The sequence below is a fragment of the Phyllobates terribilis genome, unplaced genomic scaffold (genome assembly GCF_046119375.1).
Source record: "Phyllobates terribilis strain yellow unplaced genomic scaffold, ASM4611937v1 Scaffold_209__1_contigs__length_3470805, whole genome shotgun sequence".
Classification (NCBI taxonomy): Eukaryota; Metazoa; Chordata; class Amphibia; order Anura; family Dendrobatidae; genus Phyllobates; species Phyllobates terribilis.
The window spans coordinates 199,560-343,738 of record NW_027362969.1 but is presented as its reverse complement, the minus strand read 5'-3'; the positions used below and the strand labels follow the sequence as shown (position 1 = coordinate 343,738).

General features: G+C 45.8%; 1 long non-coding RNA gene across 1 annotated transcript; it reads right to left on the bottom strand.

The window, feature by feature from the left end:
* Positions 1-51,262: 51,262 nt before the first annotated feature.
* On the bottom strand, positions 51,263-121,306 carry LOC141213715 (uncharacterized). The gene is made up of 3 exons (XR_012283082.1): positions 121,008-121,306; positions 118,032-118,118; positions 51,263-51,669 (listed from the first exon to the last, which is right to left on the bottom strand). It is a non-coding gene; the product is annotated as an uncharacterized lncRNA (long non-coding RNA).
* Between the last annotated feature and the right edge of the window lie 22,873 nt (positions 121,307-144,179).

The window sequence follows — 144,179 nt, the reverse complement described above, 5'->3', positions numbered from 1 at the left end:
CTGTATGCTGTGTGTGGGGGGCTTGTCTATATACCGTATGCTGTGTGGGGGGGACTTGTCTATATACTGTATGCTGTGTATGGGGGACTTGTCTATATACTGTATGCTGTGTATGGGAGACTTGTCTATATACTGTATGCTGTGTATGGGGGACTTGTCTATATACCGTATGCTGTGTGGGGGAGTTGTCTATATACTGTATGCTGTGTGTGGGGGGGACTTGTCTATATACCGTATGCTGTGTGTGGGGGCGACTTGTCTATATACTGTATGCTGTGTGTGGGTGACTTGTCTATATACTGTATGCTCTGTGTGGGGAACTTGTCTATATACTGTATGCTGTGTGTGGGGGACTTGTCTATATACTGTATGCTGTGTGGAAGACTTGTCTATATACCGTATGCTGTGTGTGGGGGGAGGGGGTGGGGGACTTGTCTATATACTGTATGCTGTGTGTGGGGGGAGGGGGTGGGGTACTTGTCTATATACTGTATGCTCTGTGTGGGGGACTTGTCTATATACTGTATGCTGTGTGTGGGGAACTTGTCTATATACTGTATGCTGTGTGGGGGACTTGTCTATATACCGTATGCTGTGTGGTGGGGGACTTGTCTATATACTGTATGCTGTGTGGTGGGGGACTTGTCTATATACCGTATGCTGTGTGGGGGACTTGTCTATATACTGTATGCTGTGTATGGGGGACTTGTCTATATACCGTATGCTGTGTGTGGGGGACTTGTCTATATACTGTATGCTGTGTGGGGGACTTGTCTATATAACGTATGCTGTGTGTGGGGGACTTGTCTATATACTATATGCTGTGTGTGGGGGACTTCTCTATATACCGTATGCTGTGTGTGGGGGACTTGTCTATATACTGTATGCTGTATGTGGGGGACTTGTCTATATACCGTATGCTGTGTGTGGGGGACTTGTCTATATATCGTATGCTGTGTGGGGGACTTGTCTATATACCTTATGCTGTGTGTGGGGGACTTGTCTATATACCGTATGCTGTGTGTGGGGGACTTGTCTATATACTGTATGCTGTGTGGGGGTCTTGTCTATATACTGTATGCTGTGTGTGGGGGACTTGTCTATATACCGTATGCTGTGTGTGGGGGACTTGTCTATATACCGTATGCTGTGTATGGGGGACTTGTCTATATACCGTATGCTGTGTGTGGGGGACTTGTCTATATACTGTATGCTGTGTGTGGGGGACTTGTCTATATACTGTATGCTGTGTGTGGGGGGGACTTGTCTATATACCGTATGCTGTGTGGGGGGGACTTGGCTATATACCGTATGCTGTGTGTGGGGGGGACTTGTCTATATACCGTATGCTGTGTGTGGGGGACTTGTCTATATACTGTATGCTGTGTGTGGGGGACTTGTCTATATACTGTATGCTGTGTGTGGGGGGGACTTGTCTATATACCGTATGCTGTGTGTGGGTGACTTGTGTATATACTGTATGCTGTGTGTGGGTGACTTGTCTATATACTGTATGCTGTGTGTGGGGGGGACTTGTCTATATACCGTATGCTGTGTGGGGGGGACTTGTCTATATACCATATGCTGTGTGTGGGGGGGACTTGTCTATATACCGTATGCTGTGTGGGGGGGACTTGTCTATATACTGTATGCTGTGTGTGGTTGACTTGTCTATATACTGTATGCTGTGTGTGGGGGGGACTTGTCTATATACCGTATGCTGTGTGGGGGGGACTTGTCTATATACCGTATGCTGTGTGTGGGGGGGACTTGTCTATATACCGTATACTGTGTGTGGGGGACTTGTCTATATACTGTATGCTGTGTGTGGGAGACTTGTCTATATACTGTATGCTGTGTGGGGGGGACTTGTCTATATACCGTATGCTGTGTGGGAGGGACTTGTCTATATACCGTATGCTGTGTGGGGGGGACTTGTCTATATACCGTATGCTGTGTGGGGGGGACTTATCTATATACTGTATGCTGTGTGTGGGGGGGACTTGTCTATATACCGTATGCTGTGTGGGGGGGACTTGTCTATATACCGTATGCTGTGTGGGGGGACTTGTCTATATACCGTATGCTGTGTGTGGGGGACTTGTCTATATACCGTGTGCTGTGTGGGGGGGACTTGTCTATATACCGTATGCTGTGTGTGGGGAAGACTTGTCTATATACCGTATGCTGTGTGTGGGGGACTTGTCTATATACCGTATGCTGTGTGGGGGGGACTTGTCTATATACTGTATGCTGTGTGGGGGACATGTCTATATACCGTATGCTGTGTGGGGGGGACTTGTCTATATACTGTATGCTGTGTGTGGTTGACTTGTCTATATACTGTATGCTGTGTGTGGGGGGGACTTGTCTATATACCGTATGCTGTGTGGGGGGGACTTGTCTATATACCGTATGCTGTGTGTGGGGGGGACTTGTCTATATACCGTATACTGTGTGTGGGGGACTTGTCTATATACTGTATGCTGTGTGTGGGAGACTTGTCTATATACTGTATGCTGTGTGGGGGGGACTTGTCTATATACCGTATGCTGTGTGGGAGGGACTTGTCTATATACCGTATGCTGTGTGGGGGGGACTTGTCTATATACCGTATGCTGTGTGGGGGGGACTTATCTATATACTGTATGCTGTGTGTGGGGGGGACTTGTCTATATACCGTATGCTGTGTGGGGGGGACTTGTCTATATACCGTATGCTGTGTGGGGGGACTTGTCTATATACCGTATGCTGTGTGTGGGGGACTTGTCTATATACCGTGTGCTGTGTGGGGGGGACTTGTCTATATACCGTATGCTGTGTGTGGGGAAGACTTGTCTATATACCGTATGCTGTGTGTGGGGGACTTGTCTATATACCGTATGCTGTGTGGGGGGGACTTGTCTATATACTGTATGCTGTGTGGGGGACATGTCTATATACCGTATGCTGTGTGTGGGGTACTTGTCTATATACTGTATGCTGTGTGTGGGGGACTTGTCTATATACCGTATGCTGTGTATGGGGGACTTGTCTATATACTGTATGCTGTGTGGGGGACTTGTCTATATACTGTATGCTGTGTGTGGGGGACTTGTCTATATACCGTATGCTGTGTGTGGGGGACTTGTCTATATACCGTATGCTGTGTGTGGGGGACTTGTATATATACTGTATGCTGTGTGTGGGGGACTTGTCTATATACCGTATGCTGTGTGTGGGGGGGGAGGGGGTGGGGGACTTGTCTATATACCGTATGCTGTGTGCGGGGGACTTGTCTATATACCGTATGCTGTGTGTGTGTGGGGGGGACTTGTCTGTATACCGTGTGTGGGAGGTGGGGGACTTGTCTATATACTGTATGCTGTGTGGGGGACTTGTCTATATACCGTATGCTGTGTGTGGGGGACTTGTCTATATACTGTATGCTGTGTGTGGGGGACTTGTCTATATACCGTATGCTGTGTATGGGGGACTTGTCTATATACTGTATGCTGTGTGTGAGTGGGGGGACTTGTCTGTATACCGTGTGTGGGAGGTGGGGGACTTGTCTATATACCGTATGCTGTGTGTGGGGGACTTGTCTATATACTGTATGCTGTGTGGAGGACTTGTCTATATACCGTATGCTGTGTGTGGGGTACTTGTCTATATACTGTATGCTGTGTGTGGGGGACTTGTCTATATACTGTATGCTGTGTGTGGGGGACTTGTCTATATACCGTATGCTGTGTGTGGGGGACTTGTCTATATACTGTATGCTGTGTGTGGGGGACTTGTCTATATACTGTATGCTGTGTGGGGGACTTGTCTATATACCGTATGCTGTGTGTGGGGTACTTGTCTATATACTGTATGCTGTGTGTGGGGGACTTGTCTATATACCGTATGCTGTGTGTGGGGGACTTGTCTATATACTGTATGCTGTGTGGGGGACTTGTCTATATACTGTATGCTGTGTGTGGGGGACTTGTCTATATACTGTATGCTGTGTGTGGGGGACTTGTCTATATACTGTATGCTGTGTGTGGGGGGGACTTGTCTATATACCGTATGCTGTGTGGGGGGGACTTGGCTATATACCGTATGCTGTGTGTGGGGGGGACTTGTCTATATACCGTATGCTGTGTGTGGGGGACTTGTCTATATACTGTATGCTGTGTGTGGGTGACTTGTCTATATACTGTATGCTGTGTGTGGGGGGGACTTGTCTATATACCGTATGCTGTGTGGGGGGGACTTGTCTATATACCATATGCTGTGTGTGGGGGGGACTTGTCTATATACCGTATGCTGTGTGTGGGGGACTTGTCTATATACTGTATGCTGTGTGGGGGACTTGTCTATATACTGTATGCTGTGTGTGGGGGACTTGTCTATATACTGTATGCTGTGTGTGGGGGACTTGTCTATATACTGTATGCTGTGTGTGGGGGGGACTTGTCTATATACCGTATGCTGTGTGGGGGGGACTTGGCTATATACCGTATGCTGTGTGTGGGGGGGACTTGTCTATATACCGTATGCTGTGTGTGGGGGACTTGTCTATATACTGTATGCTGTGTGTGGGTGACTTGTCTATATACTGTATGCTGTGTGTGGGGGGGACTTGTCTATATACCGTATGCTGTGTGGGGGGGACTTGTCTATATACCATATGCTGTGTGTGGGGGGGACTTGTCTATATACCGTATGCTGTGTGGGGGGGACTTGTCTATATACCGTATGCTGTGTGGGGGGGACTTGTCTATATACTGTATGCTGTGTGTGGGTGACTTGTCTATATACTGTATGCTGTGTGTGGGGGGGACTTGTCTATATACCGTATGCTGTGTGTGGGGGACTTGTCTATATACCGTATGCTGTGTGTGGGGGGGACTTGTCTATATACCGTATACTGTGTGTGGGGGACTTGTCTATATACTGTATGCTGTGTGTGGGTGACTTGTCTATATACTGTATGCTGTGTGGGGGGGACTTGTCTATATACCGTATGCTGTGTGGGGGGGACTTGTCTATATACCGTATGCTGTGTGGGGGGGACTTGTCTATATACCGTATGCTGTGTGGGGGGGGACTTATCTATATACTGTATGCTGTGTGTGGGGGGGACTTGTCTATATACCGTATGCTGTGTGGGGGGGACTTGTCTATATACCGTATGCTGTGTGGGGGGACTTGTCTATATACCGTATGCTGTGTGTGGGGGACTTGTCTATATACCGTATGCTGTGTGGGGGGGACTTGTCTATATACCGTATGCTGTGTGTGGGGAAGACTTGTCTATATACCGTATGCTGTGTGTGGGGGACTTGTCTATATACCGTATGCTGTGTGGGGGACTTGTCTATATACCGTATGCTGTGTGTGGGGTACTTGTCTATATACTGTATGCTGTGTGTGGGGGACTTGTCTATATACCGTATGCTGTGTATGGGGGACTTGTCTATATACTGTATGCTGTGTGTGGGGGACTTGTCTATATACCGTATGCTGTGTGTGGGGGACTTGTCTATATACCGTATGCTGTGTGTGGGGGACTTGTATATATACTGTATGCTGTGTGTGGGGGACTTGTCTATATACCGTATGCTGTGTGTGGGGGGGGAGGGGGTGGGGGACTTGTCTATATACCGTATGCTGTGTGCGGAGGACTTGTCTATATACCGTATGCTGTGTGTGTGTGGGGGGGACTTGTCTGTATACCGTGTGTGGGAGGTGGGGGACTTGTCTATATACTGTATGCTGTGTGGGGGACTTGTCTATATACTGTATGCTGTGTGTGGGGGACTTGTCTATATACTGTATGCTGTGTGTGGGGGACTTGTCTATATACCGTATGCTGTGTATGGGGGACTTGTCTATATACTGTATGCTGTGTATGGGGGACTTGTCTATATACTGTATGCTGTGTGTGTGTGGGGGGACTTGTCTGTATACCGTGTGTGGGAGGTGGGGGACTTGTCTATATACCGTATGCTGTGTGTGGGGGACTTGTCTATATACTGTATGCTGTGTGGGGGACTTGTCTATATACCGTATGCTGTGTGTGGGGTACTTGTCTATATACTGTATGCTGTGTGTGGGGGACTTGTCTATATACTGTATGCTGTGTGTGGGGGACTTGTCTATATACCGTATGCTGTGTGTGGGGGACTTGTCTATATACTGTATGCTGTGTGTGGGGGACTTGTCTATATACTGTATGCTGTGTGGGGGACTTGTCTATATACCGTATGCTGTGTGTGGGGTACTTGTCTATATACTGTATGCTGTGTGTGGGGGACTTGTCTATATACCGTATGCTGTGTATGGGGGACTTGTCTATATACTGTATGCTGTGTGGGGGACTTGTCTATATACTGTATGCTGTGTGTGGGGAACTTGTCTATATACTGTATGCTGTGTGTGGGGGACTCGTCTATATACCGTATGCTGTGTGTGGGGGACTTGTCTATATACCGTATGCTGTGTGTGGGGGACTTGTCTATATACTGTATGCTGTGTGTGGGGGACTTGTCTATATACCGTATGCTGTGTGTGGGGGGGGAGGGGGTGGGGGACTTGTCTATATACCGTATGCTGTGTGCGGGGGACTTGTCTATATACCGTATGCTGTGTGTGGGGGACTTGTCAATATACCGTATGCTGTGTGGTGGGGGACTTGTCTATATACTGTATGCTGTGTATGGGGGACTTGTCTATATACCGTATGCTGTGTGTGGGGGATTTGTCTATATACTGTATGCTATGTGGGGATCTTGTCTATATACCGTATGCTGTGTGTGGGGGACTTGTCTATATACTGTATGCTCTGTGTGGGGAACTTGTTTATATACTGTATGCTGTGTGTGGGGGACTTGTCTATATACCGTATGCTGTGTGTGGGGGACTTGTCTATATACCGTATGCTGTGTGTGGGGGGACTTGTCTATATACTGTATGCTGTGTGTGGGGGACTTGTCTATATACTGTATGCTGTGTGTGGGGGACTTGTCTATATACTGTATGCTCTGTGTGGGGAACTTGTCTATATACTGTATGCTGTGTGTGGGGAACTTGTCTATATACTGTATGCTGTGTGTGGGGGGGACTTGTCTATATACTGTATGCTGTGTGTGGGGGGGACTTGTCTATATACTGTATGCTGTGTGTGGGGGGGACTTGTCTATATACCGTATGCTGTGTGTGGGGGGGACTTGTCTATATACTGTATGCTGTGTGTGGGGGACTTGTCTATATACTGTATGCTGTGTGTGGGGGACTTGTCTATATACCGTATGCTGTGTGTGGGGGACTTGTCTATATACCGTATGCTGTGTGTGGGGGACATGTCTATATACTGTATGCTGTGTGTGGGGGACTTGTCTATATACCGTATGCTGTGTGTGTGGGGGACTTGTCTATATACTGTATGCTGTGTGTGGGGGACTTGTCTATATACTGTATGCTGTGTGTGGGGGACTTGTCTATATACTGTATGCTCTGTGTGGGGAACTTGTCTATATACTGTATGCTGTGTGTGGGGAACTTGTCTATATACTGTATGCTGTGTGTGGGGGACTTGTCTATATATCGTATGCTGTGTGAGGGGGGACTGGGACTTGTCTATATACCGTATGCTGTGTGTGGGGGACATGTCTATATACTGTATGCTGTGTGTGGGGGACTTGTCTATATACTGTATGCTGTGTGTGGGGGACTTGTCTATATACTGTATGCTGTGTGGGGGACTTGTCTATATACCGTATGCTGTGTGGGGGGGGGGGTGGGGGACTTGTCTATATACTGTATGCTGTGTGGGGGACTTGTCTATATACCGTATGCTGTGTATGGGGGACTTGTCTATATACCGTATGCTGTGTATGGGGGACTTGTCTATATACCGTATGCTGTGTGGGGGACTTGTCTATATACTGTATGCTGTGTGGTGGGGACTTGTCTATATACTGTATGCTGTGTGTGGGGGACTTGTCTATATACTGTATGCTGTGTGGGGGACTTGTCTATATACCGTATGCTGTGTGTGGGGGGGGGTGGGGGGGACTTGTCTATATACTGTATGCTGTGTGTGGGGAACTTGTCTATATACCGTATGCTGTGTGTGTGGGGGGGAGGGGGTGGGGGACTTGTCTATATACTATATGCTGTGTGGTGGGGGACTTGTCTATATACCGTATGCTGTGTGGGGGACTTGTCTATATACTGTATGCTCTGTGTGGGGAACTTGTCTATATACTGTATGCTGTGTGTGGGGGACTTGTCTATATACTGTATGCTGTGTGGGGGACTTGTCTATATACCGTATGCTGTGTGTGGGGGGGGGTGTGGGGGACTTGTCTATATACCGTATGCTGTGTGTGTGGGGGGTGTGGGGGACTTGTCTATATACCGTATGCTGTGTGTGGGGGACTTGTCTATATACTGTATGCTGTGCGTGCGGAACTTGTCTATATACTGTATGCTGTGTGTGGGGAACTTGTCTATATACCGTATGCTGTGTGTGGGGAACTTGTCTATATACTGTATGCTGTGTGTGTGGGGGGGAGGGGGTGGGGGACTTGTCTATATACTATATGCTGTGTGGGGGGGACTTGTCTATATACCGTATGCTGTGTGTGGGGGACTTGTCTATATACCGTATGCTGTGTGTGGGGAACTTGTCTATATACTGTATGCTGTGTGGGGGACTTGTCTATATACCGTATGCTGTGTGTGGGGGACTTGTCTATATACTGTATGCTGTGTGTGGGGTACTTGTCCATATACCGTATGCTGTGTGGGGGGGACTTGTCTATATACTGTATGCTGTGTATGGGGGACTTGTCTATATACTGTATGCTGTGTATGGGGGACTTGTCTATATACCGTATGCTGTGTTGGGGACTTGTCTATATACTGTATGCTGTGTGTGGGGGGGACTTGTCTATATACTGTATGCTGTGTGTGGGGGACTTGTCTATATACCGTATGCTGTGTGTAGGGGACTTGTCTATATACTGTATGCTGTGTGTGGGGTACTTGTCTATATACCGTATGCTGTGTGGGGGGGACTTGTCTATATACTGTATGCTGTGTATGGGGGGCTTGTCTATATACTGTATGCTGTGTATGGGGGACTTGTCTATATACTGTATGCTGTGTGGGGGACTTGTCTATATACTGTATGCTGTGTGTGGGGGGGACTTGTCTATATACTGTATGCTGTGTGTGGGGGGGACTTGTCTATATACCGTATGCTGTGTGTGGGGGGGACTTGTCTATATACTGTATGCTGTGTGTGGGGGACTTGTCTATATACTGTATGCTGTGTATGGGGGGCTTGTCTATATACTGTATGCTGTGTATGGGGGACTTGTCTATATACTGTATGCTGTGTGGGGGACTTGTCTATATACTGTATGCTGTGTGTGGGGGGGACTTGTCTATATACTGTATGCTGTGTGTGGGGGGGACTTGTCTATATACCGTATGCTGTGTGTGGGGGGGACTTGTCTATATACTGCATGCTGTGTGGGGGGACTTGTCTATATACCGTATGCTCTGTGTGGGGAACTTGTCTATATACTGGATGCTGTGTGTGGGGGACTTGTCTATATACTGTATGCTGTGTGGGGGACATGTCTATATACCGTATGCTGTGTGTGGGGGAGGGGGTGGGGGACTTGTCTATATACTGTATGCTGTGTGTGGGGGGGACTTGTCTATATTCCGTATGCTGTGTGGTGGGGGACTTGTCTATATACCGTATGCTGTGTGGGGGGGACTTGTCTATATACTGTATGCTGTGTATGGGGGACTTGTCTATATACTGTATGCTGTGTATGGGGGACTTGTCTATATACTGTATGCTGTGTATGGGGGACTTGTCTATATACCGTATGCTGTGTGGGGGAGTTGTCTATATACTGTATGCTGTGTGTGGGGGGGACTTGTCTATATACCGTATGCTGTGTGTGGGGGGGACTTGTCTATATACTGTATGCTGTGTGTGGGTGACTTGTCTATATACTGTATGCTCTGTGTGGGGAACTTGTCTATATACTGTATGCTGTGTGTGGGGGACTTGTCTATATACTGTATGCTGTGTGTGGGGGGAGGGGGTGGGGGACTTGTCTATATACTATATGCTGTGTGGTGGGGGACTTGTCTATATACCGTATGCTGTGTGGGGGGGACTTGTCTATGTACCGTATGCTGTGTGGGGGACTTGTCTATATACTGTATGCTCTGTGTGGGGAACTTGTCTATATACTGTATGCTGTGTGTGGGGGACTTGTCTATATACTGTATGCTGTGTGGGGGACTTGTCTATATACCGTATGCTGTGTGTGGGGGGGGGGTGTGGGGGACTTGTCTATATACCGTATGCTGTGTGTGGGGGGGTGTGGGGGACTTGTCTATATACCGTATGCTGTGTGTGGGGGACTTGTCTATATTCTGTATGCTGTGCGTGGGGAACTTGTCTATATACTGTATGCTGTGTGTGGGGAACTTGTCTATATACCGTATGCTGTGTGTGGGGGGGGGGGGGGACTTGTCTATATACCGTATGCTGTGTGTGGGGGGGGTGTGGGGGACTTGTCTATATACCGTATGCTGTGTGTGGGGGACTTGTCTATATACTGTATGCTGTGTGTGGGGAACTTGTCTATATACTGTATGCTGTGTGGGGGGGACTTGTCTATATACCGTATGCTGTGTGTGGGGGACTTGTCTATATACCGTATGCTGTGTGTGGGGAACTTGTCTATATACTGTATGCTGTGTGGGGGACTTGTCTATATACCGTATGCTGTGTGTGGGGGACTTGTCTATATACTGTATGCTGTGTGTGGGGTACTTGTCTATATACCGTATGCTGTGTGGGGGGGACTTGTCTATATACTGTATGCTGTGTATGGGGGACTTGTCTATATACTGTATGCTGTGTATGGGGGACTTGTCTATATACCGTATGCTGTGTTGGGGACTTGTCTATATACTGTATGCTGTGTGTGGGGGGGACTTGTCTATATACTGTATGCTGTGTGTGGGGGACTTGTCTATATACCGTATGCTGTGTGGGGGGGACTTGTCTATATACTGTATGCTGTGTATGGGGGGCTTGTCTATATACTGTATGCTGTGTATGGGGGACTTGTCTATATACTGTATGCTGTGTGGGGGACTTGTCTATATACTGTATGCTGTGTGTGGGGGGGACTTGTCTATATACTGTATGCTGTGTGTGGGGGGGACTTGTCTATATACCGTATGCTGTGTGTGGGGGGGACTTGTCTATATACTGCATGCTGTGTGGGGGGACTTGTCTATATACCGTATGCTCTGTGTGGGGAACTTGTCTATATACTGGATGCTGTGTGTGGGGGACTTGTCTATATACTGTATGCTGTGTGGGGGACATGTCTATATACCGTATGCTGTGTGTGGGGGAGGGGGTGGGGGACTTGTCTATATACTGTATGCTGTGTGTGGGGGGGACTTGTCTATATTCCGTATGCTGTGTGGTGGGGGACTTGTCTATATACCGTATGCTGTGTGGGGGGGACTTGTCTATATACTGTATGCTGTGTATGGGGGACTTGTCTATATACTGTATGCTGTGTATGGGGGACTTGTCTATATACTGTATGCTGTGTATGGGGGACTTGTCTATATACCGTATGCTGTGTGGGGGAGTTGTCTATATACTGTATGCTGTGTGTGGGGGGGACTTGTCTATATACCGTATGCTGTGTGTGGGGGGGACTTGTCTATATACTGTATGCTGTGTGTGGGTGACTTGTCTATATACTGTATGCTCTGTGTGGGGAACTTGTCTATATACTGTATGCTGTGTGTGGGGGACTTGTCTATATACTGTATGCTGTGTGTGGGGGGAGGGGGTGGGGGACTTGTCTATATACTATATGCTGTGTGGTGGGGGACTTGTCTATATACCGTATGCTGTGTGGGGGGGACTTGTCTATGTACCGTATGCTGTGTGGGGGACTTGTCTATATACTGTATGCTCTGTGTGGGGAACTTGTCTATATACTGTATGCTGTGTGTGGGGGACTTGTCTATATACTGTATGCTGTGTGGGGGACTTGTCTATATACCGTATGCTGTGTGTGGGGGGGGGGTGTGGGGGACTTGTCTATATACCGTATGCTGTGTGTGGGGGGGTGTGGGGGACTTGTCTATATACCGTATGCTGTGTGTGGGGGACTTGTCTATATTCTGTATGCTGTGCGTGGGGAACTTGTCTATATACTGTATGCTGTGTGTGGGGAACTTGTCTATATACCGTATGCTGTGTGTGGGGGGGGGGGGGGACTTGTCTATATACCGTATGCTGTGTGTGGGGGGGGTGTGGGGGACTTGTCTATATACCGTATGCTGTGTGTGGGGGACTTGTCTATATACTGTATGCTGTGTGTGGGGAACTTGTCTATATACTGTATGCTGTGTGGGGGGGACTTGTCTATATACCGTATGCTGTGTGTGGGGGACTTGTCTATATACCGTATGCTGTGTGTGGGGAACTTGTCTATATACTGTATGCTGTGTGGGGGACTTGTCTATATACCGTATGCTGTGTGTGGGGGACTTGTCTATATACTGTATGCTGTGTGTGGGGTACTTGTCTATATACCGTATGCTGTGTGGGGGGGACTTGTCTATATACTGTATGCTGTGTATGGGGGACTTGTCTATATACTGTATGCTGTGTATGGGGGACTTGTCTATATACCGTATGCTGTGTTGGGGACTTGTCTATATACTGTATGCTGTGTGTGGGGGGGACTTGTCTATATACTGTATGCTGTGTGTGGGGGACTTGTCTATATACCGTATGCTGTGTGGGGGGGACTTGTCTATATACTGTATGCTGTGTATGGGGGGCTTGTCTATATACTGTATGCTGTGTATGGGGGACTTGTCTATATACTGTATGCTGTGTGGGGGACTTGTCTATATACTGTATGCTGTGTGTGGGGGGGACTTGTCTATATACTGTATGCTGTGTGTGGGGGGGACTTGTCTATATACCGTATGCTGTGTGTGGGGGGGACTTGTCTATATACTGTATGCTGTGTGTGGGGGACTTGTCTATATACTGTATGCTCTGTGTGGGGAACTTGTCTATATACTGGATGCTGTGTGTGGGGGACTTGTCTATATACTGTATGCTGTGTGGGGGACTTGTCTATATACCGTATGCTGTGTGTGGGGGAGGGGGTGGGGGACTTGTCTATATACTGTATGCTGTGTGTGGGGGGGACTTGTCTATATACCGTATGCTGTGTGGTGGGGGACTTGTCTATATACTGTATGCTGTGTATGGGGGACTTGTCTATATACTGTATGCTGTGTATGGGGGACTTGTCTATATACTGTATGCTGTGTGTGTGGGACTTGTCTATATACCGTATGCTGTGTGGGGGAGTTGTCTATATACTGTATGCTGTGTGGGGGGGACTTGTCCTGTATGCTGTGTATGGGGGACTTGTCTATATACTGTATGCTGTGTGTGGGGGACTTGTCTATATACCGTATGCTGTGTGGGGGGGACTTGTCTATATACTGTATGCTGTGTATGGGGGACTTGTCTATATACTGTATGCTGTGTATGGGGGACTTGTCTATATACTGTATGCTGTGTATGGGGGACTTGTCTATATACCGTATGCTGTGTGGGGGAGTTGTCTATATACTGTATGCTGTGTGTGGGGGGGACTTGTCTATATACCGTATGCTGTGTGTAGGGGGGACTTGTCTATATACTGTATGCTGTGTGTGGGTGACTTGTCTATATACTGTATGCTCTGTGTGGGGAACTTGTCTATATACTGTATGCTGTGTGTGGGGGACTTGTCTATATACTGTATGCTGTGTGTGGGGGGAGGGGGTGGGGGACTTGTCTATATACTGTATGCTGTGTGTGGGGAACTTGTCTATATACTGTATGCTGTGTGGGGGACTTGTCTATATACCGTATGCTGTGTGGTGGGGGACTTGTCTATATACTGTATGCTGTGTGGTGGGGGACTTGTCTATATACCGTATGCTGTGTGGGGGACTTGTCTATATACTGTATGCTGTGTATGGGGGACCTGTCTATATACCGTATGCTGTGTGGGGGACTTGTCTATATACTGTATGCTGTGTGTGGGGGACTTCTCTATATACCGTATACTGTGTGTGGGGGACTTGTCTATATACCGTATGCTGTGTGTGGGGGACTTGTCTATATACTATATGCTGTGTGGGGGACTTGTCTATATACCGTATGCTGTGTGTGGGGGGGACTTGTCTATATACTGTATGCTGTGTGTGGGGGACTTGTCTATATACTGTATGCTGTGTGTGGGGGACTTGTCTATATACTGTATGCTCTGTGTGGGGAACTTGTCTATATACTGTATGCTGTGTGTGGCGGACTTGTCTATATACTGTATGCTGTGTGGGGGACTTGTCTATATACCGTATGCTGTGTGTGCGGGGAGGGGGTGGGGGACTTGTCTATATACTGTATGCTGTGTGGTGGGGGACTTGTCTATATACCGTATGCTGTGTGTGGGGGGGACTTGTCTATATACCGTATGCTGTGTGGTGGGGGACTTGTCTATATACCGTATGCTGTGTGGGGGGGACTTGTCTATATACTGTATGCTGTGTGGTGGGGACTTGTCTATATACTGTATGCTGTGTGGGGGGGACTTGTCTATATACTGTATGCTGTGTATGGGGGACTTGTCTATATACTGTATGCTGTGTATGGGGGACTTGTCTATATACCGTATGCTGTGTGGGGGACTTGTCTATATACTGTATGCTGTGTGTGGGGGGGACTTGTCTATATACCGTATGCTGTGTGTGGGGGGGACTTGTCTATATACTGTATGCTGTGTGTGGGGGACTTGTCTATATACTGTATGCTCTGTGTGGGGAACTTGTCTATATACTGTATGCTGTGTGTGGGGGACTTGTCTATATACTGTATGCTGTGTGGAGGACTTGTCTATATACTGTATGCTGTGTGTGGGGGGAGGGGGTGGGGGACTTGTCTATATACTGTATGCTGTGTGTGGGGGGAGGGGGTGGGGGACTTGTCTATATACTGTATGCTCTGTGTGGGGGACTTGTCTATATACTGTATGCTCTGTGTGGGGGACTTGTCTATATACTGTATGCTGTGTGTGGGGAACTTGTCTATATACTGTATGCTGTGTGGGGGACTTGTCTATATACCGTATGCTGTGTGGTGGGGGACTTGTCTATATACTGTATGCTGTGTGGTGGGGGACTTGTCTATATACCGTATGCTGTGTGGGGGACTTGTCTATATACTGTATGCTGTGTATGGGGGACTTGTCTATATACCGTATGCTGTGTGTGGGGGACTTGTCTATATACTGTATGCTGTGTGTAGGGGACTTGTCTATATACTGTATGCTGTGTGGGGGACTTGTCTATATAACGTATGCTGTGTGTGGGGGACTTGTCTATATACTGTATGCTGTGTGTGGGGGACTTGTCTATATACTGTATGCTGTGTGTGGGGGACTTGTCTATATACCGTATGCTGTGTGTGGGGGACTTGTCTATATACTGTATGCTGTGTGTGGGGGACTTGTCTATATACCGTATGCTGTGTGTGGGGGGACTTGTCTATATACTGTATGCTGTGTGTAGGGGACTTGTCTATATACTGTATGCTGTGTGGGGGACTTGTCTATATAACGTATGCTGTGTGTGGGGGACTTGTCTATATACTGTATGCTGTGTGTGGGGGACTTGTCTATATACTGTATGCTGTGTGTGGGGGACTTGTCTATATACTGTATGCTGTGTATGGGGGACTTGTCTATATACCGTATGCTGTGTGTGGGGGACTTGTCTATATACCGTATGCTGTGTGTGGGGGGACTTGTCTATATACTGTATGCTGTGTGTAGGGGACTTGTCTATATACTGTATGCTGTGTGGGGGACTTGTCTATATAACGTATGCTGTGTGTGGGGGACTTGTCTATATACTGTATGCTGTGTGTGGGGGACTTGTCTATATACTGTATGCTGTGTGTGGGGGACTTGTCTATATACTGTATGCTGTGTGTGGGGGACTTGTCTATATACCGTATGCTGTGTGTGGGGGACTTGTCTATATACCGTATGCTGTGTGTGGGGGACTTGTCTATATACTGTATGCTGTGTGGGGGTCTTGTCTATATACTGTATGCTGTGTGTGGGGGACTTGTCTATATACCGTATGCTGTGTGTGGGGGACTTGTCTATATACCGTATGCTGTGTATGGGGGACTTGTCTATATACCGTATGCTGTGTGTGGGGGACTTGTCTATATACTGTATGCTGTGTGTGGGGGACTTGTCTATATACTGTATGCTGTGTGTGGGGGGGACTTGTCTATATACCGTATGCTGTGTGTGGGTGACTTGTCTATATACTGTATGCTGTGTGTGGGTGACTTGTCTATATACTGTATGCTGTGTGTGGGGGGGACTTGTCTATATACCGTATGCTGTGTGGGGGGGACTTGTCTATATACCGTATGTTGTGTGTGGGGGGGACTTGTCTATATACCGTATGCTGTGTGGGGGGGACTTGTCTATATACTGTATGCTGTGTGTGGGTGACTTGTCTATATACTGTATGCTGTGTGTGGGGGGGACTTGTCTATATACCGTATGCTGTGTGGGGGGGACTTGTCTATATACCGTATGCTGTGTGTGGGGGGGACTTGTCTATATACCGTATACTGTGTGTGGGGGACTTTTCTATATACTGTATGCTGTGTGTGGGGGACTTGTCTATATACTGTATGCTGTGTGGGGGGGACTTGTCTATATACCGTATGCTGTGTGGGGGGGACTTGTCTATATACCGTATGCTGTGTGGGGGGGACTTGTCTATATACCGTATGCTGTGTGGGGGGGACTTATCTATATAGTGTATGCTGTGTGTGGGGGGGACTTGTCTATATACCGTATGCTGTGTGGGGGGGACTTGTCTATATACCGTATGCTGTGTGGGGGGCACTTGTCTATATACCGTATGCTGTGTGTGGGGGACTTGTCTATATACCGTATGCTGTGTGAGGGGGACTTGTCTATATACTGTATGCTGTGTGGGGGACTTGTCTATATACCGTATGCTGTGTGTGGGGAAGACTTGTCTATATACCGTATGCTGTGTGTGGGGGACTTGTCTATATACCGTATGCTGTGTGGGGGGGACTTATCTATATACCGTATGCTGTGTGGGGGGGACTTGTCTATATACCGTATGCTGTGTGGGGGGGACTTGTCTATATACCGTATGCTGTGTGGGGGGACTTGTCTATATACCGTATGCTGTGTGGGGGACTTGTCTATATACCGTATGCTGTGTGTGGGGGACTTGTCTATATACTGTATGCTGTGTGTGGGGGACTTGTCTATATACTGTATACTGTGTGTGGGGGACTTGTCTATATACTGTATGCTGTGTGGGGGACTTGTCTATATACCGTATGCTATGTGGGGGACTTGTCTATATACCGTATGCTGTGTGTGGGGGACTTGTCTATATACCGTATGCTGTGTGTGGGGGACTTGTCTATATACTGTATGCTGTGTGTGGGGGACTTGTCTATATACCGTATGCTGTGTGGGGGACTTGTCTATATACCGTATGCTGTGTGGAGGAGTTGTCTATAGACCGTATGCTGTGTGTAGGGGACTTGTCTATATACTGTATGCTGTGTGTGGGGTACTTGTCTATATACTGTATGCTGTGTGGGGGACTTGTCAATATACTGTATGCTGTGTGTGGGGGACTTGTCTATATACCGTATGCTGTGTGGGGGGGACTTGTCTATATACTGTATGCTGTGTGTGGGGTACTTGTCTATATACTGTATGCTGTGTGGGGGACTTGTCTATATACTGTATGCTGTGTGTGGGGGACTTGTCTATATACCGTATGCTGTGTGGGGGGGACTTGTCTATATACCGTATGCTGTGTGTGGGGGACTTGTCTATATACTGTATGCTGTGTGGGGGGGACTTGTCTATACATCGTATGCTGTGTGTGGGAGACTTGTCTATATACCGTATGATGTGTGGGGGGGGACTTGTCTATATACCGTATGCTGTGTGGGGGACTTGTCTATATACCGTATGCTGTGTGTGGGGGACTTGTCTATATACCGTATGCTGTGTGTGGGGGACTTGTCTATATACCGTATGCTGTGTGGGGGGGACTTGTCTATATACTGTATGCTGTGTGTGGGGACTTGTCTATATACTGTATGCTGTGTGGGGGGGACTTGTCTATATACTGTATGCTGTGTGGGGGGGACTTCTCTATATACCGTATGCTGTGTGTGGGGGACTTGTCTATATACTGTATGCTGTGTGGGGGACTTGTCTATATACTGTATGCTTTGTGTGGGGGACTTGTCTATATACTGTATACTATGTGGGGGACTTGTCTATATACCGTATGCTGTGTGTGGGGGACTTGTCTATATACCGTATGCTGTGTGTGGGGGACTTGTCTATATACCGTATGCTGTGTGTGGGGGACTTGTCTATATACCGTATGCTGTGTGTGGGGGGGACTTGTCTATATACTGTATGCTGTGTGTGGGGGACTTGCCTATATACTGTATGCTGTGTGTGGGGGACTTGTCTATATACCGTATGCTGTGTGTGGGGGACTTGTCTATATAACGTATGCTGTGTGTGGGGGACTTGTCTATATACCGTATGCTGTGTGTGGGGGACTTGTCTATATACCGTATGCTGTGTGGTGGGGGACTTGTCTATATACCGTATGCTGTGTGGGGGGGACTTGTCTATATACTGTATGCTGTGTGTGGGGACTTGTCTATATACTGTATGCTGTGTGTGGGGGGGACTTGTCTATATTCCGTATGCTGTGTGGGGGGGACTTGTCTATATACTGTATGCTGTGTGTGGGGACTTGTCTATATACTGTATGCTGTGTGTGGGGGGGACTTGTCTATATTCCGTATGCTGTGTGGGGGGGACTTGTCTATATACCGTATGCTGTGTGTGGGGGACTTGTCTATATACTGTATGCTGTGTGGGGGACTTGTCTATATACTGTATGCTTTGTGTGGGGGACTTGTCTATATACTGTATGCTATGTGGGGGACTTGTCTATATACCGTATGCTGTGTGGGGGGGTACTTGTCTATATACCGTATGCTGTGTGTGGGGGACTTGTCTATATACCGTATGCTGTGTGTGGGGGACTTGTCTATATACTGTATGCTGTGTGTGGGGGACTTGTCTATATACTGTATGCTGTGTGTGGGGGACTTGTCTATATACTGTATGCTGTGTGTGTGGGGGACTTGTCTATATACTGTATGCTGTGTGTGGGGGACTTGTCTATATACCGTATGCTGTGTGTGTGGGGGACTTGTCTATATACCGTATGCTGTGTGTGGGGGACTTGTCTATATACCGTATGCTGTGTGTGTGGGGGACTTGTCTATATACCGTATGCTGTGTGTGGGGGACTTGTCTATATACTGTATGCTGTGTGTGGGGGACTTGTCTATATACTGTATGCTGTGTGTGTGGGGGACTTGTCTATATACTGTATGCTGTGTGTGGGGGACTTGTCTATATACTGTATGCTGTGTGTGTGTGGGGGACTTGTCTATATACTGTATGCTGTGTGTGGGGGACTTGTCTATATACCGTATGCTGTGTGTGTGGGGGACTTGTCTATATACCGTATGCTGTGTGTGGGGGGGGGTGTGGGGGACTTGTCTATATACCGTATGCTGTGTGTGGGGGGGGTGTGGGGGACTTGTCTATATACCGTATGCTGTGTGTGGGGGAATTGTCTATATACTGTATGCTGTGTGTGGGGAACTTGTCTATATACTGTATGCTGTGTGGGGGGACTTGTCTATATACCGTATGCTGTGTGTGGGGGACTTGTCTATATACCGTATGCTGTGTGTGGGGAACTTGTCTATATACTGTATGCTGTGTGGGGGACTTGTCTATATACCGTATGCTGTGTGGGGGGGACTTGTCTATATACTGTATGCTGTGTATGGGGGACTTGTCTATATACTGTATGCTGTGTATGGGGGACTTGTCTATATACCGTATGCTGTGTTGGGGACTTGTCTATATACTGTATGCTGTGTGTGGGGGGGACTTGTCTATATACTGTATGCTGTGTGTGGGGGACTTGTCTATATACCGTATGCTGTGTGGGGGGGACTTGTCTATATACTGTATGCTGTGTATGGGGGGCTTGTCTATATACTGTATGCTGTGTATGGGGGACTTGTCTATATACTGTATGCTGTGTGGGGGACTTGTCTATATACGGTATGCTGTGTGTGGGGGGGACTTGTCTATATACCGTATGCTGTGTGTGGGGGAGGGGGTGGGGGACTTGTCTATATACTGTATGCTGTGTGTGGGGGGGACTTGTCTATATACCGTATGCTGTGTGGTGGGGGACTTGTCTATATACCGTATGCTGTGTGGGGGGGACTTGTCTATATACTGTATGCTGTGTGGTGGGGACTTGTCTATATACTGTATGCTGTGTATGGGGGACTTGTCTATATACTGTATGCTGTGTATGGGGGACTTGTCTATATACCGTATGCTGTGTGGGGGACTTGTCTATATACTGTATGCTGTGTGGGGGGGGGACTTGTCTATATACCGTATGCTGTGTGTGGGGGGGACTTGTCTATATACTGTATGCTGTGTGTGGGGGACTTGTCTATATACTGTATGCTCTGTGTGGGGAACTTGTCTATATACTGTATGCTGTGTGTGGGGGACTTGTCTATATACTGTATGCTGTGTGGAGGACTTGTCTATATACTGTATGCTGTGTGTGGGGGGAGGGGGTGGGTGACTTGTCTATATACTGTATGCTGTGTGTGGGGGGAGGGGGTGGGGGACTTGTCTATATACTGTATGCTCTGTGTGGGGGACTTGTCTATATACTGTATGCTCCGTGTGGGGGACTTGTCTATATACTGTATGCTGTGTGTGGGGAACTTGTCTATATACTGTATGCTGTGTGGGGGACTTGTCTATATACCGTATGCTGTGTGGTGGGGGACTTGTCTATATACTGTATGCTGTGTGGTGGGGGACTTGTATATATACCGTATGCTGTGTGGGGGACTTGTCTATATACTGTATGCTGTGTATGGGGGACTTGTCTATATACCGTATGCTGTGTGTGGGGGACTTGTCTATATACTGTATGCTGTGTGGGGGACTTGTCTATATAACGTATGCTGTGTGTGGGGGACTTGTCTATATACTGTATGCTGTGTGTGGGGGACTTGTCTATATACTGTATGCTGTGTGTGGGGGACTTGTCTATATACTGTATGCTGTGTGTGGGGGACTTGTCTATATACCGTATGCTGTGTGTGGGGGACTTGTCTATATACCGTATGCTGTGTGTGGGGGACTTGTCTATATACTGTATGCTGTGTGGGGGTCTTGTCTATATACTGTATGCTGTGTGTGGGGGACTTGTCTATATACCGTATGCTGTGTGTGGGGGACTTGTCTATATACCGTATGCTGTGTATGGGGGACTTGTCTATATACCGTATGCTGTGTGTGGGGGACTTGTCTATATACTGTATGCTGTGTGTGGGGGACTTGTCTATATACTGTATGCTGTGTGTGGGGGGGACTTGTCTATATACCGTATGCTGTGTGTGGGTGACTTGTCTATATACTGTATGCTGTGTGTGGGTGACTTGTCTATATACTGTATGCTGTGTGTGGGGGGGACTTGTCTATATACCGTATGTTGTGTGTGGGGGGGACTTGTCTATATACCGTATGCTGTGTGGGGGGGACTTGTCTATATACTGTATGCTGTGTGTGGGGGACTTGTCTATATACTGTATGCTGTGTGTGGGGGGGACTTGTCTATATACCGTATGCTGTGTGTGGGTGACTTGTCTATATACTGTATGCTGTGTGTGGGTGACTTGTCTATATACTGTATGCTGTGTGTGGGGGGGACTTGTCTATATACCGTATGTTGTGTGTGGGGGGGACTTGTCTATATACCGTATGCTGTGTGGGGGGGACTTGTCTATATACTGTATGCTGTGTGTGGGTGACTTGTCTATATACTGTATGCTGTGTGTTGGGGGGGACTTGTCTATATACCGTATGCTGTGTGGGGGGGACTTGTCTATATACCGTATGCTGTGTGTGGGGGGGACTTGTCTATATACCGTATACTGTGTGTGGGGGACTTTTCTATATACTGTATGCTGTGTGTGGGGGACTTGTCTATATACTGTATGCTGTGTGGGGGGGACTTGTCTATATACCGTATGCTGTGTGGGGGGGACTTGTCTATATACCGTATGCTGTGTGGGGGGGACTTGTCTATATACCGTATGCTGTGTGGGGGGGACTTATCTATATACTGTATGCTGTGTGTGGGGGGGACTTGTCTATATACCGTATGCTGTGTGGGGGGGACTTGTCTATATACCGTATGCTGTGTGGGGGGCACTTGTCTATATACCGTATGCTGTGTGTGGGGGACTTGTGTATATACCGTATGCTGTGTGAGGGGGACTTGTCTATATACTGTATGCTGTGTGGGGAACTTGTCTATATACCGTATGCTGTGTGTGGGGAAGACTTGTCTATATACCGTATGCTGTGTGTGGGGGACTTGTCTATATACCGTATGCTGTGTGGGGGGGACTTATCTATATACCGTATGCTGTGTGGGGGGGACTTGTCTATATACCGTATGCTGTGTGGGGGGGACTTGTCTATATACCGTATGCTGTGTGGGGGGGACTTGTCTATATACCGTATGCTGTGTGGGGGACTTGTCTATATACCGTATGCTGTGTGTGGGGGACTTGTCTATATACTGTATGCTGTGTGTGGGGGACTTGTCTATATACTGTATACTGTGTGTGGGGGACTTGTCTATATACTGTATGCTGTGTGGGGGACTTGTCTATATACCGTATGCTGTGTGGGGGACTTGTCTATATACCGTATGCTGTGTGTGGGGGACTTGTCTATATACCGTATGCTGTGTGTGGGGGACTTGTCTATATACTGTATGCTGTGTGTGGGGGACTTGTCTATATACCGTATGCTGTGTGGGGGACTTGTCTATATACCGTATGCTGTGTGGAGGAGTTGTCTATAGACCGTATGCTGTGTGTAGGGGACTTGTCTATATACTGTATGCTGTGTGTGGGGTACTTGTCTATATACTGTATGCTGTGTGGGGGGGACTTGTCTATATACTGTATGCTGTGTGTGGGGTACTTGTCTATATACTGTATGCTGTGTGGGGGACTTGTCAATATACTGTATGCTGTGTGTGGGGGACTTGTCTATATACCGTATGCTGTGTGGGGGGGACTTGTCTATATACTGTATGCTGTGTGTGGGGGACTTGTCTATATACTGTATGCTGTGTGGGGGACTTGTCAATATACTGTATGCTGTGTGTGGGGGACTTGTCTATATACCGTATGCTGTGTGGGGGGGACTTGTCTATATACTGTATGCTGTGTGTGGGGTACTTGTCTATATACTGTATGCTGTGTGGGGGACTTGTCTATATACTGTATGCTGTGTGTGGGGGACTTGTCTATATACCGTATGCTGTGTGGGGGGGACTTGTCTATATACCGTATGCTGTGTGTGGGGGACTTGTCTATATACTGTATGCTGTGTGGGGGGGACTTGTCTATACATCGTATGCTGTGTGTGGGAGACTTGTCTATATACCGTATGATGTGTGGGGGGGGACTTGTCTATATACCGTATGCTGTGTGTGGGGGACTTGTCTATATACCGTATGCTGTGTGGGGGGGACTTGTCTATATACCGTATGCTGTGTGTGGGGGACTTGTCTATATACCGTATGCTGTGTGTGGGGGACTTGTCTATATACCGTATGCTGTGTGGTGGGGGACTTGTCTATATACCGTATGCTGTGTGGGGGGGACTTGTCTATATACTGTATGCTGTGTGTGGGGACTTGTCTATATACTGTATGCTGTGTGGGGGGGACTTGTCTATATACTGTATGCTGTGTGGGGGGGACTTCTCTATATACCGTATGCTGTGTGTGGGGGACTTGTCTATATACTGTATGCTGTGTGGGGGACTTGTCTATATACTGTATGCTTTGTGTGGGGGACTTGTCTATATACTGTATGCTATGTGGGGGACTTGTCTATATACCGTATGCTGTGTGTGGGGGACTTGTCTATATACCGTATGCTGTGTGTGGGGGACTTGTCTATATACCGTATGCTGTGTGTGGGGGACTTGTCTATATACCGTATGCTGTGTGTGTGGGGGACTTGTCTATATACTGTATGCTGTGTGTGGGGGACTTGCCTATATACTGTATGCTGTGTGTGGGGGGACTTGTCTATATACCGTATGCTGTGTGTGGGGGACTTGTCTATATAACGTATGCTGTGTGTGGGGGACTTGTCTATATACCGTATGCTGTGTGTGGGGGACTTGTCTATATACCGTATGCTGTGTGGTGGGGGACTTGTCTATATACCGTATGCTGTGTGGGGGGGACTTGTCTATATACTGTATGCTGTGTGTGGGGACTTGTCTATATACTGTATGCTGTGTGGGGGGGACTTGTCTATATTCCGTATGCTGTGTGGGGGGGACTTGTCTATATACCGTATGCTGTGTGTGGGGACTTGTCTATATACTGTATGCTGTGTGGGGGACTTGTCTATATACTGTATGCTTTGTGTGGGGGACTTGTCTATTTACTGTATGCTATGTGGGGGACTTGTCTATATACCGTATGCTGTGTGGGGGGGTACTTGTCTATATACCGTATGCTGTGTGTGGGGGACTTGTCTATATACCGTATGCTGTGTGTGGGGGACTTGTCTATATACTGTATGCTGTGTGTGGGGGACTTGTCTATATACTGTATGCTGTGTGTGGGGGACTTGTCTATATACTGTATGCTGTGTGTGTGGGGGACTTGTCTATATACTGTATGCTGTGTGTGGGGGACTTGTCTATATACTGTATGCTGTGTGTGTGGGGGACTTGTCTATATACTGTATGCTGTGTGTGGGGGACTTGTCTATATACCGTATGCTGTTTGTGTGGGGGACTTGTCTATATACCGTATGCTGTGTGTGGGGGACTTGTCTATATATTGTATGCTGTGTGTGGGGGACTTGTCTATATACTGTATGCTGTGTGTGTGGGGGACTTGTCTATATACTGTATGCTGTGTGTGGGGGACTTGTCTATATACTGTATGCTGTGTGTGTGGGGGACTTGTCTATATACTGTATGCTGTGTGTGGGGGACTTGTCTATATACCGTATGCTGTGTGTGTGGGGGACTTGTCTATATACCGTATGCTGTGTGTGGGGGACTTGTCTATATACCGTATGCTATGTGGGGGACTTGTCTATATACCGTATGCTGTGTGGGGGGGACTTGTCTATATACTGTATGCTGTGTGTGGGGGACTTGTCTATATACTGTATGCTGTGTGTGTGGGGGACTTGTCTATATACCGTATGCTGTGTGTGGGGGACTTGTCTATATACTGTATGCTGTGTGTGGGGGACTTGTCTATATACTGTATGCTGTGTGTGGGGGACTTGTCTATATACTGTATGCTGTGTGTGGGGGACTTGTCTATATACCGTATGCTATGTGGGGGACTTGTCTATATACCGTATGCTGTGTGGGGGGGACTTGTCTATATACTGTATGCTGTGTGTGGGGGACTTGTCTATATACCGTATGCTGTGTGAGGTACTTGTCTATATACTGTATGCTGTGTGGGGGGGACTTGTCTATATACCGTATGCTGTGTATGGGGGACTTGTCTATGTACTGTATGCTGTGTGTGGGGGACTTGTCTATATACTGTATGCTGTGTGGGGGGGACTTGTCTATATACCGTATGCTGTGTATGGGGGACTTGTCTATGTACTGTATGCTGTGTGTGGGGGACTTGTCTATATACTGTATGCTGTGTGGGGGGGACTTGTCTATATACTGTATGCTGTGTGGGGGGGACTTGTCTATATACCGTATGCTGTGTGGGAGGGACTTGTCTATATACCGTATGCTGTGTGGGGGACTTGTCTATATACCGTATGCTGTGTGTGGGGGACTTGTCTATATACTGTATGCTGTGTGGTGGGGGAGGGGGTGCTGGACTTGGTTCTCTTTGCTATATGTGGGGGAGGGAGACCTGGATAAATATGCTATACATGGAGTAGGGGATCTTGTCTATATACTGTGTGTGGGGGAGCGGGGACCTTGGCTATATACTTTGTGTGGGGGAGCGGGGACCTGGCTATATACTTTGTGTGGGGGAGCGGGGATCTTGGCTATATACTGTGTGTGGGGGAGCGGGGACCTGGCTATATACTGTGTGTGGGGGAGCGGGGACCTGGCTATATACTGTGTGTGGGGGAGCGGGGACCTGGCTATATACTGTGTGTGGGGGAGCGGGGATCTTGGCTATATACTGTGTGTGGGGGAGCGGGGACCTGGCTATATACTTTGTGTAGGGGAGCGGGGACCTTGGCTATATACTGTGTGTAGGGGAGCGGGGACCTGGCTATATACTGTGTGTGGGGGAGCGGGGACCTGGCTATATACTGTGTGTGGGGGAGCTGGGACCTGGCTATATGTGGTAGGTGTGGGGCAGTTGATGTTACGGGGGCAGCTTTATTGTGAATGTATATGTAGTGGGTACAATGTGGAGGACTCTTTATAGATCACAGACATCATATGTGCTGATCAGGAGCCTTTCTGTGAATGCTATGTGTCAGGTCAGAGCTGCACTATTGCTAGATGATCTTGTGGGTGAACGTCTCATTCAGACGTCTGTTTTTTTACATCCATGTTATTGACAGACATAATACGCACCTTTATCATCTATGGGGCAGTTCACATATCCATATATATATATTTTTTTATTTGCATATAGTAACAAACATTGATACAATTCGGATCGATCCCTTTGATGAAAATCAGTTTTGTATTTTTTTGCTTTTTTTTAATGTACCAGAAAACTACAGATGTCTGAATGAGGCCTGAAGATCTGTTCAAATGTGGCAGATTGTTCCTGGAGGATTTCCATAGAAAATCAGAGCAAATTAGCAAAAATCCACAAGAAAATCCACAACAGCAAATTTGCACTTCATGATTTTGGTGCAGATCTTTCTGGTAATTCACTGTGGAAAACAGCAGCGTGTAAAATAAAAAGAAATAAACTTGCTGGGAGTTGTAGTCCCTCACCACATACTGCAGTGCTATTATGACGCAGTGATGGTTTAGTTACATGATCGGTGCCTGCGCTGTCACTTGCTGGGAGTTGTAGTCCCTCACCACATACTGCAGTGTTATCATGACGCAGTGATGGTTTAGTTACATGACCGGTGCCTGCGCTGTCACTTGCTGGGAGTTGTAGTCCCTCACCACATACTGCAGTGCTATTATGATGCAGTGATGGTTTAGTTACATGATCGGTGCCTGCGCTGTCACTTGCTGGGAGTTGTAGTCCCTCACCACATACTGCAGTGTTATCATGACGCAGTGATGGTTTAGTTACATGACCGGTGCCTGCGCTGTCACTTGCTGGGAGTTGTAGTCCCTCAGCACATACTGCAGTGCTATTATGACGCAGTGATGGTTTAGTTACATGATCGGTGCCTGCGCTGTCACTTGCTGGGAGTTGTAGTCCCTCAGCACATACTGCAATGCTATTATGGCACAGTGATGGTTTAGTTACATGATCGGTGCCTGCGCTGTCACTTGCTGGGAGTTGTAGTCCCTCACCACACACTGCAATGCTATTATGATGCAGTGATGGTTTAGTTACATGATCGGAGCCTGCGCTGTCACTTGCTGGGAGTTGTAGTCCCTCACCACATACTGCAGTGCTATTATGATGCAGTGATGGTTTAGTTACATGATCGGTGCCTGCGCTGTCACTTGCTGGGAGTTGTAGTCCCTCACCACATACTGCAGTGCTATTATGATGCAGTGATGGTTTAGTTACATGATCGGTGCCTGCGCTGTCACTTGCTGGGAGTTGTAGTCCCTCACCACACACTGCAATGCTATTATGATGCAGTGATGGTTTAGTTACATGATCGGTGCCTGCGCTGTCACTTGCTGGGAGTTGTAGTCCCTCACCACATACTGCAGGGCTATTATGACGCAGTGATGGTTTAGTTACATGATCGGTGCCTGCGCTGTCACTTGCTGGGAGTTGTAGTCCCTCACCACATACTGCAGGGCTATTATGATGCAGTGATTGTTTAGTTACATGATCGGTGCCTGCGCTGTCACTTGCTGGGAGTTGTAGTCCCTCACCACATACTGCAGTGCTATTATGATGCAGTGATGGTTTAGTTACATGACCGGTGCCTGCTCTGTCACTTGCTGGGAGTTGTAGTCCCTCACCACATACTGCAGGGCTATTATGACGCAGTGATGGTTTAGTTACATGATCGGTGCCTGCGCTGTCACTTGCTGGGAGTTGTAGTCCCTCACCACATACTGCAGTGCTATTATGATGTAGTGATTGTTTAGTTACATGATCGGTGCCTGCGCTGTCACTTGCTGGGAGTTGTAGTCCCTCACCACATACTGCAGTGCTATTATGATGCAGTGATGGTTTAGTTACATGATCGGTGCCTGCGCTGTCACTTGCTGGGAGTTGTAGTCCCTCACCACATACTGCAGGGCTATTATGATGCAGTGATTGTTTAGTTACATGATCGGTGCCTGCGCTGTCACTTGCTGGGAGTTGTAGTCCCTCACCACATACTGCAGTGCTATTATGATGCAGTGATGGTTTAGTTACATGATCGGTGCCTGCGCTGTCACTTGCTGGGAGTTGTAGTCCCTCACCACATACTGCAGGGCTATTATGATGCAGTGATTGTTTAGTTACATGATCGGTGCCTGTGCTGTCACTTGCTGGGAGTTGTAGTCCCTCAGCACATACTGCAGTGCTATTATGATGCAGTGATGGTTTAGTTACATGACCGGTGCCTGCTCTGTCACTTGCTGGGAGTTGTAGTCCCTCACCACATACTGCAGTGCTATATGATGCAGTGATGGTTTAGTTACATGATCGGTGCCTGCACTGTCACTTGCTGGGAGTTGTACTCCCTCACCACATACTGCAGTGCTATTATGACGCAGTGATGGTTTAGTTACATGACCGGTGCCTGCGCTGTCACTTGCTGGGAGTTGTAGTCCCTCAGCACATACTGCAATGCTATTATGGCGCAGTGATGGTTTAGTTACATGATCGGTGCCTGCGCTGTCACTTGCTGGGAGTTGTAGTCCCTCAGCACATACTGCAGTGCTATTATGATGCAGTGATGGTTTAGTTACATGATCGGAGCCTGCGCTGTCACTTGCTGCGAGTTGTAGTCCCTCACCACATACTGCAGTGCTATTATGATGCAGTGATGGTTTAGTTACATGATCGGTGCCTGTGCTGTCACTTGCTGGGAGTTGTAGTCCCTCACCACATACTGCAGTGCTATTATGATGCAGTGATGGTTTAGTTACATGATCGGTGCCTGCGCTGTCACTTGCTGGGAGTTGTAGTCCCTCACCACACACTGCAATGCTATTATGATGCAGTGATGATTTAGTTACATGATCGGTGCCTGTGCTGTCACTTGCTGGGAGTTGTAGTCCCTCACCACATACTGCAGTGCTATTATGATGCAGTGATGGTTTAGTTACATGATCGGTGCCTGCGCTGTCACTTGCTGGGAGTTGTAGTCCCTCACCACATACTGCAGGGCTATTATGATGCAGTGATTGTTTAGTTACATGATCGGTGCCTGTGCTGTCACTTGCTGGGAGTTGTACTCCCGCACAACATACTGCAGTGCTATTATGATGCAGTGATGGTTTAGTTACATGACCGGTGCCTGCTCTGTCACTTGCTGGGAGTTGTAGTCCCTCACCACATACTGCAGTGCTATATGATGCAGTGATGGTTTAGTTACATGATCGGTGCCTGCACTGTCACTTGCTGGGAGTTGTACTCCCTCAGCACATACTGCAGTGCTATTATGATGCAGTGATGGTTTAGTTACATGATCGGTGCCTGCGCTGTCACTTGCTGGGAGTTGTAGTCCCTCAGCACATACTGCAGTGCTATTATGATGCAGTGATGGTTTAGTTACATGATCGGTGCCTGCCCTGTCACTTGCTGGGAGTTGTAGTCCCTCACCACACACTGCAATGCTATTATGATGCAGTGATGATTTAGTTACATGATCGGTGCCTGTGCTGTCACTTGCTGGGAGTTGTAGTCCCTCACCACATACTGCAGTGCTATTATGATGCAGTGATGGTTTAGTTACATGATCGGTGCCTGCGCTGTCACTTGCTGGGAGTTGTAGTCCCTCACCACATACTGCAGTGCTATTATGACGCAGTGATGGTTTAGTTACATGATCGGTGCCTGCGCTGTCACTTACTGGGAGTTGTAGTCCCTCACCACATACTGCAGTGCTATTATGACGCAGTGATGGTTTAGTTACATGATCGGTACCTGCGCTGTCACTTGCTGGGAGTTGTAGTCCCTCACCACATACTGCAGTGCTATTATGACGCAGTGATGGTTTAGTTACATGATCGGTGCCTGCGCTGTCACTTGCTGGGAGTTGTAGTCCCTCACCACATACTGCAGTGCTATTATGAAGCAGTGATGGTTTAGTTACATGATCGGTGCCTGCGCTGTCACTTGCTGGGAGTTGTAGTCCCTCACCACATACTGCAGTGCTATTATGATGCAGTGATGGTTTAGTTACATGATCGGTGCCTGTGCTGTCACTTGCTGGGAGTTGTAGTCCCTCACCACATACTGCAGTGCTATTATGACGCAGTGATGGTTTAGTTACATGCTCGGTGCCTGCGCTGTCACTTGCTGGGAGTAGTAGTCCCTCACCACATACCGCTGTGCTATTATGATGGTGAATTGTGTATCTAATCCTATCCTGTGTGATACTGTCTGCTGAGCCGTGTATCTAATCCCGCCCTGTGCGATACTGTCTGCTGAGCTGTGTATCTAATCCTCTTCTGTGTGATACTGTCTGCTGAGCTGTGTATCTAATCATCTCCTGTGTGATACTGTCTACTGAGCTGTGTATCTAATCCTCTCCTGTGTGATACTGTCAGCTGAGCCGTGTAGCTAATCCTCTCCTGTGTGATACTGTCTGCTGAGCCGTGTAGCTAATCCACTCCTGTGTGATACTGTCTGCTGAGCTGTGTATCTAATACTCTCCTGTGTGATACTATCTGCTGAGCCATGTATCTAATCCTCTCCTGTGTGATACTGTCTGCTGAGCTGTGTATCTAATACTCTCCTGTGTGATACTGTCTGCTGAGCAGTGTATCTAATCCTATCCTGTGTGATACTATCTGCTGAGCCATGTATCTAATCCTCTCCTGTGTGATACTGTCTGCTGAGCTGTGTATCTAATACTCTCCTGTGTGATACTGTCTGCTGAGCAGTGTATCTAATCTTATCCTGTGTGATACTGTCTGCTGAGCTGTGTATCTAATCCCCTCCTGTATGATACTGTCTGCTGAGCTGTGTATCTAATCCCCTCCTGTGTGATACTGTCTGCTGAGCCGTGTATCTAATCCTACCCTGTGTGATACTGTGTGCTGAGCTGTATCTCTAATACTACCCTGTGTGATACTGTCTGCTGAGCCGTGTATCTAATCCTCTCCTGTGTGATACTGTCTACTGAGCTGTGTATCTAATCCTCTCCTGTGTGATACTGTCTGCTGAGCTGTATCTCTAATCCTACCCTGTGTGATACTGTCTGCTGAGCCGTGTATCTAATCCTCTCCTGTGTGATACTGTCTGCTGAGCCATGTATCTAATCCTCTCCTGTGTGATACTGTCTGCTGAGATGTGTATCTAATCCTCTCCTGTGTGATACTGTGTGCTGAGCTGTGTATCTAATCCTCTCCTGTGTAATACTGTGTGTTGAGCTGTGTATCTAATCCTCTCCTGTGTGATACTGTCTGCTGAGCTGTGTATCTAATACTCTCCTGTGTGATACTGTCTGCTGAGCTGTGTATCTAATCCCCTCCTGTGTGATACTGTCAGCTGAGCTATGTATCTAATCCTATGCTGTGTGATACCGTCTGCTGAGCTGTGTATCTAATCCTATGCTGTGTATCTAATCCTCTCCTGTGTATCTAATCCTCTCCTGTGTGATACTATCTGCTGAGCTGTGTATCTAATCCTCTCCTGTGTGATACTGTCTGCTGAGCTATGCATCTAATCCACTCCTGTGTGATACTATCTGCTGAGCTGTGTATCTAATCCCCTCCTGTGTGATACTGTCTGCTGAGCCGTGTATCTAACCCTATGCTGTGTGATACTGTCTGCTGAGCCATGTATCTAATCCCCTCCTGTGTGATACTGTCTGCTGAGCAGTGTCTCTAATCCCCTGCTGTGTGATACTGTCCGCTGAGCCGTGTATCTAATCCTATGCTGTGTGATACTGTCTGCTGAGCCGTGTATCTAACCCTATGCTGTGTGATACTGTCTGCTGAGCCATGTATCTAATCCCCTCCTGTGTGATACTGTCTGCTGAGCAGTGTCTCTAATCCCCTGCTGTGTGATACTGTCCGCTGAGCCGTGTATCTAATCCTATCCTGTGTAGTACTGTCTGCTGAGCTGTGTATCTAACCCTATGCTGTGTGATACTGTCTGCTGAGCTATGTATCTAATCCTATGCTGTGTATCTAATCCTCTCCTGTGTGATAATGTCTGCTGAGCCATGTATCTAATCCTCTCCTGTGTGATACTGTCTGCGGAGCCGTGTATCTAATCCTATCCTGTGTGATACTGTCTGCTGAGCAGTGTATCTAATCCTATCCTGTGTGATACTGTCTGCTGAGCTGTGTATCTAATCCTCTCCTGTGTGATACTGTCTGCTGAGCCGTGTATCTAATCCTCTCCTGTGTGATACTGGTGTGCTGAGCTGTGTATCTAATCCTCTCCTGTGTGATACTTTCTGCTGAGCCATGTATCTAATTCTCTCCTGTGTGATACTGTCTGCTGAGCTGTGTATCTAATCCTCTCCTGTGTGATACTGTCTGCTGAGCCGTGTATCTAATCCTCTTCTGTGTGATACTGTCTGCTGAGCTGTGTATCTAATCCTCTCCTGTGTGATACTGTCTGCTGAGCTGTATCTCTAATCCTACCCTGTGTGATACCATCTGCTGAGCTGTATCTCTAATCCTGTCCTGTGTGATACCGTCTGCTGAGCAGTGTATCTAATCCTCTCCTGTGTGATACTGTCTGCTGAGCCGTGTATCTAATCCTCTCCTGTGTGATACCATCTGCTGAGCAGTGTATCTAAGCTGTGTGATACCTTCTGCTGAGCTGTGTATCTAATCCTCTCCTGTGCGATACTGTCTTTTGAGCTGTGTATCTAATCCTCTCCTGTGTGATACTGTCTGCTGAGCCGTGTATCTAATCCTCTCCTGTGTGAAACTGTGTGCTGAGCTGTGTATCTAATCCCATCCTGTGTGATACTGTCTGATGAACTGTGTATCTAATCCTATCTTGCGTGATACTGTCTGCTGAGTCGTGTATCTAATCCCGCCCTGTGCGATACTGTCTGCTGAGCCGTGTATCTAATCCACTCCTGTGTGATACTGTCTGATGAACTGTGTATCTAATCCTCTCCTGTGTGATACTGTCTGCTGAGCTGTTTATCTAATCCTCTCCTGTGTGATACTGTCAGCTGAGCCGTGTATCTAATCCTCTCCTGTGCGATACTGTCTGCTGAGCTGTGTATTTAATCCTCTCCTGTGTGATACTGTCTGCTGAGCTGTGTATCTAATCCTCTCCTGTGTGATACTGTCAGCTGAGCTGTGTATCTAATCCTCTCCTGTGTGATACTGTCTGCTGAGCTATGTATCTAATCCCCTCCTGTGTGATACTGTCTGCTGAGCTGTGTATCTAATCCTATCCTGTGTGATACTGTCTGCTGAGCTATGCATCTAATCCTGTCCTGTGTGATACCGTCTGCTGAGCTATGTATCTAATCCTTTCCTGTGTGATACTGTCTGCTGAGCTGTATCTCTAATCCTACCCTGTGTGATACTGTCTGTGGAGCCATGTATCTAATCCTCTCCTGTGCGATACCGTCTGCTGAGCAGTGTATCTAATCCTCTCCTGTGCGATACTGTCTGCTGAGCTGTGTATCTAATCCTCTCCTGTGTGATACTGTCTGCTGAGCAGTGTATCTAATCTTATACTGTGTGATACTGTCTCCTGAGCTGTGTATCTAATCCCCTCCTGTGTGATACTGTCTGCTGAGCTGTGTATCTAATCCTCTCCTGTGTGATACTGTCTGCTGAGCTGTGTATCTAATCCTATTGTCGTCACTGAATTTTGGGTCTTCTATCCTTTGGATTACGAGCTCGGAGAGAATGAAGACACAGGACAGGATGTTTGTGTCTAAACATACTCTAAAAACTTTATTACAAAACACAGGGCTAATATACACCCTAAAAGGCAGGAAACGGATTTGCCATATATGGTTCGATTATACAGTTTAGCTGAACAAGCGAAAAAAAGCTAGTTTCTGTATGCTTTAAAATATTTAATTAGACTTATCTAGTTAGCAAGGTCATTTCATCTTTCTGCAAGAACACATTATTGCTACAAGAAGAAACATCTGGCCAGGGAGTATACTTTATCTTCTCCCAAGGACACGCTATTGATACAAGAAGGAACATTCATAGCTGTTGTTTTCACCTAAAATATCTGTCAGACTTATATAGCATAGATGGGGCCTTTAAACTTGAGGGACTCCATCTTCTGCTATAACATTCCATCCTTTTGTTCCTTCATTTATCAATACGAATTTCTATGTTTTCTTTTAGTACAACGCTGAATACACATTAAAAAAAGCTTAAAAACCAAATAAACCGCAAGACACATTAGCAAAACCTGTAAAATCACTTGTACTATACCAGCCAACCACCCACCAATACCTTTAAACCAATTTGTGGGATTTAGAAAGGAAAATCTCTGTGTGGAATTATTGGCCCAAGTATCTGAACAGTTCACCCAAAAGTTTATCTCTTCCCATGAGACCGGGACAGCGAGAAAGGGTATGCTAGTGGACGTCACAGGGGCATGTGTACATATCCAACAATTAGCAATGGTCTGGTTTTGCTCCTTTAGTCAATCGATTAGAGCAAGATGGTGTCTAATGAATCTATTGTCATCTCCATCCATGGTGCCTAACGTAGTCCATGCACCTGTGATTGTAAGTATGCAGGTAAGTATAAATGTCATCATTCTTTGTCCGCTGGTTCTCCTAGTATCTTTTTGCAATGGGACGCGTGGATCCAGGTCTCTTTTCCCTCTAGCTTAACGGCTGTACTTGTGGTCAGCAGAACTTGAAAGGGTCCGTCAAACCGTGGATCTAGGCTTTTCCTCACGTGTCTTTTTATAACCACCCAGTCTCCAGGTTGCAGCGTATGGCTGCTAGAGTCTTGATCTGGATCTGGAAGAGAACTGAAGACATTATCATGTACTTGCTTAATCTTTTTGTGTAAAGCCCTCACATAGGAAGTTAGCACATGGTTGTTCATTTCTAATGCTTGCGGATAGAAACACCCTAGGCTGGGTACGTTGCCAAACAATATCTCATATGGAGAGAGTCCAGTCTTTCTATTAGGCGTGTATCTTACTGAAAACAGAGCAAGTGGTAAACAGTCCGGCCATGGTTTTCCTGTCTCAGCCATGGCTTTCTGAATTTTTAATTTCATTGTCCCATTCAGTCTTTCCACTTTACCACTACTTTGTGGGTGATATGGGGTGTGGAATGCTTGTTGAATTCCTAGAGCTGACATGACTTCATTCATTATTTCACCTGTGAAGTGTGTACCTCTGTCACTCTCAATTACCTCTGGTACCCCATACCTGCAGACCACCTCCGCAAGCAGTTTCTTTGCGGTTGCCGCAGCCGTGGCTTTGGCAATCGGGAAAGCCTCTGGCCATCCTGAGAACAAATCAATACAGACCAACACATATTCCCATGATCCTGACTTTGGCAGCTGAATATAATCAATTTGCAGTCTCTGGAATGGATAGAGGGGCCGGGGGGTGTGTTTGGGTGGTGTTTTAACTACTCTACCCTGATTATGTGTAGCACATATCATGCACCCTTGTACCAGGTTTTCAATACAGGTGGAGAATCCTGGTGCCACCCAATGTTTCTGCATCACACTCATCACACCCGTTTTAGATTGGTGTGTCGGCCCATGTAGTATCTGGGCAGCTGCTGGGTACAGTGCCCTTGGAAGGCATCGTCGTGTCCCTTTCCCCCATACCCCATTTGCTTCATTCAGGCATGCACCTTCCTTTAACCACTTATCAACCTCCTCCTTTTGAGCCTGAGCCTGCATTTGGGATAAGATGTCCTCCGACACAAAGGGGTTTTTAGGGGCACTTAACTAACGTACTGTTGACCCTTGTTGCGGCTTACAGGCTGCTGTTTTTGCCGCTGCATCTGCCATCGCGTTTCCTCTGCTTACCTTGTCGGTGCGTCTGGTATGTGCTCTTACCTTTATGACAGCTACTTGTTTAGGTAGTTGTAGCGCATCAATTAACTGCTGGACCGCATCAGCATTCTTAATGGGGTGTCCTGCTGCCGTCAGGAAACCTCTTGACTTCCATATTGGACCAAAATCATGCGATATACCGAATGCGTACCTAGAATCTGTGTAAATGTTAACAATACTACCTTCCGCTAGTTTACAGGCCTCGGTTAGGGCCCTAAGTTCAGCTTCTTGAGCCGACTGGTGTGGGAGCATTGGTTCTGCCTTGATTACTGCATTGAGGGAGACAACTGCATATCCAGTATGGAAGGTACCTGAATCGTCCTGATGACGGGATCCATCTACAAAAAATTCAAAATCTGCATTTTGTAATTCATGTTCAAATACAGTAGGTAAACCTGCCGTTTCTTGTGCCATCATTTGTACACAGTCATGAGGAACTTCCTCTCTTGGATCTTCCTTATAAAGCACAGTACCTGACCCCTCCTTCAGATCCGAGAGAGGTAACAAAGTTGCTGGATTCAGGGTAGTACACCTCTGTAAAGAAACATTGGGAGGCATTAACAGTGCACATTGTAACCTAAGATTGACTAATAGGCCTGATAGAATAACTGAGGTACAGATAGGGGGGCACCTAGGTAATAGCGACCATAATATTATCGACTTCAAAATGCCCTTCAGTAGGGTTATCAATAAGGGAACAACAAAAACATTAAACTTTAGGAGGGCGAAGTTTGATCAGCTGAAAGAAAGCCTTCAACTTATTGACTGGGACAAAGTTCTTAATCAAAGGAATACGAATAGTAAATGGGAAACCTTCAAAAGAATTCTGAATACTCAGTGCGAGAGATATATACCGTATGGGAATAAAAGGGCCAGAAATAAGAGGAAACCAATATGGTTGAACAAGAACGTAAAAGGGGCGTTAAATAGCAAAAAAGAGGCATTCAAGAGATTAAAACAGGAAAACAGTAAGGAGGCACTAATGTGTTACAAGGAAAAAACGAGAACCTGTAAAAAACAAATAAAAATAGCGAAGGAGGAAACAGAGAGACGTATTGCTAGGGAAAGTAGATCAAATCCCAAACTGTTCTTTACGTATATAAATAGTAAAAGGATTAAATCGGATAATATTGGACCGATAAAAAGTGAGGAAGGCAAAATCATAGAGAAAGATGAGGATAAAGCTAATCTATTAAATAATTTTTTTTCGACAACTTTCACAAAGGAAATCGAACTAACAGGAGAAATGAGAAGTGACAAACTTAATCCTCCACTAAGTATGACAAATCTAACCCAAGCTGGGGTACAGAAACGCCTCAGTAACATTAAAATAAACAAATCACCAGGACCTGATGGCATACACCCACGGGTACTAAGGGAACTAAGTAATGTGATAGACAGACCGTTATATCTTATATTTAAGGACTCTGTTGAGACTGGGTCTGTGCCACTTGATTGGCGACAGGCGAATGTAGTGCCAATATTCAAAAAGGGAGTGAAAAGTGACGCCGGAAACTATCGGCCGGTGAGTCTGACGTCCGTTGTGGGCAAAATTTTTGAAAGCTTCATTAAAGAGGCAATTACGGAGCATCTTGATGCTAATAATCTTTTAATCCCGAACCAACATGGATTCATGAGGAATCGCTCCTGCCAAACAAACCTGATTGACTTCTACGAGGAGGTTAGCTCTCGAGTAGATCAGGGGGAACCAGTGGATGTCGTGTATCTCGACTTCTCAAAAGCGTTCGATAGCGTGCCACATAATAGGTTGGTATACAAAATGAGAATGATGGGGCTGGGGGAAAATGTCTGCAAGTGGGTAGCTAACTGGCTAAAGGATAGAAGGCAGAGGGTGGTTATAAATGGAATATACTCAGAGTGGGTAAGCGTCACTAGTGGGGTACCACAGGGGTCTGTACTAGGCCCAATGTTATTTAATATCTTTATTAACGACATAGTCAACGGGATAAATAGTAAAATATCAATATTTGCAGATGACACAAAGTTATGTAAAACAATTAATACAAAAGAGGACAGTGCAGACCTACAGAGGGATTTGGATAAGCTGGGTAGGTGGAGCATTAAATGGCAAATGAGGTTTAACGAGGAGAAATGTAAGGTCATACATATGGGAAGGAAAAATGGAAGTCACCAGTACTCACTGAATGGGAAATCATTGGGGAATTCAGAGATGGAGAAGGACTTGGGCATCTTGATTGATAGCAAACTAAATTGGAGTGCCCAAAGTCAGGCCGCTGCTGTAAGGGCAAACAGGGTAATGGGATGTATCAGAAGAGGTATAGCTGCAAAGGATGAGAACATTGTTCTTCCACTGTACAAAGCACTGGTCAGACCACACTTGGAATACTGTGCTCAGTTATGGGCCCCAATATATAGAAAGGATATAAATGAGCTTGAAAAGGTACAAAGGAGGGCAACAAAATTAATAAAGGAAATGGATGGACTGCAATACCCAGAGAGGTTGGCAAAACTAGAACTATTCAGCCTGGAAAAGAGAAGGTTGAGGGGGGACATAATAAATGTGTACAAATATGTTAGGGGACAGTATAGAGATCTTGCCCGGGATTTGTTCAAAAGGAGGGATATTACGGTAACTAGAGGGCATTCACTAAGACTGGAAGAGAAAAGGTTTCAGCACCAGCATAGGAAGGGGTTCTTTACGGTAAGAGCAGTGAGAATATGGAATTCACTGAGTGAGGAGACGGTAATGTCGGATTCACTACACCAGTTCAAGCGGGGACTGGATGCATTTCTAGATACCAGGCAGATTTCAGCATATACTTAAAAATAAAATAAAATAGTAGGTTGATACAGGGATTTATTCTGACTGCTGGTTTCAGAGTCGGGAGGGAATTTTTCCTCAGGTGAAGATTGGCCAAATCATTGGGGGTTTTTGCCCTCCTCTGGATCAACTTTAGCAATTACAGAACTAACAGGTCGAACTTGATGGACGCAAGTCTTTATTCGGCTTTACAAACTATGTTACTATGTTACTATTTGCTGCTGAGAGGTGAGTGGGTTGCACTTGATTCAATATAGTGTAGACATCATGAGGTGTTAGCACGGTGAGCGGGTGGTCAAGAACAATGTCTGCGGATTTATGGAGTAATAGTCCAACAGCATGCAGAGCACGTACGCAGGATGGTGCACCTCTGTCTACCGCATCTAATCTGCCACTAAAGTAGGCAACAGGTCTCTGATTATCACCGTGTGTTTGAGTTAAAACTCCTGCTGCATGTCCAGCTTGTTCATGAAGGTACAGAGTAAATGGGAGCTCATAATTAGGGGTACCCAAAGCTGGAGCGGCCAAAATACGGTTCTTGAGAGAATAAAAACAGTCTATTGCCTCTGATGTTAGTACAAAAGGTGTTGGGGTAAGACAGTCATAGAGGGGCTGCATCAAAACAGAGACGGCATGAATCCACTGTCTGCAATAGGAAACAAGTCCAAGAAAAGTTCTGAGGGCTGCAACATTAATGGGGACGGTGAATGCCTGTACTGCTTGTTTACGTGCATTTGTTAAATGACGAGCTCCTGGTGTAATGCAATGTCCCAAAAAGGTGACTGAAGATTTACAAAACTGAAGCTTATCTTTCGATGCCTTGCAGCCAGCGTGATAGAGAAACAACATAAGCGATATAGTTGCACTATGACATTGTTTCCTGGAGGGGGCACAAATGAGCAGGTCATCAACATATTGCAGAACAACGATATGTGGTTCAGACCATCCCTCCAGTATTTCCTGCAGACTTGCAGTGTACATTGTGGGTGAATTGTGGGTGAATTCTGGGCACCCTGTGGCAACACTGTCCATGTATATTGACTGCCCTGGAATGTGAAAGCAAACAGGTACTGGCAGTCAGGATGTAATGGTACACTGAAAAATGCATTTGCCAAATCAACCACTGAAAAGCAAAGAGAGTTAGAAGGTATCTGTGACAGGAGAGTATGCGGGTTGGGCACAACTGGTGTTAGAAGTTCTGTGGCTTTGTTAACCAACCGGAGGTCATGGACCATTCTATATGCGGCTGGTTGTCCTGGCACGCTCTTTTTCTTTACTGGGAACAGGGGAGTGTTGCAAGGGGACTGGGTTTTGACTAGGACTCCTCTCTGTAGTAATTTTTGGACTTGCTGGGCTATGGCATTCTCCTGAGCCGAGCTAAGGGGATACTGCCTCTGTTGAGGCAAGATGGCTCCTGGTTTTAATTTCACCATTACTGGTTGAACTCTTAACCTACCAACATCTGTTTTGTCTGAGGCCCAAAAATCATGTGGCACAGCCTGCTCCAATATCGGGGGAAACTCATTTGTCTCTTCTATGCTGGCAATATCTAGTGACATAATTTTGCAAAGGGTACTTGGTTTTAAACCTGGGGTCATGGTGACAGTGCCATTGGGATGATACTCAATATGTGCTTGTAATTGGGACAACACATCATTTCCCAATAGATTACATTGGCCTCGGGGCGATACCATGAGCTGGCTATGTACAGTAGCTCCTTGAATTTGCAGGGGAATTCTTTTAGTGACAGGAAGCAGGACAGACGGGGAATTGAAGGGGGTGGCAATGACAAGATGTGAAAAATCAGTGTCAGTATATGGCCAATTACCTTGCGTAATTGCTGAATTGTCGGCCCCCGTATCTACTTGGAAATCGATTTCATGTCCCCCTGGTAGGTTCACCTGCACTATACAACTGGGAGTTGGGGGTAAGGAGATGAGGGGGTTCATGTGCAAGCTACCCTCATCCTATAGGGGCGTTGTTTGGTCGGCTGGAGGACCCGTACTCTGAGCATTTGGATACGGGTTGGTCCTACAGTTCTTTCTAAAATGTCCTGGCTTTTTACATCCGTAACACAGTTTCTGTCCTCCTCCTTCAGTCCGTCCTCTGCCTCTGTTGTTTCTGGGGGTCGTCTCTACTATATGTATTCTGGCAGCTCTTTTTGCCTGCGCTATGTCATGCTGTGCCCCCTGAGCGATTCTAGCTAAATCTTCTGCCTTCACTGATCTCCAGTCCGGTCTACTTGCTTTTACCTTCTCTGCAATCTCTTTCTTTAGTCCATTCATGAAAGCACTTGCTAATACCCTCTCACTAGTCTTATTCCCGGGGTTGAACCCCATTTCTGACCAGGTTTTCTTTAGTGCATAGAAATAATCCTTAGGATCTTCCTCCTTTCCCTGCACTCTATCTTCTAGTGTAACTTGCTTTTCTGCTTGCCTGTCTTGACATGCTTTTACCAACGCTGCTGCGAATAGGACTCCAGCTGCTGCATCATTAGATTCTGCATCTACGGGTCCGGTCCTATTGGCATACTGTTTTTTTGTCTCATCTATCAACCTATCATAGCGGGCTTCATCTGCCAATTTTCCCTTAATTACCCCCTGCAGATCTATTCTAGTGGCATGGTACGTATCCTGTATGGTGGTGATCATTCTAGCGAAACCCATAGGGGACTGGGATGGGTCTGGCAGCTGGGAGATCAGTGCCAACTGCTCTGAAGGACTCCATGGTCTATACATTAACATTGTACGAGCTTCCTGACCTGGAACCACTGCATCCCCCCCTGCTGCTGCTGCTCCCGGTGCTCCTGGCATAACTACCGTCCTCATTGGGAATAGACTAGTTGGGTGGGGACTCGGTCCTCCACATGCCACACAGATGTCTACTGTCAAGGGGTTCTGCTGTCCACATCTGGGGCAAACCCAACATTTAGGTTCTTGAGAATTCTGGTACTGGGGTGGGGGTGACGTCGGGAGCGGACAGGGAGGAAAATCTGTCATTCCAGTTTTTGTCAGTCTGTAACGTCCGTCTCCTAATTCTTCAATCTTTCCTTCAAAATAAGCGCATGCATTCATCCATACATCCACTGTCTTCAACAGACCCTTATCTTTCAACCATCCATGATAGGAGTTAAAGAAGGATTTCCATTTCTCTCCATTCATCTCTCCATTCTCATTCATTCCCGCTTTACACAATATTTTGTCAATTCCAATCAGTGCCTGTTTCCCTTCTCTGCGTACCACTAAGTCTTTGGCTATAATGCCTTCCTTGGCATTTTGGTTCCCCATTTTTTTCGGTTCTCCTCACCTAGAAGAGACTCCTCAGTCACTTAGACAATGGTCACTTAGACAATGGGCCACAAAGGTTTCTGAACCATTCCACTACTAGCCTCTCTAGGACTTATACGCCAACCAGAAAAACAGACCAAAAACATCAATCCCGGGACACATCCACAACACAATCATCGGATCCATACTTTCATTCTTAAATTCTCTAAAGGATAGAAGGCAGGACTGTCAATTTATCTGAGGGATTCTACTGGTTCAAAGGGACCTGAGCCAGACAACAATCTGTTGAATTACCTGGGGAGCCGACCGCTCGGGGGTGAGGGAGTCTCTTCTATGCAGTGATATAATTAGGTAGAATATAACAGTTATTCTTACCTCAGCGCTGTATATATCACCAACAGAGATCTTCACTCGTCCCACGTCTTTGACCGGTCGAGCACCCTTGGGTAGATTAACTCAAGGTCCCTGTTCGGGCGCCAGCTGTCGTCACTGAATTTTGGGTCTTCTATCCTTTGAATTACGAGCTCGGAGAGAATGAAGACACAGGACAGGATGTTTGTGTCTAAACATACTCTAAAAACTTTATTACAAAACACAGGGCTAATATACACCCTAAAAGGCAGGAAACGGATTTGCCATATATGGTTCGATTATACAGTTTAGCTGAACAAGCGAAAAAAAGCTAGTTTCTGTATGCTTTAAAATATTTAATTAGACTTATCTAGTTAGCAAGGTCATTTCATCTTTCTGCAAGAACACATTATTGCTACAAGAAGAAACATCTGGCCAGGGAGTATACTTTATCTTCTCCCAATGATACAAGAAGGAACATTCATAGCTGTTGTTTTCACCTAAAATAACTGTCAGACTTATATAGCATAGATGGGGCCTTTAAACTTGAGGGACTCCATCTTCTGCTATAACACTATCCTGTGTGATACTGTCTATTGAGCTGTGTATCTAATCCTATCCTGTGTGATACCATCTGCTGAGCTGTGTATCTAATCCCATCCTGTGTGATACTGTCTGATGAGCTGTGTATCTAATCCTATGCTGTGTGATACTGTCTGCTGAGCTGTGTATCTAATTCTATGCTGTGTGATACTGTCTGCTGAGCCGTGTATCTAATCCTCTCCTATGTGATACTGTCTGATGAACTGTGTATCTAATCCTCTCCTGTGTTCTACTGTCTGCTGAGCTGTGTATCTAATCCTATGCTGTGTGATACTGTCTGCTGAGCTGTGTATCTAATCCTATGCTGTGTGATGCTGTCTGCTGAGCTGTGTATCTAATCCTTTCCTATGTGATACTGTCTGATGAACTGTGTATCTAATCCTCTCCTGTGTGATACTGTCTGCTGAGCTGTGTATCTAATCCACTCCTTTTTGATACTGTCTGCTGAGCTGTGTATCTAATCCTATGCTGTGTGATACTGTCTGCTGAGCTGTGTATCTAATCCTATGCTGTGTGATACTGTCTGCTGAGCCGTGTATCTAATCCTCTCCTATGTGATACTGTCTGATGAACTGTGTATCTAATCCTCTCCTGTGTTCTACTGTCTGCTGAGCTGTGTATCTAATCCTATGCTGTGTGATACTGTCTGCTGAGCTGTGTATCTAATCCTATGCTGTGTGATACTGTCTGCTGAGCTGTGTATCTAATCCTCTCCTATGTGATACTGTCTGATGAACTGTGTATCTAATCCTCTCCTGTGTGATACTGTCTGCTGAGCTGTGTATCTAATCCACTCCTGTGTGATACTGTCTGCTGAGCAGTGTATCTAATCCTATGCTGTGTGATACTGTCTGCTGAGCTGTGTATCTAATCCTATGCTGTGTGATACTGTCTACTGAGCCGTGTATCTAATCCTCTCCTATGTGATACTGTCTGATGAACTGTGTATCTAATCCTCTCCTGTGTTCTACTGTCTGCTGAGCTGGGTATCTAATCCTATGCTGTGTGATACTGTCTGCTGAGCTGTGTATCTAATCCTATGCTGTGTGATACTGTCTGCTGAGCCGTGTATCTAATCCTCTCCTATGTGATACTGTCTGATGAACTGTGTATCTAATCCTCTCCTGTGTGATACTGTCTGCTGAGCTGTGTATCTAATCCACTCCTGTGTGATACTGTCTGCTGAGCAGTGTATCTAATCCTATGCTGTGTGATACTGTCTGCTGACCCGTGTATCTAATCCTCTCCTATGTGATACTGTCTGCTGAGCCGTGTATCTAATCCTCTCCTATGTGATAGTGTCTGCTGAGCCGTGTATCTAATCTTCTCCTATGTGATACTGTCTGATGAACTGTGTATCTAATCCTCTCCTGTGTGATACTGTCTGCTGAGCTGTGTATCTAATCCTATGCTGTGTGATACTGTCTGCTGAGCCGTGTATCTAATCCTCTCCTATGTGATACTGTCTGATGAACTGTGTATCTAATCCTCTCCTGTGTGATACTGTCTGCTGAGCTGTGTATCTAATCCACTCCTTTGTGATACTGTCTGCTGAGCCGTGTATCTAATCCTATGCTGTGTGATACTGTCTGCTGAGCTGTGTATCTAATCCTCTCCTGTGTGATAGTGTCTGCTGAGCCGTGTATCTAATCCTCTCCTATGTGATACTGTCTGATGAACTGTGTATCTAATCCTCTCCTGTGTGATACTCTCTGCTGAGCTGTGTATCTAATCCTCTCCTGTGTGATACTCTCTGCTGAGCTGTGTATCTAATCCTCTCCTGTGTGATACTGTCTGCTGAGCCGTGTATCTAATCCTCTCCTGTGTGATACTGTCTGCTGAGCTGTGTATCTAATCCTCTCCAGTGTGATACTCTCTGCTGAGCTGTGTATCTAATCCTCTCCTGTGTGATACTCTCTGCTGAGCTGTGTATCTAATCCTCTCCTGTGTGATACTGTCTGCTGAGCCGTGTATCTAATCCTCTCCTGTGTGATACTGTCTGCTGAGCTGAGTATCTAATCCTCTCCTACGAGAGTCCCTATCCACATTCTACAAGTACTCAACAACAGGCCCAGCCGATCTAACCTACCCGTCGCACCTGAGAAGGAAGATTAATTTCAATCATCAAATTTCTTTCTATGTTTTATGTTTTTATCATATTAGCCTGGTGCATTTTTAAAGAAATTTGTACACTAATCCTGGTGATACATATCACCCTTTTAAAACTTATTTTTTTTCCCACCCCCATATATTTTATATTTTATATCTTAATAAAAGCTTCAAGCAAATTAAGTTATCCACCTCTGGTTTTCTTTCTCCAAACCCACTACCATTAGCGCGAATTTACACAATTATCTTAACCCTAGAACAAAAGATCCTCTAAAGCTAGACATCATGCTGCGATCCAAAGAAATTCAGGACCAAATGAGAAACAAAGTAATTGAGATCTATCAGTCTGGAAAAAGTTCTAAAGCCATTTCTAAAGATTTGGGACTCCAGCGAACCACAGTGGGAGTCATTATCCACAATAGGCGAAAATATGGAACAATGGTGAACTTTCCTAGGCGTGGCCGGCTGATCAAAATTACCCCAAGAGCGCAGCAACGACTCATCCAAGAGGTCAGAAAAGACCCCACAACAACATCCAGAGAACTGCAGGTCTCACTTGCCTCAGTTAAGGACAGTGTTCATGACTCCACCATAAGAAAGAGACTGGGCAAAAATGACACGCATAGCAGAGTTCCAAGACAAAAACCACTGCTGAGCAATAAGAACAAAGGCTCATCTCAGTTTTGTCAGAAAACATCTTGATGATCGCCAAGACTTTTGGGAGAATACTCTGTGGACTGACAAGACAAAAGTTGAACCTTTTGGAAGGTGTATGTCCCATTACATCTGGCGTAGAAGTAACACTGCATTTCAAAAAAGGAACATCATACCAACAGTAAAATATGGTGGCGGTAGCGTGATGGTCTGGGACTGTTATGCTGCTTCAGGACCTGGAAGGCTTGCTGTGGTAAATGGAACCATGAATTCTGCTGGTTAACCAAAAAATCCTGAAAGAGAATGTCCGGCCATCTGTTCATGACCTCAAGCTGAAGTGCACTTGAGTTATGCAGCAGGACAATGATCCAAAACACACTATTAAGTCCACCTCTGATTGGCTTAAGGAAAACAAAATTAAGACTTTGCAGTGGCTTAGTCAAAGTCCTGACCTTAAGAAAGCGGTTCATGCTCGGAAACCCTCCAATGTGGCTAAATTACAACAATTTTGCAAAGATGAGTGGGCAAAAATTCCTCCAGAGTGTTGTAAAAGACTCATTGCCAATTATCCCAAACACTTGATTGTAGTTGTTGTTGCTGAGGGTGTTTCAAACAGTTATTAGGTTTAGAGGACAATCACTTTTTCACACAGGGCCCTGTAGGTTTGGATTTCTTTTTCCCTTAATAATTAGGGTCTTCATTTAAAAACTGCATTTTGTGGTTACTTGTGTTATCTTTGTCTAATATTAAAATTTGTTTTGAGATCTGAAATATTTAAGTATGACAAACATGCAAAAGAATGAGAAATCAGGAAGGGGCAAACAACTTTTCACACATACACATATACATATATATATATTCATCCCACAATGTCACATTCATGGTAGAAGAGAGGGATTGGTAAGATGGGACAACCATTACAAACCAGCCACCTGATCAGACGTTATTGAACACCTTTCCAGAAGCTTTAATCAATCTTATCTGCTGTTATTTTCTGAAGAGAGGAAACAAATGTCCTAAAAATAAAAAAATATAAAAATGAAAGTTAAGAAAAAAAAAAATAATAATAATAATAGCCTCACCTCCACTATGAGCATTTTTTGCTCTTCTAATAATCCAAGCTTTCCTAATTGTTCTTCTATTTGCTCCTGCGTCTTCATATTCCTCTCCAGCACAAATGATGCATGCTGGGGCTGTAAGAGCTGTAATAGAAGCCTAGAAGAACCATCAGAGGTCAGGCCCATCTGGTTACAGAAAGAACACAGATACACGCTGTATAAGACAATGGGATGGAAACAAGATTTTAAAAGGAGTTATCAAACACTTTTATACTCCACTGGATAGGTCATTAATATAAGATAGGTGGGGGTCCAACCATCGGCCCCCCGATGATCAGCTGTCATCACCTCTGGCAAGATGCAGGCAATGTTCAAAGTGGAACAAAACCGCTCCTTACACTGCGGCCGCTGCCGGGTGCAGACCAGCTATTGAGGAGTACCGGAGGTGATCTGCAGCACCAGGCAGTGGCCACTGGGGTGCGCTCTGTTCACAAGTTACATCCGGCCGTTGCCAGAGCTATAAACAGCTTATTGGTGGGGAGCCAAGAGTCGGACCTACAACGATCTGATATAGACCACCTATTTTATGCATAAATCATCTGCATTAAAGTATTAGAGAACGTCTTTAAGAGCCCTGCATTTTCAGAGCCAAACTTCAGTCAACATCTAATAACCAATTACAAGGTCTTTCTTAGGACTCGTTCACACAAATGTATTTTCAGTAGGAAAGTTGTCTGTGGAACAAATGGACGGCACTCAGACCAATGGGATTCAATGGGAAAGTGCAGAGGAGTCATTTTTCTTTTTTGTCACTGATCGAATCTGTGTGTGAGCAAAAAATAAAGAAAGAAAATGGCAGCATGTCCTCGTTTCATCCGTCAGACAAGATTCACCCATTCAAGTCTATGGGTACAGAAAAAAATCTGCTTTATACAGATACATTGCAATCCTGTAGCCCTGGAAACTGTAAATGGTTAAAAAGCCAGATTAGATCTGGACTGCACATGGACGACAAGTGAGGAAAGAATTCTCCCACTTTTCTGGATGAAACTCTGAATGATATTTTATCTGCTTGTGTGAACAGGCCCTTAGAGGTCTCGACAAGACGGAGGAGCTGATCCAGAGTGTCCAGGGAAAGCTAGCAGTCCAGGTAATGGCGGATACGGGGGCAACCATCCACATCGTGCTCCATGCCCTTCTAATCTGACCTCCGTGACAGTGATGCTCAGTGTAAAGCCTGAGCTCAGGAGATGTGGGCTCGGACCCTGTTCAGACACACTGGAACTGATCAATCTCCATTCAACATTATGAAGGTAAACCTGGAGCACTGGCCCCACTCAAATATATTGTATTATGGTCAAATCATTCCCTTTAGGAGCTGAGTGCTGTGTAATAGAGGAGGATAAGGCCCCCCGTATACAGCCATCTATTCTCTGATAGGCGAGAGGGAAGAGACGTCATCTCCTCCTTTCTGATAATGTCCCCTGTATCCTGCTGACAGTGATTGTGCCATCCCAGCCGGTGACACTAGAGCCGCTCCCCGCTCTTAGGCTATGTGCCCATGTAAAACCGTCTGCCATGCAAAGCAATGTGAATTGGGATGTGCTGTGCACATGATGCGCTAATTAGCGCGCCGAATTCACATTGCGTTGCAAAACACAGCATGACCATTTCTACCGCGATTACGCGGCCATTGAAAAGCAGCAAACCCGCAGGTATATGTGGATTTGCTGCGTTTCAATTAAATTCAATGGCCGAGACTTTGCAGCGTAATCGGGGTGCGTGTGGTACCCAGGATGAAGAAGAGACTACAACTCCTCTTCATCCCGGCTACCAAGCGGTGAAAAAAAGAAATAAATAAGTTAAAAATAAAAAAACCTGTATACTCCCCTCTCCGGTCTGCTCCCGGCGGCGATCCTCTCTCCTCGGCGTCCAGCGGTGTACTTGCAGGACCTGCGGTGACGTCATCTAGTCAGCTGATGGTCATGCGACCGATGATGTCAGAGGTCAGGTGATGGTCGCGTGACCATCAGCTGACTAAATGACGTCACCGCAGGTCCTGCCAGTATACCGCGGGACACCGAAGAGAGAGAACACCGCCGGGAGGAGACCGGAGAGGTGAGTATACAGGGTTTTTTTATTTTTAACTTTTTAATTCTTTTTTTTTTTTTACTATAGATGCAGCATTTAAAGCATCTAAGTTGGTCACACAATATAAATCCATGCCGGTTGCCGGTTGCATGGATTTATATTGTGTGACCAACTTGTCAAGCACTTTTCCAAGTGATGCTCAAAATCACTTGGAAAAGTGCTTGAAAAAACGCTGAAAAAATGCTGAAAAAACACTTCTGTCTGGCAGAAAAAATGCATGTAAATCTGCATGTAAGTCTGCATGTAAATCTGCATGCGTTTTTTTCTGCCAGAGAGAGGCAAAAACGCTCTGCATCAAATCTGCTACGTGGGCACATAGCCTTAGCGTGTATGTGCTGTACTTATCATTCAGGACTGTGCAAAGACCTGCCTGTGACCAAAAGAACAACAAGGCTGTGTGCACACGCTGCAGATTTGGTGCGTTTTTCAATGGAACAGGCTGCCACGAGAGGTGGTGAATTCTCCTTCAATGGAAGTCTTCAAACAGAGGCTGGACAGACATTTGTCTGAGATGCTTTAGTGAATCCTGCATTGAGCAGGGGTTGGACACTAGGACCCTGGAGGTTCCTCCAATTCTAATGTTCTAGGATTCTATGTATAAACACCAGCTGCAATCTTCCATGGAGAAGTAACTGTGGTTTCAGGAGAACTTGCAGCAGAAGGTCTGTGCCTTCCGCTAGCTCCTCCCCCTTCTGCTAGCTCCTCCCCCTTCCTTCTTTAAGATGCTGAGAGAGTTCAGTATATAAATTGTAAGCTTGCGAGCAGGGCCCTCACTCCTCCTGTAACGGATAAAACGTCTTACATTTTATTGTTATTATTGTCTGTACAGGTCATTACTTAATTGGAAAGTGCTGCAGAATATGGTGGTGCTATGATAGAATAATCATTTTTATTTATATGTGCAGAGATGTTTCAGTTTTCACATTCACCACTTGAGGGCAGCAGAGTACTATGCTCAGAATAAGGTCAGACATAACAGTACCTGCATATTACATGTGCTGACTAATGAAAGATACTGCCACTTGCACTGGTATGGCTGACATCAGTCTGTACGTGCGCCCGATAATGTCTGTGAGGGCGTATCTGTGCCCTGTTCCTCAGTCTCCTCTCGCTCTCCCTCTGAGCGCTGGTAAATAGGTGATGGTATCAGGGGGGACAATGTCTACCTAGAACTGCACCCTTGGTCTGGGCCAACTACGCCATCTTGTGGTAACGGACAGTACCAATTAGTGAAGCGCTGCTAAGGGGCCATGTGTTTCTGAGTCGGGTCTCACAGTCTGGGGCCCATTCGTAACAGGACAATGGCAGACAAGGTCCTCTGGTCTCCCACCTCAGCTCAAGTGAGGCCGCAACTCTGAGCATCGCGTAGGCCATGCTAATGGAGCTCAGCCAAACTCATCTGAAAATGGCCCATAAGCTTCTTGTAACCAAGAGGAGTCACACTGATGGCCCTCCATGCCGGGATGAGCCCTCTGTGCAACTCGGAGACCCTTGGACACATACGCACCCAATGGCTGCCGGACATGCCCCCCTACACAACACTTATTTTGTAAAGCATTCTGACTTTGCAGCGTTTTCCCACAACACTATATCAGCGCTGGTCCCAGGTGTTGGCAGCTCCATTCTCACATAGGTGGCACTGGCAGAAGGAGATCCTGGACCAATGCAAATATGACAACTTTTCCATACTATTATGCTCTAGTTAAAAAAAAAAGGTAAGTTTCATCCATTTTTACTTTTAAACATAATAAAGCAACTTTTTCTTCTCAAGTTGGAGAAATAATGTTTCCCTATAATGTCTCCAATTCCATTCCCAGCAGTTCTGCGCTCTCCAGCGCTTCTTTGCGCCTCCCCAGACGTAGTAAGCCGCGCGCCTGACTTTCCTGGACGTCGCTCCTCATTGCGGTGTTTGCCAGCGGTATAAGTGCAGAGCAGTCGCTGGACACATTAAACGCCTTCTGAAAGGGAAGAAAGAGAACGGCCATTATCCTTCCTAAAAGAAAGGGATGGTGGCAGAATTCTTTTCAGATGTTTTAGCAAAGTCTTTTGGATTTATGGGCAAAGTCTTTCCTACAAAACTGTAGAACTGATTTCTTGCAATTCTGCGAGTCTGATCATTCTATAAGGAAATCAACTAAGTGACAAATATATTGTTTTATTATTGTTCTGTGAGTACAAATCATTCCATAACCTTGGGTTCACCCTGGTATTACACACACAGCAAATGGTTGGCTGCTGTAAGGGGTTGTGGGGTCAGTGTGTAACTGCAGACTTATAAATCCTCCAGCGCAGAGACTGTGCACTGTGCGGAGTCGCTGGTTTCTGACCCGGGGACGGCGGGGATATATGCATTATACATACTCCCGGGCAGAACCCGACTAGTGGGCGCAGCTCCGCTCCAGAGGGGACTTGTACACACCAGTCTTCTGATTTGGAAGTGACAGTCAGTTTTTTGCTATTTGTATATTGTCTCTCTGACCGAGCGCTCCACCCTCCAGCCTGTGGTGGATTTAATTGCAGCAGGATCCTAGCTACCCATAAATGCAGGCTTTAGCCTAGCAGAGGATTCACATTACATCAGTTCCCAGCAAACCGGAAAGTGCCTTGTCGTTGGCTGCTGGGTTTGCGTGAATTGGCCAAATTATGAGCTAAACATCTCCATTTTTTCTTATTATCTAAAGCAGTAATGACATTCAGATTCCATGTATTTCATGTTTCCATGCTTTAGCACTACAGAGTGCTACTTTGTCTTTATATCATGTGGCTTCTGCCACATAAACAGCACGGCCATGCCAGCCACACATCTCCTGGATGCTCACTATGGTTATAGTGATATACTGTACTGCTGCTCCCAGGGCTGCCATTGCTGGCCCTACACTGGAGTCTCTGGGCAATGGGGGGCCAGTGAAGGGATTGACAGAGAGGAGAGGCGGGGGACACGCGGATTAGTCGGGCAGCAGAGTTTAGGATAGATTGGAGGTGTGCGAGTGGTAGAAGGGAGACCACAGAGCAAGAGGTTGCAGTAGTCAAGGCAGGAGATGATGAGGGCGTGCACTAGTGTTTTTGCAGATTCGTGGTTGAGGAATGTGCGGATCCGGGAGATATTTTTTGAGTTGGAGTCGGAAGGAAGTGGAAAGGGCTTGGATATGTGGCTTAAAGGAGAGGTTAGAGTCCAGGGTTACCCTGAGGCAGCGGGCTTGCGGGACTAGGGAGATTGGGCAGCCATTGACTTTGATGGATAGGTCAGTTGGGGGGGGTTGAGTGAGACGGTGGAAAAATTATGAATTCAGTTTTGTCTATGTTAAGTTTTAGAAACCTGTCAGAGAAGAAGGATAAAATAGCAGACAGACATTGTGGGATTTTGGTTAGTAGGGAGGAGAAATCGGATCCAGAGAGGTAGATCTGTGTGTCATCAGCATAGAGGTGATACTGAAAGCCATGGGACCCTATGAGCTGTCCAAGGCCGAAGGTGTAGATGGAGAAGAGCAGGGGTCCTAGGACTGAACCTTGGGGGACACTGACAGATAGGGGGCGAGATGAGGAGGTGGTGTGTGAGTGGCAGACACTGAATGTCCGGTCAGTTAGGTATGAAGAGATCCAAGATAGGGCCAAGTCCGTGATGCCAAGAGATGAGAGTCTGTAGTAAGAGGGAATGGTCGACTGTGTCAAAGGCAGATGACAGGTCCAGGAGGAGGAGGACAGAGTAGTGTTGCCTGGATTTGGCAGTTAGTAGGTTGTTGGTGACTTAAGTCAGGGAAGTTTCAGTGGAGTGGTGCGGTCGGAAGCCAGATTGGAGGCGGTCAAAGAGGAGAAGTGGGAGGACAGTTCAGAATGGACGTGTTGTTCCAGTAGTTTTGAGCCATAGGGGAGAAGTGATATGCGGCAATAGCTAGACAGAGAGGATGGGTCAAGGGATGGCTTTTTGAGGATGGGTGTGATCGAGGCATGTTTGAAGCATGAGGGGAAGACACCAGTTGTTAGTGACAGGTTGAAAAGGTGGGTTAGGGTTGGGATGAGAATAGTGTTAAGGCTAGGGATGAGTTGGGACGGGACTGGGTCAAGTTTGCAGGTGGTGAGGTGTGATTTGGAGAGTAAAGAGGAGAGTTGATTGTCTGTAATGGTGGAGAAGCTGGTTTTGGAGGAGGATGGTTGAGTAGGTGTGAGGAGGGGCTGTGGGGACTTTAGTCAAAAGATTTGTCTGATAGTGTCAACCTTCTGCTTGAAGAATGTGGCAAAGTCTTCGGCTGAGATGAGAGGAGATGAAGGAGGCGCTGGGGGACGGAGGAGAGAACTGAAAGTTTTGAATAGCTGTTTACGGTTGTGAGACAGGGATGATATGAGAGATGAGAAGTATGATTGTTTTGCTGCAGTAAGTGTGGACTTGAAGGTAGTGAGGGACTGTTAGAATGCAATGAAGTGCTCGCTGGAGTGGGACCTTTTCCATTTTCACTCAGCAACCCTGGAGGCCCTTCGCAGTTCTTTAGTCAGGTTGGTGTGCCAGGGTTGCCGGTTGAATGGGCGAGCTGTGATAAGTGTCAGGGGGCGACCAATTTGAGAGCTGCAGCTATTGAGGTGTTATATAAAGTGGCAGCAGCATTGCATTGTGTAATGAACTTATGCCTGTGAGAGGGAGAAGGGATTCAGAGATTGAGTGTAGGTCAAGGTGTTTGAGATTTCTGTGAGGGTGTGCAAGTTTGTGGAGTGTGGCTTGTGTACCTGGAGAGGAGAGGTAAGAGAATGTAAGTTGTGGTCAGAAAGAGGGAGAGGTGAGCTTGAGAGGTTAGATAGGGAACAGAGGAGGGTGAAGATGAGGTCCAGTGTGTGGCCATCTTTGTGAGTGAGGGCTGAAGACCATTGAGCAAGGCTGAAGGAGGAAGTGAGGAATAGAAGCTTCGAGACAGATGAGTGGGAAGTGTCAATGGGGATGTTGAAGTCACCCATGATGATAGTGGGGATGTCATCGGAAAGGAAATTAAGCAGCCAGGTCGTTGAAGTGGTCAAAGAAGGTGGTGGCTAGTCCTGAGGAGCAGTAAACGACGGCCAGTTGGAGGGGGGCGTAGATGAGCACACAGTGTACTTCAAAGGAGGGAAGAGTAATGGAGGGTGGCAGTGGGATATGGGTGAAGGAGCAGTTGCCTGACAGGACAAAACCTACTCCTCCACCATGCTTGAAATTGGAGCGGGGTGTGTGAGAAAGATGGAATCCACCGTAAGAAAGTGCAGCTGGGGACGCCGTGTCAGAGGTGGTGAGCCAGGTATCGGTGATGCCGATGAAGGAGAGTTTGTTAGTAATGAAAAGATCATGGATGTAGGAAAGTTTGTTGCACACGGAGCGAGCATTGCATAGAGCTCCTGTTAGTGGGACTGGGGAGGCGGGGGCTGGGCGGATGGGAATAAGTTTAGAATGGTTGCGAGAGTTTGTGACAGATCGTGGATAGGAGGTGGAAGTGACTATATGATAGAAACACCCAACAGTGACAGCATTCTAAAAACTGCACCCCTCAAGGTGCTCAAAACAGCATTCAAGAAGTTTATTAACCCTTCAGGTGCTTCACAGGAATTTTTGGAATGTGGAAGAAAAAAATGAACATTTAACATTTTTCACAAAAATGATCTTTTAGCCCCAAATTTTTTATTTTCACAAGGGTAAGAGGAGAAAATGGACCCCAAAACTTGTTGTGCAATTTCTCCTGAGTACGCCGATACCTGATATGTGGGGAAAAACCACTGTTTGCGTGCACGGCAGGGTTCAAAAGGGAAGGAGCACCGTGTGACTTTTTGAACGCAAAATTGGCAGGAATCGAGAGCGGACGCCATGTCGCATTTGGAGAGCCCCTGATGCACCTAAACAGTGGACATCCCCCACAAGTGACCCCATTTTGGAAACTAGACCCCCCCCAAGGATTTTATCAAGGGGTTGTTGTAGATCGGCTCACTTGGTTGCATATAGCGGTACACAGGAACATTGTCTCTTTAAATCTTCTGCTGGGTTTATTAAGAATGCTGCATAAACCACAGCACAGATAGCAAAAACAAACACGGCCTTCCTGGCCTAACAGGAAAAACAAAACATAACGTATGGCACAGTCCTTGTTGCTACGAGTAACCGCCCGCTTCAGGAACAAACAACTCAAGGTTTGTCTTTCCTTCACATGACAAAACAGCTCAGAGCTTTCACCTCCAAACCCACCCTACACACAAATGCTCTAAAAGGCTGGGATTTTATCCTCTGACCTCCTTCCTTTCTACAGGTGTTTAACCACCTTAGAACTAAAGATGGCTGAGTAGCCCCTTTGTGTGCTGGAACCTTTTTCCTATATTTAATTACTGGAGCTCCCAGTCTCAGTGTTACACATCTTCCCTCCAGTACTTTGCCAGTGACTTTGTCACAGGGTATAGTGAACATTTTGAACCCAGAGGTACGACACAGAACACAGAGTTTGATAACATTATGTCATCATATTGAATATGTTGTCATTAGTCTTAAGCGCAAGTGCTCGCTACTTGAGTTTGCATCAGGTACTCAGGTATGAAACAAGTATCGCGGGGGCTCGAGTGACATGCTCGAGTCCCCGCCTCGCATGTTTCACGGTTTCTAGACACTCGAAAAAACAACAACAAAAAAAAAACATGCAGGGATTGCCGATGCATAGCAGGCAATCCCCATGTGTTTTTTTCTTTTGGCTGTATAACAGCCGTGAAACATATGGGGCAGAGACTCGAGCATGTCACTTGAGCACCTGCGATACTCAGTGCATACCCGGCACCCGATGCATACTCAAGTAGCGAGCACTTGCTCTCAAGACTAGTCACCATATTGTCATCATTTTTTTTTTTTTTTTCTTTACTTTTGAAAACATCCCAACCTCAACACAACCCTAACCCTAAAACAACCCTAAGGCCAGGGCCCCATTATCAGTATTTGGTCAGTATTGTTTCTCAGGAGTGGGAGACAAAACCAGGAGAGGAACAATCAGAGAAAAGGTAGAATAGAAACAAGTCACCAACTCTGCATTTATCACCCACTCCTGGTTTTGGTTCCCACTCCTGAGAAAAATACTGACCAAATGCTGACCAGATACTGATAATGAGGCCGTGGTCTAACCGTAACTCTAATGCTAGAGCTTATTTTTTACGCTGTTCCTCGTGCGGTATAAGTGATTAGACGACTTTATTCTTCGGGTTGGTGCGATTACAACGATACCAGATTCATATTCATAAAAGACGCTTTTTTTGTAAAGACTAGTTTTTGCATCCCATATTTTGATAGCTATAATTTTTCCATATTTCGGCCGAGAGAGTCATGTCAGGGCTTGTTTTTTGCGGGACAAGTTGACGGTTTTATTGGTATCATTTTCGGGCACGTGACATTTTTTGATCGCTTTCTACTCCTATTTTTGGGAGGCAGAACAAACAAAAATCAACAATTCAGGAATTGTTTTTTTACGCTGTTCCACGTGTGGTAAAATTGATAAGGTCGCTTTATTCTTCGGGTCAGTACATTTACTGCTATACTACATCTATATAGTTTTTTTAGGTTTTGGCGCTTTTACACAATAAAAATGCATCTGAATTGATGATATTTCGCCAACGAGGAATTGGTCTTCACATTCCGGAGTTCTGTTCATCATACTTATCTGAATAAATACCAGTGACAGGCTGCTGGATATTCATACAAGAGCTTTTTTGATATAGAGGTTTTTAAAATTAGTGGTTCCTCTCAATCCTTATATATTTATTATTGTTTTAAATAAATTATATACACATTTTTTATTGTTCATATATGCACTGTAGCACTTTCATTAGCGTATGGAAAGTATGATCAATTGTTATTCACTTTGTGTCGTTTACTTTTAGTTCACAATCATATAAAGTACAGACCAAAAGTTTGGACACACCTCATTTAAAGATTTTTCTGTATTTTCATGACTATGAAAATTGTACATTCACACTGAAGGCATCAAAACTATGAATTAACACATGTGGAATTATATACTTAACAAAAAAGTGTGAAACAACTGAAAATATGTCTTATATTCTAGGTTCTTCAAAGTAGCCACCTTTTGCTTTGATGACTGCTTTGCACACTCTTGGCATTCTCTTGATGAGCTTCATCTTTTGGTCTGTACTGTATATCTATAGTAAATCTAGCAGTAATACCATTCAGGAGATATAGATATACATGTATACACTCGTTTTGTGAATAACTTTTTGTGCAGCACCACAGCAGCAGGTATACAGGTATAGGGAGCTCACATCTAATGATAGTGTTACAGTGATATTATAGCTGGGCCTTAACAGGAATCTGTCAGCAGGTTTTTGCTATGTAATCTGACAGCAGCATGATGTAGGGACAGAGACCCTGATTCCAGCGATGTGCCACTTACTGGGTGCAGCAATTGTGATAGAATCACACTTTTCTCTGTAGCAGAGCTCAGATGTTGAGCCCTGTATAACCCTGAACACACCATTGATTGGCAGCTTTCTGTGTACACTGTATATTGACAGAAAGCCGCTAACCAGTGATGGCGGTGTGGTTGGACTAGGAGACACGAGACACCTAGTCTTGTAGTGACAACGTCCTGCTGATAAAATACTGATTGTATTAAAACAGCAAAACACACCCAGTAATTGACACATCACTGGAATCAGACTCTCTACCCTTAACCTGCTGAAAGATTAAGAATAACTGGTTCCCGAGAAGCATCGAAAATCTACTTCACAGTCAGGATCCAGCACCCGCTCAATAGTGCACATTTTCATCAGGCAGGTGTCGTCAGGGCACCTACGAGATCTGCAGCAGTCGTACAGCTGTATTACACAGTCCCGCTGCTGGCGGAGCTATTCCTGATCCTGGCAGGTTAACCCCTTATACCCCACCGTCAGTAGCAACCACAGCATCTAGATGGTTTGGACAGAAGGAGAGGGAGATACGATTACAGGGCAGATGAGTTTCTATAGAAGTTGGGGTCCTAACAGTGACCCCCATGACTGACATCTTACTGCTCCTATTAGACCTTGACTGAAGAAAGGTCTATTAGGACATTGGTCAAAGTAATGTCACCTGCTCTGCAGCTATTAGAAATACCTAGGTCTGATTACTTTCCCATTTGCAGAATGTGATTTTGCGCTGCACCTACAGCAGCACTGTTTTCCCATCATCATCAGTGACAGAACCTCCAGCCTTTCCTGAGATTGATCAGTGGAGGAAGAAGCTTTCAGTTCCTTGTTCCACCATTCAGTTCACCCGTATGTCTCTGCTAGCAGCTGATTGGACTGGTTAGTGCCACCAGCTGTGACATGCCACTGCCGCCTTGCACTGTGTGCAGGCACAGGAGGCTGAAGGAGGAGGGTCTGGCAGAAACTGGGTGTGGTGTTAGTTGTGACTTCATGACTAGTCTCCGAACAGAACACGAAAAGACTAGTCAGGATGTGACCAGGTCCTCCAAAATCAGGAGTGAGGCTGGTCACATGCTGAAGTATAGTATGTAGGCAACCGTGCAGAATGCTGACAGTGAGTATATTACAAGGGGGCAGCATTCTGCAACTTAGACACACACATTGAAAAGTATAAAAGCTCGGACAACCCCTTTAAAGAGGTATTCCTATTTTGGTAACACACACCATACACTTTTTGCACATAATGGTCCTAAGCCCAGAAGTAGCAGAATTCTCTACACTTGTCTCCATTAGTAGCAATGATATCACTCGATGCCTCGTAGTCCTCCAGCTGAGAAATTGTCATTTCTCATTACACAAAACTTCATTTATGGACATCTATGGTGATTTCTTTGCCTGTGTGGATTGGATGGGCTGTTACCGACATCTGGTGAGAATTTCATGGCAATAGCACCTTTAGAAATATATTTACTGATGACAGCTTCTCTCAGAAGAAAAGGATTGGGCATGCTGCTATCCAATATGCCTGATCTTTCCTTCCCAGACATGAAGAAACACCATACATGTTGGGTGGTGAATATGAGCAGGCTTGGTCCACATCCACCCAGTGAGTGTGAGCATTGTTACCGGGAGTTCACACTAATAAATCCCTTGTGCATTTGCAATGTGATCTACGAGCAGAGATTCATGGCTGACCCTATGATTCCCGCTGCAGGTTTAGGCTCTGTGCACACAGCGCCTTTATCAGGCCGGTACGCTCCACAACCCGTCTGAAGAACAACCACCCACTAAATAGATAGAATGACCATATACCCTGCAATGTAATCCGCCTCGCTGTGCACATGGTCAGTCCTTTAACCGTTTCACGTTTATGAAGAGGCCACACGGTTAGAAGTGACCGCTCCGTTCTCCAGGCGGTTTCTGCTCGGAGTTCTCCCTGTCTCGGTTTCTGCAGCTTCTTCCTGTAGTAAAGTTGAGCGGGTCGCCGGCATCTACAAGACGTGGTGCGCACAGACCCTTATACTTATATCCAGAACACTGAGGACCACGGGAGCATTTTTCTTGCACACGTGAAGATCACGGAGGTGTGAATGAGACCCCACTCGTATCCAAGGTGCGGAGCTCCGAACAGTCATCGTTTCTGGGGCGTCACCGGCAGATCTCTTCTAGGAGATCACAGTGGATCCGGAGATCTCCAGCATTTCTCCATCTTTATGTCTCACTATATTGTGGCTGATATCAGCGACTCCACCCTTATAAATGTACAGAGGCCACAGGTGCAACACACCAGACCCCCTGACCACAACACCCCGGACACCCTGACCACCAGGGCACAACACCCCGGACCCCCTGACCACCAGGCGGTCCCTATGGGGGCTAATGGACTATGTTACTGGCGGAGAAAAGGATTTCTATAGAATCAGTAGGAAACACCCTGAAGGTTTCTCTTTGCGGCTTTTCTCCAGGATTTTCCTCACCCGTCATTTATCGCTTCTCATTATTGCCAGAATCCCAGTGGTTGAGGACGATCCCAGACAGTGCCCTCAATAGTGAAGTGCACCGAGGAACGCTGCAGACAATCAGTAGCTATAGATCGGCTGCAGACATCACATTCTATATGTAGGTATGGGCTGAGTGTGGGATGGAAATACTGAACAGCCCCTGCTGATCCCCCCCTAGTCCTCCATGCTGCTGGTCGGGTCCCACCAGGCTCCTTTCCCAGTACTGTTGGCATGTGACTGCTGCAGCCAATTCAGTGGCCATACCTGCTACCACCACTACTTGAATGGGAAAGGCACGAGCCAACAATGGAAGAAGAGAAGAAAGTAGCGGGGACCCGGTCAGCAGGACGGAGGAATGGAGGGGGGGGGATATCAGCAGCACGGAGGAATGGAGGGGGTATATCAGCAGCAGCACAGAGGAATGGAGGGGGGGTATCAGCAGCACGGAGGAATGGAGGGGGGGATATCAGCAGCACGGAGGAATGGAGGGGGGATATCAGCAGCAGCACGGAGGAATGGAGGGAGGGATATCAGCAGCAGCACGGAGGAATGGAGGGGGGAATATCAGCAGCAGCACGGTGGAATGAATGGAGGGGGGATATCAGCAGCAGCACGGAGGAATGGAGGGGGAGATATCAGCAGCAGCACGAAGGAATAGAGGGGGAGATATCAGCAGCAGCACGAAGGAATAGAGGGGGGATAGCAGCAGCACGGAGGAATGGAAGGGGGGATAGCAGCAGCACGGAGGAATGGAGGGGGGGTATCAGCACGGAGGAATGGAGGGGGGATAGCAGCAGCAAGGAGGAATGGAGGGGGGGATAGCAGCAGCACGGAGGAATGGAGGGGGGATAGCAGCAGCACGGAGGAATGGAGGGGGGGATAGCAGCAGCACGGAGGAATGGAGGGGGGATAGCAGCAGCACGGAGGAATGGAGGGGGGATAGAAGCAGCACGGAGGAATGGAGGGGGGGATATCAGCAGCACGGAGGAATGGAAGGGGGATCAGCAGGAGAGAAGGCGCTGGGGAATATCTCATAGCACACTGGGACCTCACCAACACTAACATTAACGGCAGAAAATACCGTTGATAAAATATTCAGTTATCAGAAAATAATATAATAACATTGATACCCATCACTGGAGTGGACGTCCTCATGTGCCACGGCCACCGGGCCAGGAGGAACAGCAGGAGGGTCCTTCACCTCCTCGTGTCTATTACTCAGGGGCTACTCACATCTTATAGGGTCACATTGTAACCCGGAATATTAGGATCACAATGGCACAGAGCGACGCTGCAGCTAATCCCTGGTATATAACGATCACAATGGCACAGAGCGACGCTGCAGCTAATCCCTGGTATATAACGATCACAATGGCATAGAGCGACGCTGCAGCTAATCCCTGGTATATAACGATCACAATGGCACATAGCGACACTGCAGCTAATCCCTGGTATATAACGATCACAATGGCACAGAGCAACGCTGCAGCTAATCCCTGGTATATAACGATCGCAATGGCACAGAGCGACACTGCAGCTAATCCCTGGTATATAACTATCACAATGGCACAGAGCGACACTGCAGCTAATCCCTGGTATATAACGATCACAATGGCACAGAGCGACGCTGCAGATAATCCCTGGTATATAACATCACAATGGCACAGAGCGACACTGCAGCTAATCCCTGGTATATAACGATCACAATGGCACAGAGCGACGCTGCAGCTAATCCCTGGTATATAACGATCACAATGGCACATAGCGATGCTGCAGCTAATCCCTGGTATATAATGATCACAATGGAACATAGCGACGCTGCAGCTAATCACTAGGACTTGGTTACAATCCGCTTCTTACAGCCAATCCCAGCTGTAGAATACTGGCAGATCAGCAGGTGATCGAGTCTCCCCGGGCACAGTGAGCGGCACAAGTCTCCCGGGCACTGGCAGCGTTATCAGGGCAGGTGCCAGTCTCACCCCATCACCCCAGACACCACACACTATGGGCATCTCCTCCTGCCAGCTTCCCTGGCACTGCTGTGCCCCCATCTGACCAGTATGTGCCCACATCACACAGGACCCATCACCTGCTGCCAGTCCCGGATGCCATCGCCTCTGCCAGCAGCAATCAGCAGCCGGAGGCTTCTCAGCCCGGGACATGGGCTGCGGGCACGGGGCTGCTACTTACCTGAGCCCGCAGCAGCGGCCGGTGATGGATGGAGGCAGCGGTCAGGCTCTCCCCGGCTCCCTGACAGGAGGGGCGGCTCACTGACAGGATCTCTCCACGGAGTGTGGAGGAGACAAGGCGGCTGTGATCTCTGCTGCCCACAATCCCCAGCGTTATATCAGACTGCAAGAGCAGAGGAGAGCAACATTCCAGCCTGGAAAAGTCTGCCGCCACCTAGTGGCCAGCGACTGCACCCAGCAATTGTAATGGAAGCAACAGCAGAGATGACCCTCCACCTAGTGGCCAGCGACTTCACCTGCACGCTAGTATTGGCTGCAACAGCAGAGGTGCCCCGCCATCTAGCGGCCATGTGCGGTAATGTCGGCGCTGGACTTGCAGCGGAACATGGAGGGAAGGAGTGATGTGCTCTGCTGCTTGTCTGCTGGACCTTGTAGTTCTAATGGATGGGGAGGACATTGTCCCCAGGGTGTCCTGCACATTAGTAGATGGCTGCACCAGGTCCTGGGTCACATAGTCCTATTGCTTCCTCTTTGCTTTCCAACTTTCTTATTTTTTTTATTTGCAGTGTTTGCTGTAGTTTTTATCCTTACTATTTTGGGGTCCATACTGTGAAGATCTGAGATGGTGCATTTCAATAATTACTTAGGCAGGTTAATAATAATAATGATTTTTATTTATATAGCGCCAACATATTCCGCAGCACTTTACAATTAAGCGGGGACATGTACATACAATAAGTTCAATACACGGTAAGACAGTTTAAACTGTTACATGAGGAGTGAGGTCCCTGCTCCTAAGCTTACCATCTACAAGCAACACTATTTTATTCCTTACATCCATGGTAATACAGCAATTCCAGGTAAATGTCCAAAATACAATTGTCTCAGTCCACAAGATCCCCTCCCCGGGGAGGTAATTCCACTGCCTTTGTGCCAAGCGATACTCACTATCCCCCAACTTTTGGTTGGCCCACATATTTCGTATCTCCAGCAAGTATAGTCTGTAGTCACAGTCCACGATCCTCCATGTGACACATAAAACGATAGAAGCAAAGGTGCCCAGTAGCAACAGTCCTTTAAGAAAATGTATCAAATCCAGACAATGGATCACGGATCCCACAACTGTAGCACATTTATTCAGCTCAGGTGGTAGCTGATCTCTACGCCATAAGCCATCGATTCATCCATGGTCCAGATCCTCAGACTAGATACTATCCCTTCAACGACATTCCACCAACTCTAACCATGTGGCTTCTTTTCTCCTTCACTGGGATCAGCCCTCTGAATGGACAGAACTGCTCTCACCCTCCCCCCCAAAGCTAGTGGAGGTATTTTTCTCAGGTCAAACACATCACCTGGGTCTACATGTGAGACTCCCTGTGGTGACGGCTCCGCTGGATATACTTTCAACAGTCACACAATGGGCCTATTATAATGCCTCAATAATACTGCCATACAGTGGTCAAATTAATTCCACCAAACAATCCCTAAATACCCACCATATGAAACTCTAAAGAATAGTAACACATAATTACTAAAAACGACGATACAATAACTAAATAATGGCGCCATACAGTCCATAAGAAAATAATTCCATAAAGTGGTCAAATAATTCTGTCATAAAATAATACCGTACGGTGTTCAAAATGTTACATAGACTATAAAAATAGAAGCAATTACATTAGTATGAACAGAATTGTACAGTCCATAAAATGATGACACAAAGTTTCAGAATAATAGTATCCCTAGTGCCAAAAACTACTACCATATGCTGGCCAAATAATATAGCCACACAGTTCTATGGAAAATAGTGCAATACAATGCACAAAATAATTCTACCCCGCAGTCCATAAATACAAGTCAGAAAGTCCCCAAATAATAGTGCTGTACAATACTGAAATACACCGGCCGAATAACTGTGCCATAGTCCTGACATCACACCGTAAAGTTTATTGTATTAAAGTTTTAAATATTAGTACAATACAAATCATTACCTAAAAATACTGTTATACCCTGGCCGAATAATTGATAAATTAATGTCCCAAATACTGCACAAACAGCATAAAACCTCCCATATCAGTGTCAGCTCCCATACTCCGGAGGGCCCAATTCCCAACAAAATAAGCAAAATGTTGTGGACCAGGGTCCTCTCTCTGTGGAAAAGCCGCAGCGTATTATAGCAGCAGGAAAGCGGATGGAAGTTTACAAAATGTAATCTGCACGCTGAAAATAAATGTCTCTGCTGATTTCATGCAGAAATTGTTTGCAATGTAGAATTAAAATCTGCATCATGTCAATGTATGTGACACATTTATGTGACGTCCCTTTAGCGTTTCCAAGCGTCTTCTGCCCATTAAACCCTAAAAGACGAACATCGCTCAAATGACGTGGATAGCATCCGAGTGCTGTGCATTCTCCTTACAAACTTTCACTCGAAGGGGCGAGTTTTATCTGCAAATCCGATGGAAAATGGATATATCCATGTTTTATCTTTGTGGACATTGTGAACATGACCATAAATTACAGCCCCAATTCCCAAAAAGTTGGGGCCGTGTGTAAAAATGGAAAGAAAACAAGAATGCAATGATTGGGAAATCTCTTATAGCCACATTTTATTCACAACAGAACATAGATCACAGATCAGAGGGTGAACATCAGACATTTTCCATTTCATTTGAAAAACTTACCTAATGTAGAAATTGACGGCAGCAACACAACTCAAAATAAGGTCATGGTCATGTCTACCACTGTGTGGCATCTCCTCCTCTTTGTACAGCAGTCAGTAAACCTCCGGGTAGTGAGGAGACCAATAGTTGGAGTTCTGGGAGAGGAACGTATGTACCTTCATCCATCCTGGTTAGGTGTATATGCCACTCCATCCATCCCGGTCAGTATATGCCCCCCTCCATCCATCCATCCTGGTGGGTATATCCCCCCCTCCATACTGGTGGGTATATGCCCCCCCTCCATCCATCCTGGTGGGTATATGCCCCCCTTCCATACTGGTGGGTATATGCCCCCCCTCCATCCATCCTGGTGGGTATATGCCCTTCCTCCATCCTGGTGGGTATATGCACCCTCCATCCTGGTGGGTATATGCCTCCTCCTCCATCCTGGTGGGTTTATGCCTCCTCCTCCATCCTGGTGGGTTTATGCCTCCTCCTCCATCCTGGTGGGTTTATGCCTCCTCCTCCATCCTGGTGGGTTTATGCCCCCATATATTCAATGCAAAGGAAAAAAAAAAAAAACAATAAACGCTTCTACTCACCTTCCACGTTCCCACGCAGCGCTGTGTCTGTGTTGCCTGAAGATGTCGGCAGTGATAACAGCAGAGAAGCTGAGATCACCGCACGGCGCCGCCACAGATACTCACTCGGGGCCTCCACTCCCAGGCATTTCCTCCCCGGCAGCTCCTGTCATGGCACGCTCTGACTGAGCAGTGCGTGCGACGACAGGGGGAATGTACAGCTTACACTGCAGGCTCCACAAAGATGGCTGCAATCTCCTCCCATGGCTGCGACCTGGACAGCCAAGGGGGCGTGCCCAGGTCACAGTTAGAGGCAGGAGGAGCTGCCTCTAATGTTAGAGATAGGGTCAGTGACAGACTACTGTCTCTTATGGCCAGGGCTGCCGTAAATGAGGTGTGTAAGAGCGCTTCTTACACCCCCCCCCCAAATAAAAATGGCAGCCCCTAGTGGCCAATGAAAAAATAAATAAATAAAAAACTAATAAAGTGGTACATTTAATTTTGCATTAAAAATAATTGATTACATAATTATTAATACAAAACATAAAATGGTGGCCCCTTCCCTGTAAGAATAGCACACGGCTCTTTTCACGTCTGGTTATTTCTCTAACAGGTAGAATATGCTCCGTTATAGACCGGGGACAGGTTTACAGCTCTATTTTTTGTGGACGATTGATCTGTAAATCAGAACTGAGACCGGTCCGATTTCCATCTGATTTGTAGATAAAGATCATCTATTGAAGTCAATGAGTCTGTCAGAAAAATGGCCAGAACGAACCATGTTGCCTGTACTGCTTGTTTTCCAGTGTCTATAGGCCGGGCAAGCGAGGCGAGGAAACCATTAGCTTTTTACTTTACATATAAAAAAATATGCCCCACTGAGGAGAAAAACTGCCACACTGACCAAAATCAGATGAAAATGAGAAAAAAAACACTGATTAAAACCTGACATGTGAATGGGGCCTTAGGCCTTAATCAGATGACAGTGACTTATCGTATATGCAAAAAATGTCTGAAAGTGGTCAGTTTTTATCTTCAGCGTTTCATCAGCTTTTCTTGTATGCAAAATAAATCCATAAATTGAGAAGCTTCTCCTCTGGTAACAGTGTTATCACAGACAGCACATGGATGGCAATGCCAGCTGTCAGCGATGTCATGGACCCATAGATCTGACTGGAGAATTCTCATCAACCACTAGGATAAAAAACGGACACTACGCGGTTTTCAACAAAAAAATGACATGTGGACGACTCCACAGATTATATTGTGTATGTGATCTATCCGTAACAAATATGGAGAGGACACAAACATGAAAAACAGACGTCTGAATGAGGCCAAAGATATATGTTTCCACACTGATAAGGGAGCGAGAAATATCTATTTCAGATTTGCCAATGAGTCCATGGCAGAAAATTCCAGTTAACCCCTTTATCACCTCAGGTTTTTCCGTTTTTGCGCTTTCATTTTTTGCTCCCCTTCTTCCCAGAGCCATAACTTTTTTATTTTTCTGTCAATATGGCGTAGTTACCAAGAATGTGTAGCTTCTATTTTATTTAAGTGGTGAAATCAAAATTCAAAGCTTGTAAAAAAAATAATCATTTTTCCGAGACCCGTAGCGTCTCCATTTTTCCTGATCTAGAGCCGGGTCAGGGGTTATTTTTTGCGCACTGAGCTGACATTTTTATTGATACCGTTTTGGTGTAGATATGATGTTATGATCGCCTGTTATTACATTTTAATGCAATGTTGCGGCGACCAAAACAACTTAATTTTGGAGTTTTGTTTTTTTTCTCGTTATACAGTTTACTGATGGAAGTCATTCTTTTTATATATTGATAGATCGGGCGATTCTAAATGCGGCGATACCAAACGTGTATTTTTGATTGTTTTATTTTGAATGGGGTAAAAGGGGGGTGATTTGAACTTTTAAATATTTTTTTTTACTTTTTACATGCTTCAATAGTCTCCTTATCAGACTAGAAGCTGTGATCTTCCGATCGCTTGTGTTACACAAATGGCCGCCTGAGGCAGCAGATGCGCAATTGAGACCTCAGTAGCCGAGATCTCAGGAGACATTTACTTGGTTTGGCTTTCTACTTCTTTATCTAACTGTATTGCCCTCTGTATCATCCAATCTGTATGGACTGCTCTGTACTCATATTGGACATCTATGCATTTAGTAGGGCTTAAGGGGATTATTGTGCTTGTTACCCATCAAATCTGTAGATGCGCTCACTAATTAGACTTTGTTTAGGGCAATTTTAAAGTATAATATTGATAACGGTCCTGCACAGTGACAAGATTATGTTACAGGATTCTGGACAAATGTACAGTGCCAGTCATTCAAGGGTTAATTCTTTGGAACACTGAGAGAGACTTTCTAGCCAGTGAAACACCAGTAATGAACACCTGTGGTAACTACAGCAACTGTGCTGATGTCATAAACACATACATCTATGATATAGAAGATGATTCCGGAACCACAGGTCATTCAGCCGTATGAAGCGCCGTACTTGATGTGTCTGGAGACCTGGAGCTTCATCACTCCATAACCTGTAAGGGAGGAAGGGGATACGGCCTAGCCAGCCAGATCAGCCATACCGCCTAGCCAGCCAGATCAGCCATACCGCCTAGCCAGCCAGATCAGCCATACCGCCTAGCCAGCCAGATCAGCCATATCGCCTAGCCAGCCAGATCAAACTAACCCTAGCGATCAATGGGGTGACAGATGTTGCAGCCAGATCTCCCTCACGTCCAGTACTAGTTGCCTTCACCTTTATGTGTACGGCCTGGAGATGTCGCATTAGACTTCTCCATATGGCGCTCGCACAGGGCACCTACTTTGACCTTCTCCATTACTGTCTGTTTTCTGATGATGTAATGTGTAACTTGTGTGACTATGTGATGTCACTGCTATCATATCTATAGTGGATGTATATTATGTCTCACTGTAAATATGATACAATGTACAAATTCTAGTACAATTTGCTGTTACTTGTTGGCACTATCCTTCTAAGCCCGAGGGATGGGCAAGTCCTCCAGCCATGGTTCCCTAGAGGTTTCCTCCACAGGGGGTTTTCCTCTCCTGAGTGCTGACGGATGATTCTTCGTGAGTCGGAGGTTTGCCATTTTCAGTGTCTTTTTCATAGCAATTGGCTGATTCTAAATTTCAGACACTGAATGAAATAATATGATTTGTAATAAAATTTGGTCTACTTAACATTCACTAAAAGTGTTTTGTACATTTCTTTCACAATCTTGGGTTGGTGGGATTCTCTTGGGAATCAGGATCCAGCATCTATGATCAAGCCATGAAGCCGGATATGGAGTCAGAGCATTTTTAACCCTCTGCTTGAAGACAGAATGGAGCAGAAATGAAAAAGTGTTACTGCACAAGTAGCACAAGTTCACAATCTTCCTTGCATTCAGATAATGGAGGTGGCTGCTGCAGAAAAACATACCCACAGCATGATACTGCAACCACCATGTTTCACTGTGGGGATGGTGTTCTTGGGGTGATGAGCTGTTGGTTTGGTGCCAGACACAGCATTTACCTTGGTGGCCAAAAACTTCAATTTTGGTCTCATCTGACCACAGCACATTCCTCCATATATTTTGGGAGTCTCCAACATGTCTTTTGGCAAACTCAAATCGAGCCTTACAATTTTTAAGCAGAAGCTTTTTTTCTGCCCACTGAAAGAGACAACTATAGACTGGACAAGGGGATCAGAGGATGCCCGCAAGCTCGGACACTGAGTTTTCAGCTCCTGCAGTGTCAGTGTGTGCAGGGCTGAGGATTCAATATAGGCAGTGCTGTCAATCATCATAAGGGAAGGGGCAGAGAATGGTAATTAAGCGGGGGTGTAAATGGTTTGTTTGCATAAAAATATAATCTGTACCTAAAGTAGAATTTTTTTTATAGGGGCCAAGATTCCTATACAAATCCATAAATGATTTGAGTATTGGGGGTGACAGACTCCCTTTTAGAAACTGAGACCACCCCATTAACTGGTTGTAGAAAAAAACATGAAAGGTGTGAAATAACCAGACAGGTAAATTACAAAAAAGGAGATAAACACGAATGGAAATTTTTTGAAAATGTGATCAGTTTATTTTTATTAAGCATAAAACACGTTTTCCTGGAATATCCCTGTGTTTCCAAATAAATACCAGTAACGCAGTGAAGGATGGACATGGTGGAACAGGTTTCTATTAAAGTGCTTGAGCATATATTATGGATGCACCAAAATTCTGTAGTATAATAAAGCCTGCATCTTGGAGGGTTTCGTCCATATCTGGAGTAATATTAATAAAAATGTGGAGTTGGTGCATCTCTAGTATACTGCTATATCACTAGTAACACAATGGGAAACACACAAAGCACTGTGTGCTGCCACCTAGACAGGGTAGCTGCTCAGCAGTGAGGGGTGTGGATTCGGCACAGATTGTCTATGATGACAGATATGTTGAGCTGTCCTCCACATTTATCTGATCGAAATTAGGGGGCTCCACAGCAAACAGTCTTAGCATATCTAGTTCTAGGGGATGCATGCAGCCGCTGACCACCAGGGAATGAAGAGGACCTCCAAAGTCAACAGTGCTGAGTTGCTGCAGAGTGCCCGCCGCTATATGTTGGCCAGATGCCCCCCACTCGGCCCAGTCCCACGCAGATTGTGTTCTCAGGTAGAGCTGAGGATCGCAACAGAAACATTTGTATCTCAATGATATCGCAATACGGTCTTCTATTTAAAACCATTATAAGAAAACTCACATGCAAAAATACTTATTTTATATATATATAAACCTTTAGGCACAATGGATATTGATGCAAATCAAGGTATTTATTCAGACAATAAATTGTTCATGAGACAGATGTATGACCAACACTTCGGCCTCAGCCTTTATCAAGGTTTATCTAAAACAATACAAAAATGGGAAGAACTGTATAAAAAACGAAAATCCATCGTCTCATGATAAATCAAATTACAATCATATCTGAGAAAAAGAGGGGGGGTAACAAATAAGCCGACACTCAGCACATGAAAATATCTCATATAAATGAATACAAAGCGGTGCTTCATTCCAGAGTTAACCACTAAAGAGGAAAAATAAAAAATACACACGATTTAGTTAGGATTGTAACACATATATGCTTCAAGTGTAAAACAGCCTCCTTCAAAAGAGTAAAAAGGGGGGGACATACTATGAGGTCAGACGTATCACAGGTATCAAAAGAGCCAAAGCGTAATGACACCATATGGTGAGCCACAGAGCAATGGCCCTATATATTGCATTACAGCGTAATGGCCCAATATACGCCCTACAGTATATGCCCCTCATCCTTGTATATGCCCCATCCTGGTATATGGAATATGGTCCCCATCTTGGGTGGGTGTATATGCACCTCCATCCATCCATCCATGCATCCTAGCTAGGTGTAAATGCCCCTCCAGCCATCCATCCTGGATAGATGTATATTCTTTTCCATTCATCCATCCATCCATCCTCGGTAGGTGTATATTCCCCTCTATCCATCCATCCATCCATCCTGGGTAGGTGTATATGCCCCAACCATCCATCCTGGGTATGTGTATATGCCCCGCCATCCATCCATCCTGGGTAGGTGTATATGCCTCTCCATCCATCCATCCTGGGTAGGTGTATATGCCTCTCCATCCATCAATTCTGGGTAGTTGTAGATGCCCCTCCATCCATCAATCCATCCTGGGTAGATGTATTGGCCCCTCCATCCATCCTGGGTAGGTGTATATGCCCCTCCATCCATCCTGGGTAGGTGTATATGCCCCTCCATCCATCCTTTCTGGGTAGGCGTAGATGACTCTCCATCCATCCATCCTGGGTAGTTTATTCTAGTATGTGTTTATGCCCCTCCATCCATCCTGGTTAGGTGTAGATGACCCTCCATACATCTATGCTTGGTAGGAGTATATGCCCCTCCATCCATCCATGCAGGGTAGGAGTATATGCCCCTCTATCCATCCATGGTAGGAGAATATGCCCCTCCATTCATCCATCCTGGGTAGGTGTATATGCCCCTCCTTCCATCCATCCTGGGTAGGTGTATATGCCCCTCCATCCATCGATCGTAGGAAGGTGTATATGCCCCTCCATCCATCCATCCTGGGTAGGTGTATATGCCCCTCCATCCATCCATCCTGGATAGGTGTTTATTCCCCTACATCCATCCTGGGTAGGTGTATACACCCCCCCATCCATCCAGGGTAGGTGTATATGCCCCTCCATCCATCCTGGGTAGCTGTAAATGCCCCTCCATCCATCCATCCTGAGTAGGTGTACATGCCCCTCCATCCATCCATCTTGAGTAGGTGTATAAGCCTCTCCATCCTTCCATCCTGAGTAGGTGTATATGCCCCTCCATCCATCCATCCTGGGTAGGTGTAAATGCCCCTCCATCCATCCATCCTGGGTAGGTGTATATGCCCCTCCATCCATCCATCCTGGGTAGGTGTATATGCCCCTCCATCCATCCATCCTGGGTAGGTGTATATGCCCCTCCATCCATCCATCCTGGGTAGGTGTATATGCCCCTCCATCCATCCATCCTGGGTAGGTGTATATGCCTCTCCATCCATCCATTCTAGGTAGGTGTAGATGCCCCTCCATTCATCCATCCTGGGTAGGTGTAAATGCCCCTCCATCCATCCATCCTGGGTAGGTGTATATGCCCCTCCATCCATCCATCCTGGGTAGGTGTATATGCCCCTCCATCCATCCATCCTGGGTAGGTGTATATGCCCCTCCATTCATCCATCCTTGGTCGGTGTAGATGCCCCTCCATCCATCCATGATGGATGTGGATACCCCTCCATCCATCCTTCCATCCATTATGGGTAGGTGTATATGCCCCTCCATCCATCCATCCATCCTGGGTAGCAGTATTTGCCCCTCCATCCATCCTGGGCAGGTGTATATACCCTTCCATCCATCCATCCTGGGTAGGTGTATATCCCCCTCCATTAATCCATCCTGGGTAGGTGTATATCCCCCTCCATCCATCCATCCTGGGTAGGTGTATATCCCCCTCCATCCATCCATCCTGGGTAGGTGTATATCCCCCTCCATCCATCCATCCTGGGTAGGTGTATATGCTCCTCCATCCATCCTGGGTAGGTGTATATGCCCCTCCATCCATCCATCCTGGGTAGGTATTTATGCCCCTCCATCCATCCATCCTTGGTAGGAGAATATGCCCCTTCATCCATAATGGGCAGGTGTACAGTACAGACCAAAAGTTTGGACACACCTTCTCATTTAAAGATTTTTCTGTATTTTCAGGACTATGAAAATTGTACATTCACACTGAAGGCATCAAAACTATGAATTAACACATGTGGAATTATATACTTAACAAAAAAGTGTGAAACAACTGAAAATATGTCTTATATTCTAGGTTCTTCAAAGTAGCCACCTTTTGCTTTGATGACTGCTTTGCACACTCTTGGTGAGTTTCAAGAGGTAATCACCAGAAATGGTCTTCCAACAATCTTGAAGGAGTTCCCAGAGATGCTTAGCACTTGTTGGCCCTTTTGCCTTCACTCTGCGGTCCAGCTCACCCCAAACCATCTCGATTGGGTTCAGTTCTGGTGACTGTGGAGGCCAGGTCATCTGGCGTAGCACCCCATCACTCCCCTTCTTGGTCAAATATCCCTTACACAGTCTGGAGGTGTGTTTGGGGTCATTGTCCTGTTGAAAAATAAATGATGGTCCAACTAAACGCAAACCGGATGGAATAGCATGCCGCTGCTGTGGTAGCCATGCTGGTACAGTATGCCTTCAATTTTGAATAAATCACCAACAGTGTCACCAGCAAAGCACCCCCACACCATCACACCTCCTCCTCCATGCTTCACAGTGGGAACCAGGCATGCAGAGTCCATCCGTTCACCTTTTCTGCATCGCTCAAAGACACAGTGGTTGAAACCAAAGATCTCAAATTTGGACTCATCAGACCAAAGCACAGATTTCCACTGGTCTAATATCCATTCCTTGTGTTCTTTAGCCCAAACAAGTCTCTTTTGCTTGTTGCCTGTCCTTAGCAGTGGTTTCCTAGCAGTTATTTTACCATGAAGGCCTGCTGCACAAAGTCTCCTCATAACAGTTGTTGAAGAGATGTGTCTGCTGCTAGAACTCTGTGTGGCATTGACCTGGTCTCTAATCTGAGCTGCTGTTAACCTGCGATTTCTGAGGCTGGTGACTCGGATAAACTTATCCTCAGAAGCAGAGGTGACTCTTGGTCTTACTTTCCTGGGGTGGTCCTCATGTGAGCCAGTTTCTTTGTAGTTCTTGATGGTTTTTGCAACTGCACTTGGGGACACTTTCAAAGTTTTCCCAATTTTTTGGACTGACTGACCTTCATTTCTTAAAGTAATGATGGCCACTCGTTTTTCTTTACTTAGCTCCTTTTTTCTTGCCATAATACAAATTCTAACAGTCTTTTCAGTAGGACTATCAGCTGTGTATCCACCAGACTTCTGCACAACACAGCTGATGGTCCCAACCCCATTTATAAGGCAAGAAATCCCACTTATTAAACCTGACAGGGCACACCTGTTAAGTGAAAACCATTTCCGGTGACTACCACTTGAAGCTCATCAAGAGAATGCCAAAAGTGTGCAAAGCAGTCATCAAAGCAAAAGGTGGCTACTTTGAAGGACCTAGAATATAAGACATATTTTCAGTTGTTTCACACTTTTTTGTTAAGTATACAATTCCACATGTGTTAATTCATAGTTTTGATGCCTTCAGTGTGAATGTACAATTTTCATAGCCATGAAAATACATAAAAATCTTTAAATGAGAAGGTGTGTCCAAACTTTTGGTCTGTACTGTATATGCCCCTTCATTCATCGATCCTGGGTAGCTGTATATGCCCCTCCATCCATCCTGGGTAGCTGTATATGCCCCTCCATCCATCCTGCGTAGGTGTATGTGCCCCTCCATCCATCCTGCGTAGATGTAAATGCCCCTCCATCCATCCTGGGTAGGTGTATATGCCCCTCCATCCATCCTGGGTAGGTGTATATGCCCCTCCATCCATCCTAGGTAGGTGTATGTGCCCCTCCATCCATCCTAGGTAGGTGTATGTGCCCCTCCATCCATCCTGGGTAGGTGTATGTGCCCCTCCATCCATCCTGCGTAGATGTAAATGCCCCTCCATCCATCCTGGGTAGGTGTATATGCCCCTCCATCCATCCTGGGTAGGTGTATATGCCCCTCCATCCATCCTAGGTAGGTTTATATGCCCCTCCATCCATCCTAGGTAGGTGTATCGGCCCCTCCATCCATCCATCCTGGGTAGCTGTATATGCCCCTCCAGCCATCCATCCATCCTGGGTAGGTGTATATGCCCCTTCATCCATTCTGGGTAGGCGTAGATGCCCCTCCATCCATCTATCCATCCTGGATAGTCTATTCTGGTAGGTGTATATGCCCCTCCATTCATCCTGGTTAGGTGTGTAGATGCCCCTCCATTCATCCATCCTGGTTAGGTGTAGATGCCCCTCCATCCATCCATCCATCCATCATGGGTAGTCTATTCTGGTAGGTGTATATGCCCCTCCATCCATCCTGGTTAGGCGTAGATGCCCCTCCATCCATCCATCCTGGTTAGGTGTAGATGCCCCTCCATCCATTCATCCTGGGTAGGTGTATATGCCCCTTCATCCATCCATCAATCCTGGGTAGGTGTAAATGCCCCTCCATCCATCCATGCTGGGTAGGTTTATATGTCACCCCATCCATCCATCCTGGGTAGATGTATATGCCCCTCCATCGATCCATCCATTCTGAGTAGGCGTATATGCCCCTCCATCGATCCATCAATTCTGAGTAGGCGTAGATGCCCCTCCATCCATCCATCCTGGGCAGGTGTAGATGCCCCTCCATCCATCCTGCGTAGGTGTATATGCCCCTCCATCCATCCATCCTGGGTAACTGCATATGCCCCTTCATCCATTCATCCATCCTGGGAAGGAGTAAATGCCCCTCTATCCATCCATCCATCCATCCTGGGTAGGAGTAAATGCCCCTCCATCCATCCATCCCTCCTGGGTAGGTGTAAATGCCCCTCCATCCATCCTGGGTAGGTGTAAATGCCCCTCCATCCATCCATCCTGGGTAGGTGTAAATGCCCCTCCATCCATCCATCCTGGGTAGGTTTAAATGTCCCTCCATCCATCCATCCATCCTGGGTAGGTGTAAATGCCCCTCCATCCATCCATCGTGGGTAGGTGTAAATGCCCCTCCATCCATCCATCCTGGGTAGGTGTAAATGCCGCTCCATCCATCCATCCAGGGTAGATGTGAATGCCCCTCCATCCATCCATGGTAGGTGTAAATGCCCCTCCAACCATCCATCGTGGGTAGGTGTAAATGCCCCTCCATCCATCCATCCTGGGTAGGTGTAAATGCCGCTCCATCCATCCATCCATCCAGGGTAGATGTGAATGCCCCTCCATCCATCCATCCATCCTGGGTAGGTGTATATGCCCCTCCATCCATCCATCCATCCAGGGTAGGTGTAAATGCCCCTCCATCAATCCATCCATCCTGGGTAGGTGTAAATGCTCCTCCATCCATCCTGGGTAGGTGTATATGCCCCTCCATCCATCCTAGGTAGGTGTATATGCCCCTCCATCCATCCTAGGTAGGTGTATAGGCCCCTCCATCCATCCATCCTGGGCAGGTGTAGATGCCCCTCCATCCATCCTGGGTAGGTGTATATGCCCCTCCATCCATCCATCCTGGGTAAATGCATATGCAACTTCATCCATCCATCCATCCTGGGTAGGAGTAAATGCCCCTCTATCCATCCATCCATCCATCCTGGGTAGGAGTAAATGCCCCTCCATCCATCCATCCCTCCTGGGTAGGTGTAAATGCCCCTCCATCCATCCTGGGTAGGTGTAAATGCCCCTCCATCCATCCATCCATCCTGGGTAGGTGTAAATGCCCCTCCATCCATCCATCCTGGGTAGGTTTAAATGTCCCTCCATCCATCCATCCATCCTGGGTAGGTGTAAATGCCCCTCCATCCATCCATCGTGGGTAGGTGTAAATACCCCTCCATCCATCCATCCTGGGTAGGTGTAAATGCCGCTCCATCCATCCATCCAGGGTAGCTGTGAATGCCCCTCCATCCATCCATCCATCCTGGGTAGGTGTATATGCCCCTCCATCCATCCATCCATCCAGGGTAGGTGTAAATGCCCCTCCATCCATCCATCCATCCTGGGTAGGTGTAAATGCTACTCCATCCATCCATCCCTCCTGGGTAGGAGTAAATGCCCCTCCATCCATCCATCACTCCTGGGTAGGTGTAAATGCCCCTCCATCCATCCATCCCTCCTGGGTAGGTGTAAATGCCCCTCCATCCATCCATCCATCCTGGGTAGGTGTAAATGCCCCTCCATCCATCCTGGGTAGGTGTATATGCCCCTCCATCCATCCTAGGTAGGTGTATATGCCCCTCCATCCATCCTAGGTAGGTGTATCGGCCCCTCCATCCATCCATCCTGGGTAGCTGTATATGCCCCTCCAGCCATCCATCCATCCTGGGTAGGTGTATATGCCCCTTCATCCATTCTGGGTAGGCGTAGATGCCCCTCCATCCATCCTGGGTAGTCTATTCTGGTAGGTGTATATGCCCCTCCATTCATCCTGGTTAGGTGTAGATGCCCCTCCATTCATCCATCCTGGTTAGGTGTAGATGCGCCTCCATCCATTCATCCTGGGTAGGTGTATATGCCCCTTCATCCATCCATCAATCCTGGGTAGGTGTAAATGCCCCTCCATCCATCCATGCTGGGTAGGTTTATATGTCACCCCATCCATCCATCCTGGGTAGATGTATATGCCCCTCCATCGATCCATCCATTCTGAGTAGGCGTATATGCCCCTCCATCGATCCATCCATTCTGAGTAGGCGTAGATGCCCCTCCATCCATCCATCCTGGGCAGGTGTAGATGCCCCTCCATCCATTGTGGGTAGGTGTAGATGCCCCTCCATCCATCCATCCTGGGTAAATACATATGCCCCTTCATCCATCCATCCATCCTGGGTAGGAGTAAATGCCCCTCTATCCATCCATCCATCCATCCTGGGTAGGAGTAAATGCCCCTCCATCCATCCATCCCTCCTGGGTAGGTGTAAATGCCACTCCATCCATCCTGGGTAGGTGTAAATGCCCCTCCATCTATCCATCCATCCATCCTGGGTAGGTGTAAATGCCCCTCCATCCATCCATCCTGGGTAGGTGTAAATGTCCCTCCATCCATCCATCCATCCTGGGTAGGTGTAAATGCCCCTCCATCCATCCATCCTGGGTAGGTGTAAATGCCCCTCCATCCATCCATCCATCCTGGGTAGGTGTACATGCCTCTAAATCCATCCATCCATCCATGGTAGGTGTAAATGCACCTCCACCCATCCATCTTGGGTAGGTGTAAATGCCCCTCCATCCATCCATCCTGGGTAGGTGTAAATGCCCGTCCATCCATCCATCCAGGGTAGGTGTGAATGCCCCTCCATCCATTCATCCATCCTGGGTAGGTGTATATGCCCCTCCATCCATCCAGGGTAGGTGTAAATGCCCCTCCATCCATCCATCCATCCTGGGTAGGTGTAAATGCTCCTCCATCCATCCATCCCTCCTGGGTAGGAGTAAATGCCCCTCCATCCATCCATCCCTCCTGGGTAGGTGTAAATGCCCCTCCATCCATCCATCCCTCCTGGGTAGGTGTAAATGCCCCTCCATCCATCCATCCTGGGTAGGTGTAAATGCCCCTCCATCCATCCATCCATCCTGGGTAGGTGTACATGCCCCTCCATCCATCCATCTATCCTGGGTAGGTGTACATGCCCCTCCATCCATACATCCATCCATGGTAGGTGTAAATGCCCCTCCATCCATCCATCCATCCTGGGTAGGTGTAAATGCCCCTCCATCCATCCATCCTGGGTAGGTGTAAATGCCCCTCCATCCATCCATCCTGGGTAGGTGTAAATGCCCCTCCATCCATCCATCCTGGGTAGGTGTATATGCCCCTCCATCCATCCATCCTGGGTAGTTTTATATGCCCCTCCATCCATCCTGGGTAGGTGTACATGCCCCTCCTCCATCCATCTATCCTGGGTAAGTGTATATGCCTCTCCATACATCCATTCTGGGTAGGTGTATATGCCCCTCCATCGATCCTAGATAGGTGTATATGCCCCTCCATTCATCCATCCTGGTTAGGTGTAGATGCCCCTCCATCCATCCATCCATCCATCCATCATGGGTAGTCTATTCTGGTAGGTGTATATGCCCCTCCATCCATCCTGGTTAGGCGTACATGCCCCTCCATCCATCCATCCTGGTTAGGTGTAGATGCCCCTCCATCCATTCATCCTGAGTAGGTGTATATGCCCCTTCATCCATCCATCAATCCTGGGTAGGTGTAAATGCCCCTCCATCCATCCATGCTGGGTAGGTTTATATGTCACCCCATCCATCCATCCTGGGTAGATGTATATGCCCCTCCATCGATCCATCCATTCTGAGTAGTCGTATATGCCCCTCCATCGATCCATCCATTCTGAGTAGGCGTAGATACCCCTCCATCCATCCATCCTGGGCAGGTGTAGATGCCCCTCCATCCATCCTGGGTAGGTGTATATGCCCCTCCATCCATCCATCCTGGGTAAATGCATATGCCCCTTCATCCATCCATCCATCCTGGGTAGGAGTAAATGCCCCTCTATCCATCCATCCATCCATCCTGGGTAGGAGTAAATGCCCCTCCATCCATCCATCCCTCCTGGGTAGGTGTAAATGCCCCTCCATCCATCCTGGGTAGGTGTAAATGCCCCTCCATCCATCCATCCTGGGTAGGTGTAAATGCCCCTCCATCCATCCATCCTGGGTAGGTGTAAATGTCCCTCCATCCATCCATCCATCCTGGGTATGTGTAAATGCCCCTCCATCCATCCATCCTGGGTAGGTGTAAATGCCCCTCCATCCATCCATCCATCCTGGGTAGGTGTACATGCCTCTAAATCCATCCATCCATCCATGGTAGGTGTAAATGCCCCTCCACCCATCCATCCTGGGTAGGTGTAAATGCCCCTCCATCCATCCATCCTGGGTAGGTGTAAATGCCCCTCCATCCATCCATCCAGGGTTGGTGTGAATGCCCCTCCATCCATCCATCCATCCTGGGTAGGTGTATATGCCCCTTCATCCATCCATCAATCCTGGGTAGGTGTAAATGCCCCTCCATCCATCCATGCTGGGTAGGTTTATATGTCACCCCATCCATCCATCCTGGGTAGATGTATATGCCCCTCCATCGATCCATCCATTCTGAGTAGTCGTATATGCCCCTCCATCGATCCATCCATTCTGAGTAGGCGTAGATACCCCTCCATCCATCCATCCTGGGCAGGTGTAGATGCCCCTCCATCCATCCTGGGTAGGTGTATATGCCCCTCCATCCATCCATCCTGGGTAAATGCATATGCCCCTTCATCCATCCATCCATCCTGGGTAGGAGTAAATGCCCCTCTATCCATCCATCCATCCATCCTGGGTAGGAGTAAATGCCCCTCCATCCATCCATCCCTCCTGGGTAGGTGTAAATGCCCCTCCATCCATCCTGGGTAGGTGTAAATGCCCCTCCATCCATCCATCCTGGGTAGGTGTAAATGCCCCTCCATCCATCCATCCTGGGTAGGTGTAAATGTCCCTCCATCCATCCATCCATCCTGGGTATGTGTAAATGCCCCTCCATCCATCCATCCTGGGTAGGTGTAAATGCCCCTCCATCCATCCATCCATCCTGGGTAGGTGTACATGCCTCTAAATCCATCCATCCATCCATGGTAGGTGTAAATGCCCCTCCACCCATCCATCCTGGGTAGGTGTAAATGCCCCTCCATCCATCCATCCTGGGTAGGTGTAAATGCCCCTCCATCCATCCATCCAGGGTTGGTGTGAATGCCCCTCCATCCATCCATCCATCCTGGGTAGGTGTATATGCCCCTCCATCCATCCATCCATCCAGGGTAGGTGTAAATGCCCCTCCATCCATCCATCCATCCTGGGTAGGTGTAAATGTTCCTCCATCCATCCATCCCTCCTGGGTAGGAGTAAATGCCCATCCATCCATCCATCCCTCCTGGGTAGGTGTAAATGCCCCTCCATCCATCCATCCCTCCTGGGTAGGTGTAAATGCCCCTCCATCCATCCTTCCTGGGTAGGTGTAAATGCCCCTCCATCCATCCTGGGTAGGTGTATATGCCCCTCCATCCATCCTAGATAGGTGTATATGCCCCTCCATCCATCGTAGGTAGGTGTTTCGGCCCGTCCATCCATCCATCCTGGGTAGCTGTATATGCCCCTCCAGCCATCCATCCATCCTGGGTAGGTGTATATGCCCCTTCATCCATTCTGGGTAGGCGTAGATGCCCCTCCATCCATCCATCCATCCTGGGTAGTCTATTCTGGTAGGTGTATATGCCCCTCCATCCATCCTGGTTAGGTGTAGATGCCCCTCCATTCATCCATCCTGGTTAGGTGTAGATGCACCTCCATCCATTCATCCTGGGTAGGTGTATAAGCCCCTTCATCCATCCGTCAATCCTGGGTAGGTGTAAATGCCCCTCCATCCATCCATGCTGGGTAGGGTTATATGTCACCCCATCCATCCACCCTGGGTAGATGTATATGCCCCTCCATCGATCCATCCATTCTGAGTAGGCGTATATGTCCCTCCATCGATCCATCCATTCTGAGTAGGCGTAGATGCCCCTCCATCCATCCATCCTGGGCAGGTGTAGATGCCCCTCCATCCATCCTGGGTAGGTGTATATGCCCCTCCATCCATCCATCCTGGATAAATGCATATGCCCCTTCATCCATCCATCCATCCTGGGTAGAAGTAAATGCCCCTCTATCCATCCATCCATCCATCCTGGGTAGGAGTAAATGCCCCTCCATCCATCCATCCCTCCTGGGTAGGTGTAAATGCCCCTCCATCCATCCTGGGTAGGTGTAAATGCCCCTCCATCCATCCATCCATCCTGGGTAGGTGTAAATGCCCCTCCATCCATCCATCCTGGGTAGGTGTAAATGTCCCTCCATCCATCCATCCATCCAGGGTAGGTGTAAATGCCCCTCCATCCATCCATCCTGGGTAGGTGTAAATGCCCCTCCATCCATCCATCCATCCATCCTGGGTAGGTGTACATGCCTCTAAATCCATCTATCCATCCATGGTAGGTGTAAATGCCCCTCCACCCATCCATCTTGGGTAGGTGTAAATGCCCCTCCATCCATCCATCCTGGGTAGGTGTAAATGCCCGTCCATCCATCCATCCAGGGTAGGTGTGAATGCCCCTCCATCCATCCATCCATCCTGGGTAGGTGTATATGCCCCTCCAACCATCCATCCATCCATCCAGGGTAGGTGTAAATGCCCCTCCATCCATCCATCCATCCTGTGTAGTTGTAAATGCTCCTCCATCCATCCATCCCTCCTGGGTAGGAGTAAATGCCCCTCCATCCATCCATCCCTCCTGGGTAGGTGTAAATGCCCCTCCATCCATCCATCCCTCCTGGGTAGGTGTAAATGCCCCTCCATCCATCCATCCTGGGTAGGTGTAAATGCCCCTCCATCCATCCATCCATCCATCCTGGGTAGGTGTACATGCCCCTCCATCCATCCATCTATCCTGGGTAGGTGTACATGCCCCTCCATCCATACATGGTAGGTGTAAATGCCCCTCCATCCATCCTGGGTAGGTGTAAATGCCCCTCCATCCATCCATCCTGGGTAGGTGTAAATGCCCCTCCATCCATCCATCCTGGATAGGTGGATATGCCCCTCCATCCATCCTGGTTAGGTGTAGATGCCCCTCCATTCATCCATCCTGGTTAGGTGTAGATGCGCCTCCATCCATTCATCCTGGGTAGGTGTATAAGCCCCTTCATCCATCCATCAATCCTGGGTAGGTGTAAATGCCCCTCCATCCATCCATGCTGGGTAGGTTTATATGTCACCCCATCCATCCATCCTGGGTAGATGTATATGCCCCTCCATCGATCCATCCATTCTGAGTAGGCGTATATGTCCCTCCATCGATCCATCCATTCTGAGTAGGCGTAGATGCCCCTCCATCCATCCATCCTGGACAGGTGTAGATGCCCCTCCATCCATCCTGGGTAGGTGTATATGCCCCTCCATCCATCCATCCTGGATAAATGCATATGCCCCTTCATCCATCCATCCATCCTGGGTAGGAGTAAATGCCCCTCTATCCATCCATCCATCCATCCTGGGTAAGTGTAAATGCCCCTCCATCCATCCTGGGTAGGTGTAAATGCCCCTCCATCCATCCATCCTGGGTAGGTGTAAATGCCCCTCCATCCATCCATCCTGGGTAGTTGTAAATGTCCCTCCATCCATCCATCCATCCTGGGTAGGTGTAAATGCCCCTCCATCCATCCATCCTGGGTAGGTGTAAATGCCCCTCCATCCATCCATCCATCCATCCTGGGTAGGTGTACATGCCTCTAAATCCATCCATCCATCCATGGTAGGTGTAAATGCCCCTCCACCCATCCATCTTGGGTAGGTGTAAATGCCCCTCCATCCATCCATCCTGGGTAGGTGTAAATGCCCGTCCATCCATCCAGGGTAGGTGTGAATGCCCCTCCATCCATCCATCCATCCTGGGTAGGTGTATATGCCCCTCCATCCATCCATCCATCCATCCATCCAGGGTAGGTGTAAATGCCCCTCCATCCATCCATCCATCCTGGGTAGGTGTAAATGCTCCTCCATCCATCCATCCCTCCTGGGTAGGAGTAAATGCCCCTCCATCCATCCATCCCTCCTGGGTAGGTGTAAATGCCCCTCCATCCATCCATCCCTCCTGGGTAGGTGTAAATGCCCCTCCATCCATCCATCCTGGGTAGGTGTAAATGCCCCTCCATCCTTCCATCCATCCTGGGTAGGTGTACATGCCCCTCCATCCATCCATCTATCCTGGGTAGGTGTACATGCCCCTCCATCCATACATCCATCCATGGTAGGTGTAAATGCCCCTCCATCCATCCATCCATCCTGGGTAGGTGTAAATGCCCCTCCATCCATCCATCCTGGGTAGGTGTAAATGCCCCTCCATCCATCCATCCTGGATAGGTGTATATGCCCCTCCATCCATCCATCCTGGGTAGGTGTATATGCCCCTCCATCCATCCTGGGTAGGTGTACATGCCCCTCCTCCTTCCATCTATCCTGGGTAGGTGTATATGCCTCTCCATACATCCATTCTGGGTAGGTGTATATGCCCCTCCATCCATCCTTGATAGGTGTATATGCCCCTCCATCCATCCTGGGTAGGATTATCTGCCCCTCCATCTTTCCTGGGTAGGTGTATATGCCCCTCCATCCATCCATCCTGTGTAGGTGTAAATGCCCCTCCATCCCTTCATCCATCCTTGGTAGGTGTAAATGCCCCTCCATCCATCCTTCCTGGGTAGGTGTAAATGCCCCTGCATCCATCCATCCTGCGTAGGTGTTAATGCCCCTCCATCCATCCATCCATCCTGGGTATGTGTATATGCCCCTCAATCCATCCTGGTTAGGTGTATATGCCTCTCCATCCATCCATTCTGGGTAGGTGTATATGCCCCTCCATCCATCCATCCTGGGCAAGTGTATATGCCCCTCCATCCATCCATCCTGAGTAGGTGTATATGTACCTCCATCTATCCTGGTTAGTTGTATATGTCCTTCCATCCATCCCGGTCAGTATATGCCCCCCTCCATCCATCCATCCTGGTGGGTATATCCCCCACTCCATACTGGTGGGTATATGCCCCCCTCCATCCTGGCTTGTATATGCCCCCCCTACATCCATCATGGTGGGTATATGCCCCCCCTTCATCCATCCTGGTGGGTATATGCCCCCCCTCCATACTAGTGGGTATATGCCCCCCCCCCATCCATCCTGGTGGGTATATGCCCTTCCTCCATCCTGGTGGGTATATGCCCCCTCCTCCATCCTGGTGGGTTTATGCCTCCTCCTCCATCCTGGTGGGTTTATGCCTCCTCCTCCATCCTGGTGGGTTTATGCCCCCATATATTCAATGCAAAGGAAAAAAAAAAAAAAAACAATAAACGCTTCTACTCACCTTCCACGTTCCCACGCAGCGCTGTGTCTGTGTTGCCTGAAGATGTCGGCGGTGATAACAGCAGAGAAGCTGAGATCACCGCACGGCGCCGCCGCCGCAGATACTCACTCGGGACGTCCACTCCCAGGCATTTCCTCCCCAGCAGCTCCTGTCATTGCACGCTCTGACTGAGCAGTGCGTGCGACGACAGGGGGAATGTACAGCTTACACTGCAGGCTCCACAAAGATGGCTGCAATCTCCTCCCACGGCTGCGACCTGAACAGCCAAGGGGGCGTGCCCAGGTCACAGTTAGAGGCTGGAGGAGCGGCCTCTAATCTTAGAGATAGGGTCGGTGACAGACTACTGTCTCTTATGGCCAGGGCTGCCGTAAATGAGGTGTGTAAGAGCGCTTCTTACACAACCCCCAAATAAAAATGGCAGCCCCCAGTGGCCAATGTAAAAATAAATAACTAAAAAACTAATAAAGTGGGACATTTAATTTTGTATTAAAAATAATTGATTACATAATTATTAATACAAAACATAAAATGGTGGCCCCTTCCCTGTAAGAATAGCACATGGCTCTTTTCACGTCTGGTTATTTCTCTAACAGGTAGAATATGCTCCGTTATAGACCGGGGACAGGTTTACAGCTCTATTTTTTGTGGACGATTGATCTGTAAATCAGAACTGAGACCGGTCCGATTTCCATCCGATTTGTAGATAAAGATCATCTATTGAAGTCAATGAGTCTGTCAGAAAAATGGCCAGAACCAACCATGTTGCCTGTACTGCTTGTTTTCCAGGGTCTATAGGCCGGGCAAGCGAGGCTAGGAAACCTTTAGCTTTTTACTTTACATATAAAAAAATATGCCCCACTGAGGAGAAAAACTGCCACACTGAGCAAAATCAGATGAAAATGAGAAAAAAACACTGATTAAAACCTGACATGTGAACGGGGCCTTAGGCCTTAATCAGATGTCAGTGACTTATCGTATATGCAAAAAATGTCTGAAAGTGGTCAGTTTTTATCTTCAGCGTTTCATCAGCTTTTCTTGTATGCAAAATAAATCCATAAATTGAGAAGCTTCTCCTCTGGTAACAGTGTTATCACAGACAGCACATGGATGGCAATGCCAGCTGTCAGCGATGTCATGGACCCATAGATCTGACTGGAGAATTTTCATCAACCACTAGGATAAAAAACGGACACTACGCGGTTTTCAACAAAAAAAATGACATGTGGACGACTACAGATTATATTGTGTATGTGATCTATCCGTAACAAATATGGAGAGGACACAAACATGAAAAACAGACGTCTGAATGAGGCCAAAGATATATGTTTCCACACTGATAAGGGAGCGAGAAATATCTATTTCAGATTTGCCAATGAGTCCATGGCAGAAAATTCCAGTTAACCCCTTTATCACCTCAGGTTTTTCCGCTTTCATTTTTTGCTCCCCTTCTTCCCAGAGCCATAACTTTTTTATTTTTCCGTCAATATGGCCATGTGAGGGCTTGTTTTATTGTGGGATGAGTTATTCTTTTGAACAACACCATTGATTTTACCATATTGTGCACTGGAAAATGGGAAAAATATCCAAGTGCAGTGAAATGGCAAAAAAAGTGCAATTCCACAAAAGGTTTTTTTTTACCATGTTCAGTAAATGCTAACACTGACCGGCCATTATGATTCTCCAGGTCATTACGAGTTCGTAGTTACCAAACATGTGGAGCTTCTATTTTATTTAAGTGGTGAAATCAAAATTCAAAGCTTGTAAAAAAAAATAATCATTTTTCCGAGACCCGTAGCGTCTCCATTTTTGGTGATCTAGAGCCGGGTCAGGGGTTATTTTTTGCGCACTGAGTTGACATTTTTATTGATACCGTTTTGGTGTAGATATGATGTTATGATCGCCTGTTATTACATTTTAATGCAATGTTGCGGCGACCAAAACAACTTAATTCTGGAGTTTTGTTTTTTTTCTCGTTATACAGTTTACTGATGGAAGTCATTCTTTTTATATATTGATAGATCGGGCGATTCTAAATGCGGCGATACCAAACGTGGATTTTTGATTGTTTTATTTTGAATGGGGTAAAAGGGGGGTGATTTGAACTTTTAAATATTTTTTTTTTACTTTTTACATGCTTCAATAGTCTCCTTAGCAGACTAGAAGCTGTGATCTTCCGATCGCTTGTGTTACACAAATGGCCGCCTGAGGCAGCAGATGCGCAATTGAGACCTCAGTAGCCGAGATCTCAGGAGACATTTACTTGGTTTGGCTTTCTACTTCTTTATCTAACTGTATTGCCCTCTATATCATCCATTCTGTATGGACTGCCCTGTACTCATATTGGACATTTATGCATTTAGTAGGGCTTAAGGGGATTATTGTGCTTGTTACCCATCAAATCTGTAGATGCGCTCACTAATTAGACTTTGTTTAAGGGAATTTTAAAGTATAATATTGATAACGGTCCTGCACAGTGATAAGATTATGTTACAGGATTCTGGACAAATGTACAATGCCAGTCATTCAAGGGTTAATTCTTTGGAACACTGAGAGAGACTTTCTAGCCAGTGAAACACCAGTAATGAACACCTGTGGTAACTACGGCAACTGTGCTGATGTCATAAACACATACATCTATGATATAAAAGATGATTCCGGAACCACAGGTCATTCAGCCGTATGAAGCGCCATACTTGATGTGTCTGGAGACCTGGAGCTTCATGACACCATAACCTGTAAGGGAGGAAGGGGATACGGCCTAGCCAGCCAGATCAGCCATACCGCCTAGCCAGCCAGATCAGCCATACCGCCTAGCCAGCCAGATCAGCCATACCGCCTAGCCAGCCAGATCAGCCGTACCGCCTAGCCAGCCAGATCAAACTAACCCTAGCGATCAATGGGGTGACAGATGTTGCAGCCAGATCTCCCTCACGTCCGGTACTAGTTGCCTTCACCTTTATGTGTACGGCCTGGAGATGTCGCATTAGACTTCTCCATATGGTGCTCGCACAGGGCACCTACTTTGACCTTCTCCATTACTGTCTGTTTTCTGATGATGTAATGTGTAACTTGTGTGACTATGTGATGTCACTGCTATCATATCTATAGTGGATGTATATTATGTCTCACTGTAAATATGATACAATGTACAAATTCTAGTACAATTTGCTGTTACTTGTTGGCACTATCCTTCTAAGCCCGAGGGATGGGCAAGTCCTCCAGCCATGGTTCCCTAGAGGTTTCCTCCACAGGGGGTTTTCCTCTCCTGAGTGCTGACGGATGATTCTTCGTGAGTCGGAGGTTTGCCATTTTCAGTGTCTTTTTCATAGCAATTGGCTGATTCTAAATTTCAGACACTGAATGAAATAATATGATTTGTAATAAAATTTGGTCTATTTAACATTCACTAAAAGTGTTTTGTGCATTTCTTTCACAATCTTGGGTTGGTGGGATTTTCTTGGGAATCAGGATCCAGCATCTATGATCAAGCCATGAAGCCGGATATGGAGTCAGAGCATTGTTAACCCTGTGCTTGAAGACAGAATGGAGCAGAAATGACAAAGTGTTACTGCACAAGTAGCACAAGTTCACAATCTTCCTTGCATTCAGATAATGGAGGTGGCTGCTGCAGAAAAACATACACACAGCATGATACTGCAACCACCATGTTTCACTGTGGGGATGGTGTTCTTGGGGTGATGAGCTGTTGGTTTGGTGCCAGACATAGCATTTACCTTGGTGGCCAAAAACTTCAATTTTGGTCTCATCTGACCACAGCACATTCCTCCATATATTTTGGGAGTCTCCCACATGTCTTTTGGCAAACTCAAATCGAGACTTACAATTTTTAAGTAAAGCTTTTTTCTGCCCACTGAACGAGACAACTGTAGACTGGACAAGGGGATCAGAGGATGCCCGCAAGCTCGGACACTGAGTTTTCAGCTCCTGCAGTGTCAGTGTGTGCAGGGCTGAGGATTCAATATAGGCAGTGCTGTCAATCATCGTAAGGGGAGGGCCAGAGGATGGTAATTAAGCGTGGGGTGTAAATGCTGTTTTTGCATAAAAATATCTGTACCTAAAGTATATTTTTTTTATAGGGGCCAAGATTCCTATACAAATCCATAAATGATTTGAGTATTGGGGTGACAGACTCCCTTTAAGAAACTGAGACCACCCCATTAACTGGTTGTACAAAAAACATGAAAAGTGTGAATTAACCAGACAGATAAATTACAAAAAAGGAGATAAATACCAATGGAAATTCTCTGAAAATGTGATCAGTTTATTTTTATTAAGCATAAAACACGTTTTCCTGGAATATCCCTGTGTTTCCAAATAAATACCAGTAACGCAGTGAAGGATGGACATGGTGGAACAGGTTTCTATTAAAGTGCTTGAGCATATATTATGGATGCACCAAAATTCTGTAGTATAATAAAGCCTGCATCTTGGAGGGTTTCGTCCATATCTGGAGTAATATTAATAAAAACGTGGAGTTGGTGCATCTCTAGTATACTGCTATATCACTAGTAACACAATGGGACACACACAAAGCACTGTGTGCTGCCACCTAGACAGGGTAGCTGCTCAGCAGTGAGGGGTGCAGATTCGGCACAGATTGTCTATGATGACAGATATGTTGAGCTGTCCTCCACATTTATCTGATAGAAACTAAAGGGCTCCACAGCAAACAGTCTTAGCATATCTAGTTCTAGGGGATGCATGCAGCCGCTGATCACCAGGTAATGAAGAGGACCTCCAAAGTCAACAGTGCTGAGTTGCTGCAGAGTGCCCGCCGCTATATGTTGGCCAGATGCCCCCCACTCGGCCCAGTCCTACGCAGATTGTGTTCTCAGGTAGAGCTGAGGATCGCAACAGAAACATTTGTATCTCAATGATATCGCAATACGGTCTTCTATTTAAAAACATTATAAGAAAACTCACAAGCAAAAATACTTATTTTATATATATAAACCTTTAGGCACAATGGATATTGATGCAAATCAAGGTATTTATTCAGACAATAAATTGTTCATGAGACAGATGTATGACCAACACTTCAGCCTCAGCCTTTATCAAGGTTTATCTAAAACAATACAAAAATGGGAAGAACTGTATAAAAAACGAAAATCCATCGTCTCATGATAAATCAAATTACAATCATATCTGAGAAAAAGAGGGGGGGTAACAAATAAGCCGACACTCAGCACATGAAAATATCTCATATAAATGAATACAAAGCGGTGCTTCATTCCAGAGTTAACCACTAAAGAGGAAAAATAAAAAAATATACACGATTTAGTTATGGATTGTAACACATATATGCTTCAAGTGTAAAACAGCCTCCTTCAAAAGAGTAAAAAGGGGGGACATACTATGAGGTCAGATGTATCACAGGTATCAAAAGAGCCAAAGCGTAATGACACCATATGGTGAGCCACAGAGCAATGGCCCTATATATTGCATTACAGCGTAACGGCCCAATATATGCCCTACAGTATATGCCCCTCATCCTTGTATATGCCCCATCCTGGTATATGGAATATGGTCCCCATCCTGGGTAGGTGTAGATGCCCCTCCATCCATCCATCCATCCAGGGTAGGTGTATATGTCCCTCCATCCATCCTGGGCAGCTGTATATGCCCCTCCATCCATCCATCCTGGGTAGGTGTATATCCCCTTCCATACATCCATCCTGGGTAGGTGTATATCCCCCTCCATCCATCCATCCAGGGTAGGTGTATATCCCCCTCCATCCATCCATCCTGGGTAGGTGTATATCCCACTCCATCCATCCATCCTGGGTAGCTGTATATCCCCCTCCATCCATCCATCCTGGGTAGGTGTATATGCCCCTCCATCCATCCATCCTGGGTAGGTGTATATCCCCCTCCATCCATCCATCCTGGGTAGGTGTATATCCCCCTCCATCCTAGGTAGGTGTATATCCCCCTCCATCCATCCATCCTAGGTAGGTGTATATCCCCCTCCATCCATCCATCCTAGGTAGGTGTATATGCCCCTCCATCCATCCATCCATCCTGGGTAGGTGTATATGCCCCTTCATCCATCCATCCTGGGTAGGTGTAGATGCCCCTCCATCCATCCATCCATCCTAGGTAGTCTATTCTGGTAGGTGTATATGCCCCTCCATCCATCCTGGTTAGGTGAAAATGCCCCTTCATCCATCCACCCTGGTTAGGTATAGATGCCCTTCCATCCATCCACCCTGGGTAGGTGTAGATGCCCCTCCATCCATCCATCCTGGGTAGGTGTATATTCCCCTCCACCCATCCATCCTAGGTAGGTGTATATTCCCCTCCACCCATCCTAGGTAGGTGTATATTCCCCTCCATCCATCCATCCTGGGTAGGTGTATATGCCCCTCCATCCATCCATCCTGGGTAGGTGTATATGCTTCTCCATCCATCCATCCTGGGTAGGTGTATATGCCCCTTCATCCATACATTCTGGGTAGGCGTAGATGCCCCTCCATCCATCCTGGGTAGTCTATTCTGGTAGGTGTATATGCCCCTCCATCCATCCTCGTTAGGTATAGATGCCCCTCCATCCATCCACCCTCGGTAGGTGTAGATGCCCCTCCATCCATCCATCCTGGGTAGGTGTATATTCCCCTCCATCCATCCATCCTGGGTAGGTGTATATTCCCCTCCAACCATCCTGGGTAGGTGTATATGCCCCTCCATCCATCCATCCTGGGTAGGTGTATATGCCCCTCCATCCATCCATCCTGGGTAGGTGTAGATGCTTCTCCATCCATCCTGGGTAGGTGTAGATGCCCCTTCATCCATAACTCCATCCTGGGTAGGTGTATCGACCCCTCCATCTATCCTGGGTAGGTGTATATGCCCCTCCATCCATCCTGGGTAGGTGTATATGTCCCTCCATCCATCCTGGGTAGGTGTATATGCTCCTCCATCCATCCTGGGTAGGTGTATATGCCCCTCCATCCATCCTGGATAAGTATATATGCTCCATCATCTATCCATCCTGGTTAGGTGTAGATGCCCCTTTATCAATCCATCCATCCTGGGTAGGAGTATATGCCCCTCCATCCATCCTTGGTAGAAGAATATGCCCCTCCATCCATCCTAGGTAGGAGAATATGCCCCTCCATCCATCCATCCTGGGTAGGTGTATGTGCCCCTCCATCTATCCATCCTGGGTAGGTGTATATGCCCCTCCATCCATCGATCCTGGGTAGGTGTATATGCCCCTCCATCCATCCATCCTGGGTCGGTGTATGTGCCCCTCCATCCATCCATCCTGGGAAGGTGTGTATGCCCCTCCATCCATCCATCCATCCTGGGAAGGTGTGTATGCCCCTCCATCCATCCATCCATCCTGGGAAGGTGTGTATGCCCCTCCATCCATCCATCCATCCTAGGTAAGTGTATATGCCCCTCCATCCATCCATCCTGGGTAGGTGTATATGCCCCTCCATCCATCCATCCTGGTTAGGTGTATATGCCCCTCCATCCATCCATCCTGGGTAGGTGTATATGCCCCTCCATCCATCCATCCTGGGTAGGTGTATATGCCCCTCCATCCATCCATCCTGGGTAGGTGTATATGCCCCTCCATCCATCCATCCTGGGAAGGTGTATATGCCCCTCCATTCATCCAGCCTGGGAAGGTGTATATGCCCCTTCATCCATCCTGGGTAGGTGTATATGCCCCCTCCCTCTATTCTGGTGAGTATATGCCACATCTCCATCCTGGTGGGTATATGCCACCTCTCCATCCTGGTGGGTATATGCCCCCCCTCCATCCATCCTGGTGGGTATATGCCCCCTCCATCCATCCTGGTGGGTATATGCCCCCGTCCATCCATCCTGGTGGGTATATGCCCCCCTCCATCCTTGTCGGTATATGCCCCACCTTCATCCTTGTGGGTATACACCCCCCCTCCATCCTTGTGGGTGTATGCCCCCCCTCCATCCATCCTGGTGGATATATGCCCCCTTCATCCATCCTGGTGGGTAAATGCCCCCCTTCATTGGTGGGTATATGCACACTCCCTACATCCTGGTGGGTATATGCCTCTTCCATCCATCCTGGTGGGTATATGCCTCCAACTCCACCCTTGTGTGTATATGCCCCCATATATTCACTGCAAAGGAAAAAAAAAACAAAAAACAATAAACGCTTCTACTCACCTTCCACGTTTCCACGCAGCGCTGTGTCTGTGTTGCCTGAAGATGTCGGCAGTGATAACAGCAGAGAAGCTGAGATCACCGCACGGCGCCGCCGCAGATACTCACTCGGGACGTCCACTCCCAGGCATTTCCTCCCCGGCAGCTCCTGTCATGGCACGCTCTGACTGAGCAGTGCGTGCGATGACAGGGGGAATGTACAGCTTACACTGCAGGCTCCACAAAGATGGCTGCAATCTCCTCCCACGGCTGCGACCTGAACAGCCAAGGGTACGTGCCCAGGTCACAGCTAGAGGCAGGAGGAGCTGCCTCTAATGTTAGAGATAGGGTCGGTGACAGACTACTGTCTCTTATGGCCAGGGCTGCCATAAATGAGGTGTGTAAGAGCGCTTCTTACACACCCCCCAAATAAAAATGGCAGCCCCCAGTGGCCAATGTAAAAATAAATAACTAAAAAACTAATAAAGTGGGACATTTAATTTTGTATTAAAAATAATTGATTACATAATTATTAATACAAAACATAAAATGGTGGCCCCTTCCCTGTAAGAATAGCACATGGCTCTTTTCACGTCTGGTTATTTCTCTAACAGGTAGAATATGCTCCGTTATAGACCGGGGACAGGTTTACAGCTCTATTTTTTGTGGACGATTGATCTGTAAATCAGAACTGAGACCGGTCCGATTTCCATCCGATTTGTAGATAAAGATCATCTATTGAAGTCAATGAGTCTGTCAGAAAAATGGCCAGAACCAACCATGTTGCCTGTACTGCTTGTTCTCCAGTGTCTATAGGCCGGGCAAGCGAGGCTAGGAAACCTTTAGCTTTTTACTTTACATATAAAAAAATATGCCCCACTGAGGAGAAAAACTGCCACACTGACCAAAATCAGATGAAAATTAGAAAAAAACACTGATTAAAACCTGACATGTGAACGGGGCCTTAGGCCTTAATCAGATGTCAGTGACTTATCGTATATGCAAAAAATGTCTGAAAGTGGTCAGTTTTTATCTTCAGCGTTTCATCAGCTTTTCTTGTATGCAAAATAAATCCATAAATTGAGAAGCTTCTCCTCTGGTGACAGTGTTATCACAGACAGCACATGGATGGCAATGCCAGCTGTCAGCGATGTCATGGACCCATAGATCTGACTGGAGAATTTTCATCAACCACTAGGATAAAAAACGGACACTACGCGGTTTTCAACAAAAAAATGACCTGTGGACGACTCCACAGATTATATTGTGTATGTGATCTATCCGTAACAAATATGGAGAGGACACAAACATGAAAAACAGACGTCTGAATGAGGCCAAAGATATATGTTTCCACACTGATAAGGGAGCGAGAAATATCTATTTCAGATTTGCCAATGAGTCCATGGCAGAAAATTCCAGTTAACCCCTTTATCACCTCAGGTTTTCCGTTTTCATTTTTTGCTCCCCTTCTTCCCAGAGCCATAACTTTTCTATTTTCCCGTCAATATGGCCATGTGAGGGCTTGTTGTATTGTGGGATGAGTTATTCTTTTGAACACCACCATTGATTTTACCATATTGTGTACTGGAAAATGGGAAAAATATCCAAGTGCAGTGAAATGGCAAAAAAAGTGCAATTCCACAAAAGGTTTTTTTTTACCATGTTCAGTAAATGCTAACACTGACCGGCCATTATGATTCTCCAGGTCATTACGAGTTCATAGTTACCAAACATGTGGAGCTTCTATTTTATTTAAGTGGTGAAATCAAAATTCAAAGCTTGTAAAAAAAAATAATCATTTTTCCGAGACCGTAGCGTCTCCATTTTTCGTGATCTAGAGCCGGGTCAGGGGTTATTTTTTGCGCACTGAGCTGACATTTTTATTGATACCGTTTTGGTGTAGATATGATGTTATGATCGCCTGTTATTACATTTTAATGCAATGTTGCGGTGACCAAAACAACTTAATTCTGGAGTTTTTTTTTTTTTTCTCGTTATACGGTTTACTGATGGAAGTCATTCTTATTATATATTGATAGATCGGGCGATTCTAAATGCGGCGATACCAAACGTGGATTTTTGATTGTTTTATTTTGAATGGGGTAAAAGGGGGGTGATTTGAACTTTTAAATATTTTTTTTTTACTTTTTACATGCTTCAATAGTCTCCTTAGCAGACTAGAAGCTGTGATCTTCCGATCGCTTGTGTTACACAAATGGCCGCCTGAGGCAGCAGATGCGCAATTGAGACCTCAGTAGCCGAGATCTCAGGAGACATTTACTTGGTTTGGCTTTCTACTTCTTTATCTAACTGTATTGCCCTCTGTATCATCCATTCTGTATGGACTGCTCTGTACTCATATTGGACATTTATGCATTTAGTAGGGCTTAAGGGGATTATTGTGCTTGTTACCCATCAAATCTGTAGATGCGCTCACTAATTAGACTTTGTTTAGGGCAATTTTAAAGTATAATATTGATAACGGTCCTGCACAGTGACAAGATTATGTTACAGGATTCTGGACAAATGTACAGTGCCAGTCATTCAAGGGTTAATTCTTTGGAACACTGAGAGAGACTTTCTAGCCAGTGAAGCACCAGTAATGAACACCTGTGGTAACTACGGCAACTGTGCTGATGTCATAAACACATACATCTATGATATAGAAGATGATTCCGGAACCACAGGTCATTCAGCCGTATGAAGCGCCGTACTTGATGTGTCTGGAGACCTGGAGCTTCATCACTCCATAACCTGTAAGGGAGGAAGGGGATACGGCCTAGCCAGCCAGATCAGCCATACCGCCTAGCCAGCCAGATCAGCCATACCGCCTAGCCAGCCAGATCAGCCATATCGCCTAGCCAGCCAGATCAGCCTAACCCTAGCGATCAATGGGGTGACAGATGTTGCAGCCAGATCTCCCTCACGTCCGGTACTAGTTGCCTTCACCTTTATGTGTACGGCCTGGAGATGTCGCATTAGACTTCTCCATATGGTGCTCGCACAGGGCACCTACTTTGACCTTCTCCATTACTGTCTGTTTTCTGATGATGTAATGTGTAACTTGTATGACTATGTGATGTCACTGCTATCATATCTATAGTGGATGTATATTATGTCTCACTGTAAATATGATACAATGTACAAATTCTAGTACAATTTGCTGTTACTTGTTGGCACTATCCTTCTAAGCCCGAGGGATGGGCAAGTCCTCCAGCCATGGTTCCCTAGAGGTTTCCTCCACAGGGGGTTTTCCTCTCCTGAGTGCTGACGGATGATTCTTCGTGAGTCGGAGGTTTGCCATTTTCAGTGTCTTTTTCATAGCAATTGGCTGATTCTAAATTTCAGACACTGAATGAAATAATATGATTTGTAATAAAATTTGGTCTATTTAACATTCACTAAAAGTGTTTTGTGCATTTCTTTCACAATCTTGGGTTGGTGGGATTTTCTTGGGAATCAGGATCCAGCATCTATGATCAAGCCATGAAGCCGGATATGGAGTCAGAGCATTGTTAACCCTGTGCTTGAAGACAGAATGGAGCAGAAATGACAAAGTGTTACTGCACAAGTAGCACAAGTTCACAATCTTCCTTGCATTCAGATAATGGAGGTGGCTGCTGCAGAAAAACATACCCACAGCATGATACTGCAACCACCATGTTTCACTGTGGGGATGGTGTTCTTGGGGTGATGAGCTGTTGGTTTGGTGCCAGACATAGCATTTACCTTGGTGGCCAAAAACTTCAATTTTGGTCTCATCTGACCACAGCACATTCCTCCATATATTTTGGGAGTCTCCCACATGTCTTTTGGCAAACTCAAATCGAGACTTACAATTTTTAAGTAAAAGCTTTTTTCTGCCCACTGAACGAGACAACTGTAGACTGGACAAGGGGATCAGAGGATGCCCGCAAGCTCGGACACTGAGTTTTCAGCTCCTGCAGTGTCAGTGTGTGCAGGGCTGAGGATTCAATATAGGCAGTGCTGTCAATCATCGTAAGGGGAGGGGCAGAGGATGGTAATTAAGCGTGGGGTGTAAATGCTGTTTTTGCATAAAAATATCTGTACCTAAAGTATATTTTTTTTATAGGGGCCAAGATTCCTATACAAATCCATAAATGATTTGAGTATTGGGGTGACAGACTCCCTTTAAGAAACTGAGACCACCCCATTAACTGGTTGTACAAAAAACAAGAAAAGTGTGAATTAACCAGACAGATAAATTACAAAAAAGGAGATAAATACCAGTGGAAATTCTCTGAAAATGTGATCAGTTTATTTTTATTAAGCATAAAACACGTTTTCCTGGAATAACCCTGTGTTTCCAAATAAATACCAGTAACGCAGTGAAGGATGGACATGGTGGAACAGGTTTCTATTAAAGTGCTTGAGCATATATTATGGATGCACCAAAATTCTGTAGTATAATAAAGCCTGCATCTTGGAGGGTTTCGTCCATATCTGGAGTAATATTAATAAAAATGTGGAGTTGGTGCATCCCTAGTATACTGCTATATCACTAGTAACACAATGGGACACACACAAAGCACTGTGTGCTGCCACCTAGACAGGGTAGCTGCTCAGCAGTGAGGGGTGCGGATTCAGCACAGATTGTCTATGATGACAGATATGTTGAGTTGTCCTCCACATTTATCTGATAGAAACTAAAGGGCTCCACAGCAAACAATCTTAGCATATCTAGTTCTAGGGGATGCATGCAGCCGCTGACCACCAGGGAATGAAGAGGACCTCCAAAGTCAACAGTGCTGAGTTGCTGCAGAGTGCCCGCCGCTATATGTTGGCCAGTTGCCCCCCACTCGGCCCAGTCCCACGCAGATTGTGTTCTCAGGTAGAGCTGAGGATCGCAACAGAAACATTTGTATCTCAATGATATCGCAATACGGTCTTCTATTTAAAAACATTATAAGAAAACTCACATGGAAAAATACATATACATATATATATATATACATATATATATATATATATATATATATATATATATATATATAAAAACCTTTAGGCACAATGGATATTGATGCAAATCAAGGAATTTATTCAGACAATAAATTGTTCATGAGACAGATGTATGACCAACACTTCGGCCTCAGCCTTTATTAAGGTTTATCTAAAACAATACAAAAAATGGGAAGAACTGTATAAAAAACGAAAATCCATCGTCTCATGATAAATCAAATTACAATCATATCTGAGAAAAAGAGGGGGGGTAACAAATAAGTCGACACTCAGCACATGAAAATATCTCATATAAATGAATACAAAGCGGTGCTTCATTCCGGAGTTAACCAATAAAGAGGAAAAATAAAAAATATACACGATTTAGTTATGGATTGTAACACATATATGCTTCAAGTGTAAAACAGCCTCCTTCAAAAGAGTAAAAAGGGGGGGACATACTATGAGGTCAGACGTATCACAGGTATCAAAAGAGCCAAAGCGTAATGACACCATATACGCCCTACAGTATATGCCCCTCATCCTTCTATATGCCCCATCCTGGTATATGGAATATGGTCCCCATCCTGGGTAGGTGTAGATGCCCCTCCATCCATCCATCCATCCAGGGTAGGTGTATATGCCCCTCCATCCATCCTGGGCAGGTGTATATGCCCCTCCATCCATCCATCCTGGGTAGGTGTATATCCCCCTCCATCCATCCATCCATCCAGGGTAGGTGTATATCCCCCTCCATCCAGGGTAGGTGTATATCCCCCTCCATCCATCCATCCTGGGTAGGTGTATATCCCCCTCCATCCATCCATCCTGGGTAGGTGTATATGCCCCTCCATCCATCCATCCTGGGTAGGTGTATATGCCCCTCCATCCATCCATCCTGGGTAGGTGTATATCCCCCTCCATCCATCCATCCTGGGTAGGTGTATATCCCCCTCCATCCATCCATCCTGGGTAGGTGTATATCCCCCTCCATCCATCCATCCTAGGTAGGTGTATATCCCCCTCCATCCATCCATCCTAGGTAGGTGTATATGCCCCTCCATCCATCCATCCTAGGTAGGTGTATATGTCCCTTCATCCATCCATCCTGGGTAGGTGTAGATGCCCCTCCATCCATCCATCCATCCTAGGTAGTCTATTCTGGTAGATGCATATGCCCCTCCATCCATCCTGGTTAGGTGAAAATGCCCCTCCATCCATCCACCCTGGTTAGGTATAGATGCCCCTCCATCCATCCACCCTGGGTAGGTGTAGATGCCCCTCCATCCATCCATCCTGGGTAGGTGTATATTCCCCTCCACCCATCCATCCTAGGTAGGTGTATATTCCCCTCCACCCATCCTAGGTAGGTGTATATTCCCCTCCATCCATCCATCCTGGGTAGGTGTATATGCCCCTCCATCCATCCATCCTGGGTAGGTGTATATGCTTCTCCATCCATCCATCCTGGGTAGGTGTATATGCCCCTTCATCCATCCATTCTGGGTAGGCGTAGATGCCCCTCCATCCATCCTGGGTAGTCTATTCTGGTAGGTGTATATGCCCCTCCATCCATCCTGGCTAGGTATAGATGCCCCTCCATCCATCCACCCTCGGTAGGTGTAGATGCCCCTCCATCCATCCATCCTGGGTAGGTGTATATTCCCCTCCATCCATCGATCCTGGGTAGGTGTATATTCCCCTCCATCCATCCATCCTGAGTAGGTGTATATTCCCCTCCAACCATCCTGGGTAGGTGTATATGCCCCTCCATCCATCCATCCTGGGTAGGTGTATATGCTTCTCCATCCATCCATCCTGGGTAGGTGTATATGCCCCTTCATCCATCCATTCTGGGTAGGCGTAGATGCCCCTCCATCCATCCTGGGTAGTCTATTCTGGTAGGTGTATATGCCCCTCCATCCATCCTGGTTAGGTATAGATGCCCCTCCATCCATCCACCCTCGGTAGGTGTAGATGCCCCTCCATCCATCCTGGGTAGGTGTATATGCCCCTCCATCCATCCATCCTGGGTAGGTGTATATGCTTCCCCATCCATCCATCCTGGGTAGGTGTAGATGCTTCTCCATCCATCCATCCTGGGTAGGTGTAGATGCCCCTCCATCCATAAATCCATCCTGGGTAGGTGTATCGGCCCCTCCATCTATCCTGGGTAGGTGTATATGCCCCTCCATACATCCTGGGTAGGTGTATATGCCCCTCCATCCATCCTGGATAAGTATATATGCTCCATCATCTATCCATCCTGGGTAGGAGTATATGCCCCTCCATCCATCCTTGGTAGGAGAATATGCCCCTCCATCCATCCTAGGTAGGAGAATACGCCCCTCCATCCATCCATCCTGGGTAGGTGTATGTGCCCCTCCATCTATCCATCCTGGGTAGGTGTATATGCCCCTCCATCCATTCATCCATCCATCCTGGGTAGGTGTATATGCCCCTCCATCCATCCATCCTGGGTAGGTGTATATGCCCCTCCATCCATCCATCCTGGGTAGGTGTATGTGCCCCTCCATCCATCCATCCTGGGAAGGTGTGTATGCCCCTCCATCCATCCATCCATCCTAAGTGTATATGCCCCTCCATCCATCCATCCTGGGTAGGTGTATATGCCCCTCCATCCATCCATCCTGGGTAGGTGTATATGCCCCTCCATCCATCCATCCATCCTGGGTAGGTGTATATGCCCCTCCATCCATCCATCCTGGGTAGGTGTATATGCCCCTCCATCCATCCATCCTGGGTAGGTGTATATGCCCCTCCATCCATCCATCCTGGGAAGGTGTATATGCCCCTCCATTCATCCAGCCTGGGTAGGTGTATATGCCCCTTCATCCATCCTGGGTAGGTGTATATGCCCCCTCCCTCTATTCTGGTGAGTATATGCCACCTCTCCATCCTGGTGGGTATATGCCACCTCTCCATCCTGGTGGGTATATGCCACCTCTCCATCCTGGTGGGTATATGCCCCCCCTCCATCCATCCTGGTGGGTATATGCCCCCCCTCCATCCATCCTGGTGGGTATATGCCCCCGTCCATCCATCCTGGTGGGTATATGCCCCCCTCCATCCTTGTCGGTATATGCCCCACCTTCATCCTTGTGGGTATACACCCCCCCTCCATCCATCCTGGTGGATATATGCCCCCTTCATCCATCCTGGTGGGTAAATGCCCCCCTTCATTGGTGGGTATATGCACACTCCCTACATCCTGGTGGGTATATGCCCCCTCCATCCTGGTGGGTATATGCCTCTTCCATCCATCCTGGTGGGTATATGCCTCCAACTCCACCCTTGTGTGTATATGCCCCCATATATTCACTGCAAAGGAAAAAAAAACAAAAAACAATAAACGCTTCTACTCACCTTCCACGTTCCCATGCAGCGCTGTGTCTGTGTTGCCTGAAGATGTCGGCGGTGATAACAGCAGAGAAGCTGAGATCACCGCACGGCGCCGCTGCAGATACTCACTCGGGACGTCCACTCCCAGGCATTTCCTCCCCGGCAGCCCCTGTCATGGCATGCTCTGACTGAGCAGTGCGTGCGACGACAGGGGGAATGTACAGCTTACACTGCAGGCTCCACAAAGATGGCTGCAATCTCCTCCCATGGCTGCGACCTGGACAGCCAAGGGGGCGTGCCCAGGTCACAGCTAGAGGCAGGAGGAGCTGCCTCTAATGTTAGAGATAGGGTCGGTGACAGACTACTGTCTCTTATGGCCAGGGCTGCAGTAAATGAGGTGTGTAAGAGCGCTTCTTACACACCCCCCAAATAAAAATGGCAGCCCCCAGTGGCCAATGTAAAAATAAATAACTAAAAAACTAATAAAGTGGGACATTTAATTTTGTATTAAAAATAATTGATTACATAATTATTAATACAAAACATAAAATGGTGGCCCCTTCCCAGTAAGAATAGCACATGGCTCTTTTCACGTCTGGTTATTTCTCTAACAGGTAGAATATGCTCCGTTATAGACCGGGGACAGGTTTACAGCTCTATTTTTTGTGGACGATTGATCTGTAAATCAGAACTGAGACCGGTCCGATTTTCTTCCGATTTGTAGATAAAGATCATCTATTGAAGTCAATGAGTCTGTCAGAAAAATGGCCAGAACCAACCATGTTGCCTGTACTGCTTGTTCTCCAGGGTCTATAGGCCGGGCAAGCGAGGCTAGGAAACCTTTAGCTTTTTACTTTACATATAAAAAAATATGCCCCACTGAGGAGAAAAACTGACACACTGACCAAAATCAGATGAAAATTAGAAAAAAAACACTGATTAAAACCTGACATGTGAACGGGGCCTTAGGCCTTAATCAGATGTCAGCAGGGTCGGACTGGGGTGTCTGGGGCCCACAGGGGACATTGACTCTAGGGGCCAACTACAGCAATATGCAGATCTCTTTTCTCTGCTCTCCCTGTTATAACAGTATAAGACACTGATCATATTCAGACCCGCAAATCAACGGGCCGGTAAGTAATCGTGTACTTATTATATGGACCAACGTGAAATGGCAGACCATTCGGTAAGACACATAATATAAGAGAACCACCGAATGATAGGTCCAATACAACAAAAGCAATTCAAAAATACCTTTATTCAAGTTATGGTTAAAGTGACACTACATACACAAGGAAAGCCGCATTATAATAGTCATACAGCAATGTTATAATATATACTAGACTCTGAGATATATAGATGAATAAGAATAGATAAACATCAAGCAGGTTAATACATGGAAGGAAGGGGACAAACGGAAAGGGGTTATATCACCGAAATGGCAACTAAGAAAACATGTGAATGGCCAAATCATAAATATATATATATGTACATGGCAGTGTGGAGAGGAAAATTCCCGTGTGCTCCATGTCATTTAATAGTACATATACCCCATGCTTATCCATACAGTCCAGAGTAATCAGTGTGTAAGCCCAAATATAGAGTGTATCTACCTGCACAGAAGTCCAGTGTGTATAAATGGCATCAAGCGGCGCAGCCCCGACGCGCGTTTTGGACACACGTCCTTCGTCAGGGGGTAGCGTCCATATGAACCAGCACGTATAAAAATACTAATGTGACCAATCGGTAAGCACCGGGTGTCCTACATAATTAGGATTGCCCGCAATTAAGCTCCAAATTGAGGCGGGCGCATACAGCTGGTTATCCGCCGGTGTATACAGGCAGCGCTTGATGTGCACGCATGCGGCGTCCGGAGGGACCGGAAGTCGCGGGCATCGCGTCATGCATCAGCCGACGACGGGAACACACGTGACCCGGGTCACCTGATGCATAGAGACACGTGACCGCAGCCTCACGGAGCACAGACGGCGCATGCGCGCAGCGCTTACCCGTAGAATGGGCATCAAATTGTCCTCTGTATCCAAGCAACCACGGGAGATCAGGAAGCCAGAATGGAGAAAGGAACACAAGAGGAATAAAGATCACGCAGATAGAGACAACTCGGGGAATCAGAGTGACAATAAGTAAGTGTGAGACTAGTGAAGTGACTGTGCAAATCATACAAATATAATCATATGTTATGTATATACACATTGACCACAATGGGAGATATGCATAGAGAGGAAGAGGGATAAAGTGAACATGTGCTATATATCAAAGACCTATAATGGCCAGTTAAAACATTAAGGTGTGTGTATATAGAGTATAACACAGTGTATATATCCATATTTGAATATATTTGCGTATACATACATATCAAATATAAAGTGTTTACGTGCAATAAATAGAGTAACATGAAAAAAAGGGGGGGGAAGAAAAAAAGAGAAGAGAAAAAAAAATATATATAAAAGATATATATAAAAAATAAAATAAAAATTTTTTTTTACATATAAATATATAGATAGATAGTAAAAACAATCAGATAATACATCATCATACGTATGGAAATAATATACAGGTGAGACATTCTATCCCATCAAGAAAAAATTACATTTTTATATATAAAATATATAAAGAAAGAAAAAAGGGGGAGGGGAGAGGGGGGGGGAAGAGAAGAACAATATAATAACGGCTTCCAATCTTCAATCCCGAAATATGTCATAACACTAGGATCCCACTCCGATGCTAGATCAAAGGCCACATCAGAAATAAACTATAAGAGGGGAGAGAGAGTTAAAATTACTATCATATAGAAAATAAATAAAAACATGTTAAAAACAAATTAAAAACAAACAGGCAGGTTCAAGGACTAGATTGGTCACAGAAATGGAACGTAACTCATGTTCTCATTGAGTCCCAAAGGACAGACAGTTTTCAATGTCCAGATCCATCTTGTTTCTAATTGGGCCAGACGTTTACTTATCTTACCTCCTCTAATGTTAGGTGGAACCATATCAATCCCAATTACTCTAAGTAATGAGGCGTCACATCCGTGAAATGTCTTGAAGTGTCTCGGTATTGTCTTCAAGAGCGATGGATCATTGATTTCTTTTGCTGCTATAATACCAAGAACATGCTCGCGTATCCTAACCTTTAATTGGCGGGTAGTTAATCCCACATAGATTAATGAGCATGGGCAAGTGGCATAATAGATCACTGCAGTTGTGGTACATGTAATGAGGTGTTGGATATTATATATTGTAAGTCCGTCCGAGCTTTGAAATGTGTCGGATCGCACCACATTTGAACATGCCACACATTTACCACAGGGTCTACAGCCTTTGAGTGGTTTCACTTTAGACATAAAAGTTGTTCTTTCATTGGTATAGTGACTTTTCACTAGATCGTCCCGTAAATTACGTGACCGACGAAAAGTGATATTGGGTTTCGGGCTCAAATATCTCGAGAGCACAGGGTCAGATTGTAGGATGGGCCAAGATTTGTTTAGAAAATAGCGCATCAGATTAGTTTGACCATGATACTGTGTGATGAATCTAACAGTTCTGTTCGTTGGCTGTGTCTTATTTGAATATAGTTCATTGTGTCTAGAGGTATGTTTAGCCCTATTAAATGATCTTTTGACGGAGAGACGGCTGTAGCCTCTCTCCAAGAATCGCATCTTTAATATATCGGCCTGTTGTATAAAATCCGCATCACTGGAGCAGATTCTCCTTAACCGGTTCCCGACCGCCCACTGTAGATAAACGTCGGCGCTTGCTGGGCTCTGTGCAGCGCCGACGTTTAAAAACGGTGGGTGGTCTCGCAGCGCTCAGGACCCCCAGGGTCCTGCAAGCGCTGCGATTCCGGTGCAGAGCGTTAGCTCTGACAGGGAACATCATCGGGACCTGATTAGATCAGGTCCCAGTGATGTTAACCCCTAGCTGTCTTCTATATGCTGTGATCTATAGTGATCGCGGCATATAGGAGACAGCAGGAGGAGAGGGGGTCGTCAACTTACCTCTCCGAAGACCTCCGAGTCCTTCCAGGACCTGGGGTTGCTATGGCAGCTGGAGGTCACATGACCGCCTCCAGCTCTGCCATATATGGTGTCCTGTCTGGCTCAGCTGCAGCTGTAGCCAGACAGGAGACTCTGACTGAAACAGTCAGGGAAGATCTCATGTAATGTAATATATGTCTATTACATTACATGAGATCAGAAAAATAAAAATTAATGTCCCATACAGGGACTAAGAAAAAATGTGAAAAAAAGTAAAAAAAAAGTTTTTAAACTATTAATAAAAAAAATCACAAAATAAATAAAAATAAATAAATAAAATATTAAACCAATAAATCCGTATATTTTTACAAAACCAAAAAAAGTACACATATTTGGTATCGCCGCGTCCGAAACAACCCGAGCTATAAAACTGTCACACTAATTAACTCCTTCTGTGCACACCGTAATAAAAATAAATAAAAAACGGAGCAAAAAAATATGCTTTTTCATCATATTGCCAAACAAAAAGTGGAAAAAAATGCGATCAAAAAACAAAATAGAAATAAAAATGGTACCACTGAAAACGTCATCTTGTTACGCAAAAAAAAAGCCGCCATACAGCTCCATCAGCCGAAAAATAAAAAAGTTATAGCGCTCAGAATAAAGCAATGCAAAAAAAATATTTTTTTCTATAAAATATTTTATTGTGTAAAAGCGCCAAAACATAAAAAAAATACAGTAAGTGTAGTATCGCTGTAAATGTACTGACCCGAAGAATAACGCTGCCTGATCACTTTTACCACACGCAGAACGGCATAAAAAAAAAACTCAAAAAACAATTCCTGAATTGTTTGTTTTTGTTAATTTTACCTCCCAAAAAACGGAATAGAAAGCGATCAAAAAATGTCACATACCCAAAAATGGTACCAATAAAAATGTCAACTCGTCCCGCAAAAAACAAGCCGTCACATGACTCTGTCGGCCGAAATATGGAAAAATTATAGCTCTCAAAATATGGTGATGCAAAAACTAGATTTTGCAAAAAAAGCGTCTTTTAGTGTGTGACAGCTGTCAGTCATAAAAACCCGATATCAATCTGGTATCTCTGTAATCACACCGACCCGAAGAATAAAGTAATCTAATCAGTTATATCACACTAGGAACGGCGTAAAAAATAAATAAAACCAATTCTTCACCTGCTACTGATTTGTTTATTATGTCCCCAAAGATCCCAGTAAGGCTCTGCTCACATTTATCCTGTGCTCTGCGCTGAGCACTTACACCAGAGTTTCCGTGTAAATCTCTGAAATACATGATTCAGCCGGAACCCATGACGGAAGATTCCCTGTAATGAGACAGATATAGGCCACTGTGGACGCCGTCTAGCCTGGGATCCCACGGTGTCATTTGTTTTAGGCGTGCATAAAAGTGCGGTTGGCCACAGTTTTGTGCACTTCTGAAAAAAAGGACACCGCTACACAGAGGCCAGACGGTGTCCAGAGTAACTCTGCTGCCTCATTACAGTGAATGGATCCTGCAGGGGTTTCATCTGAATTACATCACTTGGAAATTTAGATGGAAACCCCGATGTAAGTGCTCAGCCTAGAGCGCCGGATAAATGTTACGTAAAATGTTCCCAATAAAAGCTTCAACTCAGTCCTCAAAAAAAGCTAGTCCCCACTCAGGTCCGTCATCTGTTAAAAATATAAGGGACTTCCAAGTTACTGGTAGCAGAAAGGCTCTGGAAAAGCAAAATGACCCTTGCCCCCCAAAAGAAATTCAGAAAATTTTGTGCTCCCAAATCCAAATGCCTATTCTACAATAATTTGTTCTCCAATTGTCAAATAGCACTCTGTCCCCCCCAGATCTCACCGTATGGCTAAGCGGTACGATACAGCCACATATGGGGTATTGACACTTTTAGAAGAAATTGTGTGACACATTTCGGCACCATTTTTACCCATTGCCCTGTGTGAAAATGTAAAATCTGAGGGTAAAACATTTTTTTGTGGTAAAAATATAATTATGATTTTTTCACTGCCCAATGGTATAAATTTAAAAATTAAAAAATACTCACTACTTCCCTAGATGAATTCCTTGAGAGGTGTAGTTTACAAAATGGGGTCATTTGTGGGGGCTTCTGCTGTTTTGGCATGTCAGCGACTCTTCAAATGTGACATGGTGTCTGCTGCCTATCCCAGCCAACATAGCGCTCCTTTCTCTTCCGAACCCTGCCGTACACCAAAGCAGTGGTTTTCCCCCACATATGGGGTATCGGCGTACTCAGGAGAAATTGTACAACAAATTTCATGGTGCAATTTCTCCGGTTATCCTTATGATAATGCAAAATTAGGGGATGAAAAACATTTTTTATGGGAAAAATGTGAAAATTTTATTTTCACGGCTCAATATTATAAACTTCTGTGAAGCAGCTGGGGGTGCGAGGTGCTCACCACACATCTAGATAAGTTCCCTAAGGAGTCTAGTTTCCAAAATGGTGGCACTTGTGGGGGGTTTCCACTGTTTAGTCACATTAGGGGCTCCCCAAATGCGACATGGCGTCTGCTAATTATTCAAACAAATTTTACATTCAAAAAGTCAAATGGCGCTCCTTCCCTTTCAAACCCTGCCATGCGCCCAAACAGTAATTTGCCTCCACATATGGGGTATCAGCGTGTTCAGGAGAAATTGCACAACAAATTTCATGGTGCAATTTATCCTATTACCCTTATGATAATGCAAAATTAAGGGATGAAAAACGGTTTTGTGGGAAAAATGTGAAAATTTTATTTTTACGGCTCAATATTATAAACTTCTGTGAAGCAGCTGGGGGTGCGAGGTGCTTACCACACATCTAGATAAGTTCCCTAAGGGGTCTAGTTTCCAAAATGGTGGCACTTGTGGGGGGTTTCCACTGTTTAGTCACATTAGGGGCTCCCCAAATGCGACATGGCGTCTGCTAATTATTCAAACAAATTTTACATTCAAAAAGTCAAATGGCGCTCCTTCCCTTTCAAACCCTGCCATGCGCCCAAACAGTAATTTGCCTCCACATATGGGGTATCAGCGTGTTCAGGAGAAATTGCACAACAAATTTCATGGTGCAATTTATCCTATTACCCTTATGATAATGCAAAATTAAGGGATGAAAAACGGTTTTGTGGGAAAAATGTGAAAATTTTATTTTTACGGCTCAATATTATAAACTTCTGTGAAGCAGCTGGGGGTGCGAGGTGCTTACCACACATCTAGATAAGTTCCCTAAGGGGTCTAGTTTCCAAAATGGTGGCACTTGTGGGGGGTTTCCACTGTTTAGTCACATTAGGGGCTCCCCAAATGCGACATGGCGTCTGCTAATTATTCAAACAAATTTTACATTCAAAAAGTCAAATGGCGCTCCTTCCCTTTCAAACCCTGCCATGCGCCCAAACAGTAATTTGCCTCCACATATGGGGTATCAGCGTGTTCAGGAGAAATTGCACAACAAATTTCATGGTGCAATTTATCCTATTACCCTTATGATAATGCAAAATTAAGGGATGAAAAACGGTTTTGTGGGAAAAATGTGAAAATTTTATTTTTACAGCTCAATATTATAAACTTCTGTGAAGCACCTTGGGGTTCAAGGTGCTCAGCACACATCTAGATAAGTTCCCTAAGGGGTCTAGTTTCCAAAATGGTGTCACTTGTGGGGGGTTTCCACTGTTTAGGCACATCAGGAGCTCTCCAAACTCAACATGGTGTCTGCTAATTATTCAGACAAATTTTACATTCAAAAAGTCTAATGGCGCTCCTTCCCTTCCGAACCCTGCAGTGCGCCCAAACAGTGGTTTTCCACCACATATGGGGTATCAGCACGCTCAAGAGAAATTGCACAAAAAAATTTGGGGTCCATTTTTTCCTGTTACCCCTGTGAAAATAAAAAAAATTGGGTCTAAAGTAACATTTTTGTGAAAAAAGTTAAATGTTAATTTTTTTTTTCCACATTCCAAAAATTCCTGTGAAGCACCTGAAGGGTTAATAAAGTTCTTGAATGTGGTTTTGAGCACCTTGAGGGGTGCAGTTTTTAGAATGGTGTCACTTTTGGGTATTTTCTGTCATAAAGACCCCTCAAAGTGACTTCAAATATGATGTGGTCCATAAAAAAATGTTTTTGTAAATTTTGTTGGAAAAATGAGAAATCGCTGGTCAACTTTTAACCCTTATAGCTCCCTAACAAAAAAAAATTTTGGTTCCAAAATTGTGCTGATGTAAAGTAGACATGTGGGAAATGTTATTTATTAACTATTTTGTGTGACATATCTCTCTGATTTAAGGGCATGAAAATTAAAAGTTTGAAAATTGCAAAATTTTCTAAATTTTCGCCAAATTTCCGATTTTTTCACAAATAAACGCAAGTTATATGGAAGAAATTTTACCACTATCATGAAGTACAATATGTCATGAAAAAACAGTCTCAGAATCAGGGGAATACGTTGAAGCGTTCCAGAGTAATTACTTCATAAAGTGACAGTGGTCAGAATTGAAAAAATTGGCCCGGTCACGAAGGCAAAAACAGGCTCTGGCGCGAAGTGGTTAATCTAAGGAATTGGCCTACCGGTATTGACCGAATCATTGCTGGAGGATGTGACGAAGATGCCAGCAGTAGAGAATTCACCGCTGTATCTTTACGGAATAGAGTGGATTGTAAACAGTTATGGGCATCCCTATATATCTTCACATCCAGGAAATCGATGGAGTCCGTGTCGTATTGATATGTAAGGTGAATGTTTAAATGATTCTGATTCAAATCATTCATAAATTGATGTAATTCTTTAATGGTCCCCTGCCAGATCAAGAATATATCATCTATGTATCGCGTCCAAAAAAGAACGCGGTCCATAGATGGATACTGATCTGACAGGAATAGGTCCCTCTCCCACAGCCCCAGGAATAAATTAGCATATGCCGGTGCAAATGCCGCACCCATTGCGGTACCCCGGAGCTGTAGGTAGAAGGACCCATTGAATAGAAAAAAGTTATGAGATAGGGTGAACTCTAGTAGTTGGATAATGAGATCACTCATATCCGTTGTGTTGGATGAAGACTGCAGAAAGAATTGGGTAGCCCGTATTCCATCTGCATGGGGAATATTGGTATACAATGATTCTACATCACCTGTTACGAGAATGGTATCCCCATCTATGTGAAGCCCATCTATTTTCCTCAAGAACTCAGAGGTGTCTTTGGTAAAAGAAGGTAGTGATTCTACCAGCGGCTGCAGTTTGGTGTCAATGAATCGATTTACATTTTCCAGGTAATTCCCTTTCCCTGAGATAATTGGTCTCCCTGGTGGTGTTTGGCAGTTTTTATGTATTTTTGGTAAAAGATACAGGGTGGGAATGGAGGGTTCACTGACCTGGAGTGCTAGATGTAGTTCTTTTGAAATGACTCCATTGTCCCTAGCTATTTGTAAGATAGAGGAGAGTTCCGTCTGATATTTTATTATGGGATTAAAGGTTAGTTTCTTATAGCATTCCACACTTCTCAATTGGCGGAAGGCTTCATCCTCGTACATTGATTTAGGCCAGATCACCACATTCCCACCCTTATCAGCTGGTTTAAACACCACATCTGGCAACTTACGCAGCCGCTGGAGACACTGTCTCTCATCTCTAGTCAAATTATCTAATGTTGGGTAACGTGGAATTTTCTCAAAGTCTTTGCTCACCATTTTAACAAATACATCAATGGTGGGACACGTAGATAGGGGTGGGAATTTCTGAGAGCGTGGTCTAATAGAGGAAGGGATCTTACCCCCTATCGGACTGTTATGTTCCTCCGCCAGTTCTTCCAGGTTGGCTAACGCCTCCTGTTCCGTCTCTGTGGGAAATAAACAAAAGGCGGCCTCATCATGGAAGTATCTTTTAAATAGTAATTTCCGTGCAAAAAGATGGAGATCTTTAATGGCCGTAAACCTATCGAATTGTGCTGAAGGGCAAAACATCAAACCTTTATTCAACAACGAAATCTCCTGCTGGGAAAAAGAGTGAGAACTTAGGTTAATTACCTTCAAGCTGCCTCTAGATTCTGGTGAGTAGTTATAGTTGCGCTTGTTAGGAGGGAACCGTAACTCGCGTTTCCGTTTTGGAGTAGATACAGAGACGGAAGAGGAGGCGTCAGATGCCTCGCTGGTCGGCGGGTTTGATGAAATAGATGGGGTGCGATCCCTAGTTAGGCCCGGGGGAGTAAGTTTCTTCCACCTATATACTCTGCCCATCGAAAAATCCCTCTGGTCTCTAGTTAGTTTTTTGGCATGGTTCGCCTGGATGTCCTTTACCCACAAGTCCATGGACTTATTCATCTGTGCATCAATGGAGTTAATTTGATCCACAGATAAATCCACTTTTGCATTGGAGACCGTCTTTTCAAGGGATTTATCAATCTCATTGATGGACTTGAGATTGAGTTGTATCAATAACTCCATAAATCTCTTAGATGTGTCATTACACACTTGCTCCCAATCCCTAATAAAGTCCTTATCTTCAATCAGAAAGGATGGTATGACCCGTACCCTAAGGCCTCTAGGGATCAACTGTTTCAGAATGTAATTTTCAAGGAAAGCTTTATTCCACCAAAGGCGTGTCCTTTTTAACAATAGGTTCCTAATTACGTTAGTAGCTATATCAACCTGTGAACCAATAGAATCCAAAGCTGCAGCACCACTGTTACCAAAAACTTCATTAATTTGTCCCTGCCAGGATAGTTCCCTGGCTTTTAGGTCCATATTCAGAGTAGACGGAGCCTGTGCAAAACACAGTAAAATTATCAGATATATACAACACTGAATATAACAGTATAAGACACTGATCATATTCAGACCCGCAAATCAACGGGCCGGTAAGTAATCGTGTACTTATTATATGGACCAACGTGAAATGGCAGACCATTCGGTAAGACACATAATATAAGAGAACCACCGAATGATAGGTCCAATACAACAAAAGCAATTCAAAAATACCTTTATTCAAGTTATGGTTAAAGTGACACTACATACACAAGGAAAGCCGCATTATAATAGTCATACAGCAATGTTATAATATATACTGGACTCTAAGATATATAGATGAATAAGAATAGATAAACATCAAGCAGGTTAATACATGGAAGGAAGGGGACAAACAGAAAGGGGTTATATCACCGAAATGGCAACTAAGAAAACATGTGAATGGCCAAATCATAAATATATATATATGTACATGGCAGTGTGGAGAGGAAAATTCCCGTGTGCTCCATGTCATTTAATAGTACATATACCCCATGCTTATCCATACAGTCCAGAGTAATCAGTGTGTAAGCCCAAATATAGAGTGTATCTACCTGCACAGAAGTCCAGTGTGTATAAATGGCATCAAGCGGCGCAGCCCCGACGCGCGTTTCGGACACACGTCCTTCGTCAGGGGGTAGCGTCCATATGAACCAGCACGTATAAAAATACTAATGTGACCAATCGGTAAGCACCGGGTGTCCTACATAATTAGGATCGCCCGCAATTAAGCTCCAAATTGAGGCGGGCGCATACAGCTGGTTATCCGCCGGTGTATACAGGCAGCGCTTGATGTGCACGCATGCGGCGGCCGGAGGGACCGGAAGTCGCGGGCATCGCGTCATGCATCAGCCGACGACGGGAACACACGTGACCCGGGTCACCTGATGCATAGAGACACGTGACCGCAGCCTCACGGAGCACAGACGGCGCATGCGCGCAGCGCTTACCCGTAGAATGGGCATCAAATTGTCCTCTGTATCCAAGCAACCACGGGAGATCAGGAAGCCAGAATGGAGAAAGGAACACAAGAGGAATAAGGATCACGCAGATAGAGACAACTCGGGGAATCAGAGTGACAATAAGTAAGTGTGAGAAAAGTGAAGTGACTGTGCAAATCATACAAATATAATCATATGTTATGTATATACACATCGACCACAATGGGAGATATGCATAGAGAGGAAGAGGGATAAAGTGAACATGTGCTATATATCAAAGACCTATAATGGCCAGTTAAAACATTAAGGTGTGTGTGTATATAGAGTATAACACAGTGTATATATCCATATTTGAATATATTTGCGTATACATACATATCAAATATAAAGTGTTTACGTGCAATAAATAGAGTAACATGAAAAAAAGGGGGGGGAAGAAAAAAAGAGAAGAGAAAAAAAAATATATATAAAAGATATATATAAAAAATAAAATAAAATTTTTTTTTTTTTACATATAAATATATAGATAGATAGTAAAAACAATCAGATAATACATCATCATACGTATGGAAATAATATACAGGTGAGACATTCTATCCCATCAAGAAAAAATTATATTTTTATATATAAAATATATAAAGAAAGAAAAAAGGGGGAGAAAGAGAAGAACAATATAATAACGGCTTCCAATCTTCAATCCCGAAATATGTCATAACACTAGGATCCCACTCCGATGCTAGATCAAAGGCCACATCAGAAATAAACTATAAGAGGGGAGAGAGAGTTAAAATTACTATCATATAGAAAATAAATAAAAACATGTTAAAAACAAATTAAAAACAAACAGGCAGGTTCAAGGACTAGATTGGTCACAGAAATGGAACGTAACTCATGTTCTCATTGAGTCCCAAAGGACAGACAGTTTTCAATGTCCAGATCCATCTTGTTTCTAATTGGGCCAGACGTTTACTTATCTTACCTCCTCTAATGTTAGGTGGAACCATATCAATCCCAATTACTCTAAGTAATGAGGCGTCACATCCGTGAAATGTCTTGAAGTGTCTCGGTATTGTCTTCAAGAGCGATGGATCATTGATTTCTTTTGCTGCTATAATACCAAGAACATGCTCGCGTATCCTAACCTTTAATTGGCGGGTAGTTAATCCCACATAGATTAATGAGCATGGGCAAGTGGCATAATAGATCACTGCAGTTGTGGTACATGTAATGAGGTGTTGGATATTATATATTGTAAGTCCGTCCGAGCTTTGAAATGTGTCGGATCGCACCACATTTGAACATGCCACACATTTACCACAGGGTCTACAGCCTTTGAGTGGTTTCACTTTAGACATAAAAGTTGTTCTTTCATTGGTATAGTGACTTTTCACTAGATCGTCCCGTAAATTACGTGACCGACGAAAAGTGATATTGGGTTTCGGGCTCAAATATCTCGAGAGCACAGGGTCAGATTGTAGGATGGGCCAAGATTTGTTTAGAAAATAGCGCATCAGATTAGTTTGACCATGATACTGTGTGATGAATCTAAGTTCTGTTCGTTGGCTGTGTCTTATTTGAATATAGTTCATTGTGTCTAGAGGTATGTTTAGCCCTATTAAATGCTCTTTTGACGGAGAGACGGCTGTAGCCTCTCTCCAAGAATCGCATCTTTAATATATCGGCCTGTTGTATAAAATCCGCATCACTGGAGCAGATTCTCCTTAATCTAAGGAATTGGCCTACCGGTATTGACATGAGTTACGTTCCATTTCTGTGACCAATCTAGTCCTTGAACCTGCCTGTTTGTTTTTAATTTGTTTTTAACATGTTTTTATTTATTTTCTATATGATAGTAATTTTAACTCTCTCTCTCCTCTTATAGTTTATTTCTGATGTGGCCTTTGATCTAGCATCGGAGTGGGATCCTAGTGTTATGACATATTTCGGGATTGAAGATTGGAAGCCGTTATTATATTGTTCTTCTCTTCCCCCCCTTCCCCTCTCCCCCTTTTTTCTTTCTTTATATATTTTATATATAAAAATATAATTTTTTCTTGATGGGATAGAATGTCTCACCTGTATATTATTTCCATACGTATGTTGATGTATTATCTGATTGTTTTTACTATCTATATATTTATATGTAAAAAAAATTTTTTATTTTATTTTTTATATATATCTTTTATATATATATTTTTTTCTCTTCTCTTTTTTTCTTTCCCCCCCTTTTTTTCATGTTACTCTATTTATTGCACGTAAACACTTTATATTTGATATGTATGTATACGCAAATATATTCAAATATGGATATATACACTGTGTTATACTCTATATACACACACCTTAATGTTTTAACTGGCCATTATAGGTCTTTGATATATAGCACATGTTCACTTTATCCCTCTTCCTCTCTATGCATATCTCCCATTGTGGTCGATGTGTATATACATAACATATGATTATATTTGTATGATTTGCACAGTCACTTCACTAGTCTCACACTTACTTATTGTCACTCTGACCCCGAGTTGTCTCTATCTGCGTGATCCTTATTCCTCTTGTGTTCCTTTCTCCATTCTGGCTTCCTGATCTCCCGTGGTTGCTTGGATACAGAGGACAATTTGATGCCCATTCTACGGGTAAGCGCTGCGCGCATGCGCCGTCTGTGCTCCGTGAGGCTGCGGTCACGTGTCTCTATGCATCAGGTGACCCGGGTCACGTGTGTTCCCGTCGTCGGCTGATGCATGACGCGATGCCCGCGACTTCCAGTCCCTCCGGCCGCCGCATGCGTGCACATCAAGCGCTGCCTGTATACACCGGCGGATAACCAGCTGTATGCGCCCGCCTCAATTTGGAGCTTAATTGCGGGCGATCCTAATTATGTAGGACACCCGGTGCTTACCGATTGGTCACATTAGTATTTTTATACGTGCTGGTTCATATGGACGCTACCCCCTGACGAAGGACGTGTGTCCAAAACGCGCGTCGGGGCTGCGCCGCTTGATGCCATTTATACACACTGGACTTCTGTGCAGGTAGATACACTCTATATTTGGGCTTACACACTGATTACTCTGGACTGTATGGATAAGCATGGGGTATATGTACTATTAAATGACATGGAGCACACGGGAATTTTCCTCTCCACACTGCCATGTACATATATATATATTTATGATTTGGCCATTCACATGTTTTCTTAGTTGCCATTTCGGTGATATAACCCCTTTCCGTTTGTCCCCTTCCTTCCATGTATTAACCTGCTTGATGTTTATCTATTCTTATTCATCTATATATCTCAGAGTCTAGTATATATTATAACATTGCTGTATGACTATTATAATGCGGCTTTCCTTGTGTATGTAGTGTCACTTTAACCATAACTTGAATAAAGGTATTTTTGAATTGCTTTTGTTGTATTGGACCTATCATTCGGTGGTTCTCTTATATTATCTCCCTGTTATAGTGGAGCAGTGACCGGCGGCTCCTCACATCTACTGTGCACAGACTAGAACAGGGATGGACAATTTCTGGAGTTTGCATGAAAGAGCTTCTGCGGTTAAAACAAGTGATCACAGATTCATGGGCTACACAGGATAGGTGATCACTTATTGATTGGAAACCGCACCGATTGGAAGAATGGATCAGTGGTCGAGTCGCACATGAGCTCCAGTCTAATGGGGAGAAAAGCTCCACATTCTGCCGATCGGTGCAGGTCCCAGTAGTCAGACCCCCACCAATCAATAAGTTATCACTGATCCTGTGGAGAGGTGATTACTTGTTTTCACCGGAGAACCCCTGTAAGTCCATCTTTGACGCTCTGCTCCAAGTATTTCATCTCTAAGGCCACAGCCCCACTATCAGTATTCAGTCAGGATTATTCTCAGGAGTGGGAGCCAAAACCAGGTGAGGAACAATCAGAGAAAAGGTAGAATAGAAACAAGTCACCAATTCTGGATTTATCACCCACTCCTGCTTTTGCCTCTCACTACTGAGAAAAAATACTGACCAAATACGGATAGTGAAGCCGTGGCCTCATTGAAAAAAATCTTTTCCTAGTTAATCTCAGCGAGAACAAATGACCGCCATACACAACATAATCCACTATAACAACACCAATAATACCACATACAAAAGGGACAAATATCACCACACCATGACCAGACCACATATTACCACCACATAGTGACCAAATACTACAATACTGATCAGGAATACAAACCACAATACTAACAACACTGTCACTATACATATGAGCTCTGTATATAGTGTCAGTGTACAGGTAATACAGTGATCACCAGTGACATTATACACAGGAGCTCTGTATATAGTGTACAGGTAATACAGTGATCACCAGTGACATTATACACAGGAGCTCTGTATATAGTGTCAGTGTACAGGTAATACAGTGATCACCGGTGACATTATACACAGGAGCTCTGTATATAGTGTACAGGTAATACAGTTATCACGAGTGACATACACAGGAGCTCAGTATATACTATATAGTGTAAGTGTACAGTAATACACTGACTCACCAGTGATGTCTCTAGGTGAAGTTCTTCATCTTCGCTTTTCTTCATCTGGCACAGTCCGCCATCACTTCTTCCAGCCAGGAATCATCTCTGCAGAAAATAACACACAGTTATCAATAACTGATCTCTTTTAGAGCACATTCCCACTTTTCCCCAGGATTCTACACTACACCAGTTGAAGAAATAAAGCGACATAGTGGCGCCCTGCACAGTAACAGGACCCCCCTTTTGTCCCCTCTTATGGAAAACAGTTTCCTAAAAAGTAAATTATATTACAGAAGTAATAATGTCCCTAATTGGACTCTAAAGTAATAATGTTCCCCATTCGCCATCATAAACTAATAAAGTTCCTCAATCTGGCCCCTAAACAGTAATAAAGTCCCTTGTCCAGCGTGGCCACCCATCTATCCAACCTGACCCCCCCCCCCATATATCCATTCTGGTCTCCATGTGTCCAGCCTGCCCCTCCCATATATCCATCCGGGCCTCCATGTGTCCAGCCCGCCCCCCTTCATATATCCATCCTGTCCCCCTCATATATGCATCCCACCCCACCCCATATATCTATCCAGGTCCCCATGTGTCCAGCTTGCCGCCCTTCACCTCCATGTGTCCATCCAGGTCCCCAACTTGGCCACCTTCACCTCCATGTGTCCGATCATGCGTCCAGCCAGCCCCCCCCTTCAGCCCCGTGCCTCCATCCATAAGTCTCCCCATGCGTCCAGCCAGCCCCCCCCTTCAGCCCCATGCCTCCATCCATGTCTCCCCATGCGTCCAGCCAGCCCCCCCTTCAGCCCCCTGCCTCCATCCATATGTCACCCCATGCGTCCACCCAGCCCCCCCTTCAGCCCCATGTCCCCATCCATGTCACCATGGGTCCAGCCAGCCCCCCCCCCTTCAGCCCCATGTCCCCATGGGTCCATCCAGCCCCCCTTTCCGCCCCATGTCCCCCTCCATGTCCCCATGGGTCCATCCAGCTCCCCTTTCCGCCCCATGTCCCCCTCCATGTCCCCATGGGTCCAGCCAGCCCCCCCCATCAGCCCCATGTCCCCATCCATGTCCCCATGGGTCCAGTCAGCCCCTCCTTCAGCCCCATGTCCCCATGGGTCCAGCCAGCCCCCCCATTCAGCCCCATGTCCCCATCCATGTCCCCATGGGTCCAGCCAGCCCCCCCATTCAGCCCCATGTCCCCATGGGTCCATCCAGCCCCCCCCATTCAGCCCCATGTCCCCATGGGTCCAGCCAGCCCCCCCCATTCAGCCCCATGTCCCCATGGGTCCAGCCAGCCCCCCCCATTCAGCCCCATGTCCCATTGGGTCCAGCCAGCCCCCCCATTCAGCCCCATGGGTCCAGCCAGCCCCCCCATTCAGCCCCATGGGTCCAGCCAGCCCCCCATTCAGCCCCATGGGTCCAGCCAGCCCCCCCATTCAGCCCCATGGGTCCAGCCAGCCCCCCCATTCAGCCCCATGGGTCCAGCCAGCCCCCCCATTCAGCCCCATGTCCCCATCCATGTCCCCGTGGGTCCAGCCAGCCCCATGTCCCCATCCATGTCCCCGTGGGTCCAGCCAGCCCCATGTCCCCATCCATGTCCCCGTGGGTCCAGCCAGCCCCATGTCCCCATCCATGTCCCCGTGGGTCCAGCCAGCCTCATGTCCCCATCCATGTCCCCGTGGGTCCAGCCAGCCCCATGTCCCCATCCATGTCCCCGTGGGTCCATCCAGCCCCATGTCCCCATCCATGTCCCCGTGGGTCCAGCCAGCCCCATGTCCCCATCCATGTCCCCGTGGGTCCAGCCAGCCCCATGTCCCCATCCATGTCCCCGTGGGTCCAGCCAGCCCCATGTCCCCATCCATGTCCCCGTGGGTCCAGCCAGCCCCATGTCCCCATCCATGTCCCCGTGGGTCCAGCCAGCCCCATGTCCCCATCCATGTCCCCGTGGGTCCATCCAGCCCCATGTCCACATCCATGTCCCCGTGGGTCCATCCAGCCCCCCCTTCAGCCCCATGTCCCCATCCATGTCCCCGTGGGTCCATCCAGCCCCCCCTTCAGCCCCATGTCCCCATCCATGTCCCCGTGGGTCCATCCAGCCCCATGTCCCCATCCATGTCCCCATGGGTCCATCCAGCCCCATGTCCCCATGGGTCCATCCAGCCCCATGTCCCCATGGGTCCATCCAGCCCCATGTCCCCATGGGTCCATCCAGCCCCATGTCCCCATGGGTCCATCCAGCCCCATGTCCCCATGGGTCCATCCAGCCCCATGTCCCCATCCATGTCCCCATGGGTCCATCCAGCTCCATGTCCCCATGGGTCCATCCATGTCCCCATGGGTCCATCCAGCCCCATGTCCCCATGGGTCCATCCAGCCCCATGTCCCCATGGGTCCATCCAGCCCCATGTCCCCATGGGTCCATCCAGCCCCATGTCCCCATCCAGCCCCATGTCCCCATGGGTCCATCCAGCCCCATGTCCCCATGGGTCCATCCAGCCCCATGTCCCCATGGGTCCATCCAGCCCCATGGGTCCATCCAGCCCCATGTCCCCATGGGTCCATCCAGCCCCCCCTTCAGCCCCATGTCCCCATCCATGTCCCCATGGGTCCATCCAGCCCCATGTCCCCATGGGTCCATCCAGCCCCCCCTTCAGCCCCATGTCCCCATGGGTCCATCCAGCCCCCCCTTCAGCCCCATGTCTCCATCCATGTCTCCATGGGTCCATCCAGCCCCCCCTTCAGCCCCATGTCTCCATGGGTCCAGCCAGCCCCCCCTTCAGCTTCATGTCCCCATCCATGTCCCCATGGGTCAATCCAGCCCCCCTTCAGCCACATGTCCCCATGAGTCCATCCAGCCCCCCCTTCAGCCCCATGTCCCCATGGGTCCAGCCAGCCCCGCCTTCAGCCCCATGTCTCCATCCATGTCACCATGTGACCAGCCTGCAACCCCTCCATATATGGATGATGACCAATGCTGGGAACACTCACCCAGAAAAACGTGGCTATTGCACTTGACTTGAAGGTGAAGCAGGGAGAGCTGTAGCCGGGGCCGGCAGCCTTGTTTCCAGGGTGATGGTGAGAGAGCAGAGTGCAGGTCACCGCATACTCAGCCCAGGAGCCGGCTTAAAAGGCCAAGAGAGCAGGAGAGAAGAGGGCGGTGCGCGGTGCTGGTGCGGTGTTACATACCCGGACGGGAGCCGGTGTTACAAGGCCAATTCCAAGGGAGCAGGAGCCGGGACTGGAGAGCAGAGCGCGGCGTCGGCGTATCGAAAACCGGCAGGGGAGCAGAAAGAGGAGAGCGTGACGTCAGCGTGTCACCTGACACCACACAACTGCCAGCCACCAGCGGGAAAGCAGAGCGCGGTGCGTGTCACCGCCCACCAAGATCACGTCCTCCTGTCATGTGACTATGCGCGTCACCCGCTGTCACCACTGAATAGTAGGAGCGCCGCACGCGACGCTACATTTCCTTCGGCTGCGCTTTTAAAGGGCCCGCACTTTTTAAGAGCCCCCGCTACCAATTCTCTCACTCTCTCATCGGGGCCCACCGGGAATTTATCACACCAGGCCAGTCCGACCCTGCATGGGCCCATCAGGTAAAGTGATGGAATGAAGTTTTCTCTCCTCATGTTGAAAAATGACATTTTCTGCCACCTATTGATGAGAGAAAAAAAGTGATGAAGATTTACAAACTTCTAACATTAGTCAGTGAAAAACATACAAAACAAGGATGCAAATGGATCTTTTTTTGGCAATCCAATCATTTGAATGGGCCAGTTTTATCTGCAAATCAGATTACAATCAAACATGTCTCAAATTTCTTTTGTGAACCATCAGCATCAGAAAAGGTCCATAGACTATAATTATTATGTTTTTATAAGCAAAGAAAAGGAACACAATGCAAACTCTAAAATCAGACATTTAAATGGATGAGTTTGGTGGGCAAACAGGGTCTGACTGGAGCACCGGGACACTGAACGATTATCCGGTGGGCCAGGGTCCTTGGCAGGACCCTGAGCAGGACGTAGAGGGGGCCCACTGGTTTCAACTGAATGTACGTCCGAGGACATTTCATTAATGATCAGTATTGTAATATTCGGTCACTATGTTGTAATATCTGGTCCGGTCATGGTGTGGTATTTATCCCTGTATGTGTTATTATTTGGTCACTATGTGGTGTGGACATGGTGTGGTGGTATTTCTCCCTTGTATGTGGAATTATTTGGGTCGCTATATGTTGGTAATATCTGGTCTGGTCATGGTGTGGCGATATTTCTCCCTTTTACAGTATGAGGTATTGTTCGGTCACTATGTGGTGGTCATATATGGTCTGCTCACGGTGTGACGGTAGTTCTCCCTTCTATGTGGAATAATTTGGTCGCTATATGCTGCTAAAATCTGGTCTGGTCATGGTGTGGCGATATTTGTCCCTTTTACAGTATGAGGTATTGTTCGGTCACTATGTGGTGGTCATATGTGGTCTGCTCACGGTGTGACGGTAGTTCTCCCTTCTATGTGGAATAATTTGGTCGCTATATGCTGCTAAAATCTGGTCTGGTCATGGTGTGGCGATATTTGTCCCTTTTACAGTATGAGGTATTGTTCGGTCACTATGTGGTGGTCATGTGGTCTGCTCACGGTGTGACGGTAGTTCTCCCTTCTATGTGGAATAATTTGGTCGCTATATGCTGCTAAAATCTGGTCTGATCATGGTGTGGCGATATTTGTCCCTTATACAATATGTGGTATTATTCGGTCACTATGTGGTGGTAATATGTGGTCTGGTCACGGTGTGGCTGTATTTCTCCCTTCTACGTGGGATTATTCGGTCGCTTTATGCTGGTAATATGTGGTCTGGTCACAGTGTCACGTTAGTTCTCCCTTGAATGTGGTATTATTGGTCTTGAAAAAGTGGATTGTGTTGTGTATAGCAGTCAATTGTTCTCTCTGATATTAGGAGAATAATCTTTATTTAGATTTCTGATTAAATACTTGGAACAAGATGAACTTACAGGAATTCTACTGTGAAAACAGGTAATCACCTTTCCAAAGGATAAGTGATAAGGTATTGATTGGTGGGGGTCTGACTGCTGGGACCCGCACCGATTGGTAGAATGTGGAGCTTTTATCCCCACTAGACTGGAGCAGCATGTGTGACTTCACCACTGATCCATTCATTCCCTCAATGGCTGCGAGCGCTGCTCTTGTTTTTTTCTGGAAGCCCCAAAGAGAATGAATGGATCTGCGGTCAGACATCCCACCTGACGCTGCATTTTAAAATGGGGATAAAAGTGTCCTGTCAGGGATAAAACTTCCCAATTCTGATCAGTGCGGTTTCCAATGGTCGGACCCAAACGATCATTAAGTTATCACCAATCCTGAGGAGCCCATGGATCGGTGATAACTTGTTTTCACCAAAGAAGCCCTTTAATGCAAACTACCGTAATTGTCCATCCCAGTTGTGCTGTGCGCACAGTAGATGTGCAGGAGCCGCCTGTGTTTTACAGTCGAGGTCCCACTATAACGGGGATAAAGGCTAACAGGTATCTGCATCTAGCTGTAGGGTGGGCCCCAGTCTCCCCAGTCCGACGCTGTGGGCAAATATAACCTGTCTGGGCAATTGTAGCCAATTTTGCTGCAAAAAAAGAAAAGTCTTTTTACCTTTTTAGCCATAACTTTCAATGTCTTGGATAAATGTGTAACCCTTTATTAAATTCTGCCTTTATTATGGGGATCTCATGGTAGTAGAGCATACCAGAGGTTGACTATATTTTATTTATTTATTTTTTACAGAAAGATCCACGTAAAGAAAAAAAAAAAGTAAAACAAAATGGAAACCAAAAGAAAATAAACAGACCACACCTTTTTGGTAAATTTTTATACTTTGAGCAGCCCCATGATATAAGCTGGTGCAGGTCACTAATCAGACAAATCCACATGAATGAGTGTAAGAAGTGAATGCAGCACTCACCGCTATAATAAAACATTGTATTCCATCATTAATAACCATCAGCTTCTCACAGAGGGAGGTCAGCGAGTGGTAGATACAGCGCATTGTGAAAGGATTTGGCCCCCTTGAACTTTTCCACCTTTTGCCACATTTCTGGCTTCAAACATAAAGATATAAAATTCAAATTTTTTTGGGAAGAATCAACAAGTGGGAATGAAATTTATTGGATATTTTAAACTTAAAAATAAAAAATGAAAAGTGGGGCGTGCAATATTATTCGGCCCCTTTACTTTCAGTGCAGCAAACTCACTCCAGAAGTTCAGTGAGGATCTCTGAATGATCCAATGTTGTCCTAAATGACTGGTAACGATAACTAGAATCCACTGATCCAATGTTGTCCTAAATGACTGGTAACGATAACTAGAATCCACCTGTGTGTAATCAAGTCTCTGTATAAATGCACCTGCTCTGTGATAGTCTCAGGGTTCTGTTTCAAGTGCAGAGAGCACCATGAAGACCAAGGAACACACCAGGCAGGTCCGAGATACTGTTGTGGCGAAGTTCAAAGCCGGATTTGGATACAAAAAGATTTCCCAAGTTTTAAACATCTCAAGGAGCACTGTGCAAGCGATCATATTGAAATGGAAGGAGTATCAGACCAATTCTAATCTACCAAGACCCGGCCGTCCCTCTAAACCAGTGTTTCCCAAACTCCAGTCCTCACGGACCACCACAGGTCATGTTTTCAGGATTTCCTTAGTATTGCATAGGTGATGGAAGTATCATCAAGGCATCAGGAATTTTCTCACCTGTGCAATACTATGGAAATCCTGAAAACATGACCTGTGGGGTCTGTGAGGACTGGAGTATGGGAAACACTGCTCTAAACTTTCATCTCGAACAAGGAGAAGACTGATCAGAGATGCCGCCAAAAGGCCCATGATCACTCTGGATGAACTGCAGAGATCTAGAGCTGAGGTGGGTTAGTCTGTCCATAGGACAACAATCAGTTATACACTGCACAAATCTGGGCTTTATGGAAGAATGGCAAGAAGAAAGCCATTTCTCAAAGATATCTATAAAAAGTCTCGTTTGAAGTTTGCCACAAGCCATCTGGGAGACACACCAAACATGTGGAATAAGGTGCTCTGGTCAGATGAAACCAAAATCAAACTTTTTGGCCACAATGCAAAACGATATGTTTGGCGTAAAAGCAACACAGCTCATCACCCTCAAAACACCATCCCCACTGTCGAACATGGTGGTGGCAGCATCATGGTTTGGGCCTGCTTTTCTTCAGCAGGGACAGAGAAGATGGTTAAAATTGATGGGAAGATGGATGGAGCCAAATACAGGACCATTCTGGAAGAAAACCTGTTGGAGTCTGCAAAAGACCTGAGACTGGGATGGAAATTTATCTTCCAACAAGACAATGATCCCAAACATAAAGCAAAATCTACAATGGAATGGTTCAAAAATAAACATATCCAGGTGTTAGAATGGCCAAGTCAAAGTCCAGACCTGAATCTAATCGAGAATCTGTGGAAAGAGCTGAAAACTGCTGTTCACAAACGCCCTCCATCCAACCTCAATGAGCTCCAGCTGTTTTGCAAGGAAGTATGGGCAAGAATTTCAGCCACTCGATGTGCAAAACTGATAGAGGCATACCCCAAGCGACTTGCAGCTGTAATCGCAGCAAAAGGTGGCGCTACAAAGTATTAACTCAAGGGGGCCGAATAATATTGCACGCCCCACTTTTCAGTTTTTAATTTGTTAAAAAAGTTTAAAATAGCAAATAAATTTCATTCCACTTCACGATTGTGCCCCACTTGTTGTTGATTCTTCCCCCAAAAAATAGAATTTTATATCTTTATGTTTAAAGCCAGAAATGTGGCAAAAGGTAGAAAAGTTCAAGGGGGCCAAATCCTTTCACAATGCAGTGTATAGGTGACGGCAGTGCTGTGTATCTGCAGGATTCCAGGCCAGTATCTGCCACCCGCTGGATTTCCCATGTGAGAAGCTCTGGGATTTTATTACAGGGAAACTGTCATCAGGTTTTTGCTATGTAATCTAAAAGCAACAAGTCGGGGCAGAGGACCTTATCCCAGCGATGTGTCACTTGCTGGTCTGCATGATGGCATTTTGATATAATCCCTCTTTTATCTGCCGCAGATCTAGCAGTTCCCTGAATTCACAGATCATGTAGAGACCAATGCGGGAAAGTTACCCCAAATGTTCTAGAAGTCAGCACTGGATTTTCTGCTTTCAGATCACCTCACAGACCAATGTAAGTTAAGGGACAAGTTCAGATGACGGTTTATCCCACTGATTTTTTAAAGAAATTCGCCATTAAAACTCATGCATACAGTACAAAAAGAAATAGATGCCACAACCAGGGCCGCTCCAGGATTTCATGGGCCCCGGGCAAAAGTCTCAGTGGGCCCCTTTCACACCTACCACGATTCATGATGCACAGAAATATAGGTATAGTACAATGCTAAAGATTTCACTTCTCACATTACATGAGTGATATCTATTGTAAAGTCTACAACAGCTCAGAAACCGGCGAATCCTCCCAGCGCACAGTTCAGACCAGACAATATAGTCCTCTATACAGTATTATGGGCCCCACGTAGTCCTCCATATACAGTATTATGGGCCCCACATGGTCCTCCATATACAGTATTATGGGCACCACGAGGTCCTCCATATACAGTATTATGGGCACCACGTGGTCCTCCATATACAGTATTATGGGCACCACGTGGTCCTCCATATACAGTATTATGGGCCCCACGTGGTCCTCCATATACAGTATTATGGGCCCCACATAGTCCTCCATATACAGTATTATGGGCACCACGTGGTCCTCCATATACAGTATTATGGGCACCACGTGGTCCTCCATATACAGTATTATGGGCACCACATGGTCCTCCATATACAGTATTATGGGCACCACATGGTCCTCCATACAGTATTATGGGCACCACATGGTCCTCCATACAGTATTATGGGCACCACATGGTCATCTATACAGTATTATGGGCACCACATGGTCCTCCATACAGTATTATGGGCACCACGTGGTCCTCCATATACAGTATTATGGGCACCACGTGGTCCTCCATATACAGTATTATGGGCACCACGTGATCCTCCATATACAGTATTATGGGCACCACATGGTCCTCCATATACAGTATTATGGGCACCACATGGTCCTCCACACAGTATTATGGGCACCACATGGTCCTCCATACAGTATTATGGGCACCACATGGTCCTCCATACAGTATTATGGACACCACATGGTCCTCCATACAGTATTATGGGCACCACATGGTCCTCCATACAGTATTATGGACACCACATGGTCCTCCATACAGTATTATGGACACCACGAGGTCCTCCATATACAGTATTATGGGCCCCACGTGGTCCTCCATATACAGTATTATGGGCCCCACATAGTCCTCCATATACAGTATTATGGGCACCACGTGGTCCTCCATATACAGTATTATGGGCACCACGTGGTCCTCCATATACAGTATTATGGGCACCACATGGTCCTCCATATACAGTATTATGGGCACCACATGGTCCTCCATACAGTATTATGGGCACCACATGGTCCTCCATACAGTATTATGGGCACCACATGGTCATCTATACAGTATTATGGGCACCACATGGTCCTCCATACAGTATTATGGGCACCACGTGGTCCTCCATATACAGTATTATGGGCACCACGTGGTCCTCCATATACAGTATTATGGGCACCACGTGATCCTCCATATACAGTATTATGGGCACCACATGGTCCTCCATATACAGTATTATGGGCACCACATGGTCCTCCACACAGTATTATGGGCACCACATGGTCCTCCATACAGTATTATGGGCACCACATGGTCCTCCATACAGTATTATGGACACCACATGGTCCTCCATACAGTATTATGGGCACCACCTGGTCCTCCATACAGTATTATGGACACCACATGGTCCTCCATACAGTATTATGGACACCACATGGTCCTCCATACAGTATTATGGACACCACATGGTCCTCCATACAGTATTATGGGCAGCACATGGTCCTGCATCCAGTACTATGGGCACCATATATTGCTCCATACAGAATAATGGACCGCATATAATGCTCCATACAGTATGATCCCCATATATTGCTCCATTCAGTATAATGGACCCCATATATTACTCCATAAAGTAAAATGAGCCCTATATATTGCTCCATACATAATGGGTACCATATAATGCTCCATACAGAATAATGGAGCCCAAATATTGCTCCATACAGTATGGGCCCCATATATTGCTCCATACAGTATGGGCCCTATATATTGCTCCATAAATAGTGGGCCCAATATATTGCTCCATAAAGAATAGGCCCCATATAATGCTCCATAGATAATGGGCCCTATATAATACTCCATACATAATGGGCCCCATATATTGTTCAATAGATAATGAGCCCCATATAATACTCCATACATAATGAGTCCCATATATTGTTCAATAGATAATGAGCCCCATATAATACTCCATACATAATGAGCCCCATATATTGTTCAGTAGATAATAAGCCCCATATAATACTCCATACATAATGAGCCCCATATATTGTTCAATAGATAATGATCCCCATATATTACTCCATACATAATGATCCCCATATATTACTCCATACATAATGGGCCCCATATATTGTTCAATAGATAATGAGCCCCATATAATACTCCATACATAATGAGCCCCATATATTGTTCAATAGATAATAAGCCCCATATAATACTCCATACATAATGAGCCCCATATATTGTTCAATAGATAATAAGCCCCATATAATACTCCATGCATAATGGGCCCCATATATTGTTCAATAGATAATGAGCCCCATATAATACTCCATACATAATGAGCCCCATATAATGTTCCATAGATAATGAGCCCCATATAATACTCCATACATGAGCCCCATATATTGTCCAATAGATAATGATCCCCATATATTACTCCATACATAATGAGCCCCATATATTGTTCAATAGATAATGAGCCCTATATAATACTCCATACATAATGAGCCCCATATAATACTCCATACATAATGGGCCCCATATATTGTTCAATAGATAATGAGCCCCATATAATACTCATTACATTAAAAAAAAAAATCAAATACTCACCGCTCCTTGCTGGAAGCAGGCCTGTCTCATCAGCGTCTTCCGACTCTCTGCACTGGGACTGCTCAGCAGAGGGCGCTCTGTAGTGACGTCATTGCGCCCTCTGCCCTGAGATGTCACAGAGTAAGAAGACGCAGAAGACAGAGGAGCAGCAGAGGAACAGGGAGAGGTAAGTATTGCAAACAGTTTAAAGCACTGGGGAAGGCCCAGTGCAAGTGCCCATTCGCTGGCATCAGGCCCCGCCGACTCATGGGCCCCATAGCGCGCTGGTGTCCCAGAGGGTGAGTGGGCCCCCTGCTCGCTCAGGGCCCAGGCACTTGCCCGGGTGGTGATGCCGGCCCTGGGTACAACACATACGGCACCCGTTTTTAACTGATCCGCTGCAATGATTATGTAGGAAACTGTATTCATTTACAATCATCCACAGCGTGAGAGAAAACAGCTACAACATTACTGAATAAACAGAAACCCTGCAAGTATAAGAAAATGATTTTATTAAAAATATTTTGCATATCAATCCAGTTTGAAAAAAAATAACTTATTAAGCATTTTTTGGAACGTAGCAGTCCACATCTGACAGAGTCCTGTAACTCTGGACACAGTATAATAGTGTGGCCGCTGTTCTCTAGCAGGACCCTCTAATGATAGAAGCAGGACGGCATACTGGATCTCGCACAACGCTACCTGCACGCCATCTGATTGGCTGCTGTAAGTGCTCCAGCCGTATAAAGATCACTATGTATACAATATACTCCGAAAAGATGTCAGTGATTACTGTGAAGTCAAAATATTGTGGCCCCCATTGAGCAGGAATGATTAGAGATGGACAAGCTCCAGTTGGCAGACAGTCAGTGATGGCGGAGAGCTGATCATCTTTACTCGCTGCTCATTAGGAAAGTGGTCGCTTTCTGAAACCATTTGACTCTGAACTCGGCGTCAGACGCCATTATGTAAGAGGCCAATGTCTGAGTGGTTTTTGTGTCCGTTTGTCCTTCCTCTGTTCTTTCTGCCAAAAGATCCTCACCCATAACCTAAGGATTAAAATAAAGTTGAATTGTTACTAATATTTTTTTAAATTTATCACATGAATTGAATTTCATAAATTAAAAGAAAACTTTCCCTCCAATTTCCACAAAACTGAGCGCCACTACATAAGCCACAAATAGTCTCCCCTCTCTCTCCCAGTCTGTGCAGCGGACGGGAACCATTTAAATGGGTGCAGGGCCGATTTTAGATAAAGTGGGGCCCTGGGGAAAAGTTTAAAGTGGGGTCCCAAATGCTGACATACAGCACCACACAAACATTTAGCTTGTATTTACATGCGCTGAGATCAGGCCGCTAAACGAGCGCAATCCGCAATACTGAAGCCGTTCAACGCTTGTTTCCCGACCTCTTTACACCAGCTGAGGAAGAATGATGGATACAGAACAATCACTATGTGGTGTGGACATGGTGTGGTGGTATTTCTCCCTTGTATGTGGAATTATTTGGGTCGCTATATGTTGGTAATATCTGGTCTGGTCATGGTGTGGCGATATTTCTCCCTTTTACAGTATGAGGTATTGTTCGGTCACTATGTGGTGGTCATATATGGTCTGCTCACGGTGTGACGGTAGTTCTCCCTTCTATGTGGAATAATTTGGTCGCTATATGCTGCTAAAATCTGGTCTGGTCATGGTGTGGCGATATTTGTCCCTTTTACAGTATGAGGTATTGTTCGGTCACTATGTGGTGGTCATATGTGGTCTGCTCACGGTGTGACGGTAGTTCTCCCTTCTATGTGGAATAATTTGGTCGCTATATGCTGCTAAAATCTGGTCTGGTCATGGTGTGGCGATATTTGTCCCTTTTACAGTATGAGGTATTGTTCGGTCACTATGTGGCGGTCATGTGGTCTGCTCACGGTGTGACGGTAGTTCTCCCTTCTATGTGGAATAATTTGGTCGCTATATGCTGCTAAAATCTGGTCTGATCATGGTGTGGCGATATTTGTCCCTTATACAATATGTGGTATTATTCGGTCACTATGTGGTGGTAATATGTGGTCTGGTCACGGTGTGGCTGTATTTCTCCCTTCTACGTGGGATTATTCGGTCGCTTTATGCTGGTAATATGTGGTCTGGTCACAGTGTCACGTTAGTTCTCCCTTGAATGTGGTATTATTGGTCTTGAAAAAGTGGATTGTGTTGTGTATAGCAGTCAATTGTTCTCTCTGATATTAGGAGAATAATCTTTATTTAGATTTCTGATTAAATACTTGGAACAAGATGAACTTACAGGAATTCTACTGTGAAAACAGGTAATCACCTTTCCAAAGGATAAGTGATAAGGTATTGATTGGTGGGGGTCTGACTGCTGGGACCCGCACCGATTGGTAGAATGTGGAGCTTTTATCCCCACTAGACTGGAGCAGCATGTGTGACTTCACCACTGATCCATTCATTCCCTCAATGGCTGCGAGCGCTGCTCTTGTTTTTTTCTGGAAGCCCCAAAGAGAATGAATGGATCTGCGGTCAGACATCCCACCTGACGCTGCATTTTAAAATGGGGATAAAAGTGTCCTGTCAGGGATAAAACTTCCCAATTCTGATCAGTGCGGTTTCCTATGGTCGGACCCAAACGATCATTAAGTTATCACCAATCCTGAGGAGCCCATGGATCGGTGATAACTTGTTTTCACCAAAGAAGCCCTTTAATGCAAACTACCGTAATTGTCCATCCCAGTTGTGCTGTGCGCACAGTAGATGTGCAGGAGCCGCCTGTGTTTTACAGTCGAGGTCCCACTATAACGGGGATAAAGGCTAACAGGTATCTGCATCTAGCTGTAGGGTGGGCCCCAGTCTCCCCAGTCCGACGCTGTGGGCAAATATAACCTGTCTGGGCAATTGTAGCCAATTTTGCTGCAAAAAAAGAAAAGTCTTTTTACCTTTTTAGCCATAACTTTCAATGTCTTGGATAAATGTGTAACCCTTTATTAAATTCTGCCTTTATTATGGGGATCTCATGGTAGTAGAGCATACCAGAGGTTGACTATATTTTATTTATTTATTTTTTTACAGAAAGATCCACGTAAAGAAAAAAAAAAAGTAAAACAAAATGGAAACCAAAAGAAAATAAACAGACCACACCTTTTTGGTAAATTTTTATACTTTGAGCAGCCCCATGATATAAGCTGGTGCAGGTCACTAATCAGACAAATCCACATGAATGAGTGTAAGAAGTGAATGCAGCACTCACCGCTATAATAAAACATTGTATTCCATCATTAATAACCATCAGCTTCTCACAGAGGGAGGTCAGCGAGTGGTAGATACAGCGCATTGTGAAAGGATTTGGCCCCCTTGAACTTTTCCACCTTTTGCCACATTTCTGGCTTCAAACATAAAGATATAAAATTCAAATTTTTTTGGGAAGAATCAACAAGTGGGAATGAAATTTATTGGATATTTTAAACTTAAAAATAAAAAATGAAAAGTGGGGCGTGCAATATTATTCAGCCCCTTTACTTTCAGTGCAGCAAACTCACTCCAGAAGTTCAGTGAGGATCTCTGAATGATCCAATGTTGTCCTAAATGACTGGTAACGATAACTAGAATCCACTGATCCAATGTTGTCCTAAATGACTGGTAACGATAACTAGAATCCACCTGTGTGTAATCAAGTCTCTGTATAAATGCACCTGCTCTGTGATAGTCTCAGGGTTCTGTTTCAAGTGCAGAGAGCACCATGAAGACCAAGGAACACACCAGGCAGGTCCGAGATACTGTTGTGGCGAAGTTCAAAGCCGGATTTGGATACAAAAAGATTTCCCAAGTTTTAAACATCTCAAGGAGCACTGTGCAAGCGATCATATTGAAATGGAAGGAGTATCAGACCAATGCTAATCTACCAAGACCCGGCCGTCCCTCTAAACCAGTGTTTCCCAAACTCCAGTCCTCACGGACCACCACAGGTCATGTTTTCAGGATTTCCTTAGTATTGCATAGGTGATGGAAGTATCATCAAGGCATCAGGAATTTTCTCACCTGTGCAATACTATGGAAATCCTGAAAACATGACCTGTGGGGTCTGTGAGGACTGGAGTATGGGAAACACTGCTCTAAACTTTCATCTCGAACAAGGAGAAGACTGATCAGAGATGCCGCCAAAAGGCCCATGATCACTCTGGATGAACTGCAGAGATCTAGAGCTGAGGTGGGTTAGTCTGTCCATAGGACAACAATCAGTTATACACTGCACAAATCTGGGCTTTATGGAAGAATGGCAAGAAGAAAGCCATTTCTCAAAGATATCTATAAAAAGTCTCGTTTGAAGTTTGCCACAAGCCATCTGGGAGACACACCAAACATGTGGAATAAGGTGCTCTGGTCAGATGAAACCAAAATCAAACTTTTTGGCCACAATGCAAAACGATATGTTTGGCGTAAAAGCAACACAGCTCATCACCCTCAAAACACCATCCCCACTGTCGAACATGGTGGTGGCAGCATCATGGTTTGGGCCTGCTTTTCTTCAGCAGGGACAGAGAAGATGGTTAAAATTGATGGGAAGATGGATGGAGCCAAATACAGGACCATTCTGGAAGAAAACCTGTTGGAGTCTGCAAAAGACCTGAGACTGGGATGGAAATTTATCTTCCAACAAGACAATGATCCCAAACATAAAGCAAAATCTACAATGGAATGGTTCAAAAATAAACATATCCAGGTGTTAGAATGGCCAAGTCAAAGTCCAGACCTGAATCTAATCGAGAATCTGTGGAAAGAGCTGAAAACTGCTGTTCACAAACGCCCTCCATCCAACCTCAATGAGCTCCAGCTGTTTTGCAAGGAAGTATGGGCAAGAATTTCAGCCACTCGATGTGCAAAACTGATAGAGGCATACCCCAAGCGACTTGCAGCTGTAATCGCAGCAAAAGGTGGCGCTACAAAGTATTAACTCAAGGGGGCCGAATAATATTGCACGCCCCACTTTTCAGTTTTTAATTTGTTAAAAAAGTTTAAAATAGCAAATAAATTTCATTCCACTTCACGATTGTGCCCCACTTGTTGTTGATTCTTCCCCCAAAAAATAGAATTTTATATCTTTATGTTTAAAGCCAGAAATGTGGCAAAAGGTAGAAAAGTTCAAGGGGGCCAAATCCTTTCACAATGCAGTGTATAGGCGACGGCAGTGCTGTGTATCTGCAGGATTCCAGGCCAGTATCTGCCACCCGCTGGATTTCCCATGTGAGAAGCTCTGGGATTTTATTACAGGGAAACTGTCATCAGGTTTTTGCTATGTAATCTAAAAGCAACAAGTCGGGCAGAGGACCTTATCCCAGCGATGTGTCACTTGCTGGTCTGCATGATGGCATTTTGATATAATCCCTCTTTTATCTGCCGCAGATCTAGCAGTTCCCTGAATTCACAGATCATGTAGAGACCAATGCGGGAAAGTTACCCCAAATGTTCTAGAAGTCAGCACTGTATTTTCTGCTTTCAGATCACCTCACAGACCAATGTAAGTTAAGGGACAAGTTCAGATGACGGTTTATCCCACTGATTTTTTAAAGAAATTCGCCATTAAAACTCATGCATACAGTACAAAAAGAAATAGATGCCACAACCAGGGCCGCTCCAGGATTTCATGGGCCCCGGGCAAAAGTCTCAGTGGGCCCCTTTCACACCTACCACGATTCATGATGCACAGAAATATAGGTATAGTACAATGCTAAAGATTTCACTTCTCACATTACATGAGTGATATCTATTGTAAAGTCTACAACAGCTCAGAAACCGGCGAATCCTCCCAGCGCACAGTTCAGACCAGACAATATAGTCCTCTATACAGTATTATGGGCCCCACGTAGTCCTCCATATACAGTATTATGGGCCCCACATGGTCCTCCATATACAGTATTATGGGCACCACGAGCTCCTCCATATACAGTATTATGGGCACCACGTGGTCCTCCATATACAGTATTATGGGCACCACGTGGTCCTCCATATACAGTATTATGGGCCCCACGTGGTCCTCCATATACAGTATTATGGGCCCCACATAGTCCTCCATATACAGTATTATGGGCACCACGTGGTCCTCCATATACAGTATTATGGGCACCACGTGGTCCTCCATATACAGTATTATGGGCACCACATGGTCCTCCATATACAGTATTATGGGCACCACATGGTCCTCCATACAGTATTATGGGCACCACATGGTCCTCCATACAGTATTATGGGCACCACATGGTCATCTATACAGTATTATGGGCACCACATGGTCCTCCATACAGTATTATGGGCACCACGTGGTCCTCCATATACAGTATTATGGGCACCACGTGGTCCTCCATATACAGTATTATGGGCACCACGTGATCCTCCATATACAGTATTATAGGCACCACATGGTCCTCCATATACAGTATTATGGGCACCACATGGTCCTCCACACAGTATTATGGGCACCACATGGTCCTCCATACAGTATTATGGGCACCACATGGTCCTCCATACAGTATTATGGACACCACATGGTCCTCCATACAGTATTATGGACACCACATGGTCCTCCATACAGTATTATGGACACCACATGGTCCTCCATACAGTATTATGGGCAGCACATGGTCCTGCATCCAGTACTATGGGCACCATATATTGCTCCATACAGAATAATGGACCGCATATAATGCTCCATACAGTATGATCCCCATATATTGCTCCATTCAGTATAATGGACCCCATATATTACTCCATAAAGTAAAATGAGCCCTATATATTGCTCCATACATAATGGGTACCATATAATGCTCCATACAGAATAATGGAGCCCAAATATTGCTCCATACAGTATGGGCCCCATATATTGCTCCATACAGTATGGGCCCTATATATTGCTCCATAAATAGTGGGCCCAATATATTGCTCCATAAAGAATAGGCCCCATATAATGCTCCATAGATAATGGGCCCTATATAATACTCCATACATAATGGGCCCCATATATTGTTCAATAGATAATGAGCCCCATATAATACTCCATACATAATGAGTCCCATATATTGTTCAATAGATAATGAGCCCCATATAATACTCCATACATAATGAGCCCCATATATTGTTCAGTAGATAATAAGCCCCATATAATACTCCATACATAATGAGCCCCATATATTGTTCAATAGATAATGATCCCCATATATTACTCCATACATAATGATCCCCATATATTACTCCATACATAATGGGCCCCATATATTGTTCAATAGATAATGAGCCCCATATAATACTCCATACATAATGAGCCCCATATATTGTTCAATAGATAATAAGCCCCATATAATACTCCATACATAATGAGCCCCATATATTGTTCAATAGATAATAAGCCCCATATAATACTCCATGCATAATGGGCCCCATATATTGTTCAATAGATAATGAGCCCCATATAATACTCCATACATAATGAGCCCCATATAATGTTCCATAGATAATGAGCCCCATATAATACTCCATACATGAGCCCCATATATTGTCCAATAGATAATGATCCCCATATATTACTCCATACATAATGAGCCCCATATATTGTTCAATAGATAATGAGCCCTATATAATACTCCATACATAATGAGCCCCATATAATACTCCATACATAATGGGCCCCATATATTGTTCAATAGATAATGAGCCCCATATAATACTCATTACATTAAAAAAAAAAATCAAATACTCACCGCTCCTTGCTGGAAGCAGGCCTGTCTCATCAGCGTCTTCCGACTCTCTGCACTGGGACTGCTCAGCAGAGGGCGCTCTGTAGTGACGTCATTGCGCCCTCTGCCCTGAGATGTCACAGAGTAAGAAGACGCAGAAGACAGAGGAGCAGCAGAGGAACAGGGAGAGGTAAGTATTGCAAACAGTTTAAAGCACTGGGGAAGGCCCAGTGCAAGTGCCCATTCGCTGGCATCAGGCCCCGCCGACTCATGGGCCCCATAGCGCGCTGGTGTCCCAGAGGGTGAGTGGGCCCCCTGCTCGCTCAGGGCCCAGGCACTTGCCCGGGTGGTGATGCCGGCCCTGGGTACAACACATACGGCACCCGTTTTTAACTGATCCGCTGCAATGATTATGTAGGAAACTGTATTCATTTACAATCATCCACAGCGTGAGAGAAAACAGCTACAACATTACTGAATAAACAGAAACCCTGCAAAGTATAAGAAAATGATTTTATTAAAAATATTTTGCATATCAATCCAGTTTGAAAAAAAATAACTTATTAAGCATTTTTTGGAACGTAGCAGTCCACATCTGACAGAGTCCTGTAACTCTGGACACAGTATAATAGTGTGGCCGCTGTTCTCTAGCAGGACCCTCTAATGATAGAAGCAGGACGGCATACTGGATCTCGCACAACGCTACCTGCATGCCATCTGATTGGCTACTGTAAGTGCTCCAGCCGTATAAAGATCACTATGTATACAATATACTCCGAAAAGATGTCAGTGATTACTGTGAAGTCAAAATATTGTGGCCCCCATTGAGCAGGAATGATTAGAGATGGACAAGCTCCAGTCTGCAGACAGTCAGTGATGGCGGAGAGCTGATCATCTTTACTCGCTGCTCATTAGGAAAGTGGTCGCTTTCTGAAACCATTTGACTCTGAACTCGGCGTCAGACGCCATTATGTAAGAGGCCAATGTCTGAGTGGTTTTTGTGTCCGTTTGTCCTTCCTCTGTTCTTTCTGCCAAAAGATCCTCACCCATAACCTAAGGATTAAAATAAAGTTGAATTGTTACTAATATTTTAACCCAATTTAGGTGGGCTTCAAATTAGTGGGTAACCCCACTATATTGATTTTACTTGTGTTTTAGCTATTTGGGTTTTTTGACGTTGTTTGTATGTATTTATATTTGTAATGAATAAAATTTATTGTCACTTATTATAACGTTTGATAATTTATTGAAGTATTGCTGGGTGATCACTGCTTCATAGCACACCTCTTTTCCCTTTTTTCACGTGTATTTATGTGGTGTGCAGCATGTTGATCCCCTTTTTGATTTGGATGGTGCCCTCCATAGTTTAGTGTTTATTGGCCCTGAATGGGTGTCTCATGCTGGGGACATGTTTTTCTGCTTTTTTTCTTGCCATAGTACAAATTCTATTCAGTAGGACTATCAGCTGTGTATCCACCAGACTTCTGCACAACACAACTGATGGTCCCAACCCCATTTATAAGGCAAGAAATCCCACTTATTAAACCTGACAGGGCACACCTGTGAAGTGAAAACCATTTCCGGTGACTACCTCTTGAAGCTCATCAAGAGAATGCCAAGAGTGTGCAAAGCAGTCATCAAAGCAAAAGGTGGCTACTTTGAAGAACCTAGAATATAAGACATATTTTCAGTTGTTTCACACTTTTTTGTTAAGTATATAATTCCACACGTGTTAATTCATAGTTTTGATGCCTTCAGTGTGAATGTACAATTTTCATAGTCATTGAAAATACAGAAAAATCTTTAACTGAGAAGGTGTGTCCAAACTTTTGGTCTGTACTGTATATATCCAGGATGTGTGATCACGGGGTGCCATACATACCAGAATGGGGGATCAAGGGGTGTCATGCATACCAGGATGGGTGATCAAGGGGTGCCATGCATACCAGGATGGGGGATCAAGAGGTGCCATGCATACCAGGATGGGGGATCAAGGGGTGCCATGAAAACTAGGACGGGGATCAGGGGGTGCCATGCATACCAGGATGGTAGATCAAAGGGGTGCCATGAATACCAGGATGGGGGATCAAGGGGTGCCATGCATTCCAGGATGGGGATGAGGGCCACGTATACCAAGATGGGATGGGGGTCACATATACCAGGAAGGAGGGACCATACATACCAGGATGGAGGATATTAACTGAATTGGGGGACATTACCCCAATACCAATGTCAGCAGCAGACTCCTATTAGACAAAGATAGCACACGTATACACAAAATGCAGTTTTTAAAAGGAAGGTTTTTATGATTAAGGGAAAAGGAAATCCAAACCTACAGGGCCCTGTGTGAAAAAGTGATGCCCCTCCCTCCTTAAAACATAAATTAACTGTGATTTGTCACATCTTTGGGAAGCTGAGTTTAATTTCCGTAGCCCCACACAGCCCTGTTTACTGCCACACGTGGTCTCAATCAAGAAATCACTTAAATAGGACATGCCTGACAAAGTGAAGTAGAACAAAAGATCCTCTAAATCTAGACATCATGCTGCGATCCAAAGAAATTCAGGACCAAATGAGAAACAAAGTAATTGAGATCTATCAGTCTGGAAAAAGTTCTAAAGCCATTTCTAAAGATTTGGGACTCCAGCGAACCACAGTGGGAGTCATTATCCACAATAGGCGAAAATATGGAACAATGGAGAACTTTCCTAGGCGTGGCCGGCTGATCAAAATTACCCCAAGAGCGCAGCAACGACTCATCCAAGAGGTCACAAAAGACCCCACAACAACATCCAGAGAACTGCAGGTCTCACTTGCCTCAGTTAAGGACAGTGTTCATGACTACACCATAAGAAAGAGACTGGGCAAAAATGACACACATAGCAGAGTTCCAAGACGAAAACCACTGCTGAGCAATAAGAACAAAGGCTCATCTCAGTTTTGGCAGAAAACATCTTGATGATCGCCAAGACTTTTGGGAGAATACTCAGTGGACTGACAAGACAAAAGTTGAACTTTTTGGAAGGTGTGTGTCCCATTACATCTGGCGTAGAAGTAACACTGCATTTCAAAAAAGGAACATCATACCAACAGTAAAATATGGTGGCGGTAGCGTGATGGTCTGGGACTGTTATGCTGCTTCAGGACCTGGAAGACTTGCTGTGGTAAATGGAACCATGAATTCTGCTGGTTAACCAAAAAATCCTGAAAGAGAATGTCCGGCCATCTGTTCATGACCTCAAGCTGAAGTGCACTTGGGTTATGCAGCAGGACAATGATCCAAAACACACTATTAAGTCCACCTCTGAATGGCTAAAGGAAAACAAAATTAAGACTTTGCAGTGGCTTAGTCAAAGTCCTGACCTTAAGAAAGCGGTTCATGCTCGGAAACCCTCCAATGTGGCTAAATTACAACAATTTTGCAAAGATGAGTGGGCAAAAATTCCTCCAGAGTGTTGTAAAAGACTCATTGCCAATTATCCCAAACACTTGATTGTAGTTGTTGTTGCTGAGGGTGCTTCAACCAGTTATTAGGTTTAGAGGGCAATCACTTTTTCACACAGGGCCCTGTAGGTTTGGATTTCTTTTTCCCTTAATAATTAGGATCTTCATTTAAAAACTGCATTTTGTGTTTACTTGTGTTATCTTTGTCTAATATTAAAATTTGTTTTTAGATCTGAAATATTTAAGTATGACAAACATGCAAAAGAATGAGAAATCAGGAAGGGGCAAACAACTTTTCACACATACACATATACATATATATATATATATTCATCCCACAATGTCACATTCATGGTAGAAGAGAGGGATTGGTAAGATGGGACAACCATTACAAACCAGCCACCTGATCAGACGTTATTGAACACCTTTCCAGAAGCTTTAATCAATCTTATCTGCTGTTATTTTCTGAAGAGAGGAAACAAATGTCCTAAAAATAAAAAAATATAAAAATGAAAGTTACAAAAAAATAATAATAGTCTCACCTCCACTATGAGCATTTTTTGCTCTTCTAATAATCCAAGCTTTCCTAATTGTTCTTCTATTTGCTCCTGCGTCTTCATATTCCTCTCCAGCACAAATGATGCATGCTGGGGCTGTAAGAGCTGTAATAGAAGCCTAGAAGAACCATCAGAGGTCAGGCCCATCTGGTTACAGAAAGAACACAGATACACGCTGTATAAGACAATGGGATGGAAACAAGATTTTAAAAGGAGTTATCAAACACTTTTATACTCCACTGGATAGGTCATTAATATAAGATAGGTGGGGTCCAACCATCGGCCCCCCGATGATCAGCTGTCATCACCTCTGGCAAGATGCAGGCAATGTTCAAAGTGGAACAAAACCGCTCCGTACACTGCGGCCGCTGCCGGGTGCAGACCAGCTATTGAGGAGTACCGGAGGTGATCTGCAGCACCAGGCAGTGGCCACTGGGGTGCGCTCTGTTCACAAGTTACATCCGGCCGTTGCCATTGCTATAAACAGCTTATTGGTGGGGAGCCAAGAGTCGGACCTACAACGATCTGATATAGACCACCTATTTTATGCATAAATCATCTGCATTAAAGTATTAGAGAACGTCTTTAAGAGCCCTGCATTTTCAGATCCAAACTTCAGTCAACATCTAATAACCAATTACAATGTCTTTCTTAGGACTCGTTCACACGAATGTATTTTCAGTAGGAAAGTTGTCTGTGGAACAAATGGACGGCACTCAGACCAATGGGATTCAATGGGAAAGTGCAGAGGAGTCATTTTTCTTTTTTGTCACTGATCGAATCTGTGTGTGAGCAAAAAATAAAGAAAGAAAATGGCAGCATGTCCTCGTTTCATCCGTCAGACAAGATTCACCCATTCAAGTCTATGGGTACAGAAAAAAATCTGCTTTTTACAGATACATTGCAATCCTGTAGCCCTGGAAACTGTAAATGGTTAAAAAGCCAGATTAGATCTGGACTGCACATGGACGACAAGTGAGAAAAGAATTCTCCCACTTTTCTGGATGAAACTCTGAATGATATTTTATCTGCTTGTGTGAACAGGCCCTTAGAGCTCTCGACAAGACGGAGGAGCTGATCCAGAGTGTCCAGGGAAAGCTAGCAGTCCAGGTAATGGCGGATACGGAGGCAACCATCCACATCGTGCTCCATGCCCTTCTAATCTGACCTCCGTGACAGTGATGCTCAGTGTAAAGCCTGAGCTCAGGAGATGTGGGCTCGGACCCTGTTCAGACACACTGGAACTGATCAATCTCCATTCAACATTATGAACGTAAACCTGGAGCACTGGCCCCACTCAAATATATTGTATTATGGTCAAATCATTCCCTTTAGGAGCTGAGTGCTGTGTAATAGAGGAGGATAAGGCCCCCGTATACAGCAATCTATTCTCTGATAGGCGAGAGGGCAGAGACGTCATCTCCTCCTTTCTGATAATGTCCCCTGTATCCTGCTGACAGTGATTGTGCCATCCCAGCAGGTGACACTAGAGCTGCTCCCCGCTCTTAGGCTATGTGCCCATGTAAAACCGTCTGCCATGCAAAGCAATGTGAATTGGGATGTGCTGTGCACATGATGCGCTAATTAGCGCGCCGAATTCGCATTGCGTTGCAAAACGCAGCATGACCATTTCTACCGCGATTACGCGGCCATTGAAAAGCAGCAAACCCGCAGGTATATGTGGATTTACTGCGTTTCAATTAAATTCAATGGCCGAGAATTTGCAGCGTAATCGGGGTGCGTGTGGTACCCAGGATGAAGAAGAGACTACAACTCCTCTTCATCCCGGCTACCAAGCGGTGAAAAAAAGAAATAAATAAGTTAAAAATAAAAAAAACCTGTATACTCCCCTCTCCGGTCTGCTCCCGGCGGCGTCCTCTCTCCTCGGCGTCCAGTGGTGTACTGGCAGGACCTGCGGTGACGTCATCTAGTCAGCTGATGGTCACGCGACCACTGACGTCAGAGGTCAGGTGATGGTCGCGTGACCATTAGCTGACTAGATGATGTCACCGCAGGTCCTGCCAGTATACCGCGGGACGCTGAAGAGAGAGAACGCTGCCGGGAGGAGACTGGAGAGGTGAGTATACAGGGTTTTTTTATTTCTAACTTTTTAATTCTTATCTTTTTTGTACTATAGATGCAGCATTTAAAGCATCTAAGTTGGTCACACAATATAAATCCATGCCGGTTGCATGGATTTATATTGTGTGACCAACTTGTCAAGCACTTTCCAGGTGATGCTCAAAATCACTTGGAAAAGTGCTTGAAAAAACGCTGAAAAAATGCTGAAAAAACACTTCTCTCTGGCAGAAAAAATGCATGTAAATCTGCTACGTGTGCACATAGCCTTAGCGTGTATCTGCTGTACTTATCATTCAGGACTGTGCAAAGACCTGCCTGTGACCAAAAGAACAACAAGGCTGTGTGCACACGCTGCAGATTTGGTGCGTTTTTCAATGGAACAGGCTGCCACGAGAGGTGGTGAATTCTCCTTCAATGGAAGTCTTCAAACAGAGGCTGGACAGACATTTGTCTGAGATGGTTTAGTGAATCCTGCATTGAGCAGGGGTTGGACACTAGGACCCTGGAGGTTCCTCCAATTCTAATGTTCTAGGATTCTATGTATAAACACCAGCTGCAATCTTCCATGGAGAAGTAACTGTGGTTTCAGGAGAACTTGCAGCAGAAGGTCTGTGCCTTCCGCTAGCTCCTCCCCCTTCTGCTAGCTCCTCCCCCCTTCCTTCTTTAACGAGTATTAATAGCATTAACTGTCATCTATCTCACTAATAGGAAAGTTTGTCTTCACTGAATACAGATTTTACAGATGTTACCGCGAATTGAGACTGAAAGATCAATCCAGCAGGAAAAAGAAGACTTCTCTGATAAGATTATAAAATTACTTATTTTCATGTGTAATATTAATTTACAAAACAAAAATTAAAACAACGGTTATTCTTTAACTAGTAAAGCACTTAGGACACGGATTCATTAAGACTGGCCATATTCAAGCTGCTCTTGATGAGGGAGCGTGCTGGAGTCAGACGGTCCAGATTCATTAAGTGGCGCATGAATTATGCACTTCTGACAAGTGGTGTGTGCACCTTGCCACAAATCTTACTCCAGTCACGGACTGGAGTAAGATTTCTGGTGTAAGGGAAGCCACAGTTCGCTATGAATTAGACAAGCTGTGGTGCCACACTTCCATCCTGCCCCAACTCTGCCCATTTTGGTGAAGCTGGGCAAAACTGACGTGAAAACACCAAACGTTACAACATTTTT